This window comes from Centroberyx gerrardi, chromosome 10 (assembly GCF_048128805.1).
Source record: "Centroberyx gerrardi isolate f3 chromosome 10, fCenGer3.hap1.cur.20231027, whole genome shotgun sequence".
NCBI classification, from domain to species: Eukaryota; Metazoa; Chordata; class Actinopteri; order Beryciformes; family Berycidae; genus Centroberyx; species Centroberyx gerrardi.
This window is the reverse complement of record NC_136006.1, coordinates 9,734,097-9,878,275: the sequence shown is the minus strand read 5'-3', so window position 1 is coordinate 9,878,275 and position 144,179 is coordinate 9,734,097. Positions and strand designations below refer to the sequence as shown.

Genomic DNA, 144,179 nt, shown 5'->3' with positions numbered 1-144,179 from the left:
TGTCTTATCTTGACCAATACTGGCACTTTTTTGTCCGGCTCACTATTGCTGTCTGGGTCCTCTGTCCTTGTGGCTTGTCGTTCTGCTGCCTCAGTTCTGCCTAAGAATTTCAACATTGTTGCTATGGAATGTAACATTATGTGTCAACATTAAAATATCAGAAAATAACACGGACATGAGAGTTAACATCCACTCTAAGGGGGTCGCACACAGGACGAGAAGCGTCGCGTCGCGCCGCGCCGTGTAGCAGATAGGACAAGGAGCAGGTATACCACATAGGAAGGGTCACACAGAGAGCGCCAGTCAGGGCCGGATTAACCAACCACAGGGCCGCTGGACACACAGGTCCTATTGGGCGCCCCCGCACCCACACATCGCAACTCAAGATACGAGCCTGTTCACAAACAATACAAAGGTAAACCTTTTACAGATTCAAAGTTAACTGAAACTCAGGTTTAGTTATTACAAACTGCCATTCCATCTAGAACTCACTCATTCAAGTTGAGAGTCATAACATTTGTCCAACCCCAAGGCAAGCTTTAGTTGTAGGTGGTGGGGTTTCCCTTTGTTTACATTTGGATTGCAGGTTGTGGCTTTAAGGATACGAGGTGAGAGGTGGCGGGAATGAAGCACCAAAAAAACTTTGACTATGTCTTTACCTAGACCCCCTTGCTCCACCTGTGTATATAATTAGTGCTCTGTATCTTAGTTGGATGATATTCACTAAATGTACTGCCCATAAACATACAATCAATAGGTGGCAGTTAAATAATTGTGGTTGGGGCCTCCATATCAAAAGAAATCGTGTTTAGGGCCCCCAATGTCAATAGAGGCTGTGACTTTGGCCCCATGTGTGTCAGGGTCCCACTTGGCTGCACATTTCAATTGAAATTAGTGAAATGTTGCAAAATGCATTGAACACGGATGCGGGACTATTTTGTGGGCCCTGGTGGCCTGGGGCCCCGGGGCATGTGCCCTGCATGCCCTGCATGCCCTGCATGCCCGGTCGGTAATACAGGCATGCTCTGATTGCTATTACTATTGCCTCTGTTACTAGTACTATTATTACTATACTTCTTCCACCATATTTCTATAACCTGTATCTACAAGTTAAGGCTCTATTCCACATTTTACCCAAGTTTTATTTATATTTTTAGAGTTGAAAATGTTATTTCTTAAAATGTAATTTCTATTGTAACAATGTCATTTAAAGCCGCATTATTCCACAGATGCATAGTTGTAGCAAGTGTAACACTTGCAACAATGCTTGACTACCCAGTTTGAAATGAATCCATTCATTATTGACAATTATCACTGGCTTACAAAACTATACTGACATGCTGAAATTACTTATGATGGCTCAATAAAACAATAACAGCTGTAAGATTTTCCTGTTGGAATTGTTCATACTGCAGTTTTGACAAGCGTCACAAATCACACAGTTAGGGCACGGTTTAGGCCTCCTGACCGCTGCGTGAGAACTGAGATGAGCCAAGCTCAGACATCTGGGGGACTCTCAGCTCCAGAGGTCAGGGGTCGCACAGAGCATTCTGGGAGCCCAGCCCATGGCTGGGGAAATAAGGGCTTCTCAGGGTCAGTTTAAACTAGCATCTTATTACCCTGGAGACAAGCACTAATTTGGAGCTTATACTTAAGGCATCACTTTTCATTCAATCACTATGGAAATGAAATGAGCTTTGACTGGAGAACACGCATCACTGGAAATGTTCCATATATTTCAAATGAGATTTCTCATTTTGGACTGTAACTCCTCAATTATTTGACCCATTATCAATTATTTCATGCTTTTGTCATGTTGAAGAATTTTTGTCCAAATCCACTTGCGTCCTCCTTTGCACATGGGAGAAAAATCACTGTGAATTCCCTGTGACACAACGTCGGAGCTATCCTCACTGTAGTGATTAACTGTGAGCGCCACACTTTTAAGATGGACTCATGGCTTCAAGGGTAAAAGAGAGACGCTCAAAGTGGGTAAACGAGTGCAGACTAAGCGGGGTGCGCCAGCTCAAAGCAGGTCTGGAATCACTGACTGCGTGTCATGTGCAATACTGTTTTCCTTCCTCAGCCAGTTATGGACAGATGATAACTTTGGTTGCATTACAGCTGTGACACATTTGCCACATCTGTGCAGTGCAACTCATGTTCAACTCATTAGCTGGAATAAAACTGACCCACTTACAGTCAGATGAAACCACAAAACCATTCAAACCCATTGTAATGTTTTTTTTGAACAGCCAGTGTGCTTTCTCTTGTGTGTATTTCTCTTGTCCAAATAATTTGGTGAGTGAATGTTATACATCATAGGAAAGGACACGACTTCTGTCCTTACCTATGAATCCATATAGAACTTAATTCCAGTTGGTAGATTATGGAAAGAGAAAAATTCTTGAAACAAACGAATATGGTATAAATATTTGTTAAAGGAGTAGTCTAAGTAAAAGAGAAGATGTTTTACTCAACTAGGGGTTCACTCTCTCTCTCTCTCTACTCTATTACTACTCTACTATTTAACTGTTTGATTGATAAGTAGATCATGGAAGAAATAATTTGCATTCATTCTGTGAATTAATTTTGTATTCTGTGAATTCACATCATTCTTTATCACAACCTACTGTATATATCTGCATATTGGAAATAAGTTGATTTATGCAATTGGCCCTGATTGGGAAACATGATTGTAAATGCCATCCTGCACCATCAGTGTTCTTTCTGGTCTTAATCGCATATGTAATGTACTGGTGCTATTTAAATCCCCTATCTAATAAGTTTGAATAACATTCTAATTAAATGAAACCCTTCACCGCTCTGCGCAATTATTATCCCTTTCAGTGTAATTATCATCCTATTCTGAAAATATTTCATCTAGAAATAGCTCTGACTAGCACTAATGACATTCTTCCTGTGTCTGGCGAAATTTTCCACGACAAAACCCCAGTTATCACTGCACTGGCCACACACAAGCACACACACACACACACACTCTCACACACACACACACACACACACACACACATACATATGCATCTACACACACACACACACACACACACACACACACACACACACACATAATCCCCCCTCTGCCCATCTTTATGTTGTCTTCTGTGTAATAATTTCCATGAACCAAATGCCTCCGGCTCACATACTCCAAAAGAGGAAACGCATAGAATTCCTAAAAAACCCTGCAGCTCTGCGATTGCTTTGCCAGTTTGTTCAGATGGCTGCCCTTGTGTTGCCACATAAGTCTTACTTTGCATTAAAATTAAACTGGGGATGCTTTCTACTGTCCGCCCTTTTTTAAAAAATTTTTACACTATAAGACATAATTTCCAAGATGATAGATGCATGCTTGTTGATAAAACAGCTTAAGTCAGTTGGAGCTACTTGTCAGCCACATATGTCAGTCCTTATCTTAACCAAAACAGGCTCAAGATGTTGCTGTTATTGATTTGCATTTACTTGCATCTTGAGTGACCCATTCAAAAGCCTGGAGGAAATCTTGACCACATACCATGTTTCAGAAAGTCATGACCACATACTGTGCAGATTAAATAAACTCAACAAATCCAATAAATAGCATTGTATGATAAGGCATTGTGGCCTTTTATATCAGGATTTATTTGATTCTTGTTTCACTCTAGTGGTTTAGTCTGGACACATGGATGCAGAGAAAGGTGCTTGCACAGTTGGGCAAATAGTAGACTTGGAGAAATTGAGAAATTTCTCAGAAGTTCAAAGTTAGTTTGAACAAAGACAAAAAAAAATAAATAAATTCAGTGTCTATTTTTCACATCTGTTTTGAATATACTCAAGGAGGAAGCCAGTTCGACCAGCCACTTCGTTCCCCCAAGGTTTTGAATGGGTCGCATTCAGACTCAAGATCCAACTAAATATAAATAAATAACAGCAAAATTGGACTATCTTTATATGTAAAGCCATGTCTTACACATAACACAAGTAGATGCTTATATCTCAAGTGCCTTCAAGTACCATGAGCACATTTTGGCATGAGTGGCCCCAATGGGAAATGAACTCCCAGGTAGTGTGATGCTCACTGGGCTAAACAGGACCACATCTATCTTTCAGAGGAATACACGGGTATAGGACGCCTGGGAGGAAAACGTAAGTAAGGAGGGAGGAATTTACAGGGGTCGGTACCCTCTTGCAGACATGCTCAGCCTCTCTGCTAACACCAACTCCCACTCTCATCCCTGTCAAACAGAGACTTCCTAAGCAGAAGTCCAGGGACACCGAGGGGAAGCCACTGTTCAACGAAAAGAAGAAAGGAGGGGGTGGGGTGGGCACGGGGCAACATGCTCCCGTTCCAAAACGAGGGCATGGGCAGATTCTTTTCAACACATGCAGGAAGTTTCCACAGGCCTTCCCCACTGCAAGCGCACCACTTGGGCCGCTAATTCCGTTTAATACCTCCACCGCCTCCCATTTCCTTTCACCAGTTGCTGTGAGTTTGTTTTAGAGGGTGGGCTGCTTCGCTGTATCTCGCTTTACATGACACTCCGCCACCACTTGATGTGCGCTTTGGGATGTTGTAAATCTCGTGATGACCTCCTGGGCCACATGTTGCGCAAAGACGCAGCGACCCGCTGAGTGGGAGACCTCAGAGGGATTTGCTGTAGTGCTGGATAGTGAAAGGGGGATTGGGGAGGGGGTCTCTTCCCTAAAAATCTCCATCTTAACAAGCCATTTAGTCTATTATTGAGTCCTATATGAGTCCATATTTCACTTGTTACCAATGCAAATCAACTTGTTTCAATAATTTTGTAGAATCAAGTGTCATTTTCTTGAAAGTGGTGCAGTAATCTGCCTTATTCTGACTTGTTTCAAGATATATTGACACTCATTTCTGGAAGATTCCTGAAACAAGTGAAACTGCATTGGAAACAAGTGGAGTTATTACTTATTTTTTCTCTTCTTTTAAGAAAAATAAGATTTGAAGGTTGACTAAATGACTTGATAAGATGGATGTTTTTTTTCAGTGTGTGTGGACCAGACCTGGATCCTGGTACTGGCAAAAGCTTTTTATAGTTTTTTGGGTTGTGGTTTCAACATAGAGCAATGCAATGAGTGCTTTAAAGTTTGACAGTGTATTTCGTATACTTTTCTGGAACTGACAACCTGTCACTATCTGAGCTCTCCTACTAATACAGTGGTCCCCATACATCTGGCACTCTAAGCAGGTTAAAGGAATAGTTCACCCAAAAATGAAAATCCTGTCATCATCTACTCACCCTCATGCCAGTTGAAACACAGGTGAAGTTTGTCCATATAACACACAGGGAGGTTGCCAGCACAACTCCATAGCAGCCTTCTCCAAAACAACTGAAGTCAGTGGGGACCAGTTCTTCAGAGTTCCAAAAAGACCTACAGTATATTTACACCATAATTTAGTGCAAATCTTAAATACAGCTGATTGATTTGCAACAAATAATGGTGTATAGGTCTTTCTATTCACAGTGTGATTGTTTGGCTGTTTTTGTTTTGGAACTCTAAAGAACAAGTCCCCATTGACTTCAGTTGTTTTGGAGAAGGCTGCTACGAAGTTGTGCTGGCAACCTCCCTGTGTGTTATATGGACTAACACATTTCACCTGTGTTTCATTTGGCATGAGGGTGAGTAGATGATGACAGAATTTTCATTTTTGGGTGAACTATTCCTTTAAAACAAACACAAAAAATTATTTTCAAATTTGTGTGTGCCAGTTTCTCATGACTGCATGGGTTTGAGTTCCAGCCCACATTTGACCCAAGTATAGTGCGCACTTCTCTCTGTGTCAGTCTCGCTCAGTTTCTCTTAGCTCCACCTTATCCTTCCTGCCCATCCCACGGAGCTCCTTGAGGACACAAGACAGTCTCATCTTCACTCACCACACCCAAGGCTTTCACAGCCAAAGTGTATTTGTCTATCAAGTGCCTTGGCCCCTCGGCCTCCGTGTTACAGCCCTGTTCATATTTTCCGTTTCGGGCTCGCCCATATCACCGTTAAGGAGTCATCCAGTTCACACTTCCATAACTTCCTCACGTTCAAAGGGACTCCAGCAGTAAGGCTGTAATTTAGGAGCCTTTTAAAGAAAAACACAGAGCAGTGAGATTGAAGGCAATTCATTTTGAATCGTTAAATTCAAAAGCTGAGCTAGAAAAGAGGAAGTCTGTCTTCTCACTTCTTCCGTCCTCAAAGTACCAAGTACTCCCCTACAATATGAATGAGACAGTTACAAGGACAGGAGGGATCAATAAGGTTCTAGTCCTACTCAATCCTAAAAGGACATCACTACAAAGGTTCCTTCTACATTCATAATGTTTGTTCTATCTTGTTTTTATCGGTGTCCCTGTCCTTTCTTGTCCTTTCAGGTTTTGATCAACCACTTTATAAATACAAGCTTAACACCCAGCCATAACTAGATTTGTACTGTTGGCTTTTAATGTGGGTAATACCATAATGTTATATTCTTTCACACATCTCCCTCTTTGTCTCTCTCTCCATCTCTTGCTCATGCTCCTCTTTCTCTCTATTTCATTAAAAAAATCTATTCTTTTAATTCTGTGATAAGAATTAGAATCTATTCTCAGTAAGACTCAACATAAACCATCTGCACAATTTGTCACTCCTGTTTCTTCTGTTGTGTTGTTTGTTTTACCTGATGTGCAAATGAATCAAGCCTATTGTTTAAACCGAGAAGCTTTTGGCTCTTGGATTCCAGCTTTGCTCTCACTGACGGAGCACTAATCAATTTCTTTCCATAGTTTTTACAGGTCATGGGTCATTTTGCCCCTCTGTGGTGTTTGGCAGGCATTCCAGAGTTAGACAGGAAAGGGTGCGCTCTCACATCCCACCTTTTCCCCGCACCCTGGCCCCGAGCTTGACTGGCCAAGGGGGGGGAACAATGGCAGGAAATGGGGGAAAGATTTAAAAAATTTTGTTCTCCTGGATGGGCCATGGAGGTACCTCTTAATGAGGCTCTTCAAGTCCTTAATGCACATCACAATCACAAATACTTTAAATTTCACTTCAATCTACAGGAATTTGTCTTGGTGATATTGGCACAGAGATACAGCATATTGTCAGTTTATAGTTTCACAGTACATACTGACACACGGTATGAAGGCAGAAGCTCACATACAGGATGAAATGGACACTTCAAGGCATAGTATGGATGGCAAATTATACATATCATTTAAAGCTAGACACAATATTTGAACACACATACAGAAGAGTGTCTCTCCTAATTGAGAAAACGCACATTCGCCCTATTTGCCTGAATGAAATTCTGGTGTCAGATATGGACACTGCTCTACCTACAGGAAGTGACGAATCAAAACTTAAGAGTGAAATGCAAACGTCTCCTAAACAGCAGTGAGTGAGCAAAGAAAGTTAGATCTTTTGCCTCTCTTTATCCTGTGCCAGGTCTGATGAACACAAGGTTGTACAGACACAGTGGTGCAAAATTGTGCAAGATTGTGCAAAATCATGCTGGTAATATCTTAAAGGGTAACTTCGGTATTTTTCAACCTGGACCCTATTTTCCCAACTTTTTGTGTCTAAGTAACTAAAGGGGACAACAATTTTTGAAATTGGTCCAGTATTGAGTGAGATCGCTTCAGCCGGCAGCCGTGAAACGAACTGCAATGTAATCCGACGGGGCAAATGTGAACCGTCAATGTACGTCCACTAAAAGTGCTTGTTTTTGCCACTGACAGGCTCAGATTGTTATTATAAGAGTCTGACAACATTATGGAAAGGACCCTACAGAGAAATGAAATGTTTTTCTTTACCTTTCGCTTGATCCGGTCTGTGTGTAACTTCCTGCAACAACTCAACTCTCGCGAGACTTGGTTACACACAGACCGGATCAAGCGAAAGGTAAAGAAAAACGTTTCATTCCTGCATTTGTAATAACAATCTGAGCCTGTCAGTGGCAAAAACAAGCACTTTTAGTGGACGTACATTGACGGTGCGATTTGCCCCGTCGGATTACATTGCAGCCCGTTTCGCGGCTGCCGGCGATGCGATCTTGCTCAATACTGGATCAATTTCAAAAATTGTTGTCCCCTTTAGTCACTTAGACACAAAAAGATGGGGAAATAGGGTCCAGGTTGAAAAATACCGAAGTTACCCTTTAACAGCTTCTTTTTGCCGTTTACATTTTATCATTTAGCACTTAGATGATGCAATTTACAATGAGTAAAATAAACTTCAATTCCTTGATTGGCAACATTCCAAACTACTATTGTACTGATTATTAAGGAGTGCAAGGGTCAAACCCACAACACACTGCACATTGCAGTTCTCAAACTTAGCATTCTTGCTGTAGCTGTCAGGTCAAGATTGTCACAATATCAGCAAATCGCACCAGCAGGAAACAGATTGTGACAAACACAAAGAAGTTTACTGCAAATCTTATCATATATCTTAGCAATTCTTTGTTACAGAAAAAGATCTGAATAGGCTCATTGTCTTCTACGTTGAACTGAGTTTAGATGAACATGCGCCGCTCTGCTGCCAAGAACAGAGTTGATGTCATCAGAAACTGTAATGGGACGGGGGAGAATTTATTGCCCTGTGAATTTTTGCTGCTTGATGCCTCTGACACACCTAATTTCCTACAGTGCCATCTAATCACAGGTTACCATCTGGTGATTTCAGATAAGCACTTGAACCTGGAGCACAGCTTGCATGCCTCTCCTCGTGATCAAGAGTTTCTGGCTTTGTGGCCTGATACAGATAATGCTCAACAATCACGAATTACTCTACTCTGCGCAGTATATCTGGGTCATGTTAAAGGTTAGGTCTGCACTGTGACACAGAAAACAATTCCTTTTAAATTTAAAGGGAACCAGCAATGTAATCTGATGAGGCCTTCCTCCAGCCCCATATGAGCCTGATTGTAGCCTGCAGTCTTTGTTCCAAAATGTAGATTAAAAACAAGAGGCGATTTGGCCTTTGCCTCAGGCTGCTTAAATCTGTATCATCTTTTATATCACTTCTTAAAACTCATTTTTATAGCCTTTTATTATTCTCCCTTTTATGATTCTTGCCTTTCTTTTATAGTTCTTACCATGTTTTTATTGCTTTTGCTATTGATATTATGTTTTAAGGGCTATATAAATTAAGTGCCATATAAATAAAAATTATGATAGTGATGATTATTATTATTATTTATTGGGCCTCTCGTGCAAATATCTTAAATCCAATAAATCACTACATAAATAAAGCCAGTGGTGAGACAATGGGGGTGGCACCATAACTAATCTTATATACACAGTGCGTAATATACAGTGTACATATAATACAATGCATACACAAAGCTGCTGGAAATCCATATTATATGGAAAGACATTAATTAACAAAATGAAAAACAGATCCACTGGTTCCATGAAAAAGACATTGCTCTCATCTTCCCTATCAAAAAAACCCCCAAAAAAAACAAAACAAGCAAACTTGTACTAAAACTCCTGTCATAGTGTGTGATTTGCAACATACTATTGTGTTTATGGGTATTCTTCATTCCTTTTAGTCAGCCTTTATATAGCGATAGCCAAAGCACTGAGACTGTGTGCCTGTAGCAGTTTTTCAAATATCAATTTCTGCTGACATTTCAGCCACACACAATGGAAAGTGTTCTTTGAACCCCACAGCTTTGTTAAATAACACCTCTGTTTTTTTTTTTGTTTTTTTTAAATGCATATTTGCTTTATTAGATAGTATCCAGAGAAGATGGCAGACACAGAGTTCAAGCTCAACTTCTTTTAATTGCCACACAGCCGTGTCAATAAAATTCACTTGGCATTCATTCGCATTCAGGCACATCACAAACATCAGAGACACCAGACACAGTGGATATACGTACAGTGCAACAGGGCCATGAATGTAATCACATGAATCAAGTTGCAGGACATTTGTAACCATGAGAGAATATTATAGCAGCTGACGCTCTGACTGGCTGGTTCATTTTATCCTCCAAAGTCCCAGGTAGAGGGTCTTTGTTGATTTTCTTTGCTGGCTTGGTGATACATGTGTTATAGACTATATAAAACAAGGATGAAGGCGGCCTGTGATTTTTTATGCTTTCCAGATGAACCCGTCCATTTTCTTTATCGTTCACTCGGTTGTGCTCTTGCTCTAGATGGTAACTGACAGGGTTAAGGGTGTTTTCACACTTGGTCCATTTCAGCCTCTCAAGTGGACTCAGTCCAATGACGCAGCATTTTTTTTGTGCATATTTGAACACACCAAATGAACTCAGTCCACCCCAGGAGGTGGTCTGAGTTCGGTTCATCCGTTCGTTCGTCCGTTAGGTCCAACTGATTTCAATTAAAGAGAGAGCTGAGTCCTCTTGTAAGTTCACTTACATTGTGAACACAAAGAGGACTGAGTTCATATGCAGCTGGTTCACTTTTTGATTCACTTAAGGACTGAGTTTGTTTCCTTTAAAAATAAATATATGTGAAAACACCCTAAGATACTAGGTAATGGCATTGTAGGGTTAGGGTTATAATGACAATGTGATACTTAATTGATCTATTCAGGGAACTGTTGCACCTATGGTTAGTCCTTGTGTGATTGGCAGCAGGTGCGTAGGGTCCAATTAGCAGAAACTTCATAAGAAAAGGCAAGGAATCTGCTCACTACTTCAAAAAGGGGTTCTGATATTGGAACTTGGTGAGCAGAGCATGGCTTAATAAATGCCTTGAAAAGACTTTTTCGGCCTCCTTCTTATACTTAATTGATCCCCGGAGGGAAATTGTCTTTTTGCTTGCCTCCCTCCACAGGGAGGTCAGAGGTCAGGCTCGGCTACAGAGCAGCAGCCCTGGAGCTGGGAGTGTGTTGCTCAAAGACACTTCCGCAGGACAGATGCTTGCCGACATGCAGAGTTGTATCAGTGGGCAGTTCCCTAACCCAGAACCCCATTTTGTCAAGAAACAGTTGAGGAAGAAAGGGAAAGTGATGTAAGGAATAGGCCAAGATAATAAGGCTATGTTCACACTGCAGGCCCTCATGCTCAATTCTGAATTGCTGCTCATTTTTTATTTTTTTGTGATGACTGTTCATATCTATTCTAGGAGACTATACATCCACTTTTCCCGCTTGTTTTGAACACATTTCGGTCACGGCATGTGAACTCTAGTTTTGACTGAATTGAGGCGTCTGCCTGAATACCAATTAAGTCAGCTCAACGTATCCATAATTATACTGTTGCAAATATGTGGAGCCTCGGAAATCTGCATTTGATAGTGCCTATTTTATTTTCTAGAAACCTATTCTAGGAAGTACTAGAGAACACAAAATCACACAACATACTCAAAAGTAACTATATAAACGTAATTAAAATCCACTTCATTTCATCATGGTATGAACTGTAACCCACTGACCGATCAGGATGCCCAAAATCTCATGTTTTCATAAAAATATATCATGTTATAATCTTCATGAAATTAATCAAAATGGCATTTTTGAGTGGTATTTCTAGCGCCACAATGCATGCAAAATAATGCACATCCACTGATGATGATGAAAATACTAAAATCAATTAAGGACATGAATCCATATTTTTGAAGCATGCCATCTTTGATTACTCATATATCACAGACCAAAATTAAGTGGTCAGTCTCTCTTTGTGCATGTGGGCACTGGACTTGCATGAGGATTGAGTGGGGGTGGCTGGACTATTCCTGAAACCCATCAAAACCTGCGTTGGAGTACTTGAAATTGTGGGCGGGCTGTAGGGCTGTTCTCCATACTGCAGCAGCATGTCGTGAGAGCAAATTCTATTTCCCATGAGTTGACTGTCACTTGAAGTGGGCTCACAGGTCATGTTAGTCATTGTTATGATGAGTCATTCTTGCTGCAATACTGGAACCCCACCGTGGAACAAGAACACAGCGTCAGACGCAGAACTCAGAGTTTATTTCCATCAGCACTACAGTATACAGGTAGATCTATTGTTGGAAAAAGAATCACTAAATGATAATGATGATGTCCCTAAAATAAGAGCATCCGGTCTGTACAATTGTTACTATTTTGTTAGCCAATGGCCTTTAAACGAACATAATTTGTTTTCATTTGTGTTGTTTTCACATGTGTGTATCAATTATTTGGTAAGAATGTTGCAGTTTTTCAAATGGTGGATAGCAAATCAGACACAGGCACAGACAGACAGACAGACACATACACAGTCTATACTTAAGTCACTTTTGGGGTATTTACATAGACTTACATTCATTTCCTGGAGACTTACCCTAACCCTAACCATAACCACAACTTGCCTAAACCTAACCTTTACTCTAACTTTAACCTAACCCTAACATTAACCACTGACCCAAAAATCAGCTTTTTACCAATTGATGACACGGCTTTTGTCCCCAGTTGCACAAGCCATCCCCAATCAACTGGTCTTAAGTGTGGTGTGTGTCCCTGAAAGTGACTTAAGTCATATACACACACACACACACACACACACACACACACACACACACACACACACACACACACACACACACACAAACACAAACTATGCATGCAGCATTACCAATCCAGCAGGACAAACTAGACTAAACTAAAACTCTTAATTTGCAAACACATGGAGAGATAATCAGGCACACACACACACACACCTACACACACACATACAAACTTGGCTCAACAGTTGACTCACTAGTTCATTTTTCTAGATAACTAAAACATGTTTTATCACTTATAGTCATTTTTCCTGAAATTTTAAGCTTGTGAACCTCACACCCATACATTTACAGTATTCCTCCACAGTTTACTGTCAATTGTGTTTCATCACAAAGTAAATAAGATGTTTGAGAGTAATGTCTCTAGTGGGAGAGATAACTTCACATAGTGCCGTCTGACCTTAGGATGAGAGCTCCTGTGGGAGACTTTGATCAAATAAAGCTCTTTAGAAATGAGAGGAGGGCCATTATGACCGGTAAGTTCCCTGCCCTGTTTTGGTCTATTTACTTGAAGGAAATGACCTATCTTACCTAAACAGAGTTTGCAAAATAATTCTTAGAGCTATTTGGAGCTTAGTGTTACTTAGAACTCAATGTTATCCTGCATGGAAAACCAGATGGATCAGGTTTTCCACAGAGGGATTTACAAAAGCCAGAAAGACAATCATTGGAAAGTACTTCAATACTTCTACTACAGTACTTCTAAGTAAGTCAATTCTGTGTACATTTCTGTGACACCTTTGCTGACATGATCTACATTCTTCTGATGCAGCCAACTCTACCCATCTTGTACTCCCAGCAGATCAAAACAAATGCTGAGAATTATTTGCAAATATTTTCTGTCACAGATCTGATCAATATAGTCTGCTTATTTGCATTGTGAATGTAACAGTCCAACACTACTTCTTATCTGAGGTTCAAAGGTAACAGTAAACCTTTAATTCTTCTTTCTGATGAAAAGCCTGGCAGTACTCTCACGTTGAAATCAACATTAATTCAATATCAGTTCCTTAATTGCTTTCATTTACGAGCAAAGGGCAAACGAGCAAGAGGGGATTTTGTAAATAATCCATCCTGTGTTTATAGCATTTTCTTATCTAGAGATGTGCAGGAGATTGAACACAAGGCAGATTTGTTTTGGTTGGAACTAGAAAAGGAAAATGCATTTGCAACTCAATCTTTTTTAAAACAATGGCATCATTACTTTCAGGAGTGAATTGTTTTATTTCCATTTTTTTTTTTTTTTTCATGTTTGTATTGTCTCTGAGTATCTTAACGCATTTCCCATGTGTCACAACCTCACCCTAATATTTGTCATTCCCTTAAAGGCATACAATGACATTTTGGATTTTAATCTGTTGCTTGCCCTTACAAAAAAGTCACATGTGAAAACCCACATGTGAATTCAAAGCACATGTGCTTTCTGGAGACATGTTGGTTTTCACATGTGAACAGTTTTTCTCACTCATTCTGACGTCATGTGACAGTTTTTACTTCAGATGTAAAAAAATCTCAATTTCTAGATGATGTGTTTGGGTTTTTTTGTTGCCACATTCTCTTTTTTTCACATTTTCACCTGCCATTAGATCTGTCAACATTTGTTTCACATTTGTTGTACAAGTATCTTGGAGTTGAAATTGATGACCACTTAAGATTCAATGAATGTGCATGGAGTAAGTCTAAGAAACTACAACAGAGGCTGTTCTTTCTTAGGAAATTGAATCACTTTAGAGTAGACCGTCGCATCCTTCAGATGTTCTACAAATCTGTTCTGCAGAGCGTTTTGTCCTCCGGCCTGATCTGCACCTTCGGAAATATGTGTGTTCAAGATCATGCCGAACTGCAGCGCAGGATCAAGACAGCAAGTAGGATCATTGGGGTTGATCAGGTGTCTGCAGCACAGCTGTACAACGACCTTATTTTAAAAAAGGCTGATCAGATCCTCAATGATCCTACCCATCCTCTCCACCTGAAATTCCAAAGGAGTAGCAGGTCAAACGGCAGAATCCTGCAGCAGAAAACAAGGTACAGCAAATCATTTGTGCCTACAGCAATTAGATTACTAAATGAGAGATAGATGTGCACCTTTATTACTAGGTCTGGGTATTTGATTGTGTATATTGTACATTTAGATTGTATTTTGTTTGTGGGTATTTTGATTGTGTATATTGTATATTTAGATTGTATATGATGTATATTTTATACTGCCAGCATTGCTCAGGATATTCTGTTGACGTGTGTGTGTGTGTGTGTGTGTGTGTGTGTGTTTGTTAGTGCATGTACAGTGTACCTCTGTGCTTTAAACGAGACGTGTATGACCACATGAATTTCCCCTTGTGGGATAATAAAGTTTACCTTGACCTTGACCTTGACATGTGAAAACTTCATTTCATTTGCAAAGAGACAATTCACAGGTGAGATAGGAAATTTCACATGTTCACATATGAAAACCAACATGTGTCCAAAAAGCACATGTGCTTTGAATTCACATGTGGGTTTTCACATGTGACTTTTGCACACACTTCCACTTTTATTAATTACATAGCCTACTGCTTAATAAAAAGCAGATTCGATTTGTAGAATGATTTTTTATGACACAGTGACAAAGTTTGATAGCATCCAGGTGGAGGAGTGAAGTGTTTCACCTATGACTCACCTCAGTCTGGCTTTTAAAGATAATGGTGATTGCTTGGTGACCGCACAGTGGTAAAAACCATCTCCAACTGACTCTAAAATTTCACACCGAAACCAATGAGTGTTGCTAGCTGGAAGCCTCTAATCTGGCATGTTGATAGGACTAAAGACTAAAATTCTGATAGTCAGGGAATTCCATTAATTTAGCAAATCAGTATTGAAAATCTTTTTTTGGTTTGGAAACAATAGCACCCTGAGGTATTTAGTGTAGTTGTTTTTCTTCCAGTTACCACTAGACTACACACTGGTGGAGGCACATAACTGTCCTTATGACGACAAGCAAAGTGGAGACACTTCAAGGCGGTGATTTCTCACAATTGCAGGAAGGCTGTTTAGTGCTCATGAACCCTCTCAGTACTGAGCCTGGATGGACATTTCCTTGTGTGATAGGAAAGCTACTCTGTGCAGTCTGTCTTGTTAGCAGACGTCAGACTAGTTGGCTCCACAAACAAGCCAATTCTTCCCTTTTTCTCTATTTCCACATGAAGTGTTTTCTGGAAATTGTTGAACATTCCTGCATGGCTCGTTGAATGACAGATTTGAGTTGAGGAGACCTTGTTTTGTCCTGCTGAAGCAAGAAGAATAAATGATGAATTGTTCTAATTTCTTTGCATCTCTAGGAAAATAACCACTCTTCATGCAGTTACACACTTAAAGCGGATTCATTTTTTTAGCTGAGCCTATGTAAACAATAAAATGACAGACATGAATTAAAAACAGAGACATTACAGAGGAAATAAACAGGCAATGTGAATCTTTGTCACGCTTAAGAGACAAAAACAACACTAATAAATGCAGGTGAGTTTTTTTTTTTAGAGATCTCAATTTCCACAGACAAGGACTCCAACACTGATATTTGATTCACTGACCGACGCACAGAGGGCTTATCGGTGATATTCTGATAAATGCCACACACCCAGGCGCTGACATGCAAATTCTTGTTTGGAAAAATCCTGACGCAAGAAGTGGAAGAGGACTCCAGAGTGTCGGCTTCAACGACTTCTCTGATTTCCTTTGAGAAAAGTCATGATAAGGATCACTGATTGAAGTTAATATGATGATCTGATCAGAGATATAAGTGGGTTTCATCAGTGTGGTGGGAAGCGGTTAAGTATTTTATGTTATACCAGTCGGCACTAGCGTTAAGGAAAGTAGTTCCTCCGTGTAATAAGTGTTAAGCAAAGTAGTACCTCCATGTAATATAACAGCTGATGGTACTACTTTCCTTAACACTTACTTTAGTTTTTTACTTTTCTTACTACGTTACTGAACGCTTTACACTCTATAAACAACTACCATCAAAGTGAATGCATCTAAAAGAAACCTTTTTGATAATGCTAAGGTTACCAATAGTTGTGTAGTTTTAGGTATAACTTAAAATATGCATAATGCCACTGGTTGAGATCTTGACTTACTTCTATGCGAGAATTAAATTTTTTTCCGTTCTCCACCAAGGTAAATCTGATTGGGGCTTGAAATGACACTTTCTAGCAGCCTTGGTGAGGCATCAACAAAAGAAGTTTGGAAATGATATCAATCCTGTCAGAAATGGAACTAATCTTTTGACGCTGTTGGTGTCAGTTGACCCGGTGATCTCTTCCGGATGCCAGGAGACGGATTTAGCAGAGAGCTAAATCCCTAGACCTCTGGTGTCCAAGGACAAACAGGAGGTATGACTGTTTTAGCACACAGAGTAGCAACGGGTAATAAAGGTCTGTTGCCATAGACACAAATGCACAACATGCCTGTCCATCTTAACAAGTCATTTAGTGTAGTACTATAAAACCTATTTTTGAAAAATCTGCCAATAGGGTGAGATAATTGCACTTAATTCCGATGCAAATCAACTTGTTTCAGTATATTTTTTTTAATCAAGTGCTCTTGGAACAAGTGGAGTCATTTGCCTCTTCCTGCCTTGTTGCAAATTATTGGCACTTATTTCTAGAAGATGCCTGCAATAAGTGAAACTGCATTGAGAACAAGTGGAATTATCTCACACCACTGGCAGAATTTTGTATTTGTTTGTTTAAGATTTTAAGACTGAATATGAGGCTAAAATACATATTAATATGGATGTTTTTGCAGTGGCACAGACCACACGGACAACATGCATGCCTTGCACAACATGCATGTACACCGACACATTTGCAGAGAAAGACTGAAACATGCTCAAACACACACGTGCAACATACATATGCATACAGTACATGCATGATTGCACACACAAATGCATGCACACACACACATAGAGCTCTTATTACGCACACTCAAAAACTATGTCCATACTTTATCCTTCTATTCTCACTTTCCGTGGGGTACGAGCCACCGTTACGATACACCTGTCTTCACACTCCCGACTGTCAGCTGTCAAACAGCTTTCTGGCTGATGTGCGTTGGCTGCTTCCCTGGAAGCTCGCCACGCTGGATATAAACTCACAGACTTGGCACGGTTTGGTAGATTGATCAAATGCCGGTCAAGCTGCCGATAAAAACTGTTGTTAGCCATAAATTATGCCTGAGCAGGGTGGACACATTGTCTTGAGACACTGGCCCAAGCATGGCCGCCCATAGATAGTCAATAATCTTTTCCCTTCTTTATTTGGAAGACAAATAAAAATCCAGAAGACAGAACACTTATTCAGGCAGAGCACCAGCGTCTCTCCAAATGTGCAATATGGTGAATTGCATGGGTGCCAAGTCATTAGAAAAGAGATTTGCTGTTGATTGCTCACTGGGGTGAAAAGGCTGAGAGATCTCAGCATGCATACAAATGCAATGGCTTTGTTTGCACTCCTGGCTTATTCACTACATTGGAGTCAACTTTGACAACTTTATAAGTAGCTTGATTAGTATGTGATGAAACTACCCAGAGCATTCCAACTGAGGGTCTATATCCTGCTCAGTCCTTACCTTACTTTTCTGCCTTTGGGTGATCTCAGCAGCACTGACGATGTTTTGTAGCATTTCTGTGAATAATGTGAAGCAATAGATTTGTCAGGTGCAATGTGTTTCCGTTTTTATGGTCAACGTGGGAAATATTGGCTCGAGCAAGTTCCTGTTAACAGAAACCACTGTGCTGCCTCCCCATTTTTGGAATCACTAACTGTAAACCAAAGCCTCCTGGGTGTTTCCCAAGGAATGGGGAGGCTTGGTGAACCCCGGTGAGTCTCCGCATGGTCAGACAGAAGGAGAGGGTGAAGATCAAGCAGCAGCAAGACTCAGATATCAGCACCTGTCCATGTTGTGATCCTAAGGAGGCCCCCGATGGGAAGCTTAGAGGGCTTAAGGGAGAGTTTGTGGGGGTTCAGTGAGAGACTGGGAGAAACACTGATGAGGAGAGGGATGGAGAGACAGAGAGAGGGAAAGAGAGAGAGAGAGAAGGACAGAGGGAGAGCAGCGAAAGAATGCTGGGGGGAAACACAGTAGGAAGGCTGAGCAGAGGTCAGAGAGAGTGAGGCTCAATTTCCTGGTACATCATGTGAATAACACAATTGCCTAGAGTGCTTCTCTTCCAAAGCGGCCCCACTGTGGACCTCCCCTTCCACTGTGGATTAAATCCACCAGTTAAATCCAGTACAGGGTGCACATCTGTGTGCTTCACAACAAGAGAAAGTACAGACATGCTGCTAAAAGATGAGATGTTGAGCTATTTGACTCCTCTAACATGGGTGCAAGAAGAGGTGCAGCACAACAGGTGCAATGAGCATTCAAACGTCAGTCACATTTGCTGATTTTAACTGATTTGTTAAAATCTTTTTCACACTCTAAGTGCACATAAAGGTTGAAATAACTACGGTAACCAACATATTTTTTCTCCATCTCTCAAGCGAAGTTTTTACGGTATACCGTATGTGTTCATAATATTACAACAAAACACATAGACAGCTTCATAGGCCTACCCTACATGTCTAGCCTGCACAGCAATCATTAGGGAAGATTTCGGCCTTTCATCAATAACACAAATGAATTGCTGCCATAAGATTTTTTCGGCTTTCATCCTTTCTAAGGTAGGCTACCAGTATTTTGATACGGGGCTCGCGTTCTCTCTCTCTCTCTCTCTCTCTCTCTCTCTCTCTCTCTCTCTCTCTCTCTCTCTCTCTCTCTCTCTCTCTCTCTCTCTCTCTCTCTCAGTGCATGAGGTTGGCCTAGATGCGCTGTCTCTCGGAGCGAGATCAAATGAATGATTCGTAATTGATATGTTATTCGATAGCCTAATTTTTATACAAGTAGGCCTAATATTCATACTGGTTTGAATAAACAATTTGATAGTATTTCCCATCTTTGCTGAGCAAGAGTTTTGTGCGAAAGGAATTAAAGGCCTGTCGCCCTGTCCCATATAGAAGCCTGTCCCAAATATAGGCCGGTTGAGTTCAGTGTTTGAAGCAACTAAAAGTCCGGGCTATTAATTGAAGTTTTACGGTATTCCAGTTGGGTTATTATTTACTGACCTATTAAAACATTAAGTAAGTTTAGACTAGATCCCTGATACATTTAGCTATTTTAGCTGTCTAAGATATGGACAGTTAGCAAAGACAGTTAAAGACACAGTTAGGAAAGGAATAGACAGACAAGTTAAAAGATAATACATAGCCTATTATTGTTTCATTATGTGTAATGTGAACTATTTTTAATATACTGTCATTTTTTTATTTATTTGGAAACCACACACACACACACACACACACACACACACACACACACACACACACACACACACACACACACAATACAGTCCACAAACAATTACCATCTGAATCAAGACTGACTGTCTGATCCTTCTAACCAAGGATGAGCTGTAGTCATACAGCCTTCTAGCCATAGTCAGACACACGAGACTTGTGTTTTTACAAAAATTATACTTGTGACTATTGACTTTATTTGATTATTTAATTTAATGCAATGTTTTAAATTTTGTGTTTTAATGTTTTAAATGTTTAAATTGTAAAATGCAAATGTAATGCAACAGCAAGGTTGGAGGCATTCCTCTGCAGCTCAACTGCAAGATTGTGACACTAACATTATGTATAAATATTCACTCAAATTATTTGTATGGCGTTTTGAATTAAAGTGCCAACCAAATGGCAAATATATTGTTATTACAGTATATTGAACGGTATGTATTAGCATAACTTTGTGGCAATAGGGTTAGGGTTAGATTATTATCTGTACAAGAACCTTTTAATAAAGCCTTCTGAAAAACAACCCTAAGCACCTAAACATTTGCAGAGTAAGTCTATCTATTTTAGTTATTCCTCATATGAGTACATCAGAAAATCAGTAGAATAACAATTCGTCTTGGTTCCCTGAAGTAGATTTGCCCTGAACTTATATTCTTTAAAAACACTCTTGTTTGACCTATAGATAGTAATTTCCAAGATTCTCCAAAAGTAAACAATCTTGCTCTGTGTCTTTCCAGCAAAGTTAGCTTTTCTCCCAGGGATACACAACAGCCACTATCAGTACAAGACAGGGTAAATGTTTTTATTGAGTTAAAACCCTCCCTTCGCCCCATTTCCTCTGCTGTCATGGAGGGGGTGCAGGGTGGGGGTGATTAGACAGCGACAAGCACACACATTGGCGCCTTCTCATCCTGTGGAGCTTTTTCAGTGTAGTGAGTTGAGACCACAGTTGTGTTGAAATGAATCAAACATGCCTTACGATTGCATTTCTGAGGAAGGCACAAGCATTTTTCATTTTTATGGCTGGTTGAACTGGTATTAAAATACTATAGCTGGGGATAGAGGGGAACTACTGTATGTTTGCTCAAGTGCTCTTCTTATTTTTGAGGTGCTCGTACTTTGCTCGCGTCTATCCACAGTACTTTTAAAGCAATGTGTCTTTGAAAAAACATCTTACTTTTTACACAAAAACATTTATCTGACACTTGCAGCTGGTTTGAAGAAAAAAGGTTTGCGCCACATGGGAAGTTCATGAAAATAACATGTTTTCAAAGTTTGTGCAAGGTTAACTGTAAGAGGAATCAATCAGAGCCATTATGAATGGACCACCAACAATTTTAACATAACAATCTTTAAGACATCATATAAGACAAATACTTTTATTTTTAATAATGAAGTCCATTTAGTAGGAGACGAAATGTACATTTACAAGGAGGAAGGGAGGAGAGTTGGGATGTTAAGTGTTTCTTTAAAGAGATGAGTTTTAATTTGCATATTCACTTAAGCAAAGGATTTGTGTAGTTCTTCTATCACCGAGTCTAATTCTGAATTTTATTGGCTCGTTTGCTCAATATGAACATTATATTCTTATAGTTCTGCATATCTTTAACCATAGAAATTAAACATCATTCAAAGTCTAAAACCATATAAAAGTGTCACAACAATGTATGTGAGTATGTCTCAAGCATTCTTGCCAACAGTGCAGATTTACATTTTTATAAGGATCTTGAGAAACTGTCCTCAAACAGCCTGTGTTTATACTTTTCTTGGGCGTCAGCCTGATCTCACGTCAGAGTGACAGATTCCCTTCCTGAAGAAAGCACTGCAGTGTACTATAGTACTCAAGCTGTTTGTTTAATGATGTTATTATGAGGCTTACTGCAACAGGGCTGCTTAGACCTATCCATTATCCTCAATGCAGCACTGACCCAGGCTATAAACAGTGGGTTTTCCAAGCACCACCGGTAGTGGGTGGAGGACACCGCTGGTTGGTGCTCTCATAAAGTCATGTATTTATTTTGGCCAAATTGTCACCTGATGTTGAAGAAAAGTGATCATAGTAAGGGCAGCCTATTGTCAACACTTTGTGTGAAAAGGCAGAGGAACAGTAGAGTTGTTTCAGCAGATTCTACACTATTTCCTCTTTGATAATTATAGTAAGAACAAGCAGGTATCCATGAGGTTCTGGAGGAAAAAATGTTCTTCTGATGACATTTTTTCCTCACGAGAATGCAAGAACAGCTACTATACACAGTAAAGTGAAGTGAACTTTCCATGTCAATTTTAATCCTATTTGGTCCCACCCCACAAAGTGTTTTTGTAGGGTGGGACAAGTTGTGAAGTGTAAATCTACTCCCTACACTGTTGTTAGGGTTAGGATGTGAGAGATAGGGTTTCTCTGACAACCAAGTATAAAGTCAATAATTCAGTTTATATCATTTTGGAAAGTTAATTATTTGAAACTTACCTTCACATGATGGTGGTGGTGAAAAAGGAAGTTTGTGTAGAAGCAATGGGACCTGGTGGGCGGGGCTAAGATAGCTCTACACCGGTTTAGAGTTGCCTCAACACTGAAGGACTTACTTACTTATACTTCACTTAGTGATTTCCTATGTTTCCCAGAATGCTTTTCAACGACCCCCAAAGAACATGCTGTAACTTGTTCCATTTAGCTGTGGGCTACACATAGGAGAGAGCAATCATGAGAGCGATAATAAGAGCAAGAGAGCGAGTTTTTCCTGGTGATATGTCATGACAAGAGTTTTACAGATAAACATAACAAACACAATTTGATAATTGGTACCCCTAAATTAAAGCCTGAATACACTTTGGATGCATGGGACCTATTAAGACCAGCGGCCTTACTGTGTAGGTATCTGTTAAATTCTGGTGTACCAAACAAAAAATCATGTAAATACTGCAAGCTTTTTGTTTTTCTGTGATCTCATGACACAGGACCCAGATCTTATCTACTCATATTTTCGCTTTAAATGCCCAATGTTCGGTGGCATTAGAGTGACATCTCTGCTGTTTGCAGATGATGTTGTCTTTCTGGCTTCGTTGGATCGTGATTTCCAATGTGCATTGTGGAATGGTTTGCAGCTGACTGTGGGATGAAGATCAGCACCTCCAAGTCTGAGTCCAGGTGAGGGGGGACCAACTTCCCCAAATGGAGAAGTTCAGGTATCTTGAGGTCTTATTCACGAGTGAGGGTAAGAAGGATTTTGAGATTGACAGCCCGCTAGGCTCGTATGGGACTGTGGTGGTAAAGAGAGAACTGAGCCACAAAGCAAAGCTCTCAATTTACCGGTCGATCTTCATCCCGACCCTCAGCTATCGTCACGAGCCCCGGGTAGTGACTGAAAGAATGAGATCGTGGATACAAACGGCCAAGATGAGGTTCCTCCGCAGGGTGGCTGAGGGTGAGGAGTTCAGCTGTCCGAGAGGATCTCAGTATGAAGCCGCTGCTCCTCCACATTCAGAAGAAGGCACCTGGTAAGGATGCCAAAGAGAGGCACCTCCCCAGTGCCTCTCTTTGGTGGTGTTCCAGGCACGACAGTCTAGGAGGAGACCTCGGGGTAGACCCAGGACATGCTGGAAGGACTACATCTCCCAGCTGGAATGGGAGCGCTTAGGGATCACCCAGGAGGAGCCGGAGGAAGTTGCTGGGTAAAAGGACATCTGGGCTGTTTAGCTCGCCCTGTTGACACCATGACACTGATCTGGATAAGTGGCTAGAAAATGGAGGGATGGATGGATATATGGATGGATGGCCTAATGTCTGTGGCTTCACAAAGGCAAATGTCTTAACCTCACAAGACAATTTTCATAGGTTGCTTGACTTGAAAAAGAGGGTTAGGGTTAGGGCAATGTAAGATCTCTTGCAGTCTGGCTTTGGTGTTACGGAGGTCTAGTGGAGGCAGCAGCTAGGGTTTTCTAGTCTGGCACTTTTCCCACTTCTTTGACCCACTTAACTGTTGGTCTCTCTCTTCTTTTAATCTTCCCTGATTTGGTAGGAACTCCACCTGTAAGTCAGAGCAATGATCCATGGTGTGGAAAATCACCTTAGACACAACTTGCACTCAAGATAAGATGAAAACAAATTCATGACCTTTGTTGCATGACTCACTGTCCAATCTTTCCTGTTTCTCTCCTTGTGTACATTCTAATAAATCAGAGAGGTGTAGGAAAAAAACAGCCTTTGAAGGGAGTGTTAGGGACAGTGGTATTTGGACTGGGGTGCACATTGTTATATTTGTGTATTGTACTCAACACAATCAAGAAAATACTGTAGGCTAACTCTGTTTGAAATGGCACTGTGTGTTAAAAGCCTCTGTGTAAAATACATGGGTTGAGTGAATGTTCCAGCTGTCAGGAATCACCATATGATTAGTTGAGTAGTACCATTAGTGGAGTTCCATTTTATGGCATTTATTTTTGGGGCTCTAATCCACATCCCACATGTTAGAAGCACAATGATAAATAATTTATACCTCTACTCAGACATGGAAAAATACTTTGCCAAGAAAAGTATCATCTCCAGTCAAAAAGTGTAAATGAGAGAACAATCTAATAGCCCCCTTGCTGCGTTTTGTGCAGCGAACGAATGTATCACTGTTTTGAGGCTAAGTGCAGGTGACAGCACCCTAAAGCAGCCTCCTCTCGCTATTACCGACCAGCAGCGTTGCAGCCCCGCTTATTCAGGTCATGTAGGAGGGAGACAAGCCACCAGCGGGAGAGGCAAACCGACATGAAATGTTTGACTTGGGCCACGGAGAACTAGAGGAAATGTGCGCTGTCCCCTATTTCAACACTCGGCAAAAATGCTGCATTTTTAAAACTGGTGCTGAAGTATTAACATGTTATGAATTATGTCTAAGCCTCCCCTGCCGTGCTGAAAAGCTAGATAAGGGTCATTTGAAATTCCACGTCAGCTCGGGCTGGTTGGAGGCAGTGGAGCGGCAGTAAATGAGCAGTACATGGGAGTTATAATTGGGCAAAGTGTGATATGGAGGGGGATTGGTGGTGGAAACATGTCTTTAGCTGTAGCTTGTGGAACAACACTGGGGAAGAGAGTCGCGGTTGAACTATTGAACTCCTCTGAGAGCGGTTTGTGTAATGAGTGGAGAAGAACACATTCTGGTGGAGTGACCATCCAACATCAAATAACAGCTCTGCTTTTTTTGCACTGGTGGACGTGATTAAATTGGCTCCTTTGTTTCAAACCAGATACTGGAAAACAATGCAATTACTCACAATGGAATATTACTCCATAATTTGTTGTGTTGTGTTGTGTGCAAATAAGCCAAAGCAGAGTTCCTGGAACTAGGCTACTAGGATCAAATGTGTTGCTAAAAGGCGCAATAACCTCAAGAGCTGATAATGGTGCTTAATCCAACAGGTTTGCATCTATGTATCTTGTGCTCATAAATAATACTACAGCACTAAATGTTCCATTAGGACCACACTCACTTGGCTTAAACCTTTATCAATAATGTATCATTTTGTTTTTTTTATTCTTTTCTGAACAGAATATGATTAATTACAATATTGTATTATTAATGGATTTAAAATGTGCAGCCATACACTACATTGCTTTACTTTCAAGTTCTATCTTTCTAAGTTTCTTAAACTTTCTAATAGACTAATGGGCAAATTTGTTCAACCTGAACAAGGGGACTGCTGTTTTTTTGTTTTCCTCCACTCACTTCCCTGCTCTTTTACATGTTGTCAATAGAATCATAAGAGCATTGTGAACTTAAGCATGTAGCTACTGTAGGAGTCAAAGTAATCGCAACTAAAGTGATTGGGGATCCGAATGAAATGAAATGAAAAGAAAGCTTGTTTGCTCTTCATGACAAGTACTGTAGGGGTTCTTAGCCAATGCTTGGGGCAGATGTTTCTTATTACTACCCCCCACCACGGAGCCCCAAGGGTGTCAGGAATAAACCAGTTACACACAAGTGCATTGCACGCTTGGAGATTTGGGAGCAGAATTTGGCAGACTTTGACTTCAAGCTTGTGCTCATTCCGTAGGTGAGAAAAACATGAATGTTAAACATGATTCACATCCAAGTCTTTTCTGTCTGTTCATGGGAATGTCCCAGAAGGGGTTAAGATATTGAGGTGTTTGTGTAGTGTCTGGCGGTGTTAGCATCCACCAAATAAATTGTATCTGCTTTTGTGATTAAACATTCTGGAGGGACAGAACCTTAGATGAATTGTCCAGAAATTGAATTTCTTCAGCAAACTATCTGAACTGGAAATAAAGTTTTGACATGGGGTAGAATTTGGAAAGTAGAGAAAGCCTCCTTTACATTTCCCCTTCCTCCAACCCAATAATCTTCTGTGCTCTGAAGCAAGGCATTTCTTTTTTCCAGTTGAGCTGCTCAGTGGCCCACATCTCCCAGGCATGTGTGTGTGTCTATAGCCATCACTTCACCTCTCATGCACTCCCAAGTCATTACCATAAATGAGAATGTATTTTGTTCCAATTTGCCTGGTAAAACAGGGGTTTAACTAACTAACTAAATTGTCCATCTTAAATTTTTGATTTGAACTTTAATCTAAGAGTTTCAAACATGTTTGCCAGTGATGATTGTATAACTTGCGTTGTTCTGTACCTACACTGGGCCTACTGTGAGTATAGTTCAGTATCAATATGAGCACTCTTTGGTTTTCCACTGGACTATAAAACAGTTGTGCACATTGCTTGTATGTCACCAATGTAACAATGATGTTCCTGCTAACACAATTTGAAAATGAACCAGCAGTAAATACTGTATGTTGTGGTGTTTTACCAGCACATTAATGCACATTAATGTAACAAACCTTTGCACAAAATGCAATGGAAAAGGATACTGTAATGTATTGTATGTGTATGGCATTGGTACACCTGTACAGTAGTCACGAACTGTCAAGAACAAAGATACATACGAGAGTTGATTGCTAGTGCTGTGCTATGCTGTATTAGTTTGATCAGATACACACAAGATAGCAACATCGTCCAATTCAATGAAATAATAAAAAAAGAGACATTGTATGTAAATATATATGTTTTTCACATCCAGAGAATAAAACACAACCAATTACATTCAAACAGTAGCGTGGAGTCAAGGTGTCAAGACCACAAAAGTTAAATACAGTACAGTAAAAACAAAAACTACAGACATTGTCCTCAATGCTTTTGTCATACTTTACAATGTGTCGCCAAAGCTTCACTGGGGACTTCATAAACCCTTTACAAGACCTTTGGAAAGTCATTTAAAAATATTTCACACAAAAAATATACAACTTAAAGGGTGACATAAAAGTTACTACATTTGGCAAAAGGCTCTGGTGTATCCACCATTATGATTAAATTTGCCTCATAAATGATTATGATGCATCACTATACAGTAAATGACTTATAAATGGTTTATGAAGGCTGTGACTATATGTACTTCACTTGCTCCAAAGCAGCACTATGCCCGCCCAAAATGAAGGATATACAGTTTAAGATAATGATGAACAGAGAAGAAACTGTCCTGCAGATCTGACAAAAAACAAAATACTGACAGTACATATGATAGACTTGCTTTGAATACTGTGAATATACTCTGAAAATCTGGAAATTTGTACCAGCAGCTTATCCCACACATACTCAGGCAAAGTAGTTTTATCAGCTCATCTGAATATAATGCAACCCTAACCGCACAACTTCTGAGTAACTTGGAAAAATCGTGACCCAGGTAAACACCTTTGCCTTCGATACCCTTCACTGAAATGATAAAGGAAACAACCCCTTGTTTGGGAAGGTTGGATGTGGGTCTTGTTAGTCCTCACTTGTCAGCATGTTAATGACAGGCTGACATGAAAGCCCCCTTGTTAGTAATACCCCCCCCACCCCCCCCACCCCCTTCCCCACCCCTCCCTTTTTAAAACACAGAAGTGGAGCAAACAACTTCAACAACGTCCCACACACTGTCACATAAGACGGTTGCTTCATGGTTGAATGCTTCTGAGCATAATGTACTCATAAATACTGTATATATAAATCATGCACACGCATGCGCGCACACACTCACACACGCACGCACACGCACACACACACACACACACATACATACATACAACTTGCCCTCCTTTCAGCTAGATTTACAAAAATATATACATCAACTGATAGTGACTAGTGTTCCCAGCATTTTGGACAATGACTTTTGAAAATTTTGAAAAAAATCCCCAAAAATAAAGGTTTTGGATTTTGAGCAGATGAAATGAAAGCAAAACTGTAAAAAAATATATGTGCCATGATTATAGCCCAGGTCTCAGCTAAAATCTACATCCGGAAATGTTTAATTAAGCCTCGGTACAGCCTGTAATGATGTCATTGTTTTTGCAATATTTGCACAACGGTTTCCTACGAGACCTGATAATCTTATTACATGGAGATATCCTGGATGCATTAATTACTTATTAAAAGTAATTTGATAAGAGTAGGGCCAAACAAAGCAATGCGTGGGAATGTGATGCATATGTTTTCAGCAGAGCCAGATCTTCAAAATTCACTGTGTAAGTTACATTCAGATATAATGAGCACATATGAGAATACATGTGATTTCATGATGGTTATGCAGTTAGCAAGTTAAGTTATAACCCACCTCATGGTTTACTGTCAATGATGCACACATCAATAAGGAGCGCTTAAATCTCCTAACTGATGCTACACACTCAAAAATTTGCACTGTATGAAATTAAAGTAATAATGGAGCCCACAAGCAAATTGTATGACTTTGTAAAGCATGTGCCTTGACTGAACACATAGAGACAGATGGAGAATTGCACTGAAACCAACATGAAGTGCATTGAAACCAACAACAAGTACATTGAAGCTTGATATGAAGCTGGCACCAAGTAATATTGGTAATAAATTGTAGTATGTCCATTTCAACTACTTTTCAAATAATTACTGTACGGTATTTATTTCATTTTCATATAATCATTGTGAATAAGAATATGTTGAGGTTCAGATCAATTAGGTTTAACATGTAAAAAAGACTATATAGAATATAGCTTTAATATTAAGCATATATTAGAGGTTCTATCTCTGCTCTGCTTCTATGTTAGAAAAAAATGAGGCAGGCAATTTCTCGGTTTGGCACTAACCATGTCGCAAAGAATGTTTTTTTTGGCAAATTTACAGTATAAGTGACGGCTTTTTTGTGCATGACATGATCCCAAAAGGATAGTCAAATAGTTAATATTCATCCATTTCAAAAATATTAGCCAGGTATAGATAGAAACAATCTAATTACCAGAATATATCTGAAACCAGCTGAAGCAGTTTCAAACTGTGGACAAAATGCAGCGCAGGAATATTTGCATCAAGCTCACCTTACAGTACAGTTAAAGGGCCCATGCCGGTGCGACAGAGAAAGGTAGCAAATTGTTTCAAGTGGGTAAGAGCCTGGCTATACAATCCTTTTCCAACCGGATCGCTAACTCAGCAAAAGAGTATCTGCGGGGAAGGGGCGAGTTCTGAATCCCCTTGACGTGACGTTGCCCTGGTTGCCATGGATCTCCAAACACGCTGCAGTTTTTGAGATGGGACGGGCGAGGGCAGGATCCCGTCCTCAGGCGAAGGGGTTGTCCGATCTGAAGATGGAGGCGTCATTGTCGTGGCATCCCTTGCCGTTCATATGTTGTTGTTCTGTGTGGCTGTCGATGCTGTAGCAGCCCTGCACCTCAGTGATGGACGAGGCGGTGTAGGAGGCCGAGCGCAGCGCGTCCGAGTGGCTTCCTAAGCTGCTGCCGAACTGGATACGATACTGGTTCCAGTGCCTCCTCAACACGCCTTGGACCTGCCCAGAGACACAGCATCCAACATATTAATGGGATGGGTCATGAATGATTAGTTGACATGCTATTAGAATTTGTGATGTGATAAATATGTGATGTGTTTGCACTCGTGTTTTTTTTTTTGTGATGTTTGTGATGTTTGTACTCTTTAAATGTTATGTCCTTGTTTTATTATGTTCCTTTTTGCTGTAAAAATTCTGTAAAGCACTTCGCGACAAGCATGTTCTGTTAAAAGCAAGAAATTCATTTGATGTGTTTCTACTCTTGTACTCTTGTGTTTGTACTTTAATCTTGCATTATTTCATTATGTCCCTTTTTGCTGTAAATTTTCTGTGAAGCACTTTGTGTTTTGTTAAAAGCACTTTCAAAGTAAATTTGACTCTACTATTTTTCTGTGTATGGACCTAAACATTGACTCTAGATTTGACTGTAAGAATATAGCTCAGCAAAGTTCTGGATCATTGTAAGATGTTTTACACCAACTTTCTACACAAACTGTATTGCACAATAGCACTTACAGCCCCAGTCTTTATTTTTGCCCTAATGATGCATCTCAACGAGCATTCGAGGAGCTAATCTGTGGCCCTTGTAAAACATCTAATCCAGACAAAAAGGGGGTGATTTTGTGCGGATCAAACAGCAGCAGGGTCGATAGCTATCTGTGTACAGTCTGTGGCTGCTTGCCAAGAGGGTAAATGATCTTCAGTCTACTGCGAAGCCCTCGGAGGACTGGGCCTCTCATGCAAGACACTCCCCTTATCCACCATCCCCCAAGACGTATGCCCCCCGGGTCAGGCAGAGGAAGTTGCCTAATCTATCCCTGATCACGCAGGGGAAGTGTGGAAGTGTGTGTGTGTGTGTGTGTGTGTGTGGGAGAGAGAGAGAGAGAGAGAATAAATTTAGTGAAAGGGGATGACCCCATCTTACTTCTCCATTGAAAAAGCAGAAGATGGTGGCCACCAGCAGGCCCTGAAATTCAAACAAACACACAAAAAAAGATGAAATGTGCTCAGCATCAGCCTTAAGCATCAACAATCAAAGTCTCTTCAAGTCGTTAAATCTGGAGAAAACATCCTAAGCTCTTAAACACCCCTAAAAAGACGCTGTGAGGCACAATGCAATTTCTCCACTTTGATTTCTTTTGGCATCCGCCCCTCTTAGAGAGGTATGTAAAATGAGAGAGAGAAGCAGGAAAGAGAGGAAGTGGGGAAGCGAGGCACAGAGAGCGAGAGTGAGAGAGAGCGAGAGAGAGAGAGACTATTAAGTATGATTTGTGAGCTGATTCAGCCTGTTGCTCAAGAGGTTCTCAACACGCCGCCTGTGATGGGACAAAGCAGGACGTTTAGACAAAACCGAGCCAACATCCAGCTGATATTCAGCCCCCCTTCAGCCCAGATAATTCTTATGCCTTCCTTCCTGCCGTTCTTCCCCGGGTTACAACATAAACAAAGGGCTGTCAGAGGCTGATGGGAAGACTTGGCTTTTACTAAATGCTGAGAAACTAAAGGTTTCAAGTTCATGGGACGGTTCATTTCAGAATCAGAATCACTTTCAAAGTACAATAAATGTACAAGAAATTGGTGGCATTGGTGGAGAGACACGTTGACGCGCAACAGTGTTTCACAGTACATACTGACACACACGGTACAAGGACAACAGGACCTCACAAACAGCGCAAGGGAACACTGCATTGCATGCGATAGACAGTTAACTATAAATACCACTCCAAAAATATACATTCAACATGCATTCCGGCAGCATGGCACCCAGCGTGGCTGCAGCTGTATTTTTGAAACGGAGAGGTCTACTTGATGAAGGGTGTTGGTCTTGATCTATAAGTGGGTTTGACCGTCATGTAACCTATTGTAGATGGGATAGTTCAACTTCATGTTTGATCTGGACGGCTGACAAATAAAAAGCTGTTTTATCCCAGCAGTCATGACTAAAAAACTGAAGGCACTTGGAAATCACAAGGTCAAGGTGCTGTTTTGGCTTGAGAGAAAATAGCATGCGACCCTTATATCTTCACTTAAACCACATGAAAATTTGTCTGCACCACTGTCTCCACTCTGAAACATAAACCACATACTGTACCAGATGCAAAACACACCGTCTTACCTGGTAATGCATTAGTATGTGCATAATGTAGTCGTATATTTCGGAGGAGACCCGTCCTTCGGGCTTGTAGGGAAGGAGGACGTACTGGATTCCCAGAAGAGGCACCAGGATGAGGGTGGCCCTCACAGCCTTCATGTAGAGACTCGACTCGGCCTGATGGGTCACCTTCAGTTTGGTGATGAGCACCCGCACAATGTTTAGTAGAAAGAACAGGTTCACCTGCAGAGTGAGGAACACAGAGAAAGAAGTGAGCATAGTATTCATAGTATTCCCATGATGTCACATGCATTTCCTACCAATATGGTGCTTTACAATATACACAGCTCATTGGCTGTGGTTGTCATTTGATTATAATCACCTGTTAATTTATTACAATCACCTGTTATTTTCCTACCAAGATGGCTGTGTAGTGATGTAACAGAATTCCAGATATTAGCTCCTGTCTTGGTTAGGATCTTATTTTTGGGATAAGTTGTTTACAGTGTATCCACTTTCATATCGTCTCAAAAAAATCCCCATATATGTGAATGGACAGAAAATTCCTGAACAATACCACAGAAATAAGACTCAGTCAGAGAGCAAAAACCAAAAGTAAACAGAATAGGATGCATGCACGCCTCAGTAATCTGGGTAATATTGGTGAGGTTTTTTATTCTGGTTACTCATAATGAAGATAATGTGAACAGGAGAAGATGTTCATGACAATTCAAAACCTGTATTCCAATTATTAATGGATATTGTATGTGCCCTAACCCTTATATCTGTGGTCTGTGGGTTTTGGTGGGTCTGACTGCTAATATACTGTAAGTGCACAACTCAAAGAGAAACCGTAAATTAGTTGCCACACAATTTCAGTCATATACTGTGCAGTAAGACTAAGGTTTAAACAAAATAATCATGATGAACAAACACTTTGGCCAACGATTTTTGGGCCTGAAACCTTAACGAATCATGGTGAAGGTTGTTTGAGGCAGAAAATTTTACAGATTATTGTGATCCTAAGGGAATCTTAAGGGGCCAGATTTCTCTGACGCATGCCCGGCTGTGCTGATTAGGTGAATTCCTAGAATGCAACGGGGGTCTGGGGACCAGTGGGTGGATCCTCAAAGCAGCGGACCCACTGATTTCACAACAAAGAAAAAAAAAAAGCCTCTCACTATATTATGCTTGCCATGATACTGTGTCCTGCTTGCAAACCTCCGACTTTGTTTCCACCCCGGAGAGGAGAACAGCAGCTTATTTTTTTTTTCAGCTCGCACAAAAACTAGTCTACCGGATGGAGATGGGACAAATGAAGCTGTCCATTTCAGTGAATCGATATTAATGTGATTTCCATGGCTGTAATCCATGTCTGTGCTACAATTAATGATCTTGAAGCATCGTACCAAGAGAGCAGCGCAGATGGGGCCGTGGATGATGTAGAGTAGCGATGTTTTGGAGCTGATCCAACAGCTGCAGCAGACGAGGAGACAGGAGACAAAAGGTTACACCATTAATGCGCGGCCTGACACCTGACCCAGATCAATGGATTTGCTGCCAAATGGATTTACATGAACAGCTCAGTCGGGGGAATCCATTAGAAACTATCAATGAGATCCAACAGCTTGTGCAAGTGCGTGTGCAAGATGCAGAATGCAGGATAACAAAACAGCAGATATTTATAGATCATCTTTAACATAATGTACATGATATATTGATCTTAGGCTGGCCAAATCTGCTCCATCTTTCTTTTCAATTACTTTAAAAGCATACATGTACATTCAGCTATACTTCATATACTTTTCATTCACATATTCTCGTTCTAGTGTTGAAATTATTGGTTGCATCGTGTTTAAAAGCCTCTATTTGCTTGTTTTCTCTTTGCTGTATTGCTTGCTACTGCAGCAACAAAATTTCCCCAATTAAAAAAAAAATGGAATCTAATCTGTATCTATAATATTATTGTTCTCAACAGCTGTAACATCAATTGTAACCATGTGATCATGCATTTGAGTACTTACTTGTCATTGTAGTAGTAACTTCGAGCAATGGCATGTATGGACGCCGGAATGAGAGGGAAGCCTGCAAAAAAGTTAGTGATTAGTTACACTTGCAACTTAAGACATAAAATCTTGTAATCAGTCTTAAAACCTTAGTTTTCTCAAAGCAAGTGAATAAATCTGCCAATATATTTGTATAATAATTTGTTTCCAATGGTGCTGCTCTCAACTTCTAAGATTTTTTTTCAGAACACATGACAAAATCTTGAAAAGAGGTCGATCCCTCGGTTTCAAGGTACTGTCACTTGATCCGAGACAATTTTTGAAACTTGAGTTGCACTGAAAACAAGTGAAACTATCTCACCCTACTGGCAGATTTTTGGGTTGAGCTGTAGTCACACCACCTTACAATATCCTGATATTCAAAAAAGTCAAAATCTCTTTACTTTTACTTAATTGAAAACAGAAAATCATCTTCATTGTGTACCAAGAGGCGACATAAAGACTCCAACGAATAAAACCATCACAGATTTTTGAACAATCCCGCCCCTCCGTCCCTCCCATCAAATAAAACTGCCTTTCTCTCCCTGACTGATATCCCATTGGTTTACATTTTTGAATGATCCCTCCCCGCGTTATATCCTGCCCCCAAATCCTGGTTCAACAGGAAAGTTGAACATTATCACATTAAGTAAGATGCTCTCAAAATGCCATCACTGGTGACACCTAGTCTTGCTTTCATTTGTTTCAACAAACTACAACAACAAGATCCACCATCATTGAGCCAACACACAGTATCATGACCTACCCCATCCTAGAAGATAGTACCACATCAGGTGCTGCTTCTCTGCAAACACAGCCACCACGATGAGAGTGTGCAGGTATATTCCCTCACACAGCATCCAGAAGTAGTTGCAGCCAAAGAGGTACAGATGAATAAACTGGGACACTTTGCAGCTTGTCTAGAAGGAAAAAAAAAAAAAAAAGACAGACAGACAGGCACACACTTAAATGAGGATGACTGCTTTTTAATTTTCCCGTGCCGTGGTTTCATCCTATGCTTCTATTATTTCCTGCACATGCATGAACAACGTGCTGCATTTTCACAGTTATGTAAAACTAATGTAGCTATTATAGCCTTGAATAATTAAAGTTTTTAGAGCAGCCCTCCTGCGTTTTTTTGTTTTTTTTTAATACTGCATCTGGGATGATAAAAGAGACGGCTCAGGATTGAACACATCGCACAGAGAAAAGCCCTGAAACTGGTGGAGAATGCTCAATTTCATGTACTTGTTAAACCGAAATCTTTCAAATTAGCTTCCAGAGAATATAGCTACTGGTTGAATTTGAGCATTTTTTGAATAAAGTGATCTTTTAAAAAAAAAAACTCACTGGATTCCTCTGCACCAATTCCTGGTTGTTTGCCACTGCTGTCAACCAGATGATGGTGATCACAGAGTTGAGAACAAAGGAGAAGAAGAGGTTTTTGTGAAGGGTGATCCTTTGGCAACTTAAACTCCTGCAAGAGGAAAGAGGAGACATTATACTGCGGTGCGGTAAAATAATGAGGGGAAAAAAAAAAAAAACCTTATCTGTCTAAATCTAATATCAGCAGCGGAACTAACAAAGCATGTTAAAATGAGGTCTATTGTTTGGTTTGTTGACATACTTGAAATGGAAGAATATTCCCAGGGAGATGAATAGGGAGGTCAGCGACAGCCCATGTCCTATGAGGGCCAAGTAGAAAAGATTCATTGCAGTCTGGAAGAAAACAAGAGAATGGAAACAGATTAGATTATCTGGATCTCGTAATGACTAGATATGCTGTGGGGAGCCTGCAAAGACAATCTGTTACTGTACGGTCATCAGGATGTTTCTATAGACTTTGGTGTTTCAATAAAAATGCTCTTCAAGAGAATTCTTATCTTTTATTCATAAATGACCGACTTGTTTAAACAGAGGAATCCCATTGGAACATTTGATTTAAGGAACGTCAGAAATCACGTAAAAGCATATTTTAAGATTATTAAAGATAAAAAAACAGGAAAAGGAAATATGAGACTGAGACATTTTTAAAAGAGAAATGCCAAAATACATGATGAAACACATTTTTGTTTATTTTGAAAAAAACACCAGCTAACCATTTACTTAAATTTGTTGGTTTGACACTCTTTTACAAGACAGACCTACACATGTAGCCATTGTAGAAGTCTTACTTTTTATAATATCCGCTGCATGCCACAGTGATTTACTACTTATTGCTTCTGTTCTGCTATACATTTGAGAAATAACTGTCTGCCAATACAATCCTCTCAATACAGCAAATAGTCAACAAAAATTCAATACTAATCATGACACATTTGCTTGTAATTTTCAACATGCGATTAATGTCATGTTGGACAGCAGCCTACCATTCTGCCTTCAGTGGTGTGTTCATTGCAGCGGGTGTAGTTGGTCCATGTCCGGTTGCTCTCAGGATGCAGGAACCAATGGCCATTATCAGTGCAAATCTTTGTAACCATCTCTGCAGGGTAAAATGATATGATATGTCATGAAAAAGTCCAAACATATCCCATACACACTGGTAGCTTTCGCATACTATGCTTATCTTTAAGCCATGTTTTTCAGAACTATTTTGCCCTATAGGCTGAATCTTAGCTGCCCTTCCAGTTGCACTGCACTATTATTTCTTGGTATTATACTTTGCAGCAAAACAACTGAATCCTCTGGGACTTGAACAAAGGTAGAAACAGATGACAGAGTGCCATTCGATATTAAAGTGGAGAGGTTTCCCCTTGACAAACAACCAGATGTGTTAAAAGGAGAGGGAATGGTTGTTGCCTGTATCGCATCCGAGATATTGTGTGTGACTGACGGACAGACCGGGGCCGACCGTTAGTCCCTCCCCCAATTTCATCGTGGGCGGCAACAAGACAACATGAATCTATATGAAACCACTGAAGCCATTGATCAGCGGGAATGAATGTAATTAGAGGTCTGCACATCCTGTTGAAGGATGAAGGTTTGGATAATGGAGGCCAAAAATGTTCCATTGGTAAAATCTCTGGAACATCGGGTTACTATAACACACACATTCGTGCACATAAACACCCACACATAAACACACAAGCGCAACTATAAAATGCCTATAAAATCCAGAGTCATAAAGAAATATCTACACATACATTTAGCAATGTGTTAACCTGTTTTGGTAACCTGTCATCCAGGTTGGAGATTTTGTCGGCAAGTGGAAGTCGAAACAAATCCGATTCCAGTCATGTAACTTTAGTTACGCATGTTGGACTTGTCTGCACTCTTTGCCATACTTTCCCTTCTCTGGTAAGTTTACTATTTAAGAACAGATGAAGAAATAGATGAATAAGAATAAGATGTATCAGTCCAGACTGTCATTTGCCCTGGCGATCATCGGATGTCAACATTCGTCTCCTTATACCCAAAAAAACCTTTTCAGTTCGCTTGTAAGAGGACCAAGACCCATATTTTCAGGCAGTCATTGCATTTATTTGGTGCCACCAGAGTTGAAATGTCATTGTTTTCACTTGCCCAAATGAACCAAACTAAAGGAGTAAACACTAAACCGCTTGGTGTAAATGCACCCTTTAGTCCAGGGTCTCACCTGAAGGATCAAAATCCTGGAAGTAGTCGGGGCAGTGCTGCTCTGAGGTGAAGCCCGCCTTGGTGTCGTCCCAGCACAGCCACCCATCCCAGGTGCGATTACACATGGGCTCTGAAACCACGGGAAACACAGCAGAAAAAGTCACACATTTAAAAATGTACATATTAAAAAATTCACACATTTCTGCAAGCTTAGAAACACACACTCTTCTACCCTCTCAAACCTCACAACAGAAATCTCTAACTCTGATGTTGAGCAGCTACTGTGCAATGACAAAATAAATAATAAATAAAACAGTATTATTAATAATACATACACATATTATTTTTAGTTATTTGGTGTACGAGCATTAACAAGAGCCAATCCTTAAATGATACGGAGGTTCATCTTCGAGGATTAGTGTTACTGAACATAATCCATTAATCCTCTTTATCATCTTGATTGTGATTATTTGCTTTATTAAAAAAGAATATAAAGAAGGAACTCAGGTTTTACAGTACTAAATGTATCTAATGGTTTGGTGTCTTGAGTAAAACACACAAGCTTTCCAGTCAGGTTGAAGCAGAACAGAGAATCTACAGTATATTGATGCTATATAAGGTACAATCACTGAATGTGTTTTATCTCATTTTGCATAAATGTTTGTGTTTTGGACACATGCAGTCTTCCTTTTTGCATCTTTCTTGCATCATGAGGGACAACATTGCACTTATTTTGCCTTGTACAATATGTACTGGTAAACAGGATTTTGATATCACAGGAAATGTTTACTGTACATTCATTTCAAACACTTCACAACAAGTGAGGCTGAAAAGCATCTGGTAAGTTGAAATGTTTCAACAAGTTATTTCTTGCTGCTATTCGGAGCCGTCGATGTGCAAAATGTATTATTTATTTATTTATTTATTTAGTTTATCACCACCATAATGAGCTACCTTGTCTGTAGTTGTTAGTGTCTTTCATTATTTTTTGGTAGCACTCAAACTGTGCCGTCACGATCTTGTTCCTGGTGACTCCGAGGTCGTGGTAGACGTTGGTCGGATGCTGCTGCTGGGTTTCATTGACCTCTAGACTCGCCTTCACACAAATCTGCAGGTAAAGAGAGAGGAGGAGAATATGTATTTTGAGCGGGTTAGTCCTGCTGAGATCCTGACCAAGACATGGCCATGGGACATGAGCATCACAGGAACATTTACAGTTGAGAAAACTTTATTTTCAAGTCTGTGTTTAATAATGTCTGTGCTTTGCTTTCATAAAAATCGTAAATCATTTTAAATCATTTACATTTATTTTTCATTCATGTGTCAACGATTGTGATTTTGTAATTGTGGTGTTATTCCAGTTGGAAAGGGCTGAAAAGCTACCCCAATGTCAGATTTTTTTTTTTCCAATAATCCTTGTAAAGTATAAAGTTTGGATTTGTTTCACCTCTAGTGGAATGAAAGATTCCTAAGGGAAGATTTCTGTTTTCCTGCTTTTTTGTATTCCTGATCCTATTCCTGTAACATTTAGCCTTATTCACAGGTGGCAACTAAGAAAAAAACAAAACGTTAAAACAAAAAGCCCACACTTTATCGCTACATTTGGGAATAAGTCCTCACAGGAAAACTTGTGTCTGCACCCCGTTTTGACCCCGTACTCCGACTCTGCGCTCTATTGGGACCCATTAAAACAGGATGGTCACCATGTCCTTATTTAGAACACAGGAAAGGGAGTCTAACATACACAGACCTCCATTAAATCCATTTGTGCTCCATGGAAAATATGACCTCTATACAAAAAAAACTGTCAACCAGATGTGTCCAGTTTGTCTAAACTGCACATATCAACCTGATGCAGTGTCATCCTCTTTCCCTTTTAAAATTTCCCAATAAAGTCAGTTTAAAAAGAAACACAAAGAGATGCATATGCCACTGATCAATCAACACAAAATAAAGCACCAAAGATAAAGTGTTTGTTTTGATCTGTGTGAAATCTGAAAGCCTGATTATACAGACTGGACTACAACAGATGTAACAACCCATCTAGAAAACTCCCAATGCTGTGTTTTGTGCCTCCTCTGCCATAACACCATGGCAAAAATACTGAATATATGATAGCATGCTACTGTTAGTGTTATATTACCTTTTTTCACATGTTAACTTTTTCATATTCATGTCTATCCATGTCAGGAAGCAAGCAGAAAACAACAAAAACATTAAGATCCTACCAATCGATGGTAGTTGCTGAAAGAGGGCAGAACATTATTCCTTTGCTTCCCCCACCAAGATTTTCCTAGTCCATAGTCTTAGTCCAGCAATTCAGACCAGTGAGCTTTTAGGCTACTGACATCATACTGAAATTGCCATATATCAAAGTTAAATCATTAGGACTTCTGACATAATTACCAGAGACAGACAAAATCCAGTTTGTGTACAAATGCAGGCTACATTAAGCTTGACAAATGAAGTACGTTTTGTTTTCTGCCTTACCTCTGTTGGATTACACAGCAGTATGAGGGCCACCATCCAGCTCCGCCCAACACCATCCATCTTCCTTTCGGCCATGTCGAAGCTGTCCAACGATCGACCAGCTACAGATCTGGAGTGGAGAACAAACGATGAAGCACTGTCATTAAAGCGCAATAAAACCCTCTGACAAAGGGCACTCCGCAGTCTGTGGCGCTCCTCATCTCTCCCAATTATGATAAATGTTTCACCCGACGGCTTACATCCAGTGAAATGTGCCTGAGCGGGCTCCTCGCCTTCGCCGTTGATATTATGTGCAAGCAAGCATGATGACCTGCTCCCAGTGCGGCTCTGGGCGGTTGTTTGCCATCACGGTCACTTAGGGCCAATAGAGCATGCTATCACTTTGGCTCCAAACGGTCAGTGTGGATGTCCAGGTCTACAAGCTACACACTGACAGGAGGGATCTGGAACACATGAGGTCCTTTCTCCAACACTGTAGTCTTTCTTGTGTAGCTAAATGGGGAGAGTGTGGCTCTAACACTGTCAGGGTCGGGGGTTTGAATTCCCCTGCTACACGTGCGTGTGCTCATGCTACTGTACTTGTAATGAGCTTTGAGTAAAAGCAGTGATGTGTTGTTGTTCAGGCAGACAAACACACAGAGCAAACATTAGAGAATCCATCCCCACCCGCTCTTTCAATTAGGGATGCACCGATCGATCAGCCACCGATCGCAATCGACCGTCAAGCGTTCCAAGTAGGTCATCGGTGATCACTGTTTCAACTGCCCCGTCGAAAAAAAACAAAAACATCAAGATGGATGTCGAACATATGCTGTAAAAGCTATGAGCCATGTCGTCCATCTGATATTGACAGTTCATTTCTGACCTTGTGTTTTCAATTTCACAGCCTCTGATTATAGATTAGAACCAGTTTAATATGTTGGACAGAAATTTTCTTGCACTACTACTGGCAACAGGTGAGTACGCACTCAGTCATCAAGCATGTATGTTTGGATAAAACTTATGATTTATCTATACATGGACATATGTCATGCAGCCATAAGAACAATCTGTTAAACACAGGGCTATATTTGAATTTTACTATTTGTACTTGTTGTACAAAACCACATGATGTACCGTTGTCTATGTAAAATGCTTAATTTCAATCTGTGATTGGCTGATAATAACACTGTTGAAAAGTCAGCCCCAGTCAGAATCAGCCCCAGAAAACCTGATTGGTCCCTATTTGAAATACATTTCAGTTCCTCGTCCCAATTCATGTTCAGCTGAGATATTAAAATCCCATTTGCTCACTGTTGCTTTTTGTTATGTTAGCCATATTGCCTTTTATATCATTCATTCTCTGACGACAGACCAAAATGTGAGACCACTTTTTAATCAGTCTCCAGGTGTGCAGGTGTCACCCTGGGAATGTACTCTTTCAATTTAGAGCAATTGCACGGTGATGCTGGTCTCTCATCAAAGCACAATCCCAGAAAACTACTTAAAACAGTGCTGCAGGCCACTGGGATTATATCACTGCTGCTATATAGCTGATGAGACAAGATTCAAATGGGAACATATCCCACAGGTTGAATAAATCTGCTTTACAAAATAGAGGTATATAAGGGAATTTCAATGTTATGCAAAATGCACTTGCCCTCTTTCTGACCTATATACAATGTAATATCTTCATGTCATATTAGTGATCAGAAGGGTATGTTTCAAAATGCTTTGGACACCTTTTTCTAACGCTAGCTTGGAATAATCTCCTTGCTTTACAGGTGTTTTTTTTGCAAAGTCAGGGTTTAACATGATTTATTGAGATGCTCAGGCACATCAGATAGCCCAGTTTTAGCCTGCTACATCTAATGTTACACTGCTTCAGAGTTACCAGCTCAGGTTTGCAACAGGCTAGCATCCTTGAGAACAGATCCAGTTCTTTTATTGTTCAGGCTCTGTAGCACAAGATGCTGTTAAATAAAAACCTTGTATCTCCTATAAGCACGCTTTTCAAAAATGAAAACAAGACTTATTTTCTCACTGCATTTTTTAAACTTTACAATGGGTTTTAAATGTGTTTCATGGGCAGTAGGTTTGTGAAACTAACATGGCACATAAAGGGCCATGTAAACTTTTAATTCAAACAGAAATTAAAATCAGCTAATTTGCAGTTATGTTTTTTTCATTAGGTTTTTGTGTGAATTATGTAGCTGTGTGTCTGGGTGCTCAGAGCTAGGCCTGTGCCATCCAAATGTCAAATAGTGATATCCTGACATTTAGTATTATTAGATTGTTATTGTTTTTACCAGACATGTGTCACAGTGTGGGACAACAGTTTCTGTATTGGCACCTAAGGGAACCGAAAACTGCTTGGTAGCATTGTTAGCATACTTCATTCAAACTACTGGGTGCTGCTAGCCCCAAGCTAGCTTATTAGAATGCAGATAGTTACATCCATTGGTCTCAATGTGAACCTGTAAGAAGTGATTTTTAACTGGAGGACAAATGCAGAGCCTTTTTTTTTTTTTACTTTTATGGCATTTCTGCTTTTTTGGATAGTCACAGTGAAGAGAGACATGAAGGTTGGGAGAGAGACAGGGATGACATGAGATAAAGGTCCTGGACATCACAGGTACATGGTGTACAAACTTAGCCATGTAGGAGTGAATTACATTTCATTCAAGACTGGAATTCAATAATGCCTGCCACAGCCCAAAGGAAGTAGGTCATTATTTGTATTCGCAAAGTTTCAAGTCTAAATAAATTATGCTGGAATGAAATAAGCTCAGACTGCAACTGGAAAATAGAAAAATATTTGAGAGACAAGCATTCATGAAAGATTTAGGTCCTTCGACATAGACTGAAAATGAAAGCACACAAATAATTCTCTTGTATCAGTGATAACTGATTGACAAGAATGATAAGTAAATTAATATATTCGACAAGTATCATAATGCGATTTGGGAATGTAATACTACGAGTTCAGTGCTACAAATTATGCAAAAAATATCCAGCTTCAACAGCTTCATTAAAAGCATGAATATTCATTGTTTGACCTTTGTAAACACTTTCAAGTACACTCTCCTACAATACAGTGACAGGCAAATAAATAAGCAGGCTAACAGCTCTAGCAGGGGGCCATCAACTAGTCTGTCACCGAGGGATTTGACCATGTTCATCCTTACAACTTCCCCCAACTCTATCAGCAGAGGAACTGGCCGAATGCCTCCTCAAGTCTGCTTGGAATTAAAACGCCATTACACCGGGGAGAGGAGGTTGTGTGGGAGGTGGGGGTGGGGGGGGGCTTACTGAAAGTGGGATTGTAAAACATTATGGTGATGTGCAAATTGGAAACAGCCAGGAAAAGATCAGCTGCTCTGTCACAAACACACACACACACACACGCACACACACATGTACACACACAAACACACACAGCCTGCCATGCCAAGTTCCCCAGCTGTTTTTGGCAAGGGCTTTTTTTTCAGACATTAACAAACTGACACAGAGGATATATCTTGTCAGATGACAATACAGAACAGACGTTACAGGGTCCATTCCCGATAGTTTCCTCGCTGTTTCTTTTTGTTGTGATAGTCGCATTTAAACGTAGCTTTAGTGACCAGACAGCTACAAAAAATGTGTACCGCTATTTAAAAAAGTTGTAGTGTAAAATGCTTTAAGAGAAAACCTTGACAACTCCCATCCAAATGCAAAGAGAATGCTGATCATTAAACATCTTCTCATGCTGTCATGGTCGGCAGCATTATTTATGGAGGAAATGACCACAATATCCTCTGTCTTCAACTAGCAATGTTTATGAGAAATGGTTGGGGCTTGGTACCATGATTTGATATTATGGGTCACGTACAATATGATATGAAACAATACAATTCAATATAGAATTTATAGAATTGGTCTTTAGGTCTTTATAGAATTGACAAACGAAACCTGCTCCTCTGTAGAACAACAGTATTGATATCAGGGTTTGCAGAATCCTTTTTTTTTTTGGGTGGGGCCCCTGTAAAGCCAGATGACATTATATGCTAATTTACAACAGAAGTGGCATCAGCCGTATCAATTTCAAGGTGCCTGCAAGTTTAATGAAGGTAAATCTAGGACTTTTGAAGACCTTTTCAATACCAGTTAGAATGGAGTTTAAGACCAATTTAAGACCAGTTTCATGTGAAATAAAATAAATGTCCTATCAGATATGGGTCTGCATGGCTAGGCTTATTTCAACATTTTAAAAACTCTAAAACTGAATTGAAGACTTGCTGTATTTATTCAAGGACTGTTGAGGCCTTGGATATAGATAATCAAAGTCAAGACATTTTAAGACTTTTTTTCAGGACCGGCAGACACCCTTAATGTGTTGACTCATGATCCAAAATTGTAACTAGATTTGTCACGTCACTTTTGAGAAATAAAGTCAGACATGTTGCTAAATCTAGCCACAGAATTGCGAAGTTGGCAAGAATCGAACAGTTGCTGTCTTTAGCTAAGCAAGCGGCACCGTTCTAAAGTCCCGCCTACACAACCAGTGAGGAGACTGGCTCAGCGGTCTTCTAGTAGAACACGGGTCTTTGGCCAGCAGGATGATGGATAATAAACAACTCATGCTTGCCAAAATTTCACCAATCATTTGTTTCTCTGACAGAGTGCTGTGAATTGCACTGATGAAACATGTGGCTACTAAGAGTAAGCTACACATCCATATAACTGGGATGTGATCAGGGGAGAAAAAGCAGGTAAAAAAAAAAAAAGCTGAACATAAACATCTCATTAGAAATGAATGGAAGCCAAACCTGAAACCCTGAAAATAGCTTGAAAAATCATATAGGTTTTTTCTAGAGGCAACATTGCTAACTTTACCTTCAAAGCTCAGGCACAAGCCTTGATTATTGATCTATTTGGGTCAACTTAATCCAACCACTCAACCGCGCTAACTGTGGGTGGTCCACTAATATCTGTAGTACCTCCGAGCGGTTCATGGAAGCGGTTAGTCATGGACACTTTGTGCAAGAGCTGACATCACCTCTTACATCCGCGAGCGTGCAGAAAGATACCTGGAAAACAGGCCGTGCATAACAGCTGCTGTGCGCTCGCCCATGCGGTGGCAGCGCCGGGCCTTCGCTTATCAACTCCCATTGTCCCTGCGGAGATGCCGTGGCGTGCCGTAAACATCCTTCTGCCCTCACAGGATGTTTGGCGCCCCATCCTCCAAGTTCCGCTCAGTGGCATTCGGATATCCATTATGCTAGCGGAGAACTACAACATCATTACAGCTTTGTTCTATAGCAGGATACAGGGTGTACTAGTGAGGAGAGTAGTGATGAGAAGTGATGAAGTCCTGACATGCACAAACACTGACAGCTTCTGCTAGACATGGTTACCTGCATTGTATCATGTTGTGTTTGGTCTACATGTCACTATGGACTGTGATACTGTGCAAGTTGTTAATATTTCTCTCTATCAATGCCACCAAGACAAATTCCTGTGCAATTATTGTATTTGGCAAATAAAGTCATTCAGATTCTTGTGAGAAGCCTCAGTGTAAAGAGGAGGAATACGACTTTAAATTTGGGCCTGCTACCTCTGAATGTAATCAAAAGCTAGATTTGAAATCATTTTCTCTCTTACACAATTAACATTTGCCATTTTGTAAACGCTTTTATCCAAATATATGTAACACTGAGTGCAAACAAGCATTGAGCTAGACAAGAAAAAAAAAATTCTCAAATGTTTAAAGTCACATTTTTCTCCGGTGTAAACAGGGTCTGAGAAAAGATCCTCTTCAGCAGCCAAGCATCCGTCCTGACTGACTTCTATCAGTGGAACAAACTGGTTCCACCAATGTTACCGTAACAAAATCTAAAACGATTGGGCTTATTGCGTGCTTTCTGATGCGTCCAACACCAGCTGGTGAGGACAGAAAAAGAAACACTGGTCCACTGCGATGTTTGTTTGATTCCATTATCAGCTTCTAAAAGCCAAACACTAAGCTTGTCACTGGTGTGCATAGATAAGTACTGTGTAATTACTGTATAAACACATGAGACAAGAACATAGCCAGCTAGGGAAACGGAGCAGTTATTCTTACTGAATGCAGCAGTCAGTACTAATATGTCACTTTCTGGGTCTCAAGATTTCAAATGACTTGCAGTCTTTTATCATTTTGATAACCAGTGAGGGAAACAGGGAACTTTTGATTCAGGGTTCAGCTTCAACCACAGTCAGATCCCATGTCCATTTGCTCAGCTGGTTGCAGTTCCAAAACAGTTCATATTTATAGGCTTTTATTAAGATATAAAGACAAATTGTAAATACTGGTCCTTATATTTGATGGTTTTCAGAGGGGGCAATAAGACAGGATGATGTTTTTGTTTTTTGTTTTTTCAAGCACTGAGTTATTTAGTAGTGGGGGAAACCCTCCAGCGCTGGTGACCCACCGCTACTGAATGAATGGAAGGGGAACAATGGCTGGCAAGCTCAGTTCAGCTGCAGTGTGGGGTTGATCCTGGAGATCAACCATTAGTTAAGGTCATGGCCACAGCCAACATGCAGCTTTAAAGCATTATACTACTGGCAGATGTGACCTAATGACTTCAAAAAACTATCTGGTCTCTAAGATAAGAAACAATCAACTGGCCAAAAGATACTGATCTAGTAAAAACATGCATAACCCCTTTGGTAGTATCACAATTTGCTCCCATTGAGATTTTTCAACTGCCTGCGTGTAAACTGATGCTGCACCTTAAAAGGATTTTTAAGTTTTGGTTCTTGAAACAGATTATCAAGTTAATGTTGAATACAGAAAGACTTGGTATTTTGTCTTAGAATTGTTGGTCCTGATAAGTATAAATCCTAGGACCAAAGTTTGATCAGAAAAGGCTAACACCTATCCGCTCTCACTTCATCACAGTGTGCTGTATCATGGCGTGCTTTCTGAGACTTTCACAGACCCAGTCTGTTATTTTCTCAGACGCTGCTCCTGCAGGTGACGGTATTCCTTCCATGCAGCACGTGCTGGAGTGGTTTCTGCAGACAGCAGGTGTCCCAGGGCACAGACTTTATCAGCCGGGTTCATGTTACCTTAACATGAAAGACTTTTGTCGGGAAACGGACATGAGGACTGCAGGTGCTGCTCAGTACGTCACGGCAGCCTAACGAGCAAGACGACACCACGCATCCCAGCTGGACTGCGTCTGCATATACATACATGCTGGTTTTAAAACACACAGTGGCGTAGTGCCGATGGTAGAACACTATTCAAAACCTCTCTTTGGTTATGTCAATGGATGTGAAATGTGAACTTTCAAGTGACGCATGAAGCTTGCCAGGAGCGATAATCTTTTTATTTCCATGAATGTATAGCGTTACTTATAGTCCAACTGTTTCATGTGCCCCTTGGTGAGGAAAAAACAAAAAAAGTTCCCCCTGTATTTCTCCTCTGTTTTGCAAGAGTTTTAAGGCACCTTTTAAAAACGTTTAAAAGGAAAAAGGCATGATAAAAGGTAAAAAGGTCCTTATAGGAAATCGTGCTGATAAACTTTGATGCCAGCTGTTGAAAGCACCGACAGATGAGGTAGTTGAAATGGACAGTGAGGCAGCTCCAGAGGCATGGGGCCATTATCCAGAAGGCTTAGTCTCCCACTGTTGTGGGTCATTTTGTGGGCACAAGGAGAGGAACTGATTGGCTGGAGTGGAGGGAAGAGATTCTGGGAAACAACAGATTCTAAGAAAAGTCCATCGCTGTCTTCACAACATGCTGGGAATGAGAATAAAGGAAATTTGAGTCTCACTCCCTCTAGAGAGCTTCCTCTCTCAATTAACTACGGCAACACCAAGACCAAATATAGCTTGGTCACGGACCCATGTACATTTCCCATGGGATCAGCTGTACATTTAAAGATAATCCCTCCCGTGTGACTGAAAAAATGTCTGTTAGACTTTAACATCTCTGGCAGCCATGTTAGCAAGCCCAAGACATGAGAGCAGACCTCATGCAAGCTCCCAGGTTGCCCAGGGCACCACCAGATGTCAGAGAAAACAATAACAATCCCACACAGATGTGAGGGAGGAGTCATCTTTACTGCATGAAACGACTTCTTCAACTTCTCTGTATCCACCCCCTTCAACTAATGCGATTCTTTGCATTGACATGGCAAGAGAGAGGTTGTATTCCACGCCTATAGCCTTGCTGCAGATAACAAACCCAGATGCCAAAGCATTCATCTCATTGCGTCCACGCCCTTGTGCCTACATGCCAACTTTCTCAGGGCCAGCAGATGGATCTACTCACAATTGTGGTGTGAGTAGTGGTGGCATTGAAGAAAAGACCACATTCTGATATTAGCCCAAGGGAAAATAACAAAAGGAAGGCGGGCACCGGTGCTAAATATTGTTTACTGCACAATACAAACAGCAACAGCAGCAGGAATAACAATGGGTGGATGTGTGAGCCTTAAAACTGTGCAGTGTGAAAATGGTTCTGCCTTCATTATAGCATTTATTCATTTATCCATAGTATTTATGCTGTTTCTATGCACTGTGAGGCATTAAGTGTTTTCTCTGATAACAATAAAGAATCATATTCTGTGTGATCAACTCGCGGGACTCGGCTGGCAGTATGAAAATGTTGAAAATATGGATATATATGCATCAAATAATAACTGAAAAGAAAAATGAGAATATGAAGAAAAACAATAGAGGCTAGCGGTGATTATTCAAGCCCTAATGGCAATTTCAGGGCGTCACTGGTCTACAGCTGTACGGGAAAGCTCAAAGGACAGACTATAACAACAATAGCAAGTTTCATAGTGGCTTGGACATCTATCCATCCTGAGGTACTGTGACAGTTATATGCATCTATCATTGGGTCAACATTGCTGCCACTGGCTGAACATCCAAACTGCTGCCAATTGGCCACGTTTTGAGAGATTTGAAAGAATTTGGTATGCATGTTCCAGACAGAGATCCTAAAGAGTTTATAACGTTTCAGGGAGATACTTAGAACCCTCCTTCAGTTAGAGAACATTATGTGATAGGCCACACCCACATTAACCAATCACAACCAAACTTCATATTATGACTACAACTTGGCCCTTCAGCATATACACCAAATGCCATAACACATGGTCATAACATGTTCGTTATTCCAATTTTGAGATAATTTTTTGGGCATTTGTAGCGTTGGTTGATTGAAAAATGTCTTGATTTTCATACTTAGCGTAATCTAATGAGTGTCATGATGATCAGACAAGCTGTCATGAAGTTATGAGCCCTTTTGCGGAAGGCCACACCCTCTTGCTTCTTGATTGTTTAATATCAGCCAAATGAATAAAGTTAGCAAAAGTCTGTGATTTGTGTTTTTAAGAGCTTGTTCCATAGATGGGTCCTATCAAGTTCAGGCAATCAGGCGAACAATGGAGAAGGAAAATGTATTTTTCCAATTATTTCAAAATAGCAGAAAATCCATTATGGCGGACATGGGTGGTCCAGTTTCATGTAAGCTCTACGGGGCTCCAACTCCTAATTACAGCATACTGTATACAAGATGTGCAAAAATGTGCTCATATTTACATTAACCAGTCTACACAGGGTCATACTGTACATATGTACAGAAAGTGTTTAGGTGTGCAGACGTGCATTGTAAAACTACACACCTTATCAAATACAGAGGGTGGACAAAATAAACAAAACACCATATGATAAAGGACTTTAACTTTGAAGTAGGCTGTGCTTGTTATTAACACTGGGGGCGCTCGGGTTTAACGTATGCAGAGTTAGCCACTAAAATAAAGTGCAAAAAGGCACCCGGGGGCGGCGCATCACGTGCTCCACAACAACCAGACGACTGAAAAATTGTTAATAAACAATGTGGTTATTTAAATAAAAGAATATCTGAAGCAGTAAAGATAAAACTCAGAGAAAGAGAGAATGTGCACCTCTTATCTTCCTCCTGCAGCCTTGTTATTGTTGGCAAGTCCAATAGGCCTAACACTTGCAGCTGCCTGCCATCAGTAAATTAGCTTCACTGTGTGGTAGTATGGTAGTCTTCAACAAAGGAAATGGCACTTAGAGAAATTATTTATTTATTTAATTTGATACATTCAATATTGATAATGCTGAAGAATGCTCAATGTTGCTTGTAGATTTTACAACAAAAATCCTTATTTCAGCAGCTATGCGTGGTTTAACCACAAAACATGTTGGCACAAGGACAGAAAAGCATTAAAATCTACATCACATCTTGCAGGAGAAAAGGCAAAGCCTCAGCCTGCTTGTGTTTTGTCTGGTTTTTTTACGTCATCGCTGGCCTCAGCCGTCAGGTTGGAGCGGGTCATCCGGCGCACATGTAACCCATGTAACCTGTTTTAATATCAAGTGCTGACTCCGCCTACCTGGGCCAGGTTAGGCGTACGCCGGTGGAAATTACAAATGGACCTTTATCTAAGTCACAATTACAAAGGCAGCTATACGGGTGAGTCATATTAAGTTGAATGCCAATCAGCTTTAAAAGAAGTCCAACAATCACCACTTCTACATGCGACTTTTCAAAGCAACATGAGGCAACTAACAGCGTTCCAAAGAGGCCAAACAGTCGCTGCCCAAACTGCAGGTGCATCAGTCACAAAAACGGCCACGGCCTCCCCAGTCACCAGAACGTCAGTAAATGTCAGAAGTAAATGTCACTGAACCTTTAAGGAAAGTTCTGGAGCAGAGATTTCAAAGTAGATTTCCACCTCCTTCATCCCTCAAAGAACCGGGTGCTTTCCTGATTGAAGAACGGTCCAATATCCCACTACACACAGTCCTACACACAGTCCAGGACTTGTATGACAGCATTGCAAGGAGGACTGAAGCTGTTGTGAAGGCATCGGGTGGCCCTACTCCTTATGGGGGACTTGCTATTCAGATATTAGGTGTTTCCGTTATTTTGTCCACCCCCTGTATATTCAAATTACAGGTGTAGATTACATCTCATCCCCTCAGTTTTGCTCCATTCTCTCCTATCGCTTTCCACCAAATGGTCTCTAACAAAATATAAATGTCATTAAAATAATTTAAAAAACACTATTATGACCATCTATTTTGCTATGTGACAACAGAAACGCCATCACTTTCTGAAAAGGCAATATTACACCTCCTTCTATCTGAAATCTCACTTGTTTCAATACCACGGCATCATCTTAAAAATGTTTTAACACATACTACAAGCACCGTGGTTGTCTCCAATTTACCTCTGAAGGAAGTTACTGGAGGTCTGACCATAGGAAAGAATCCAGTTCCAATCCTGTTCCATGCTCTAGTCTACGCAAAGGAAAAAATAGTAAAAATACCTGGTTTAAAAATACACAGGTTAAAAATAAACCCGGCACCACCACGCACTGCACCTGCATAGCTGGTAGAAATTCTCCTTGGTGTCGATGTAGATGTTTTGATGGCGCTCGGAGGGCTTCTGGGCTAAAGTTTAAATAGCCCAACCTGCTGAGCATGTGCTCCCTGCGTAACCCGAGGCACACAGTCCGCTGGGAAATTGCGGCTAATTCCACCAATTCTTTCCACTACATGGAGCCACGTTCGCACAGGTCACTAGATTCTCTGTGTCAAGTGCATCAAATCAAGTGCGGTGGATAAAGATGAGCTGACAGCTTTACACAGTATAGCTTAAGCTTTCTTTACCAGCGTTATTTATTTCCCTTTCCATATGATACCGCTGCATGCCAATGGGATTTTAAGTATTTAAGACCGAGTTTCACATTTTTGTTTGTCGCTGTGATTAGTAGTCATTAAACTGGCATTCACCCCCCAAGGATTGCCCCGAGACTTTAAATGGATGTTGTTCTCTCTGAGTTTATCTGGGGATGAGGAGAATTATATCAACGATGCTTCAGCTCAATTATCATCTTGTTTTTTTTGTTTTTTTTCCCCGTTGTGGAAACATAAATCCACACGGAAACCTTATGGGATCTCTCTGCAAACTGGTAATTCACCCTAACTGTGTTCAGCCATCTACTTTTAACAGTGTCATTCTATCCACCCCAAAGTTTCCAAAGCTAAAGTACATGCCACACTCACATTTGATGTTAATAAAAGGGATTCCCGAATTCCCAAAGTGTTTTATGTGGTCTGGTTAAAATGTTTTGATACAGACACGGATCAGAGACAAAACAGGAACTGAAAAGAACAGGACAAATGGCAAGAGAACAGCAGTCTTCCGTTAGAAAAGAACAGCTACTAATGCATTTGTTGTTCATCCTTTTGGTAGAACACTGGTAAATTAAAATTATTTAGTATGCCTGCACTCAACAACGACATCTCTTTTAGGTTTGAGGGTCTTCCAGCACTGATGAGAGTGGTTCCCTACTGGCATTGCATGACAAAAATAACCCTGGAGCTGGGTCAAATTCATTGCTGTTTTAAGAAGGCTCCCCATGGAAGCCAAAGAATATCCTCCGTGTGCACACTTTAGGCCTAGACTTGACCTCCAAGGGGGCTATTCACGTCATTAGTAACAGGCTTATGTTGCTCCCCTGTGGGTTTGTGTACCAAAACATTTAGCTGTGCTTACAAGAGTGGGCTAACATATGAGGATGAAGAATGGAGGTCATGCGGGAAGTCAGTGGTTTTGAAATTGAATTTTTAAAGTAAATATGTTTGGAAGAATCTGAACGGAGAAATGAATAAGCTGTTCAGGCAGCAGCATGCACAGCACCCGGCTTGTTAGTGGCCAGCAGAAGAAGACTGGCTGTACTGGGCCGCTCCCAGGTGGGAGTATGTGTAACTGTGAATGTGAAACAGCACGATGTTCAAAGACTGTACCTGCTCAGCAAGCATCCCTGGATAAATAAAGCCTTAAAAAAAGGGTTATTGAGATATGGTTGTGAGCCATAAAGTAAATCTAAGCGTAAATGAATGCCTAGCAGCATTATCACCAGCTGGGACAAGTTAAGTGATCTGTGGGCCTTCCTCTTGCCCCTTAGATAACACTGAAATTTCCACCAGAAATTTAAAACACCATAGTTTAACGGTACAACAACAATGTAAAATGACAGGAGACCCTCCAGCTAATCTAAACCAAGTATTCATCCAGGTGAGTACCAGCTGGAGAATTTTAAAGGAGTTTTTAAAAGCCAGAAATCTCAGAGTACCCAACGAAGTATGACTCATTGCTATTGATCAGTAACCTTATCAAACCCCTGCAGATAAATTATGGTCATTTCGTGCTATGGGACAGTAGAGAGTGAAAATGCACCTTATACTGCAAAACAGTTACGATTTGGCATTTTGTTTGAATGTAATTGTATTGAAAGACTTAGGAACAGGTCCTTCACATTTTGCACACAAAAGTTATTTTCCTAATAATGCTTAAGTTCAAACAGTAGCACACAGGCAAAGGAGTGAGTCAGTGAGCAGTGAGCAGTGGAGACTATACAGTAAGCACACACTCACTAGATACACACAGACACACACACACAATTTCCCAGGGACCATTTCTCCTTTTCTGTCCAACAGAACCCCCCTCCCTCCCTCCCTCCCTCCCTCCCACCCAGTAAATCAGGAAGGCTGTGTCTCTGGTAGTTTGTTTAGCTCACACAAACACGGAACACCCTTGGAAACCGCACAGCCTCTTTCCACTGTCCAGTATCCTCTGCAGAGCGCTGCACACCGCTGGCCGCCACACACAGGCACAGCACCCCAGATGCTGCTTTCTGAAGACATTAACTCACGACAGATCTCGTCAAGCACCTTGCATGCTCATATTAAATTGAAAAAAACGATATCTTCCATAATGGATGAGCGGAAAAAAATTGCCACAAAAGGTTTCACATCCCCGAAACTAAATCCAGAACCTGAGGGGAGCTGTTCGAGAGTGATGCATATCTACATCATTGTGCCTTTTGTGTAATATGATAACCTGCGCCTGGGGTGAGTGGAGGGGAAAAACATATAATATGCAGCGCGGTTGCTGATTCGACCGGAGCTGAAATACAATAAAGGTTGTAGATGTGCTTGAATGCGTATGAAGGGCAATAAAACACGCAGGAAGAATATTGGTGTTTTTTAGGCCGGCTGTGCCCCTTAATGAAAATAAGGGCCTGATGTGAGCTCATACAGTGGAAACAATAGGATAGGGAGCATGGCAGGGGAATCAATAAGATGCATTTCTGCTTGCGCCTTGGTGATTTATGAGGGGTTAAGCAGCGCGAGGATCACCATCATTCTTGCCATGGCGGATCAGGCTACATCCGCTCCCATCGCAGAGGGAGACACCTGTGTTTGTGCGAAGCTGGATCTCTCATAATAACAGCATCAGATCACTCTTAAAAGCTTAGTCACTTTGTATATTGCTTTGATGTTTTGAGAATATTTTCCCTAGTTTGTATAGTCTGATAGTGTTGAGGTGTAAACACACATATGAGTGCACAAACACACACACAGACGCAAAATAACTCAATAGTAACCGCTGTATCACTGCAGCCACTTTAATATGCAGTAATGATAGCAATAGTTCCTAAATAGAAGCTAAATAGAACATTGTGAAAAGTTCCTTCGCTGCTTGACTGCACAGACATGATCCTAAATTCAATCCTCACACAGAACACAGTTGTAAGAGTGACGCAGCTACAGTAGAGTATGAATGGGATTCCACTGGCAGACTCTACTAAATGCCACTGCTTAGGAGCACATTCACCAGAACACGGAGACGGCAAAGGGCTTTGGAAGCTTCGCTGCCAAAACCAGGGAGCCACCTTTGTCCCTCAGACATCTAATAGCTGTTTTTTAGAGTCAGTCAGGCATGAGAGCTCAGGGGGGTGACTCTGACGCTTGGTGGCTGCTGGACACAATGACGCCCCACGCACATAGTGGCATGACATTCCAATTTCCCACAGCGCAGTCGGCTCATGTGTTTAATGTAGAGGCCCGGGCCGTTGGAAGATGTCAGAGGCTCGTCTCATGAGTCTCTGCCAATGTGTCCAAAGTGTCTCAACGTGCCAGGACAGTCAAGTAAAAGTCTAGTTTTACCTGGTATACTTGGTTTTTCTATTTCTGAACATGTGTTCCACTAAAACACCCCAAAGTCCCTTAGGTGCACCGATCAGGAGCTCTTGGCCGTTCCATGGTCCAAGCTAAAACTAAGGGGTCATCACCTGCTTAATGTTGCAGCCTCTAGACTGTGGAACAACTTTCCCAAAAATGTTAGGTCAACAGAAACCATTTGCATTTATATGTAACCGCACCCCTCCCCCCACCCAAAACAAGTAAAGACCTACTTTTATTCTATAGTCTTTCAGTGTAACAAACGTGTTTAACTTCTTATTTTGTAACGCGCGCTTCATTCTTTATGTCTGTTTAGATTGTTTTTTGTTCTGTTTTTGTTCTGATACATTTTTTTCTTTTAACCTTGTGAAGTACTTTGTAACAAAGTCTGTGCGTTTAATGCACTACACATGCAGTACAATACATAAATAAAGTTGACTTAAATTTTAAAAAAGACACAATCCATTTGATTTCCTGCAATTCCCACTCAAACTGGTATATTCCCAAAATGTTTGAAGACTGCAGGCTTTCTGTAAACTGCTTGAGGAGTACAATATTTCTAATCATTGGGAGAAGTGAATATTCCTTAGTATGTTCATTTCCCCAACCCTCTCTATCATTCATCAATGTCTGCTTATTTGTCATGTTGATCAATGCCTTGTGTTACTGAATGACTAATGTGTGGGTGTACTAAGGATGTGGCTGAATGTGTAATTGAAACAGCAATTTGGCTGCATCATGTCTGACACTGCCCCAGTTGATTGTTACAAAATCACATGAGAAATTTGCAATACCATGCAGCAAGACTAAAACTTGTGTTGACAGAACTGGTTTACTCATATGCCGCCGCTGCCCTGCCATCACCCCTTCTATGATTAAGTCATCGGATGTCATTTCCTACTGTAGATCTGCCAATTGTGACAATCGTCATCACTATCCTCCTCCTCCTCTTCATCATCATCATCATCTCTTTCCTCCTTGTTGTCCAGCCCACAAACTTCCAGCATGTCCAAATCTGCTGCTTATGTAACCATGCAGATGATTTAGCAACCAGTGACCATCGCTTACACCAAAAGCCCCCAATGTTGGATTGAGCTGAATCAAAAATGCTTTTCAGTGCAATCAACTTGATACAACGGCATGTCAAATCCCACGGCATGTCATCCCTTCATATGCTGTTTAGCTAAGCCATGGTTATTATCACATCTCTGAAATGAAACAGTAAATGTCAAGTCTGGCAAACTGTAGCCTACACGACCAGTCCATGGCGATCGTCAACCATCGCTGAGTCAGCCCGGTTCGTCCAGCAGGCTATGTGTCATCATGCATTCCCAAACTCTCGTGTTAATATGGTTAATATGGTCGGAGAGGATGTTGAGGCATGTTCAAAAAATTGCAGCATAATTTTATGGCTCTTTGAAGGCGTTTTCCGCATCTCCATACTCATAAAATGTCATTTTCTAGCGCTGAATGAACTACTCGACATGTAGCCTACAGAGAACACGTCATGAATTAAGCCTGTTTAAAGCGGATAAAGGTGAGCCTGGATGTGATTTATGCATGCATGCTATGTGATGTAAATGATAATGCACAGCAGCCTACATGACATAACGCGCTTGGATGTACAGTAGGGATTATCGTGTCCAAATGACAACCAGAACCACTTCTATTTCTCTGTATTTCTGTATTGCGTCCAACCCATGATGATAGAATGCCAATGCAGATTCATTTGACCCAATTATGAACGCTCTTATCTGCTGTTTTGACGTAATCTCCTTACAATTAAGGACAAAATGTTTCCATATCGTGTAGGCCTATCATCAGTGCAGATGAGTGCGTAATTACTTCCTTCCAAGTTCAAAACAAAATTAATCTTAGCACTGCAATGAATTAACACAAGCAAATTGCATTGTCAACTGCAATTCCATTCGACTTCACCGCAGCTCAACTTGTTCAGACTACAGGGAGAGATAAGACAGCAGATCACTCACGATACAACCTCGTTTTCGCGTTTAAATGCGTCCTACCTGAGAGTAAAATCCAATAGGGATACAGCAGCGCAGGAATGGATGGGAATAAACTCTCAAGGCAATCCCAGTCGTGTCTTCAGATCCTCGGAGCTTCAGTGCAGAGCAGCAGACGCAGCGGATCTCCGGCGCTCAATGAGCGCAGTCGGAGAGAGAAGCCGCTGTCAGGTTGAGGTTGGAAGGCAACCCACTACTTCCTGTTACATCACACATTAGACTACAGCTGAGGGCCGGGGAGCTGGTTCCACTTTTACACAATGCATGAGGTTTGCCGCTGAACCTACACAGTCCCGCAGACCTTTAACTGCGCAGTTGGTCTAGTTGGTTGGACACTTTACTGATTTCTACAGGCTAATTATCTGTTCCTTTCCCCCGCCACAGGGAGCTGCTATGGGGGGTCGGGACCCCGCAGAGGGTCACAAGATAATTTTGGGGGGTCGAGAGATGATTTATGACACATGAAAACAAACATATTATTACTATACAAATTGATTATCATCTCTATTTTTCTGATTTTTTTTTAATGTAATTTTGGCTTTTTTCTTGTGAAATACAGAATAGTTTTTCAGCCTCTCTGCCTCCTCTGATAATCAAATGAAACACTATGCATATGCAGGCTGTGATGGGGGGTCACAAGGAGGCATGGCTTCGTTTTAAGGGGTCGCAAGCCAAAAAGGCAGAGAACTACTGTGCTAAGGATGCAGTGTTTTGCTCAAGGGCACTTCAGCAGGGCAGATGAATGCCAACAGAGGCTTGAACCCAAGTCTTCCAGTTGAAGGACGGCTTTTCTAGCCACTAGCCCATCTTACTGCCCCAAAGACTAAGGGATGTACAGCAAGATGAAGGAATGGCCATGAACTGCAACACATCTGTAGCCTAGTCCTGAATTAAACCCCTGTCATGAACAGATAATTGAGAAACCGACCAGTAAACTACTTTCGCCATTCTGTATCAGGACTGACACTCTTGTAGCCTGATGACAGGTTATAACAGATAAATCCTCAGGAACCCTTTTTTTCAAAGCAATATGCTCCAGTCCAATTCATTACAGCCTCTAGCAATAAGACTGGACAATGAAGCAAAACACTATGCACTCAAATGAGATTACTGCTGTGAACCTCTTTGGAAACGTTCTTTATGCAACACTGCCCTCCTCTGTTACTCTTAATAACAACACAAGAAGGACCACAATGGTGATTTATTACCGAAGGAAACAGCATATTATTGATAAAAGAAACCTTTATATTCAATCTCACACAAATAAAACAGCAATGACCTTGTACACACCTTGATTTATAGCTGTGACAGCGAGGCCACCTTGATTAATGTGTTTGCTGGAAAACACTCCATATATTGGAGCTGTGTCCAATGTGTTGCTCCTGGAATAAGGATAGTCTGGTAGTTTAATTTGTTAATGCTGGTGTTCACATTGATTAACAATACAGGAGCTATACCACAACCATTGTGGAAAAACATCAGTTACATACACAGAGAGTATAGTGGCCATAATGTCGCAGTTGAATAAATTGTTGTTAGTTTTCTTACTTGAACTGAAAGTTTACATGCATCATTTGTTCATCATTTGTAAAAAATAAAATAAAAAAAACATTATTTTTTACAGATATGTGGTTTTTATCCAACAGCAATCATATGTAAAGCATCAGTGTTGAGAAGTGCTATATGGGACGTATATCAGCAAAACAAATTTGTTTTTTGTCAAAACTGTTAGAGATATTGAAATAGCGTGGAAAAAAATGAAAATTGCACTGCCAAGTATATTGCATGTGGTCACTACAAAGCAAAATACAGATACATCACACATTATTTTTATACAAGTACTGCAGCACTACAAAACAATAGATATAAGTGAGGTTAAAAAATATGGACATAAATAAAGGTGATTCCAAAGTAGTGTATGATGTAATGCGAAGCCAAGTGTTCAGACTGAGCGAAACACGATGTTGTTGATATTTTTCTTCCTTATTCGGATCATCCTCGTCCCGTGATCTGCAATGACAGAACAACACAGTAGGAAAATAAGTTAATTTGAGGTAATTTTGCTAAGGATTCATTACCTGGTGGCAGTGAAATACTTTTATAGGCACTTGTGCTGCCTACTGTCTCGCAATAATCACCATGATATATTAAACATAACTAGTTATAGTAATGAGGTCATTAAGTAAGCTAATCAATGCATTAATTAACAAATATTTCTCTGTCGACATACTTGTCCTCAAATAACACATGGGTGATATTAATATGAACTCCGTATCTTAAAGCATTAAGGAATTATAGTAATTGTAAAAAAAAAACATGTTTTTCCTCTTTAATATGCAATTTTTGCTCCAAAATCTAATCAGCTCATCTACTCTGTAGGGGAAACCTGTGATGCAAGTGTGAAGTTTCTATCATGTATTGATCTTGAATTAGTGTGTTCACAAAATGGAATATCCACCATTTAAAAAAGTGATACCTACTCTTTCAAAATGATTACTAGCACAAAAATAGAACAATTTATGATTTTTTTAAAGGAGTGTAAGCCCTTGGTTGACAAAATCATAACTCTTTTACAGACTATATTCTCTATATTTAAGAAATATCAAAGATGAATTTCAAATTAGTTGGGTTTTTTTCCCCAAAATGGAAAAAAATATTTTGGAAATTAACTCTTAAAATAAAGGGATTGGAAGCAACTTACTTGTGCAACGTCAAAAATGTATTAAAGCGCATAAATAAACAACAGCGCATAATGAGCAGGTGATCATATATAGGCTATAAACATGCAGAATGCAGAAGTAAGGTGCTTCCAATCCCTTTATTTTGAATATATCCTGTGCTATTTTGGAAGCCCTTTTCTTCCCACTATTGTTTTATGTGGAAATGAACTCTTGAAATAATCATACCCTTACTCCTGATGTTCATGCACATCTTCAAGCAGTGTCTCCTGTGGGTGAAGTTGTTCTTGTTCCCCCCACAGCCGCTGTAGCGGAACATGTGGCACCTCTTGGTCTTGGGGTCGTACGCAAACCTCCTCTCTGCCCCGTCACACGTTCCCCTGTGCAGAGGAGCGAGGCAGAACTCTGGCGGTATGAACTCTGCAAAACACAGTAAAAGCAAACACAATATTTAAAGTTTCTTAGAAAGATACACTGCGTACATCTGGAAAAGCAATACCTGAGAAATATATAATATGGTAGCTGCAAAATCAGTAAAAGTGCAGTGAAACAAAGACAATATTAACGTAACCATGGAATATTAAAAGTTGCATCCATCAGAGGAAGATATTGTTATCCAGTGTGGATGTTTTTTCAGTATGTTTGGTACAAATAATATATGCACTGTGCAATAAAAAAAGTGCAATCCTCTAGTAAATAATTTCAATCAGTTTTTCTTTAACTATGGGTCAGGACCTAAAATGTTGTGTGCCTGTTTCTGGATAGTTAAACCCATTCCAGTTTGCTTACAGGGCCCGGAGGTGGGTGGATGATGCCACTAAAACTAAACTAAACTTGGTCCTAAAGCACCTAGAGAGCATTAAGAATTATGTCTAACTGCTTTTCATCAATTTCTCTTCAGCTTTTAACTATATACAGCCTCATATCCTTGGACATAAGCTTTTATCTAACTTTGGAATGGATTTTTAGCACTTTTGCACTGGCTAATAGACTTTTTTAACTGACAGATCTCAAATAGTGAGAGATAATGGAGTCCTGCGAGAGGTCTTATCCTCTCCTGGCTCTTATCCTCTACAGGACTTTGTAGTCTCTCCATTTTAATTTGTTGTACTTTATACACAAATCACTGTCAGAGCAATCGTGATTCCAGACATGTTATTAAGTTCATAGATGATTATGTCATCCCTCTCCATGGTGAGGAACAGAGCCATGGTCCAGTTGTAGAAGAGTTTGTTAGCTGGTGTGAGCACTCTTTCCTACAGCTGAATATATCCAAGGCTAAATAGATGTGCATAGATTTCCATAGGAGACCTCCCTTGCCTGTGGCAACCTTCATTAAAGAGCTAGGTGGTGCAGCAGTATAAATATTTGGGAACCTCAGTTCCTAAGGAAACGGAGAAGTTTTAATGTGGACAGGATAGTTGTGAAAGTTCTGTTCTCTTCTTTCTCTGAATCCATTTAAACTTTTTCAATAATCTGCTGGTTTGGTAATCTTAGCCTGGAGATAAAACCAAACCCTGGATTTTTATTAAAGAAGTAATTTTCCCAAAATGAAAATTCAGTCATTATCTACTCATCTCCATGCCAGCTGAAACTCCACCACTGAAGTTGGTAGGACCATCAAACACACAGCAAGTTAGTAGTTCAATTTCAGCCTTGTTCCAAACTATTGAAGTTAATGAAGCCATCTTCTGAACTCCAAAGAAAGTATAAAATGTCCATCAAATTTCTCCAAACAGCTCATGCAGCATAATCACTGTGGGTCCAAAGGTCCAATATTTACCTCATTATCTCCTATATTTTCCCACTTACATTGCTTTGTTCTAGAACAAGCCAGTAGTCACCATACAGTAGCAACCAGAGTCAAGCTGTTTGGAGAAATTTGATGGACATTTTACGCTTTCTTTGGCTCAGAAGATGGCTGAAATGGAACTACAGGGCCAAACTCGCTGTGTGTTTGATGGTCCTACCAACTTCAATGGAGTTTCAATGGAGTACATAACATAATGACAGAATTTTCATTTTGGCGTGCACGGTTGCTTTAAACTGTACCGAAACATCACAGCCGTCTTCCAGGATCTTTCTCATGTGAAAGAGTTCTGGGCGTAGGTTCAGTGTGGGACTATTAGATGAGTTCAAGTTTGTTTATTTATATAGCCCTTTATCACATGCATGTCTCAAAGGAATTTACAGAGAATGAGCCTAACTAGATCTAACTGATCAACAATCTACCATAGAACAGAATGATATAGGACACACATCAGGAAAAGTACAAGACACACAAAAGCAGATTTTAGCAAGACTTAACAGCCTACCTATTCTACATAGCTTAACCTGCCCGGCACCACCAGCCTTAAGACTCTCAAAGCATACAACTTCCAAGAAAACCTTATTAGGAAAAAAAAATGGAAGAAACCTTGGGTGGGCCAAGTCAAAGAGGGATTCCCCACTGGGACGGCTGAGTGTGCAGTGGGTGCCAGGACAAACAGTTACAATAACATGGGAAATGACAATGACATGAGAAAAACAGGAAAACAAATGAGGCAGAGGTGAAATGTGGCAGAGACATGGGGCCACGATCAGCGCTAATATCCATATATAGGGAATCTTTTGTCCCAGCAGCCATTGAGTTTTCAAATGAATTTGAATAGGAGCCTATGTTAGTTCATGGAATCCATACTAATTCTGAGTTGCCCGAATTAGGTGATGTTGTTGCTGTATGTATGTTTTTATTTGTGTGTTTGGTATGTGTCTATTATGTTTTGTGTTTTGGTTTTTTTGGACTACTGGCTACAAAGCAAATTTCACTAAAGGGACATTAAAGACCTTCTTGACTCTTTACTCACATGACATACATTCTAGTGTTTTGATGACCCTGGACCCCAGTGCAACACTGGGGTTAACAGGGTTCCTACACTCACTTGGACATCAAATTGAAGGACTTTTCAATGACTTTCAAGGTCTTGTTTGGTTAAATCTAAGGACTCAAAATCACCATGTTTTGGGGTACATGACATTGGTCAAAATTAGACACCATAGAGGAAGAAATCATGGTCAAATCATTAATTTTAAAACTGAATCTCCATCACAGGGTTAAGAACCTCTGGTTTAGATACAAGGGTCTGTCATATACAGGGTTAACCACTGGCATTAAGACTGTAAATAACAGAAAATCCACAAGATGTCAGTGTTTGGTTTGGAAACGGGGCCCTCCATGGCATTTCACCAGAATAACACCATACTGAGGCTGTATCTCAGTTCCAAAATGTTCACTTTCCAGATTTCCTAACAACTGAAATTGAAGGGTTTACTTCCAATATCATATATATCACGGTTACCTGGTATTCATGTTTCAAAATTTCACAATGCATATCATTGCATCCTCCAAAGTGTTCCTATTTTAAAGTCAAGATCTGATAACTCAAGTGAGTTTTACTTTCATGCCGCATTTTGTCAGAGAAATGTATCATTTTGTTAAACGCTGGAGATCTCATTACAGAATCAAACTCTGCACTCAATTTTGAAAGAAAAATGGATGAAAAAATATAGATGGATAGGGAAGTGGAACTATTGAGGCCCACCCATCTTGAAACTCTCCCTCTCAATATTTTTTTGACAAGAGTGAAATTGAAAATCGAAAAATGATAACCGATAACACTGAACGAGTGGAGGGAGACCGGCCAAGTGCTCCCCTTCGCTCTCCTGTTGCAGCACAAAAGAGCCTTGGAACACGGCAGTGACGATCTACGCTCCCTCACTGCTAATACACAGAAAATTAATAGGTGGGAATATGTGACAAATGGGCTGCGGGGAGGAGAGGCTGATGCACTCTGCTTCTGCCCTTTGACTTTCACCACAGAAGCAATTTTGCGAGCTGTCGACCATCTCTGCCTGGCTGCACCTTGAGGGGGTTTTTGCAGTAAAACCCACTGACAGCACACCGTAGTTAAATAGCTGAATTGGATTTCTCTTACTTTGAGACTTGTTTTTAAGTATAATTCAGAATTCAATACGGGCAGGTTTTCTTCTCTGAGGACAAGTTGATTGGTTCTATTGTGCTTAGAAAACTTAGAAAACTTAAAGGAGAATACTGGTGTCATTTAGAGTTATAGAGCCCATTTATTACGGTTTATGTCTAGTTTAGATTTCCCCCAATCATGCTGTATGACATTTTTCTTTGTTGTCTTTCTTTTCAAATACAAACTTTGCTATCTTGAAATTAACTGCTGTCCCGGCTAACAAAGACACCCCAAATAAAAAAGTACAATGAAGTTTGGCGACATGTTTCTGAGGGATTATTTCCTGGAGGAGACTTCCATTCCTTCCTGCGGGTGTCAGGTGATTGACAGTAAGCAGAGCATAACGCAACGCAGCGCTGATATGAAAACACTCAACTCTGGCACAATGAAATAACGATAAAACAGAAACCCTGACAAAACCAAATTATGGCTTCATGTTTACTGTGATGGGATTATCTAGCTCGGGCAATTTTCAAAGTCTGTGGAAGTTGTTTTTCATACTTTACAAGAATGAATGGCAGCAAATGGCAGGGAGGGAAAACGAGCCCTGATATCTCCAAATACATTGACTGTGTGCAGACACACAGCAGGAAGAATGTAAAGGAGAGGGGCACGTAGACCAGTGATTCTCAACCTTTTTCATATCAAGGACCTTAATTTAGTCCACATTAGAGCCACGGACCTCAATTTGATGAGATTTTGTCTCCCGGACCCAAATCTGAGAATTTTTTTTACTGTTAGATATAATTTTGTGCAGAATCCCATGACTATCTGTATTGTAGGTAGAGAGATAACAGTGAAACTATGATCAAAGTTCTGCTACATGCTCTAATTGTGTTAACGATTGGCACAAACTAAAATAATAAAAAAAAACACAGATATTATCCTTTAATCTATCCCAAATGTCTTGTGTTGTGCAAGACAAATTCCCCATGAGGCTAATAACGATCTTTTCTCATCTAAAAAAAAAAAAAAAAAATCATATTTAATTTCACTGATAGTGATCACTGTTACCGAACTGAGAAACTGATATCAACTATACAATAATATCTGAAGCTGTTATTAAAAGAGAAAATTGTTTTTCTCTTGATGCCTGTCACATTTATACACTCTTACAACATCACTGCTCTCACCTGTCGGTCGGTGGCTGGCGTCCAGATGCACTTGAGGTTGACTTAAAGCAAATTCCTCTGAGAAACAAATAAACAAATATATTAAGGTACTATCAGTCATTTTAGGAGTGATTTCATTTAGAGGAAGACTGCACATCCTGTGGGTAAAGCACTGAATCAAAACTCTTATCTGGAAAATGATTGCAAAATAGTTTTAGCTATGTATTGCTTGTGTGATTTACTCTAACACAGTTTGTGTCTATAATCTCTCCTACAATTTATTTATGAAATGTAAAGTAAGATTGTCTCTGGGAAGTTCTTTGACCTTTGCATACTTAATCTATAGTTGCAAGGCTGATTGATACAGTGGTAATGATTATTAGAATGATGCCAGTTGTCTTACCAGTTACTCTGATTGGCCGTTCTTTGGATTTTCTAGTCGGCTGTGCAATCTCAACCTCCGGTACCTTTGTGGTGTGTCCTGTAATATAATAATAATAATAATAAACTTTATTTGTATAGCACTTTTCAAAAAGCAGAGTTTACAAAGTGCTTTACATAAAAATCTAAACAATAAAGCAATAAACACAGTACAATATAAAACATTTTCTTGTTTTATATTGTACTGTGTTTATTGCTTTATAGTAGACACAATAAAACAGCAAATTAAGTAAATAAAAATACATAAATAATTAAAAATATAAGAGTTGCAAGCATAATCGGATAGATAAAAAGGCAAGACCGTAGAGATGAGTTTTAGGACGTGATCCACAGTTTAGTTATTGTTTGAACCAAAGAATGAGAAACATTTATTAAGCTATAATTTCACTGTTATTAAAAAAAATGATGCCACAGAACCATAGTTTGATTGTGTTGTTAACCTAAGTTGAACCATCTCAGAGCAAACTCCCACTTTTAATGAGGTGGATAAAGTCGCCTGTGCTGTGGTGGGAAACATCAAAATGCAGTGCAGCAGATATTGAACCGGTGGGGACTCCGGCTACAGATATAACATGCTGATTGAAGTGACTGTTAGAGCCAGGGCTTTTAACTTGGCCTATAGTTAGAATAAATCTCATTAAATCCCAGTGATCAATCATAATTAAACTATGCATACGTTTTAATTTCACTGGTATCAGTGTAGAAGGGGTGGGGGTGTCCAAACATACATCTTTTAAGGTTACTAATAAAACAAGACAGAGTCATTTATTGGAAATTACTATCCATAAAATATGTTACATTGCTTTTTCATATTGATTTCAGTGCAGCATGAGGCTGTCGGCGGAATTGGTCACAGTAGAGCAACTTGCTTGTTATTTTCTTTGGCAAATTCAATATCTAAATGACTTCTAAGTCGTGCCTAAGTCTAGCATAATTGAATGTGTTTCGGTCACTTTAAAACTATTTAAATGCTAAATCAAGGTGGAACGTGATTTCATGGTCAGCAAAAATCCATCAGAAAGTTAATATTCTGAGGTAGAACTATTTTGATTATGTCACCAGGCTGAAATGAGTTTCTTCCCATTTGCTGTGCAGCAGGGGCCTTGGCTGTCTGCGAGTATATAAATCACACCGTGCATGTTCCTCAGAGGCAAACGCAGGAAAATAATTATTTCTCATTGGCCAAACTGATGAGCTTGTAATGACAAGGTAAAAATGGTAATGACTTGAACTGTAGGGGGCATAAGTCCTTGACCCATGAGGCTGGGGGCGTAGGGTGCTGGCTTTAATGCTCTTAGAAGCAGGGGAGACCTTGAAATAACATCTCTATTTTTATTAAGCGCGGTCCATTTGATTCCTCCACTAAAATGCCAACGTCCCGAGCATTCAAAGCTGCTGAGCACAATAGCATTCCAGATTGTATTGGAGGTATTGAAACGGGACCCGGCGATGCCACCGCCTTGACAACTTGGCCGTGCTCCAGTCTCTTCGAGGACAATAGTTCAAATCTCCTACCTGGGTTCTGGCACTTGGCCTGGCACTCCGCCATGCTCCTGAAGTTGTTGGCATTGCCAAAGCAGCCGCCATAAAAGAAATGCTTGCACTCCTGACTCTCGCTGTCAAAGAAGTAGCGCGTCACCAGCCCTCGACAGGGACCAGGGGCTTCCGCTAAATGGCATGGGCTCTTGTCAGCTAGGAGAGAGGGAGGGAGAACAGTTGTGAGAAACCAAGAAACGACTCTATCATGACTTATAAAACCATATAACATTATAATATTCAGTCCGCTGCAAAAATAGTGGGTGAAATTGCTTCGTTTCACTCTATACACACGAAAGTGCACACATGCTCCATATTCATCTCTTCAGGTCTGAAATGTAATTCATGAGTGTCATGTTTCATGCAAGTGAATAAAATCACTTTACTGACCCAATACTTTAGCTACTTACTTACTGAACATACAGACATAACATTTTTGAAGGTGGGTCTGTCATCATTCACTGTAAGAAGAAATCAACACACCCATTTCAACAAAAGCCCATACAGACAGACAGACAGACAGACAGACAGACAGACAGGCAGGCAGACAGACAGACAGACAGACAGAGAGGCAGACAGAGAAATAATAACAGGCCCATAAATCTTTTTCAGTCAAAGTTTCATGTTGTATCTTCCCTCAGTTTGTTTGTATTGATCGATGTTATTTCTCAGTTTCTCTGCTGATTTTGTTCTGAACACGAAGCTCCAATGAAAAAGATAAACTATTGTCAGATAGACTCCCTTAAGAAAGCGAAAGCAAAAACCCATAACATGCTTCACCGACTGAATTCAAGTCTTAGTTTTGCTATGAAAGCATCACTTGCTTTAAACTGCACTTTAACTAAATTACTTATTTCTAAGGTATGACATATCAAGTTACAGAGTGAGTAATTGTTTTTTTTTTTACTTGTGTGTATGGCACAAGGCCTTGAGCAGTGAATGGCACATTTGAACAAAAACACTGAGTTGAACTGAATCAAACTAAACCATCTTGAAAGCACGATGGGAAGATGGAGGTGGGGACACAAATACGGACTACAGATGTGTGGTGAAGGAGATTAACAGAGGAAAGTGCTCCAAAGTGTATTGGAAATGAAAAGACACTTCCTTGAAAGCAACAGAAAAACACATTGAGAGAGAAATAAATACACCGAAAGAGAGAAATAAGGCTGAGCGGACTGTTGTCGTCATACTCTATAAATGTCCGCTGAATCAGACTCTGCCCAGCTCCTCAACTGCTCTTTGCAGCCCAACTTGTCTTCAACCCCCCCAACATTTTCCCATGCATGTCAACCTGGACTCCTCCTGCACTCCTTCCAACCGTGTGTCAAATTGAAAACCTTGGCTCTGGCATACAAGCCTCGACTATTCCCCTCCCTGTCTCCCCAACGGTAGAAAGTCACTCAGTATCTTCCATTGTAAACTGAAAACAAGCCTGTACCTCGTGCTCCCTTCTCCCCAGTGACCAACATCCCCTCTGCCGTATCTTCCTCCTGTAATGCTTCTACCTCTTACCTCAGTTCTTATACCTCCTATTTCTCTTCTTAGCACTTCCTTTGCACATGGTCATCCTAAAAGCTAAAGAGTATTGTCATATTGTCAGTACACTGTTGCACTAGAGCTCTACTGGGTGCTTGTTTTATGTGTGATTCCTATGTTTTTCCTTTTATCTTGAACTGAAAGCACCAATCATGCAATTTTGTTTCCTTTGTTTCTGATTGTGTGTCTGCGGTTTCCTAGTCGGCCATTCTCATTTATTTCTCAGTTCCCCCTTTATGGTTTTGAAGAGGTTTAATAGCAAATAAAACTTGAAGGTTACAGAAGTTTTCTGTGTCATAACCGTCAGACAAACTTCCATACACACTGCATTCAGTTTCTCTTTAACACCAGATACTGATATGATCCTGAAAACGGTTGTAATGTTGAGGGTATGATGCAGTGCTGGGGGTAATAGATTACATCTAACAGGATTACAGTAATCTGATGAATCTGATGATAAAAATGCTACAGTTGTAAAAAAAAGTGTATTACTGTTGTATTGCTCATTAACATGTTTAAATGGAAAAAGGCACTTAGACTAAGATTACATACACATAATATTTCACATCTTAAAATAATGCTTGATGATGATTTTAGCGATATGTCTCTTAATCTAAAGATTGTGGAGGCAAAGTAACTGAAAGAAGCTAGACTATGATTAAATTATCTGTAACATCACATTACATTTTGAGAGAAACTTTCCCACCCTTGCTAACCTTGGATTTTTACCAGCAGATATAATAAATAACAGTGAGCTGTTGCGGAGATTGTTCTCTGCTCCATTTTTGTCCTTCATAAGACACAGTCGTATCTTATATCTGTCCTCCATCAATAAATTTCACTCATGATATTTCATATATATGTTTATGAGCTCCGGTGCCAACGTTTGCACTAGCTGAGTCTGACTTTTTTTGATGTGGATACTTATAGCAAAGCCACGCATACACACACACACACACACACACACACACACACATAGAGACAGGCACACCATATTGTGGGTGAGTGATTTACTTTCAGCTCATTTGCAGGACATCGCCCCCACTAGTTAAACTGCTGGCATAAAGCCAGAACCCCACAGATAAAATGAAATAAAAATTCCCCTAATCTCCTGCCATCTCAAGCAATGATAGCCAAATGAATTGACACACTTCATTACAATATGTCACTCAAGCGCCCATCAATCCTCAGAGGGCATTTGAAATCTAGTGGCTAGATCTGGGAAGCACCAGAGTCAAACCTGTGTATGTTGTCAACAGTTTTATGTCTTATTCTTCTTGATTAGTTAGGCTCAGTGCCCACAATCGCAGTGGTGTCCTTGAGGAAAACCATGCATGCATACCAACCTGCTACTAAACTTCCAGATGTCCTGAGATGTGCTCCCACTGTCCCATTCCTTTTCTCTGTGGCTGTTTTCCTACATCATCTGTATGTAGATGTAACAGGTGTTATTATTTTTATTATTTAGGCTATTTATTTTATTTATTTATTATGTTTTATTATTATCCTTACTTACTTATTTTATCTTTTTTCTTAACATGTAATCTTATGAGTTGATAATGTAATTTTATCTGACAAATGATGTAATTTTTGTGTTGTCAAACACGTTGAATTTGCCTTGTGTCTGAAATGTGCTATAAATAGTTTCCCTTGCCTTGCTCCAAGGACAGGCATTGAAAGTTAATATTAGCTAAATTCTGTGATACAACGCAACAAATATTTGCATGAAATATTGTAGCTGTATCTTACCTAGTAAAAAGAAAAACAACAACTGGCTGTGCGCAAGTAATGGTGAAATACATAGCAACAAGGCTAGAAAAAGATGTATCTGAAAAAAGTTTGTTGTGTCGTGGGTATAGATCTATTCAGTTAGTCTGATAATTTGTTTCCAAATTTAGCTTATTGTGACGCAGGAAACTTGTCTTGAGCCCTGTAGCCTCTGTCTAAAGCACTGCAAACTGTAGCTTGAGAAGAGTCAGCTTAGTTAACCTGAACAAACAGCTTGTTTTTTATCTTTAACTAACTAGAAAGCAGTCTACTTTAGCAAAGCAACCCGATATTAACGTCAACTTGTAACTATACCAACCAGCTTCTAAACGTTAGCTTGTGTGCACATCAGATATGTTTACAAGACAGTGATCGTTAGCTTGTTAGCTGCTTGACATTATCTGAACACAACACTAATCAAATTTAGCAGTTTTTTATTAAGTCTATTGAATCCTGTTGAGACGCCCATGTTGGCTACCTCTAGAAACACAACCACCTGTTCACCCACTGTTACCAAAGAGTTGTGAACCTCCAATATGGCCGCCAGAGGGTATCATGCCTTCTATTCTTTTGGGTTTATCAGCAACTCCCACTATATTTCATGTCATAATTTCATATCATAATTAAAATGTTGTCACTGTGACATCTAAACAAATCTCATGAGGTGACATTGACTTAAAAGCATGGGGAGAGAGATGTGACAAAGGGCAGTCCAGCACTCTTGATGGAGCAATGCAGAGATGAATAATTCAGAAACACAATTCTCTATGAAGGTTGTGAGGGTGGAAAAGGTGATTTGTGTTTTGCAGGAGAATTATTGGTCAGCTCTTTTTATAACCAGTGGGTGTGAATCATAGGGCCCACCGTGCCGGAGAGGTTTGGCCGCTCTCCAAAGAGGACTTCAATATTTCAGCAAAATTGACTTCAAGATTTAAGACAGGCCTGCATGGTTTTGAGAGAGAGTGTCTCTTTTGTGTGTGTAAAAACATATTTTTCACATTTGTTTCACATTCCTGCCCCCTCTGGGAGGAGGGATACCCTTCAGAAAGATGTGAAATGTAAGATGAATCTATAGAAAACTATCAATGTTTAGATTAAGTTAATTGTTTTGGGACTGAGCCATGGTTTCTTTTCTCTCTCTCTCTCTGTCTCTCTCTGTGCCATGGTTTCTTCTCTCTCTCTCTCTCTCTCTCTCTCTCTCTCTCTCTCTCTCTCTGTGCCATGGTTTCTTTTCTCTCTCTCTCTCTGTCTCTCTGTGCCATGGTTTCTTTTCTCTCTCTCTCTCTCTCTCTCTCTCTCTCTCTCTCTCTCTCTCTCTCTGTCTCTCTGTCTCTCTCTGTGCCATGGTTTCTTTTCTCTCTCTCTCTGTCTCTCTCAGTCACTTTCTCCTTCTTTTCTTCACTTTTCTGAGATTACCTATTATGAAAGGTTTTTATTGTCTGTGACTTTAAAGTGCTGACACTGCCTTGGCCGGGTCTCCTGTGTAAAAAAGATCATTGATCTCTTCTGGAATCAATCTAGCTAAATAACAGAAATGAACAGCCAAATAAATGGACACGGGCGTAAAGATATCCACTGGCCACTGGATGGAGACAGACATAATCCAATCACACTGCAACACACCGACCTAAACAGCACTGACAGACTGTCCCTGCTCCAGAAAGAAGACCAATCAAGAGTTTTACTGGAAACAGAATAATGTTTAAGCCTTGACTCACTAGTGCAGCCGACACACTGGCTCTTTCTTTAATCACATCATTTATGGATGCCTACACTGAAGCATCAGGCTTTAAAAACCCCTGGCTGAGGGGCAAAATCAGTGGCATCTAATTAATCGCTTCTATTTTTATAGACACGGTTTTATATTCCGTTTTTTAGATGTTTTCATATTTGTTTTATATGCTTGCCATGTTTTATTGTTCATCTTATAATGTTTTTTTATTTGCTATCATTTTGTTGTCTGCACATTTTAAAGTGCTACACAAATAAAGTTTACTATTATTAGTATTAGTACATCAGATATGCAAATCTATGTGAGTCGTGACCATCCACATGCAAATAGGGGTCGGCCATTTGTGGGATTGAAGCACTCATGTCACAGAAGGTTAAAAGTCTTTCACAATTTGCAGGCTGAGCTCTGATGAGTGTAATATGAGTGTAATATCTTGGCACAGTGATTAGCCTAATAAATGGACAGGGCTGAATAGCTGTCTGAGATTTTTCTAATTGTCTAGCCGGTTGTGATTTCGGCAAAGCAGACTCCTCCACAGTCTTCCAATCCGGCGTCTGTTCATCATATACAGTTCTGCCACTTCCACAGACTCCATATTGTTTGTGCTGTCAGCTTTCGTTTCACTTTTTTCCTTCGTTTACTTTTTTTTTTTTTTTTAACAATCCGAGTTACACAGACTGAGCTTACGCCTGGAGCTAAGATAAAAAAAAAAAAAAAAAAAAAAGAAACGCCACAGTCTGTTTCCATGTGATTATGTCTCTGACCTCTCCGAGCAGCGCTGTGGAGGGACATCAGACCAGAGGAACCCTTTGGCACATAATGGTCTATGACTCATTAGGGTTTTCAGTAAAACATCAGGGCAAAGGAGAAAAGCCTTTGCGAGGCTACGGAGATATAAAGCATCCGATGCAGTATGCCAGAACGTTCCTCGCAGCGGTTCGTCATCTTAAAGGCCATTCTTGTAAAGGTGTGTGACGGGGTCATCGTTTGCTGGAATCACGTGTATGAAACATGAAAAGGTATTGTTGACTGATAGCTACAATAGATACAATGTGTCCTCAGTGCAAACTAAGAGTGTTGCTGTGAATGAAAATGTCGGCTGCTCAGGAGGAGAAAGACACATGTAGCACATAAATGCATGTTAGACCTTGAGATCTGCTTTCTGTAAGGTAGAAGTGCAATGACATTTTCAAAAAGCCTCTCTGAAGCTGTTAAGCAAAATCCCTCTCTGAGAATTCAACTCTCACCTTCTTGTTAGTGTGATGTATGAAAATGGATTGGTGTGACACAAAAGGCTTTCACTTGGTGCAAGGTAGGCATGTTCTGTAACATGTAAGCTATGTAAGATGTGGAGCAATTAAATACTTCTTGATCATTTTCTGTTCTCTCTTCTCTTGGCAAGGATTCCTGTTGATGTGGTTCAAATTATCTTGGCAATCACTGTTTATGGGGAAGAAAACGTATTCAGAATACCGAATAAATGTATCTTTTTAATGATTAGAAATTTGACTATGGTTTCTATATTGTCTTTCTGTAAAACATTAATATATCACTGTCAAATGAATTGGGATTCTTTGGTATAATTACCGTAAACAAATGAGACCATGGTTGTGATGCTGGTAGCCTCTATGTCTTGCCAGTTGTATTGTTAGTGTAAGTGTTTCTAAAATTAAGAACACATTTCCCATAAACCCTGTTGCCTCCTGTCGCAGCAAGGATGTTGCTACTTGTCCCTCTTCCCCAACATCACTCATTGTGTGTTTGTCTTCTCATTGGAAGAGATTTTTCCACCAGCCTTTCTCTCCTTCCACCATCTACCAATACAAGAAACTCTGAAAGTTTAGCTCCGTTTGCACTAGAAGAACAGCGCCCTCTTTCTGTGTTGTGCTATAAAGCAATCCAGCAGTTTTCTCAGTTGTCTCATTTGTTTACAGCAGTGGTTCCCAACTCCAGTCTCGGGAGCCAGAATGCTGCAGGTTCTCATTCTAGCCTTCCAAAAAGGGTCTGATTAAACTCTGGGACGCCAGGTGAATACAATTAACTACCTGGTTGGACAGAAAACCAGCAGTACTCTGGTTTAAATAAAGCTGCTGCCCCGAGGACTGAAGTTGGGAACCATTTGTTTACCATAATTATACTAATGTCTGTTATTTGCTAATTAAATATTTGTAGGTCAGTGCATAGCACATTAGGACACTAACCAGGTTTAGGGTTCACTTCCCATTGGGGTCACCCATTCTAAAAATATATACACTCATGCAACTGTAAGTTGGTTTAGATAAAAGCATCCACCAAAAGTTGTTTTCAGCTCAACCAAGAAGCAATAAAATAATATATATTCAGAAAAACACTGAGCACTGTTTGATGCAGTGTAACTTTCTCTATGATGAAAAACCTCGGTGAGTCTTTTCCTCACAAGTGAGACTTGGCACTGACAGAGAGTAGTTGCAACATTTTGGCATCTGACTCTGACACTGTGTTGACATGGCAGCTTCACACTTCAGTCACAAACAGACATCAGCTTTATTTCATGTCACCTTAGCTGAAGCTAGCATTTCCAGACTCAGATCACCAGTTTTTTCTGTGCAATGTAGATTTGTGTGTTGAATAATGGAGGTGCTTAGAGTGGATGTATCTATACGGCAATGCCTGCAGGATGCAAATGCACTCATGAGTCTCTTGTCTGACTGAATAATGCATCCTGTGGCACACAATGAGCTGTGTGAAGGCGAAGGTTACTCTTTGCCGACGGGAAAAAGCACTGTGTCACGCCACGGAAAAACACGGCATCTAAATACTTTGATAGATGTGTTCTTGCTGCGCCTTCTATTCAGGAATGTGCAGGGGCATATTTCAGTGTCGATCAGAGGAGCGCAGATATTACAGGTGTATTGTTTGTGTGCTTTGGATGACAGACAGCATTACACACGGAGCTGTTGTGTCCACCACAAAGGAGGTTTATATCCTTTTCACACTATTACCTTATGCCATTCTCTAATCTCCTTCTGTGTTCCTCCAGCTCATGTTTTTCCCATTAGCCATCTCAGCAGTGCTCCAATCACTGTAATTGCTTTTAAACCAAGTCGGCGCACAACAGCTTGTCTCAGTCTGGTTAAGTTTGACTCATAGTTGTATGGGTATCATCTGATGCGGCTTTGTTTGCTTTTAAAGAGCATTAGTCTTATCATATAATACTGACATTCTAATTAGCAGAAGCTACATGCAGTGTGGTGACTGAAAGAATGCATTCCTACACAGTCAAGTAGGCGAGACTGTAGCTCAGTTCATTTAATGAGTTGTGAATCTTTACTTTTCTTTCTTTTCTTTCGTTTGATGACCTCCAACCCTTCCTTTCACTTCTGAGAGGGAAATTCAGATACTTCAGATACTCTCACTCTGTTCTGCATCATCGATCTGTGATGTTCAATGCCTTCCAGGAGTTATTTTGTGATGAAGCGTTGGAATTTACTATTAAGGTGTACCCACTTTCCCTCAGCCTCCCTTGTCTACTTCCACTTCACTTAGTGATTTCTTACATTTCCCAGAATGCCTTTCAACAACCCCCACAGAAGGGCCGTGAACTTGTTGCATTCAGTTGTGGAGGAGAGAGCAAGGGCGATGGCGGATGGAGATTTTTTCCTGCCGAGAAAAGCGAGAGTCGCAGCAATTACTCATAACGCAAAATGTCTTGTGGCTGCATTGCATTCTGGTCTATTGAGGCTGCTGTCGGTGGAGAAACTGGTCTCTCTGCCTCTTCTAAAATGGATTTCTCCCTGTATGATTGTTGAACGTTGATGCAAAATGCTGAGTCTAGAAAGAAGCCCTTGATCTTTGATTCTGAGGGATGACACCAAAATTATATTTACTGTAGATGTTTTAGATCATAATTTTTTTTTCTGCAATCAAACTCCATTGTAGCTGCACTGGAAATATCTCGATTTGACGTCACATTGTCTACGTTTGGCCAGTTTATCTGTGGGGATAAGAATAATACACCACCGAATACCAAAATGGGCCCAGAAATGCAAAGGTCATCACCAATAGCTCTACATTAACAGTATTAAAGTGTTTTAAGCTGGATTTTGCCTTTAAGACAGACCGCATAGGTGTTTACTAAACCTACATGATGCAAGAGAAAATAAACTGAATTCCCATTATATCTATCGAAATGTTTTTGTCTCCATGTATTTTGGATTCACCGGTTAGCTGGGAACACTGCCATAACATTTTCCCCACCCATCAAGACTCCAATGGGAGAATGCATTTTTATCTAGACTTCACATTTCATTCTATAATTGAGCTAAAATAAAAAATCTGAATCCTTAGCTATTTCTAATTTTAATGCACACCCTTAATTACCCACAGCCTGCACAAGCAGACTCAAAGACACAGACACAAACTGACACACACACACACACACTCACACACACAGAGACACACACAAATACAGATGTAAAACATGTATGCAATGGCAGCAAGCCATGTATTTCATGTTACTTGTGTGCTTCACTTCCCTCCTCCCTGTGTGATATTTACTGCTGTTTTTATATGCTTAGTTGTAACAATTATTTCCCCCTCATGATAAACTTTATCTGATCTAATTGCATAATAAAGTTATACTGCCTATAATGCAGTGTAATACAGAGATTACCAACCTTTTTTTCTGGCGGGTGACCGATCATGTTGATGTGGTAAAATGTACGTGACACCAATGTTTAAAATATAGGGCTTTTTACAGTAGGCCTACATTAAGGCATTTAGCTGATGTTTTTAAACAAATAAACTTACAATGAGTGAGTAAGTAGGGGTTCAGTGTCTTGATCAAGCATACTCAAGAAATGTCTGTTGATGGATACACGTTGGCAGTGGCGGGCATCACACCTGTGACCTTTCCCCCTCTCTAACCACCAGGTCACCCTTCTGTTTACTGTATAACATTTTCCTTAGGGTGCAGACACCCAGCTTCTGTTGTGAGCTGGTTAGTGGTTGGTGTTAGTTTGTCAATGATGAATGATATCATAGTGATCCATTTTCAATCAGAGGATCCCACTTCCCTGGCCCCGAAGTTGTGAAAGCCCAGTGTTCTAATAACTGTCAATTAATATCAGTTTATCATCAATTTAGGCTCTCTAACCAGTAACCTCCCTGACTGATTTGGAAAAGGTTAGCCATTTTTTTGTCGTTAGCCAGATGCCTCCAGCAAAACTGTCTTAACACTGTTCAAAATGAATGTGCTGGCAATGTGCCATTTCAGCCACACACCAACAAAGTGGTTTTCTAAATAGGATTTTAAGCTGCTTTCAAAATGCCCAAGGTGGCAATGGAGCTTAATGAGGAGCAATAGTCCTTGAAAATAAAAGTGACCATTTGCTAACAACACCATAACAATGCAATGCTATAATATAACAACCTCCTGTTTGCTGGTGATTGCAAATATAACCCCTTTGTATCAACTGACAGTGACGTAATGTCGGTGTCTGTGTTCATGTGGTTGCTAAATCTATTCACAAAAATATCAAGGTGCAACTCCAGAAACATCTCAAAGAACGTTTTCAAATGTAGCCTAAGATATCAACCGGAGGTCAAACTCACCAGACACAACACACATTTCCTCACAGTCCTCCAAGGTCTCGAAATTGTTTGCGTTGCCCCCGCAGCCTCCATATTCAAACTGCGCACAGCGTCCCGTGTCGATATCGAAGAAGAATCGGTCCTTGATGGCCTTGCAGTGCCCTGGATCGTCCTTCATGGCGCACAGCTCGTTGAAGATGAAGCGTTCGGGTTGCGCTCCATGTGCTGAGGTGGGATGGAAAGACAAAGTTAGCAGTCTGCTGCTTGTGGCACTCTGTGGAAATGTTTTTTGCAGAATTTAGGTCACCGCAGCAAGCTCTAACCTCGGGCTTTGAGATAAGGTAAAGTTGCATGCCAGCATAATTTCAAAAAGACTTCAATGTTAATGGTTTGACAGCTTACTGTTTTTAGATACGTGGTTGCAGGGGGCGACTGTGTGAGGGATTTGTGCAATAGCAGAGCATGGTGACTGGCATTTTAGAGATACTTTTCTATGCGACCTGACTGAATAATTTATAAAAATGCAAATGGAACTGTCATAATGTATATTCCCTTTCCAGTCCATATACAGTTGCACTCAGTTGATCAAATTATTCAAACCATTGCAGTCAGGACAACTCACATGTTTGTATCAAACAACATATTTTAATAAGATAACATAGAAATACAACTTTTGGTTTTGGTGAATAGATGTGCTTTTCTGTTCTACCTCGGTGCACTGAGCATGAGCTATCATCAGGGAGCACATAAATCCCCCCGCTACAGGAAAGCAGATCTCAGGAGGTGGCAGCTGAGGTGGAGATTGGAGAGCAAATGCAGCAAAATATTCATAACATGCAGCACACAGCAGTAGATCGCACAGCAGCAGATCATAAGTGGCGGATTGCAGAGTGAGCAACTGGGTGAGTATTAGTGTGGTTTAAGTAGTCCGCCATATTGTGGAGAGTGTGCGTGATTGGCGGATATTGAATATTCTGCTGGATGGACCAATAGGCCGCAGCCCCCTTCGAGTTTCCTGACTGAGCTTGCATTACTCATAATCTTCGTATTCAGGTAAAGACATGTACAGTGAATTATGTGGAACAGCTTGCATACACACAGCATCCACTTAGTACTTTCCCATTGTCATCATCATTAGCAGCAGGCTTTGTTGGAGTGAGGAAACAGGTGAGATGAAACTCTTCCAGCTCTACTAACCGCCGGTCAGAATGTTAAATCACTGTCTCAGTGTGCTACCGGGAAATGGCTTTCCTCCGCCCTGTTTCCTGCTGTTTTTAGGTCAGGCTAGGTTTCTGTAGCAGTACAGTTTCATCAAAACTCCCTGAGAAGAGCAGGATCTCTGTCCAAGGGGATTTGCAGATGGTCCAGGCTTGAGTGACAGTGTTTGGAAGTGTCAGCCTACTTTGCACATCCTGGAATTCAATAACCTTGATGGAAAGAGCTATTCTTTCCGAGAATAGTTTCAAAGTTTATTTTTAATGCCTTTCCGCAGTATTAGCAGAGTGGAGAGTGACAGGGAAGGGGGGAGTAAAGCGTGGGGTTGAAAATGCGACAAAGGTAATGAGCTGGACTCACAGTGTCACAAGAACATATTAGTATGGCTGCTGTGGAGCAAGGGATGTGAGCGCATTCAGTCTGAATTATTATGATTGTGCATTTGGCAAACATTAAGCTGGGAACATAAGGCTGAGCTCACATACAGCTTAATCATCATCTAATTCCGTTATTATCTACTGTGATCGGAAAGCTTGGAAAACAAACATTAACTTCTCTTTGCTGTAAGGTACAAAGTTCCATCAAAGCAAGCCCCCTTTAGCGGCAGCCAGCCTGCCTTGGCCTATCAGCCCAGCAGTCAACAAACAGTCGCTCTGCCAGGCAAGTGGGTAATGAGAGCCCCGGCTCGCCACCGCAACCTGCCCTCCTCCTTCACCCGTACAATTCCAATTTATAACCAGGGATGGGGAACACCAATCAAATACTCCCAATCTCTCTCCAGCCTCTTGGCTTATGGTATTGCTATTACGGGAGGAGGGGGGTGGGGGTGGGATGAAATGTTTTCCCCGCATGATATTTTTATTTACATTCTTCTTGTCTGGGCAGATAAGCGGCGGAAGATTTGGTCGTCCGGCAGGGGGGAAATTACACAGAAAGACAAGCAATCTGGGTCCCTGTCTCAGCGGGCCAAAGCCCCATTTTGGCTATGTAAACACACCTCCACGCTTGAACCTCGCTGAGCAAACTTTACAGGGAAATAATGACAAGTCGAGACTGTTTGCTCTCTTCTTTGACATCGGAGGCCTCAAGCTACCCGGCGGCCGCAGTGGGGCCGTTGCTCGTGAGAAGAAATGTTTGAAAAGGGGCAAAGTACCGACTGGTCCTCGTGATAGACGTTTTCTTGTAAATGAAGGAGGTTCAATAAGCCAGGATTTTGGCCGCCCAAGGAGAGGAGAGAAAACAGGATGTTCCTATTGATTTGTACTCTTCCTCTTCTGAGACAGACAGAAGTACAATAAGCAGTGTGTTCTTCAATCACTCCAATATCCAGCCAGCGCTATTATGAGTCGGTCCAAAAAAAACATGGGCAAAGACAACTGTATGGGTTCCCAACTAAATAGAGAGTTCAGATATCACTGAGGGGCTTTCAAACCCCGAGCCAAATCAAAACATTTTCTCTGCAAGGAAACCAGATATGGTCCTCAAAGAACACACACACACACACACACACACACACTCTTGCTCTTCAAAGACGATAACGTTGAAAACTCTAACAATAGAGGGCAGATGTTGACTATACAGTAGGCCCAAAATGCTTTATTTGCTAATTATAGCGCAAATGCAAATCCCTTTCCAAGCCTTCCACAAATTCATCCCAAGCTTCCAGAGCTGTCATCAGCAATCCTCCGCATTGCTGAACAGAAGGTAAATACATAGTCCTACTCTCACAATGCATCAGCAAATCTCTTGGAAGCCAACCAACAAATCAGCAAGCTCCCTGAAACATGTACCATGTTGAATTGGGAAATAGATTTTGGATGCATCAAATTTCTATTGGCAGCTAGTCTCCCAAGTCTTGCAGGCAGGCTCAGCTTGGCCAAGGCTTGCGCACAGACACATACACAAAACTCAATTTGGATAACGATCTGAGTTGCTCAACATGTGCACCGTGCCAAGCACCTCTGTAATTCACAATACGGGCAGGTTGCGCCTGTTTGAGGCCAAGTCTCAGCTTGTTTAATATGCCAGAAGAATATCCTGTAGTTTTCTATTTTATGCTTTTGTAAGGGAGACTTGGGCATCAAGTGTGCAGCACCCATCAAGTAGGAAACATAACAAACAAACCATTATCATCAATGACTGATTGACTGACTGATTGGTAAAGTAACAGACAATACACCATTAAGCATACAGCATTATCAGGATGACAGTAATGTATCATATAACAATAACCTTCTCAACAGCTATGGAAGTACAGCTGGAGAAAGAGAGACAGATGGAGACAGAAACAGAGAGAGAGAGCAGTGCCACAGTCTGGACAGATTGACAGCTCCCAGTGGTTTTATCATCTGCAACCCTGGCTAAGGCGTTTAGCTCCATGAGAGAAAGTAGTTCCTGGACTTTCAAGGCTTTCTTGACCATATCCGTCTGAACTTGAGCATTTTTTAACATACTGTGTAAGTGAGAAGGAAACTGTCCTTTCTTGATAAGAAATAGGGAAAAATAGAGTATGGCAAAACAAACAGTTTGCTGACTGTGAAGTTGGTCACTGTGGGTGAGGTTGACTGTAAGTCCAGAAAAGAAAAAACATAAATATGTTTTGAGGCCTTAGTATCAATATTACTAAAGAAGAAGAAAGGAATGACGGAAGAAATGCTGTTAGAAGAAAACTTTGCTAGGAAGTGGTGACGATCGTAATAAGTTCTGATGTGCACTCACCATCAAGGGGCAGAAAATCATTCTTCTGATCAAATTAACTTTCTCATTGAAATCTTAAGTCGCCTCCCTACAGTGCAAAGGCAGTCATGGTGCGTCATTATGCACTAACACACTGCACCATAATTACAGCAATTATACAAATGTTAGAGCTGAAATCACGGTGGTTAAGTAGCTTAGGTGAGGTTTTTCTATTTTCCATCTTCCCTAACAAAGGGAGTTGCGTGAAGCAGTGACACACCTAACCCAAAAAGCACAGAATAGAGCATTGGGCTGGCTGGAAGTCCAACACCATAAATAGCTTCAATGAGTGTCTGGATGTATGAGGTAAGTGGTTTAAATTGTCCCTCATGATGAAATTGGTTTGAATGCATCAATTGTGGAGAAAAGCATGGTGGATGAAATGAAATGTATAGAAAAATGAATGCCAATGATTTCAAGGGCTTGATAGAATCAGAAGTAGCATATTCATGTGTTGATTTCACTGAGATAGCAAACAACACTGAAACGACTGTCACAACTTATTAAGTGAACCTCATTCAATAGCCTGAGGGCAGAATAAGATAACAATAATCTAATATGAACTTTGTTAGTCTTTGTGCAATGCGTAAAATTCTGCAGTCAAGTTAGTCACCGCTGCTGAAACACTGAATATTTTTTTTAGTGACTCATGTTGCTAAGTGAAGAAGAAGAGCAGTTCTTCCATTAACAACCGATGAGTCAAAGAGAGTTTGTGATTTTGCATTGCAACATTCGGTGTAAGGGAAGTGCGGGTGTGTGTGCCATTGTGAACAAAGCAAAAGGGCACATCAACCCTGCCGGAGCGGATAGGCCTACAGCATGAAAAGCTGTCGGTGTTAATCAGAGCCGTGCCCCGCGGCCAGCGGACAAAGGGCCAGTGTTGAGTCACAGCCAAACGCCTGTCCAAAGCTATTACAGCTGCACCCATCTATCAAGGCAACAGGTATGGACCACAACTACTAAGCTTAGTCACTCTCATAAGAAGGAAGTAAACAAGGCTGACCTGTATGTGTTTGTATGTGTGTGGGTTTCAGAGCTCCAAATTAACTTGGAAAAACCTCAAAAACCCCAGCAAAAATGTAAGAGCACTGCCAAAAAATTTAAGGTGCACCACTTTTTTAATTGAAAAATGGCCACTGCTGTGAAATGAGTACAATTCTCTATTCTGGCTATATAGTACTGAATATCCAGATATGGAAAATAGAAACATATCAACACTATTTATTTACATAGACTATAGCTTCCATACTGTCCACCCGCTAAATGCCACATCTCACCTCAGTTATCATAGAAAATTCTGTTGAAATTCTGTTGGGTTGAATCAAACTGGCGAGTAGGGAAATGTATGTCTGTGAGTGGCTTTACACTCATGTTCACCTTATATCTGAGTGTTGGGCAATTTTACGCTCTCTTACAACTAAAGTGTCAAGTTAACACATGCAAGCAGTGTGGAGCATAGGATAGTTTCACTTTAGTTTTCACAATAGGATTCTCTGTCGAATTGGAGGAAATGCAACAGGAGCAAAGTTCCTTTCTCCTTTCACAGCACTAAAATGAAGTGAAACGAAGTGTCTGTCTGAAGCACGACTCCAAGGCTCCTAACATCAATACAGTGGTCGGATCGAGCCAACACCATTCAACCCGCGACAGAGAGCGTATAGGAAAAGTACAAAGAGACGACAATGACAATGATCCTGCGGATGACTGAATATGAGTCTCAGCTTATTAAGACAATGGATCTCTAGGTCTTGAAAACCTTTCAGCAGCAACAAAAAGATGATTTCATTCCTGCACCGATCCTACAGGCAGGGGAAGAACACTTCCTATGGCGCTTCATGTTGGGAGATCAAAGTGCGCTTCAAGCACCTTCCAAAGCACTTTCTCTGGCAGATCAAAGGAATCCCAGTGAAACATGGACACGTCGTTCCCTCCAGGAGAACACTGTTAACAATAAGAGCTCTGAGAGTTCACACTGTGTGGTCCGGGAACCTAGACTGGGGGCTATCTTCAAGACTGAGAGAATAGTGAACCTACTCGTGTTTGGGCAGCAGCAGGCCTGGTCCTGTATAGCTAAATACATGGAGCATGGCACTAACACTGCCAGGACTGGCAGTTTGATTCCCACTGGAGCCACCCAAGCGAAAAATCATTGCACTCATGGTGCTGTCAAAGGCTTAAGATAAAAGCTTCCACCAAATGTCATATAGCCTAGTATCTTAACAAGAAGTCATGCACATTTCCCTCAATGTCACGCCATAGATATCTGTGCAAGCTGTTATATGTCATACCTGCTGTTGCTGACTAAATTGCAGCTGTGCTTTCTGTTTTGAACTAACTAGTAGCACTGCAGAAAAGCCTCCCTAATTACCTAAAAGGTTTCAATGAGATCCATGCATTTTTAATCAGAGCCTGCATGTTGGTATGGCAGGTGGTGGGGGAGGAGGTATGCAATGAGCGAGCTAATTGTCACTACACCGCTCGATAGCTTATGTAGACCTATTTGTCCATGCCAAGCCAGACTTAACATTCATCTCAGCTTGTCTTTGTCGCCCGCGACCTCTGAAGTTTTTTTTTTGTTCTGCTCTTTCGAGCTGGAGGCTTTGGAAAGTAAAAAATCAAACTTTCTGTCTGACTTTTCGTGGCTTCAACCCTCTTTCCCCTACATCTGGCAGCCGCAATCTCAAATAGCTGTGTTTATCAAGGCCAACTCACTTTCCCCCAGTGTCAACTCGCTGGTTGAAATCTCCACGCCCTGCCTCTGCAATGGCATTATATTTTCCTGGCAATATCTAAGTTGAGCCCCTACCTGTTTCCCACTTGGACTCATACGATAACAAAACAATAGCGGAGACTAGAAAATCTCTCTCGCATCAATGCTTCTGCTAGTTCTGTGCTCTGACATTTTGCAAAGTCCAGGCTCTGGCGAACCGAACAATCCCACTCAGTGCCAATTAGAGAGCGCCTGGGCTGGTATTCAGCCAATCAATCGGAGAAAGTGGGTTTCCTGGACTGCACTTTAATGGGTATGTGTGATTAGCTGAACTGCAGGTTGGCGACAGATATCCTCAAACTGGTCATGCCGAAATCAAACATGCATCTGGGAGCAAAACAGTGTCTGGCCCTTTAACTGACAGAAAATGTCCGCTTCTCAGCCCAGAAGGAGCATATGGCAAACGCTGATGTGGACATAAGTTTGCCATAAGTTGTACAGGGCTGCAGGGGGGAAAGTACCAAAGCGCCATCTGCCAAAGTCAGGAAGTCCCAATTACAAAATGCTCAGTGAGTTATTCATAGCATCACTAGCAATGACAACCAAATGATTCACAAGGATGAGGGTGTTCAAGCCAGTAATAGAAAATGTTCAAACATGGAAAATCAATGGGTTTCATTACAAAGAACACCAGCGTTTTATATTGAGATTATTTGCCTAACAGCTTCAAATGAAAGAGTAACTGTACTGCGATTTGACAATGAAAATGCTTAAATTATATAAAATCAATATGATTCTGATTCTAGTCTTCCCTGCACAGAATGGAGAAGTAACAATTTGTGAGTTGAAAATATTAAAAAAAATAAGAAATTGAGGGTTTCATTTCAATTCACAAAACACACTCCATTGTCATTGCTCACACAGATGATTACATCTTCTAAAAGCTGCTATTTTGTAGGTAAAGCGCTGAAGAGCTGTTAACTTCATAACATTCAATAGTGAACCTTCATGCCAGCAATTATTCTGTCAGAATAATTTTTCAAATAGTGGATATCTGATTTTGAGGTGAAATGACACGACACATTTGATGATGTAGGCCAATAGTATTTAGCCTCATTACTCCAACAGCTTCCTCGCTTTTGCAGGGAAGACAGAGAGAGAGCCTCTGGTGGGATGCCGTCCCTGGACAGCAGGGGCGTTATGTGGTCAAGGGGGAATGGGATTTAACAACTAAACTGCTAAATCCAACATGTGAGACCTTGAAGTAACTGCCAAAGCAATGTCTAACTTGTTTGTACTTGCGTTTGCGTGTGAGCTCTACGAAGCTGCTGAGTGATATCTGGTTCTGAATGTCTTGGGATATTTGTTTAAACTGGTTGCCTGCTCATGTTTGTTCAAAATGATTCACTTTCAACTGCAAATGTATAAAACTTGCTTCACCCTATGCTTCCAGTATATTTAGATAGATTAGTACTAGATATTACTGTAAGTTATTTGAAGCAGAGGTGAGAAAAACATGGGTATCTCATTTTGCCCTTACTTCCTGACATTGCACATCATCACAAGTTAAAGTGGAAAAATAACAGCAGACCAGACTCCGCCGTTGGCATGAATAGGAAAACTTTGAGAGATATGGCCTGCTGTTGCAGCTATCTTCTGTTAACCACAGCTGAGGCTAAATTGAGCCACATTCTCACTGGAAATGTTGAAGGCATCCTTGGCTAAAATTACATGTTTTGTGAAAAAGTTGTGATAAAGTTTGCGCAAAAACATATTTGAGGTCTATATGAAATCATGACAATCCACAAGGGTCATTGCTTTTTGGACATGTCCCATGTTCAGTTGGGTTTTTGATTGGCCACTATCCAAATAATGGTCCTATCCAAATGGCATATGTCATTTTTCATTTCAGTATGACTTTAAACACAAGCAAACACAATGCTAACAAACCACTATTAAGGAAACTAATGTAGAAACTTTTTTTGCACAATGTAAAAAGTGTCTGCTGAAGAAAAATATCTAGCTAACAAAATTCAAAACGCCATTATCGTATCTCTGGAACAACACACCCAATGAGAGTAGCAAATTCTCAACTTGACCCTGTCCTCATCCGCTCCTATGTGACCTTCTGAATTCCACTCATTCTTATTGGTTTGAATAGAGGAAAACACAACAAGAGGCATGAGACACAATCAATGTTTACTGGCCTTGAGAGAGGCACATCTGCCAGACAATCTCACTGTTTTCTTCAGTGTCGTTTTCATTATAAAAGTGAATTTTAAAACACCCATATTGCAGTCTTTGCAATATTGTGATATTGTATTATCTCATTGCAATATCAGTATGAATTTGATATAGGCCTGTTCTCCATTTCTGCTATCAGTCTGCTTTGATGTGAGTGATAGAATCAGCAGTATGTCACTAGGCAGCAATATTCACGCTGAAAAAATTAGAGAAAGCTGATATTAGAGTTCAGCCGCTCATCAGCAGGAAATCTCATGAGAGAGAGAGTAACACCAGGGTTACTGTAGCATAGAAAGCAAATGTTTTCTCGCAAAATACTGTTGAAACAGAGCCACTGACAGTGTTTTAAACTACATCAAAACGAAGTGTAAACTCAAAACTACACTTTAAAATGTTGCATGTCATATCGCCATCAAAGGTTTGCAATGTGATACTTTGTCCGGATCATGTGGCCAAGCTATACCTCCATTCCTCAAAGCAGCCGACAACACTCCACATACACTGAGGCTTTCATTTATCAAACTCTGAAAGGACTTTGACAGACTTTACAGACTGCAAGCGTGACTGTTTTTAGCTCAGCCTACTCTTCCTTGACGTGGATAAGATTATGCTGCTGAATCAATGGGACAGATAGAAAGCGAGAGCGAGCGCCTCGTTTGCCGCTTGTGCAAATGTCATCCTCGACCGATTGGCACTGTAGATGCGCTCCTGATTAGACGAGAGGATCAATACGAGAGTCCTTTTCTGCAATGCAGGTTATCATTCAAACAATCCAAACGAGACAAAGGCAACACTTCTCATATTGCCAGCCGGTGAGCTGCAGTAAGACCGAGTTGCGTTTGATACCATGCCTTCCTTTGAGGGATTAACTCCGTTGCTGCCAAGCAAGATCACCTCCGGAGCGGACGCTTATTACACATGAAAGACACTTACAATTGAGCTGCGGTTCCAATTTGTTTTTGCTTTATCTCCAACAAGTCCAAGAGGAATTTTTCAATTAGTGGCATGTCTACCACTGCAAATTGGTGTTCCTATGATGCAACTGGACACTTTTTCACAGAGAGACGAGAGAAAGAGAGAGAGAAAGCTGTGTGGTGTCTTCATATCTGTCCTCTCTCTCTCTCTCTCACCCTGCACATTTCAGTCACACAGTCGGACCCCTGCACTCCATCACCATGTCGGTGTCATTACTGTTTGCTGAATCCTCAACAGAGAAGATTAGCAGAATCCAATATAACAATGCGGTGTGACATTACTGCTGCAAATTGTTAGGATGCTTGTTTTTGAGCCAGGGGGGGTCAACGTCTTGCTCGGCTGGTCTATCCTTCAAATGCGGTCCAGTTCAATAACTTCCCATTTTGCTGTGTTTCTCCAAGGCTTTATCAAAACATGGCTGAACTCGCACACTCCCTGCCGTGGTTTTCTCTCAAGCGGTGAAGTACGAAGCTCTTCACTGTTCTGCTCTGTTCACAGTCTGAGGTGAGAGCGGCATAAAGAGGCAGTGCATGGGAGAGTCTGAAGTGCTGGAATTATGGAAGAAAAAGCAGATCACGGCCTATTCAGGGCTTCAATGATCACAAGTTGGATGAAAGTGGGGGACAAGAGGAAGATGAAAAGAAAAAAGAAAGCAGACAAGATGTCACAGAAGAAAAAGACACTGAATTTGGATGCAAATTAATATTACCAAGTGTTCCATTTAAGCGTTGGCCCATGTAAACACCGTATCTTGGATGATAAGCTATATCACCCAAAAATGATAGGTTGGATATGCTGATATTATGCCATCCACTGAGGCATGTTATTCCATTTACCAGGGGTTTTTTTGCAGTCTGCGTGACAGCTGTTTCCATGGTAACATTTGGAAGTTTTTGCTAATTCATGCATATACCAGGATATTTGCGAATGCGAGATGAAGATGTATATATTGGCTTACACGGCATACGACCAGGACAGGAGCTAGTATCCAAAGTAGTCTGAGCATGTAAACACAGTAATTGAAGTCAAGGGGCTTGAGAAACAGGAAATGTCATTGTCTTTGAGTGCTGAGTTGCTCTTATTCACCTCAGCAGCAGGAAAATTGCCCCCCGCTGCTCAAATATATGGAAAACAACAATTACATTTCATCTCCACTTCTTCTCGTTTAGCCCCGGGCAAAAGAATACGTGACAAATATATGAAACAAACAAATATTGAATTCATACAACAATTATGGTGCAATTAATCGATATATTTTGATATCAGTATGTAAAACAGAGCTACTTTCAAGCCAGAAACCGTTCTGGCACTGAAACGTGAGAACGGAGGAACACAGCAGTCTATTATTATATATTAAACTCAGAAGGTGGCATTATTTCAACCTCAATTACTCCTTACCTTTTCCATTACATTGTAGGCATTTGGCTGGCACTATTCAGAGTAATTTATATTTTGACTGATTGTTTTTATTATAGTGTCATGCACTTTATGGTTCCTAGCACACATGGGCTTACAAAGACACCATTATCAAACAAGAGTAGGGAAAATAAAGAAATCAGAATACTTGGTATACATCACGGCTAGGTTAAATAGGGATCGAGTCACGGATACCAACTGATAAATGGATAAAGGGGCATCTCGAGTGCACAACTCCCCAGCCAGCAGCAAAGCACACAGAGATGCTGTGCTGCTGATTGGAAAGCCATGCTCCCAAATACAGCTAGGCAAATAACCATCAGGCAATCCAGATTTAGAAACAGAGCCGGGACTCCAGGAGGACGACTTGGCCATCTGACTCCAGACTGCTGTGGTTTTGCCATATAGTGAGGATAATCCCTCTATTTTTGAGGTTATTAGCTGTGGTATAAAAGGGGCAGTCAACTACGCACGTCCTATCACAGAGGAAAATCAAGTCTCAAACAGCAAGTTTCATAAAACTTATTTCACATCATCCTACTATAAAACTCAACACAAATAAAGACGCTTTCCCTTTTTCACAGGCCTTAGCAACACACAATTCTCAAGTCTTTGTTCATCCTGTAACTCGAATGTATCGGCTTAATTTTCCGAAACAGATTAAGCCTCAAATCATTACACAAAACAATAAAATAAGAAGTGGACTTCATTTTCAACCTCACCTAAATTGAATAATGGACATGTTATTTCTTCCTCAAGAACAGCTTCTAGAGCAAGAGGTAAGATGCCAGATCTTAATTGTGCACATTAAGATCTTTTACCCTTCAATAAACTGAGAATGAGATTATATGTCCTAACTTCAGGCTTTGTCCCAATATCTTCTGCCCAACTAACCTTAAATTTTAGTATGAGTTCATTTTTAACTTGATTTATACTGCAAGTTAATCTGTTTCTGAAAATGTAACTTAAATTAGCTTCAGTAAAAATACTTCGCCCATGGAGAATTATGAGTCATCCCAATGAGTGCAATAGTAGAAAGTTTAACTTCATAGACCATCAACTACAAGGAGCCAATAATAAGAAGTGCAAGGTCCACTCCCACCTTTTATAAGAACTGAAATGACTCCAAGCGAGCATAAAGTAATCTCTCTTTTGTTGCTCATTTAGTTTGAGTGCTACTTGAACAAGTACAAACTTAGTCCACCATCTGTTTCTTTTTTTCCCCCCACACCTTTTGTACACTCTGGAGACGTCAGCCGCTCTGGATGAGTGCAAGGCTTAAAATTATACACTTTGTGATAAGTTTTCTCTGTCACACGATATGTAGACGTGGCATGCTATCTTGAAAACGATCAGAAAGTAGTCTGTGCATGGTGGAAAATGCCCGCTCGATTGTTATCTTGACTTCTAAAAGGTGCTGTGCATGTGCTGTGAGCCAATCTCACAGGCTATCTATCTCTGCTGAGTTCTTGACCTCGGTTTCGGCGTTTCTAGGGAGGATTTCAAGCTCTGACTCGCTCACTTGCTCAAACCCTGAGAAAGAAATGGAATATGGAAATGAAATGGATGGAAACTGGAATAAAGAAACTGCACTTGGTGGTTTTGAAAGGTTTTGAAAGTAGCTATCATGACATCTTGCAACTAAAAGTTTTACTAGATTACCTGACAGCAATTCATATTCATTAGACTTACTTTCTGACCTATAGCCTATAGGCAAACTCAATAGCAAAACATAAGATCTGAGCTTTACAGTAAACAAAGTTGTAAATTTTCCATTTGAACAGAACAGTGACAGATATGATTGTGCATATAATAAGTCATCATTACATAACTCAGACATAACTGACCTCTGTCCCTCATGCCATATTTACATTTAAACTTTAGGCATCTGGCTATCACTCTTATCCAGAGTGACTTACCATGCCCATTATCTCCCACAGCTTCAGTATCCTGTAATGAGCATAACTTCCTGAAATTCTCCACCCAAAATATAGCTTACAATCATCCTCAATATGACTCAGACAGGAAGTACTGCCATAACATTATCCATCTGCAGATGACCAGTCAGAGTCTCTTGCAGAAATTCAAAATACCCTAAGACTTGGAAAAAAGATACCGCTATCTTTCTAAACACGTAAGAGGCAACAGTGAGTCATAAAGGCGTAAATACAACAGAACTACTGACATCCAACTCTAATTAGTTTCTGTGTATGTGTCATTCGGCTCCTTGTACAGAATGTGTTCATCCAATTATGTGTCAGCGTTTAACAAAGAAATTAAAGCCTCATGAAGGCTGCAGAGAGACACAGAAACTCATGCATCCAGACTCCACTGTCCACAGATTGTCCTTCAAAATCCAACACGCTGTCAAATGCAGACGGCTGAAGGACCGTATTGACAAACGCATACTGTGATCTGTTTTTATTCATGGGGTAATAGGTAGTCATGGCAACCTCACCAAACCAAACCAGCAAGTAAACATGTCGTCCCCCACAAATGATGCAGGGCCAATGCCTGGGCCAATCAGTAACAACATGCGTCGTCTTTACGGTTCAGCAAATTTGGACCAGTGGCGTAGCAGTTATGGCCTTTAAACATTTGAAATTATGACCTTTAATTACAGAGCCTCCATCAGGCCAAGATGCATCATCCCTTCAAGTTTTGGTTTGAGATATCATATTTGAGTAAAAAAAATTGACCTGTAATTATAGCGCATTCAGCCAATCACAGTAAAGCTAGATTTGTGTAGCATGTTTCCTGTCAGTTGGAATTACGGTGAAGGAGTTAGGACCTTTCAAAGTTTTAGATTTTGACACTTAAAGACCCCATGAAACGCCATCTTAACTTCCTTGATTTGATGTATTTGCTGTTGGGGATGTTGGGGCGGGACATAATGCAGTGAGGGATCATTCAAAAGTCTAAACCAAAAGAATATGAGTCAGGGAGAAAGGCATTTTTATTTGATGGGAGGGGTGCAGAAGGGCGGGATTGTTAAAAACATCTGATGCTTTCATTGATTAGAAATGTATATTTATGTGTACTAGTGCAGCATGAGGTCACCATGAAAGATACTCTGTTTTCCAGGAAGTAAAAGTAATGGGAGTGCATTTCATGGGGACTTTAATTATAGTGCCTCCATCAGGCTAATCAGTGTAATGTTTTTAAACACCACAATACAGTGTCACCCAGCCCAAATGACCCAACCAGTGGGGTCAAAGGTTCATCCTACATGCCTTAGACATCCTTACCAAACCAAAACACTTTTGATGCTAGCGCTTTGAGACAGCACTGCAAAACAAAATGAAACAAAACTTTTGGTTATCCGAAGAGAAGTGAGCGCAGAATACACTATCTGTTTTTTAGCCTGTCCAACTTTTGATTGCGGGGACGGAGGAAAGTCAGGCCGACCGAGATGATGGAGAGAATGGCCGAGGAGAAAGCATCGCCTCTCTCAATATAGAACCAAGGAAGTATCCGGTGCCAATTTCTCCAGGCGACAGTGCACAGGACACGCGGATTAACCTGTGGCTGAGGCTGCCGCGAGTACATTTGTCATCTTCTCTGCTGTGTCAGGCTCGAGTGGACAGGCATTTTCTCACACGAGACACATTTCTTCACCGTGGCGCGATGCAGTCAGCCCTTGTCTGGAAGCGGGCTAATGGTGCTTCAAAAGTTCGACAGTACAGAACCGATTCCCCCGAGGCAAACTTCCAGTTGAGCGTCCGCGTTGTTCTGAATATGATAAACCACACGTGGAAATGCTTTGTGTGTGTGCTTTCTATTGTTTACTATGCGTTGTGTGTGGAAATCGCTTGAGGTTTTCACTCAGTAGCACAATACACGTTCTTCGCTTTTTTTTTCAACACACACACACTAAGAAAACACGCTCAGCCAAAATCATTTTCAACTTGCGTTTCATTCTAAGTTTGGTTTAATTAAGTTTATTAAATGAATGAATGAATTATTTTATTTTTTTCTTTTCATATTTGCATTGTGTCTGTCATATTGTTTTCCCGTTATCCAGTTCAGTTGTACAGTATTTTTGTTCACCATCTTGCATCTTTTTTTAACTCAACTGCAAACATTTGTTTTATTTCCTCTATTCTCTCTGCCTTTTCATCATTTTTGGATCTTCAAATAGATTGTGAAACTCCTACCTTGTAAAGCCACAAAACTAGTCTTTCCTCTTTTATGTTGTGCAGCACAATGCCTGCTATTTTATTCTGTATTCCACTGCAGATGAACCCAAGCCTTGGTCTTGAACTCTTATCGTATTTCCAGCTAAGCCGTCTGAATCCTGTAACATAGTTGCTGCAGCTGAACAAAAACACACAGCCATTCCCAGTCAATTAGATTATATAGTGCATGTGTCATCATGAGTTCACCATGACTCCTACTTCGCTATGGGACACCTTTATCCATTTGCTTTCATTGCGTTCATATATAAATTCATTTATTGGGTTTATTTAGTAATCACGAGGAAACACTTGGAGACAGTAGGAGCAAGAGACTGAGACAATAAACGCATGATAACCAGACCGAGCGTAGCAGCTGGAGGCGGCACCTCGAGCAGGATTCAACCCTTTACCTTCGAGACGTACGGTGCAGCAAGCTGAGAATGTCACCACTGGGCCAAACTTATACACCGACGGCATCTAATCAAGTCTGTTTTTCCCAATTCAGAGCAATGTCACATACTGAGGTTCATCTTGACGTACAAAACAATAACCAGAAAGTTGAAGAAACACAACAAAAATTGGAATGCGACATTAAGTGAGGCCCCTAATGAGCACCAAAAGGGGACAAATTGCCTTCATTACATCCGTACTCAGCCGAGTCGACGTATTTCATGCTGTTATCACATAACTCACTTCCGCTACATCAATATTTCATCTGTGCAGCCTACTGTAACCAGAACAAGTCTATTTAAGAAGCATGGCTTCTTTAAAACATTCATGACAAAAACAGCTTTGTTGGATCCGGCTTGTCTCATGTGTGTGATGGAAATGGGGTTGCCAACAAGCATCCTACAAGGCGTGAAAATAAACATTGGAATGGATAGTTGGTGACGACACTGATTGCAGTAGTAAGTCGCCTAAAAACAAAAAAAAGAAATAAAATAAAAGCAGGATAACAAACAAAAGCACAACTAAATTGCATAATAAAAACTAAATGGCAACGAAACTTAACAAGGACATGCCTCTAATGCAGAAAATGAAATCAAAGGGAAAGTGGGAGTGTAGTGTGTGTGTGTTTGTGTACAAAGACAGAAAGAGAATGGGAGAGAGCGAGAATAGTGTGTTGCGTCATTGAGGGAAAATTTCTAGCAGCTTTGCGCATCAATAGTTTGCACAAAAAAAGACTGGTGGCCAGCAGTTTAAATTGCTTCCAGGAGACATTGGTGTTGAAGTGAAACAGACACCTTCTTATTAAAGGACTAAAGGCCTGCATGCTGGATAACTGCTGAAATCATTAGATTACACCTATCAACCGGTAAGGCAGGGAAGTGTCTACATCTTGAAATTAGGGGTATATTCCTCTAACAGACTCGCGACAGTTCTTTGCGACAGGAAGGGCTATAGTACTTTTGTGAAGTCTACTCCTCATTACAAAACCTAATTAAGATGGCACATGCGAGGCGCTCTCCTCTCTGCCTATGGCCTGAGGCTGCCATATAACAGGACCACTTCAAACACCAAGTGAGCATCTAATTAAATTTCTCCACAAATTAATGAGACACACTGTTTACGCCCCCGCAAGACGATTAGCGGAGCTTATGAGTACCGAGGCAGTGCACCAATGATACTAATGTTTAGTTTAAAACAGGCCCAGCAAGTCCTTTATTGTTTTCCCATTCAAGTGCACCTAAATGATATGCAAATAGTAAACGATAATGTTCTTCCATAAACAAAACCTTGTTAAAAGGCTACTGTAATGAAAGGAGCCCAAATTGCTTCTCTGCACTTACCTTACACTCTAATATCTCCGATGGATGGGGAAACAAATATGATTGGCAATAAAATGTTTATGCATTTTTAAAATATTGCCTGGGGTCTCAATTTTTACGTTGGAAAATTTAAACCCGGGTTAATTGTTCTTCAGTACTTTAAGGTCATAATAACTGTAAACTTGCGTTGTTTGCCCATGTAAACCATGAGCAATCGTCAGCTGATAGCCTGTGGGCAACTCTAACCACTTTAAATGCAAATGGCGTTAATAGATGCAAAAAGGTAAGAGGCTTGAAATTCAGTGCGAGTTATAACATGCAAACCAGTAATGAATAGCAAATCTGGCAGTTCAAATACAATATTAAAATAAGATGGAGTGTATTGTCCCAAAGGAAATTTGTCTTGTTGGACACACGATGATTGCTGCTTGAAAAAATCTGATAGTTACACATTATCACAATAACTTACACGACACAACACAACACAGTAGCATCATTCCACCTTTGCACATATCCCCCCCATTTAAAAGTGTAGCACATAAAATAGGTCTACATGCGTAAGAGCCTTTATTCATTTTGGTTCCACTTAAATCTAAGGATGAAAACCAGAACACCCTCTCCAAGCGTCCTTCCTAACAGACCTAACAGTCGTTACCGTATAAACGCAGGCCCCCTAACTCTTGACCTTCCCTCCAAGGATGCTGTCCTGGGGCCGGATTCACAAAGTGCTCTTAAAGTACTACACTGTCTTTTTGGGAGTTTGGCCCATTGGTCACCTTACCCAATTTCTGTCGAGAGGATTGACACCAAGGTCATCTCTGTCTCCAGTAGATAGCTCTGTCTGGTGCACATGCTAACGCTTTAGCATACATGTTAAGTAATCGTAGGCGATTAGCATCATCCAAATTATGAAGATAAACCTTTTGGTAATCCAAAGTTGGTATTGTTTTTTATGCTATGGTCTGTAGATGCATAAGTTACGAAAACAAAATGTCAATCTTCATTATTACTGAAGTTCATTACGAATCAACAGCACAAAAAGCGTTAGCTTTCTGGCTAACAACGCTCACTTCCTGTGTAAACAAAACAAGTTATGCTCGAAGTCTAGCAGGAAGTGCAATCTTTTTGTCAAATTTTATGTCCATTTTTACTTGGCAGGTTTAACCGTGTCAATAATATTAACTAACCATCCAGCAGGGCCGTTAGAGCTGCTACTATACTGCTACTGGGGGTTTTCTGAGACAGCCTACACCAAATAAAAATAGTGAAAAATGTTAAGCTTAAAATCTAAGATACCGTCTAAAATGTGTGTTCAAATGATTTCATTTATAGGCTTACCTTTCCACTGCAATAATTTTAAGACAAGTGGAAGTTTATCTTAGAGAAAGTTAAGAAAATACTTTTGAACTATTTTGATCAACTATTCCTACTTTTTATTTTCCTTGAGACAAAAGTTACCTAAAAATAATAGTGCTTAAGGTTTTTTCTTTGCCAAGAAGGTTCTGTGAATCCACCCTTGGACTTTACATACAAACTCCACTCAGATTGTGAATGTTACAATAGCCTACACACTCCATGCAGGGAAATGAACCGAACAGTTGTGCTGCATGTCTCACTCCAAGACACCACAGATAAGAAAAGGCAGACACATGACCTTAAGCATACAGTCATTATTGGAGTTCATCACCAAATTCCCCTCAACACCTCCCTTTGTTCAGCTAACATCTGACCTAACACACTTGGAATGGTCATTCTGGACTTTCCACTACACTGCATGGCTTTGTTAGTGAAGTCATACCAGCTCCGTGATTGCTTTCAGCAATGGAGGAATGGAGGAGGGAATGAGAGAGTATCAAGTGGTTATAGCTTCTCCTTCACTTTCTACTTGACTTGCCCACTCAGTCCTTTCACAGCTTGTTGAGTATCTGACATCCAATCCCAGCAGCCTTATTACCGCCAGTGAGGCTGTTGCGACATGTCAGAGGGAAGTGCCAGCCAGTCCAGGTGTGGGCCGGGTCCGGACTTTGGCCCTAACGCCAGATCTGTCTCACATCACTAATAAGGATTTAACAACAACAGCACCAACCCAACAATGCGTCATCTGTGCTGCTGATATGGACCAGATTTCCAGAGTATAAAGCATTTTGCTCAATTATGGCATGACGTAGCCTATTTGATTGGTGCAGAGGGAATTACACACGGCGATCAATCACTCAGTGAATAAAACAGCGGGATATTTGCCATTTAAGAAGTGGTGGCCCTTGACTCCAATACAACAGCTTACTGAGGCGCAAAAAAGCAACACATACATGAATAATCCTTAAAGCAAAATAATTCCTATAATAATCCTATAATTTAGAGGGATACTATACAAATAGCACGGCAAAACTATAAAATAGCATGATGTCCTATGGGGATATTATAGAAATAGCAGAGTGATACAATGGGGGATATAGTAATTACCATAAAGTACAATAAAGTCACTATAAACTAAGACAAGCGTCCCAGGAATTTTATAGTGAATTCCCCATTGCTCAGAGACTGAAAACTAATGAAACGCGTAAACTGAAGCCAGGATAGTAAAAGACAGAACATAGTATTTATCCATAATCCATAATCGATATCCACAATGTGAATATGTAGCTACGGAACTGTATTGGCGACTCCATTTACGCGCGGGTTTCGAGACAAAACACTCCACGAACGACGCTCAGTTATCTTCCCAAGAGACAAGTTTTCGTTTTCGCTCGTAAACATCGCGACACCAAATCCGAATAAGTTGCACTTTATTTCCAATCATCTTACCTCTTCCAGCCGTATTGCAAGATCCCAAACAGGCGAGAGAAACGACGCTCAAAATCCACCACTTGTTGCTCTGAGCCATGCTTGCTGGCGGACGGAGGCTGAACCGAAGTGAATGTAAAGTTTGGAGGAAAACTTCATCAAGTTTAAGGGCTGAAGCTGTGTGTGTGTGTGTGTGTGTGTGTGTGTGTGTGTGTGTGTGTGTGTGTGTGTGTGTGTGTGTGTGTGTGGGTGGGTGCGAACTTCCTGCTGATAACACGGTGCCAGTCTTGTCTTGAGACAGATATGAAATGAAAATTCCCGTTAATTTCCTGGAGGGCATCGACCTTCCAACGTAATTAACTAAATTTCCTCTCACACTGACACGGTTTAATTCGCCGTTAATTGAAAGTAAATAAGCATTCATACGGGAGACGGTGATATATTTATTATCTGTATTTTTTTTTTGCGTGGAATTTAAACCGTCTTTTCATTTTCCATCATTTAATTATTTTTCCATAGGCTATACGCAATATGATATGAGTGCAACCACAGAAATGTGGGAATGTGAACAATATGGCACATGAACCATGACAACACACAGAATCTTAGCCGCAAACTTGATCCAGCAGATTCTCTCTCTCTCTCTCTGTCACACGCGCACGCACACACACACACACACACACACACTCCATCTCTCTCTCTCTCTCTGCCTCTCTGTTGGGAGCTGATGAACTGTGGAAAGCCAAGCCTCTGGTTGCATCTTTTCAACCCTCAACAACACTTTAATCCGCAGCAATTCATCTCACTGTGATGAGAAATTTTCATCTGAAGCCCATTACCCAGTTGAGCTTTTGGCAGAAACTCCATCAAAGTGTCTATCTCATTCAGGAAATTCGTACCTGAGTTATGGCCTTTGGAGAGGTTTTGAAACCTTTTCAGCTCTTCCAGGCTGCGCTGGTGACACAAACTGTAATTGAGCTTCAGGCTGGCACATTGGCCTATAGACTGAAATTATAGTCTGCCAACCCCTTTACCCACTCTATACTTTCATAACTTGAATAAATTCAATACGCTGTGTTAAATAATGTGCTAAATTTATGTACAATGATACAATATTTTAAATAGAACTTGGCAGGACCACTGCTAGGGTTTGGGGTTTGATCCTCAATGGAGAGCCACTAATGATAAAAATGTATGCACTTGATGCTGCAGGCGCTCTGGACAAAAGCATTCGCCAAGTGGCAATTGAACAAATTTAAAGATGCACTAGGCAACTTTGCACTTTGGCGCTCCAAATCACAACGTCAATACCCAGATATCATGTAATGTGACATCAGCAGGCTGAACTGCAGCACACTTATGTTTAAACCCGGCCGGTCTGTGATGCTTTATACCAAAGGATATCAAAGGGACGAGAGAGAGGAAAAGATCGTTGTTGAGTCCAGCTTTCTCTGGACGGAGCGCTCACTCACAGACAGTTTGGATTTCACTCTTAAGTTTCAATTCGTCACTTACTGTGGGTGGAATAGTGTACATACCTGACATCAGAATTTCATTTGGGCAAAAAGGGTGAATCTACGGTATCTCGATTAGACGGGCCGATAAGATGGGTGTGTTTTTAAATGAAAATCTTGCCTTGTGAATATGTTACTTCTTGCTACTGGTACTGAAAATCCTGGCTAATTGCTCTGGCTTTCCAGTAAAAGGGGTTATTGGACTCTGGAAATATATTGCAAATTTCTGTGGCTCAAAAATTGGTGTCATAACAGCAACATAACATCCACTTCAACTTTCTCTGTGTTATCCTTGGTTCCTGCCTCAGTTGTTGTTGCCAAGTCAATATCAAGCTCCCTTGGATAGGACTGTGACAAGAGAGTCCCAGTTCAACTCCCCAGAACAGCTGGGAAAATCTGCGCAGGCAAAGTTAATATTGTTTTCCACTCCCTCATGAACGGCCGCTGAGGTGCCTTTGAGCCAGGCTCCTAAACCCCTGCTGCTCCACTGGAGCTTGTAAATAGCCGACCACAGAAGACTGTGGTTTTACTGGGCATCTCCCTGGAGTGAGTATGTGGAACTTTATGAGTGTGATGCAGGGTGGGAAAAGGAGCAAGGGTGCTAAGTCCACCTTCCTTTGGCAAATAAAGGTTTATATAAAATCCCCCTCTAAATATCATTAAGATAATTAGCTGTGATATTCCTACGGAGACGCCATACACCGCATGAGTCAATCAGTTCTAACAAATCAATCCACCCTGAGTAAACTATGACAGTTTCTTTCATTTTGCAATGGCCAATATCTGCTTGAGAAATACCTTCCTTGAGAAATGATTAGTCATGTTCATGAAGGCTTCACATTCAATGACGTGCAGCATATTGAAACTGATAGATTTAAAGCTGCAACTTTGCACATTGGTGGCTCCAAATGGCAGCGAGAGGTAACTGTTTGAAAAAGTTGAACTTCAATAACCAGAAATCCTGTAAGGTGACGTCAGTAAACTGCACACAGCACGCTCTTGTTTACCAACCCAGCCGGGCTGTGATGCTTTATACCCAAAGGAAACCAAAGAGACGAGAGAGGAAAAGATTTAATGCTAGTGAGTCCAGCTTTCTCTGGACTACTCTCTATTTCACTCTTAAGTTTTGATTTGTCACTTCCTAAACTGTCCAAACCCAACACCAGAATTTCATCTGGGCAACAGGGTGAAGCTACAGGGTCTGAGTTAGAAGGAAGGGACACTTTTCTCTGTTGCAGCCCCACTTTGAGATTTAGGCTGACAAGACAGGTGTATTTATATATGAAACAATCTTGCCTGGTGCAGGTTTAAAATAGGTAGTTCAAGTCATTGATTTCTGCTATACTGTACATCAGGCCATAATATGTAAAGAGTAGGCAGGGTATAATGATTTGGCCTTCACTACTGCAGAGAATATAAAAGTTCCTGGACTTTCCGTTCTGAGAGGCGTTTGCGGTTACTGATTAGCACGTGCGCAGAAAGGTTTTACTTTCATTTTTTTCAGTTACCTGACTGAAAAAAGTGTCCCTACCCCTCCCTAAAGACAATTTTCAAGTGCCTTTTTTTTTGCTAAAGTGCCTGTTCCCCAACACTGGTCCACAGTCTCGGCCCCTTTCTCTGTGTGTGTGTGTGCGTGTGTGTGTGTGTGTGTGTGTGTGTGTGAAGTTTGTGTGTGTATTCCCGTGGACGCACATGTGTGGGGTGTCAGTGGACAAGAATGTGCCTGTCGGTGAGACTAATCATGCAGTACTATTACTCACACTGTTCGAGGGAAACCATGCCTCTGTCCCCCCACCTTCTGCTTGGAAAGTTCTGCAGTGAGAGAGGAAAGTCACGCGGACAAATCTGCGCCAAAGCTCAGATGGAATTTCCTGTGTGCTAATTTTCCCACGATATTATGACCTCCATAGTTCTCGGTTGGGAGAACGATGCCGCAAACGGTGAGTGTTGTCGGGAGGGGGGGGGGGGATTTTTGCGGCGGCGGTTTGCAGACTGTAGCAGATGAAATGATGGAATTGAGTTACAGTTGTTTTGTGAGCGGCAGCCCTGAAGCATTCTGATGCCACCCACTGCGTGCACACACACACACACACACACACAAATTGTAGTGCATCCAGAGCAAGCATTTTCCATTGATTATGTTACCAAATGTAGCCTAACCTCAATCCTACATACCTTTAAAATGTCCCCTTAAAAAGTAAGGACCAAACACAATGTCCTCACTTCCCAAAACGTATCGTCACAAGCATAGTAATCCTTCGACTTGAGTTCTGGTGGGTTGAAGTGTAGAAACCAGCCTCCGTCTTCAAAGCCATCACTCTCTGTCCTGCTGCAGCTCTACCCCAAAGACTTGGATTAAGAGCCCCACTCAAACAAGAGACCACTTCACCTTGCCATGACCTGTTTGACTCAGATAAGGCTTCAAGTGGACAATTAGTCCTGCTCTTTAGCTCGGTCTGAAATCCTCTGTCTCGCCCGAATATACTGTATCTCAACTTTTAATGAGAAAGAGTTTAAAAAGAGTGAAAATAAGTTGTTGGGACAATGGACTCAGGACGAGTGATTTATTGAGGCGGGTCATGAAAGCTCATTGTTTGGAGCTGAGTGCCTTATCTACGGTTCATTGCCCTTGGCGCTATTGTGTTAAAATTGTGAGGTTTTCATTCCAAAACGTCATACCGAGCATATTCACTGTGAGATGTTTTAGCTACCTGGAAAAGAATGACATAATATTGTGTCATCCCATCCTCAAAACGTCACTGCATTATAAACAAAGGTTTTAAGACAGCCGGCGACTCACATTATACTCCACGGTGAGTTTTACCTTCCTATCAATAATCGTTTTATATGAGTAGGTGTCAGGTTTTCATTTGATAAAGGATGGTAGGTGGTGGGTGTGAGAGAGCGGGCGGAGGGCGAGCTTGCAGCGTGGGTTGAAATACGCTGCCACTTATAAATCAATGTGCGGATCATGAATCACAACTACAACACCTGCTGGCTTTAATGTGAAACCCCCCCTGCTGAATTCTGGAACCACCTGGCGCACTTCATCATCTGTCTCAATATAATCTTTGTTACTATACTCGCTGCTCCGGGGCTAGTGAATAAGTTGCTCCCTTTGCCATAAAACGGTGCTATGATTACGGTCCAAGCCATTCCGTTCGCCCACCGCTGCTTTACAAAAGGCGAGGCTTGTTCAGTCTTCCGACACTGGCAGCCCCACCTGCTGACATGCGAGAAACTTTGGAAATGGCTGTCAACACAGAGGATTGCAGAGGAGGATATATGAAAGGTCTCTCACCTCGGGCCAAAATAGGAGCCGCGGTTGCCTGGATATAAAGAAGAAATCACACAGCATCATGCATTATATAGACTGGTGAGCCCGGTTCCTGAGTAGCGATTGAAGCCAGCTACCATTAGCCTCAAGCCTCAGTTAAATGAATGAGACACCCAAATTGCACCCCTGGGAGAGGATAAGTCATTTCGGATCAGGAGGGAGGCAAGCCAAAATCGGTTTTTCATCCTCCTGAAGAAATAATATCTAGAGAGAAAGTTGTTGATGCTTGTAGCCCCAAACGTCAGAAGTTAGGGTGATAACAGATTCAAAGGAAATCGCGCTGTACGGACATGAGCACCACTAATTTCCTCATCATCGACTTTGGATAAAAACAGTGACAGACGGATCTCTGTGGCATCGGCATGGTCATTTTAAGTGATGTAAGTGAGGAAAATCATACACCATTAAGTATTCTGACATCATCGCCCTCATCAAGTGTCATCTTAATGCAGTCACCATCTTGCAAAAAGGGCAATTCTGTTGAAAGGTAATCACTAAAATGGTTCGGAAAGGCCTTATCAGTCTTATTGGGCTTGAAAACCAGGGCCAGAAACAGAGAGAGAAGATAAGCTGTCAGACCAGGTTTCCTACAAATCTGTCCTTGGAAAGAGAACGTGGCAGTTGGAGACTCATTTCACCCAGTACGTCTCACCAGGCATTGCAAAAGCGTTTGTTAGTGCGATCTGGCCCTACCGCAGTGAAGGGCGATTTCACTTCTTTTTTTTTTTCAGCATGAATAGGTTGGATTGTATGCACACATTAAAGGAAAAGTCAAACGAACCTTGATTAAAATGGATTTAGGTGCTAGGCTAATGTCAAACAAAGAAGCCTAAGGGGATTCCGGCTCATACAATTACTTCATACAGAAATGCGAGTACAAAGGCTTTGCTCTGCAATTAAGTTCCTTGTTCTGTTCCAAGTTATGAATATCTGATCATGGTCACAGGGCAAAACCAAGGGTACAGTATAGGAGATTCAAAATTGAGACATAATTAAAGTACTCATGCAGTCAGTGCAGTTTTTTTTATGCTTATTCTGAGTTTCAATTTTAAAAATGAGAAAGCACACTACTAAGTCCCACTTGGAAGAAAATTGCTAATCCGCAAGCAGAATCAGCCAAAGATTCCAAGTTGTGCAACTGGATCACATAGCCTATAAATGTGTACGTTCTCACACACACATACACACACACACACATATGAAGTCTCCAAAAAATGCATTTCAGATGCTGTGCAATGAGACATTAGTCAAATACAGATTGCTGAAAGAATTAACGTCATTTAGTCATATTAAGAAGTTATTGTTGCATGAAGTTACATGTTTGTGGACATGCACACACACACATAATGCAGTCATACATGCATACACACATACACAGTGTTGGTTTTTGCAACGTGCACCACAGCAGTCTTTTAGTGTCACTGTGTTTTTTTGTTGCTTGCAGGCATCACCTCTTGTTTGTCGTCCTCAGAGTTCGGGAAACCTTGTTAACACATTGTCATTAAATCAAATAGTAGTAGCAGTACTACATTTAAAATATAAGAAATTTGTTCCAGTTGTTTTGGACTTTGCCCACACTCGGCTTACAAACGCATAATTAACCACAAGTCCATTATCCATGGACTACAAAGAAAATTAATTTCCCAGAGCTGAGCTGAAGTTTTGACTCCCCACAGGTCTGTAAAATGGCCAGTGAATCATAAGGCGCCTGCAGCATGAAGCAAAAGCCAAGTCAAAAAAAAAGAAAAAAAAAAAAAACTCCCTCAGCTAATGTAGGCATGTAATAATCCTCTGGAGTTTCCTGATAACTCATATTAAGACATTGTTTGTTTACTCATTAGAAATACACATTAACTCCGTGAACACCTGTTTCGACTTGGGAGGTTTGTTAACAAATTTCATTTCTACACGGTTCAGCTGCAAAAAAATAAGTAAAAAAAACACATTTTGAGACCATTTTAAGGACTAATGTAAATCAATACCCTAAGCCACAAAAGACGTCATTTTGCAGTCACAAACTCATTTTGTTGGCTTCTGTGATAATTACAAGATGGAGGCCTGGTTGCTGCCCATCACTTTCCACTGTTTAGTTTGAGAGGGTCAGAAAAACAATCTGAGCTTTCCCACAGTTGTTGAGCCATGCAGGGATTCCCATAAGCCCAAGCAAGTTTGATGTAATCATAAGAAAACCTGCGTGGTATTTTGCAGAGTGAAAAGGTGCCCAAGCTCTGTCTGAGCAGCACTGTGATGGAGCGGCCACAGAGTGAGAAGAACTGGCTGTTAAAATGTGAGATTTAGTGATATAGACAATCATTGAGAGAATAGAATAGAATAGAATAGAATAGAACAACAGAACAGAACAGAATAGAATATAACAGAACAGACTACAATAGAATAGAATAGAATAGAACAACAGAACAGAACAGAATAGAATATAACAGAACAGACTACAATAGAATAGAATAGAACAACAGAACAGGACAGAACAGAACAATAGAACAGACTAGAATAGAATAGAAATGAAATATCCACCATTTAATTGATTGCTGACAACAGATGACAGTAAAACTCATGAAATATTTCTGAGGTTACTGGGAATTTTACGACATTTGCTCACAAAACAGTGACATATTTTAGAATATATTCACCTGTGTTTCTTTAAATAAATAAAGAGCTTTGTTGTTGTTGTTGTTGTTGTTCACAAAATGGAAATGCAGTGGAATGAAACCCTTCATAAATTCATCCAAGCCTGACTCCAGTAGTTCCCCTATAGCAGGTCCTTGAGTGCAAAGATTGCCACTGTCATATCCACTGGCTCATCCCATGTCCTTCTCTTAGTTTCCCTCTATAAATGACTAAGTAGCTGAATGCAGTCAGTTCACATGGGAGTGCTTGAGAGGGAACATTAACCAGTCCGCCTTTCAGTCAAGAAGGACATGGCGATAAGGCAATGCTGAAATAATTATGTTACAGGTTGAAATTAGAGGCCATCCTCTTGGCAAATTTTTACCAAATGACAGTAATTTCCCTTTGCAAGCTATTCTGCTCCGCTGCACAAATAAGAGTCTTCCTCTGAGGTGATGCCATCACACCAGGCGGTGCAGACCCGACTCTCTAAACCCGTTGTAATCATCTCCCCTTTGACCGTCTGAGCTTTCTCTGCACAGCCCCAAAGCAAGGAGATGAAGTGGGCTGTGACCTATCCACTGGAAAGATTCACTGCGCACATGATAAATTTAATATTATTATGCATAACGTGCCATTTGGTGGGAGTCTTTTATCCAAACCACTTTACAATCCCATAAGAGCACAGATTTTTGCTGTTGGTGGCTCCAGAGGGCGTTGAACCCCTAATTGTGTCAGTGTTTGTTTGCCAATTGATGCAGAACCAGGAAAACTGCTAAGAATAATGTCTTGAAGGAGAGTAATTATACGCACATCACTTAGGTGCAAGGCTATCAGAAAACTGTGTCAATGAAAGAAGGAGTAACGCCTGCACACTTGCTCCATGACGCAAAAGTTTAATAGTGACAACGTTTCGATCCTACTTGGATCTTCGTCAGGTCAAAATGTTTGAAAAATGGAAACCACACCCATATTTATACATCATGCACACCCATAGGCTGACAAGCTGTATGGTTAACCATCCAAACCGCCCACAATTCAATAAAGTACATAGAAAACAGATACATAGAAAGAAAAAAAAGCCATACTTCAAAAATATCAAACATACATGTATATCTTATATATAAGCATAAACATAATGTCAGATACAACATCCCATATATCAAAATCTACATCACCTACGTTAAAAAATATTGTATTAAGTTAGAGGAAAAGAAGAAATCTTAAATTCATGTAAGGTCTTAACACCCTTCTATAAAAAGTCAGCTAGATCTAATCACAATAAGGAGAAAATCACAATAAGGAAAAAATCACAATGAAAACACACAATAAGGAAAAAAGACACACCTGTTGTATAATTAAACATTTTTACAGATATGTGTGTCAGGGTCTAGAGAAATACTTATATATGTAGGGAGAGCCATCATGATACTACCACCATTTTTATTTTTTATTTTAGAGAAAATGTTTGATCTCATACTCTTGATTCAGAATAAGAATGAAGAATAATGTGTTGCCATCAGGTAGACCCAGTTCTCTAAGCCCAGGAGAGCCTTCAAATGCCAATAAATGGGGAGTTTTTGTTCCAAAACAGAGTACAGGCTGGACAGGGAGTTTTGAAAGCCAGAAGTCTCAGCACCTGGCAAAGTAATGGTTGAGTCATTGGTATTGATCAACAACCCTATCAACCCCCCGCAGATATATTATGGTCATTTTGTGCTACTGGACAGTAAAAAGCTTTCCAGTTGGAAAAAGTGATGCTTACTCTGATAAAATGATGTTGGCATAAAAGTAAAACTCATAGAGGAAATAGATTTAAGTTATTAACTATTCAAAGTCCTTTGCCTAAAATTTTGATTGATGAATTTCAGGTCAAATCTTTTTCAAAAAGGATACATAGCGTGGAAAGAAGCTCTTCATATATCCAGTACTGAGATTACATTTTGTTATGGCAGCACCATTATCTTTCCATTAATTATATTGTTATTTACAGTATGTATTATGAAGGTCATCTGGATAAATATATTTTATAAAATGCCATCTTGCTAAATATGATATATAGACAAAGTATGTCATCCAGCATGAACAGAGAGCGGTCATGTCCCTTGCTGGATGACTGGACTGAGGTGGGATGTGACTGTTTTTAATTCGCAGCATTAATGTAATTGGTCTGACAGCAGCGTGGGGAGCGAGGACAGGATGGTGTCTTTGTTTACAACACAACTCTGTCTTTGTCCTTGTGTTTCCACCAGATATTATCATGTGACAGCAGCTCTCACCTTGTCCTGTACTGTACATTACGGACAGGGAGACCTACTGTCTGATATGTCTGGCCGATATTTACCTATAATGAAATATTGGATATTGATATCACATCTATTCACGATAGCATATATCTGACATTCTGTTCCTCCCCTGCTCTCCTCTGTAATCTGCTACTTACTGTGTTATGTTTCTATGTTGTTCCTGTGTTAAGGTTAATATGTTGTTCCTGCTTTTTATCCTTGATATGAACTCTTGTGTAAAGTGATCCTGGGTGTCCAGAAAGGAACCGATCAAATAAATATTATTAGTATTATTATCATTGGCCAGTCATGTCGTCCACTGATATGATGGAGGTTCCTCCCTGACAACAGCCACATAAAAACAGTCTATAAAACCTGCAATTAAATTTTATTTTCTTTGCATATTTTATTTATTCATTTAATTGTTTAGTCATTTTCTTCATAAATGAATTCTTCATTTAAAGGCCTAATGTATCCCAGAGTTTCTCTGCCATTGGATAGGTGTGGTGGGTCTCCCTGTCCTACAGAGCACACTAAAAGAACACTAAAAGAATTTCATTAGTCTGGGTTTCCATGGAGAGTTTTAATGTCCCATGATGGATTAAATGCTGTTTCAGAGGCTTTCCCACCCTGACAAGAATACAATTCTGGGGGGAAACATTGAATACTTGTAATTTTTTGGCCTGAAAAAAATGGAAAAATGGAAAGATATTGAATAACGGCACAAAATATCAGCTATCAGCAGCTTCAGTCCAAAAGTATCGGGATCAGAGTCCAAGAAGCCACATCAGTTAAACCTTAGCCCATACAGAAGAGTGAAACCTACTTTTAAGCAAATTGTTTAAAATTGAAATATCCACCATTTGCAGACATACTTACTTACAGACTTACTTTTTAGATGTAGATGTCCTCTATATTTCAAGATATTGAACGACTTCAGGCAATGCCATTTTTTTCCCTCAAAATGGCCAAATAGTGTTTTGGAGAGAAATCTGATGTTTCAATGTATCTGGAACATGTCAAGTTGATCTGCTTTGATCAATAGCTCTCTGTTAATGATGAAGTTTCCGCTGTGACAACACTGCCGACAAAGCAAATCAATCAAACATCTTTTCTCTCCCGTGCCTCATAGGTGACCTAGTCCTGAACAAATCATAAATAGGTCATGAGGATGTGCAGCCCCCTGCGCCGCTGGAAAAAATCTAATATCGCATGGTGAACACTCATATTTAGGGCTTGTCGTATATCAATAACGTCGTTCTCAAGAGGTTGCCGGCGGTCAGGAAGAAACACGACAAACTTCAGTAGTGTGGACATTGGCTGTGTAGAGGGGTTTTCTTTTATTAAATCAAACAGGACATCCAATAGTTGGATCTGATGCAGCTACACAGAGTAATCTCTTGGTAAGCTTGAAATAATAACTGCCTCTCCCTGCCGCCAAAAGCGGGGCGCAGTTCGCTCCAGTGGGAGACAGAAAACAAATAAACACACATATGAGAGGAGGAAATTCACCCGACATTTTCCAAGAGTTGAGACAGTTTATGGAAACAACAAGAACAGACATCATGCAAACAAAGACATTGCATTGCTTTGGTGGATAATTTGTCGGTGCATAATTGAGCATTCATGCAGTTTTCGGTTTTAAAACAGCAATGCCACTATCATCTTTGAGGAGTGGCAAAAGAAAAATGGGATAGAGTAATCTCCCATAAATTGAAGAACTGTCTAATGTGTTGTTTTTATTGAGTTTAATTTAATTCTTTTCCTATCTGTTTGCATATTTCTACTAATGAGACAGAATCCAGATGTGCCCAGTTGTAATGTCATTGTCATTTTCTGGTTATGATATATGGTTATTGTTTGTCATTACTCTTAAGTAGTAATTATGAAGTAATTAGTCAGTAATGCAATTGTAGTATAATCCTACCATCCTATATGGAAGTACAATCAATCACTATAAATCATGCAGATCTGTCTGGTGCTTTATCCTCTTTGTGTTTTGAAGTGTTTCTTGTTATTCACTCTGAGAGCAACCTGGTGGGACTCCATGTTCATCTGCTGTCTGTAGTTTGCTCTATCCCTCATTTGCTAGCTGTCACAGCGCAGGCTTCAACAACATGACTAATGAAGTAAATAAATAAATCTCTCCTCTCTTCTTCTAACCCTCCTCCTCCTCTCTCTTCCCCCCCTCCCCTGCCCCCCCCCCTTGTCCTTTCAACTGGATGAAAAGCTGGTGAGCCGCTGAGGTCTATGTTGAGGTTGCACTTCCTTAATGCATCTGCCAAGCCTCATCAAGGAGCATTAGCGGGAAATAGCAGCGCAGAGAGAGAGCAGAAATAAATATCTTATCTAAATTCCCTCATAATCAATGCAGAGACGGATGATCTTCCATTTTTAGGCCTCTCCGGAGTCACTGTGGCCAAGTCAGCCCGTAAGAGGCTTGTACCTCGCTTTTAAGATAAACAGTGTTTGAGCATGAATAAGCCTGCCCTAATTAACTTAAACCAAACAGAACTGGCCATGGGGGAAGCATCTATGACAATCAGTTGAATGTGAGGTCCTTAAGGTACTTAATATCGTCTGCAATTATTGCCCCCTGCATTAATTAAAACTCTGGGAAAGCAGAGCTTCCATGCTTTCTTCCTCTCTTTGTAGAAGTCTTTTTTTCAACCTTTATTTATCAAGGGAATGGTTTTGTTGGGCAGCCACGCTCTTTTTCAGCATCGTCCTACTTCACATTCATACAGTTGCATACATTCACACCGGTAAGCTGCCCAGTACAACCACAGTCTTCTAATGCTAATCTTCTAATGATTTACTTGCATCATGAGTCCGAATGCGGCCCATTCAAAACCTTGGTGGAAATCTTTGACCAGACACAAGACGCGAAAGAAGCGTCTCGTCAAATCCTATTTTCTTATCAAATCCTATTTTTGTTTGGATTTTTCTTATTTTTCTGCCAAGAGCTTAAGTCCCAGAGCAACCAAATTTGGTGGAGAGGTTTCAAATCTCCCCCACTACTCAGCCCAAAAAAATAACAAAATATACTGTACATCGATCAGCCAGACAGTGACGCTATAACAACTTTATGTTTAACTTGTGAGCTATATGGCAAACCCTATGGCGAAGAATCATTTTTCCCCCCCTCAAATTCCTTGGCTCAAGACAAATCCATTTCACATGCTCGTTTTCATGTCCGCCATGATAGTTTGTTTTCATGCCAGTTTGAATTCCATGCAGAACCTCGTTTTCACTATATTTCTCCCACAGAGTTTGTCCAATCTCCACGAAACTTTGCACACAACATGTTTGGACTTCATAGATTACCGCTATTCCACAGACGTCTGAAATTCCAAAGTGTTTGACTGTGACACACCAATGAAGTTGACAGCGAAGATGTGCAAACAGGAATGTGAGACATCATTTTTATGTACTTACAGCAACCTTGCAATAACACTTTGTCACTCCAGCAAAATTGAGTCTCCATCAGATTTTACACACAGCATATTTCACTGCCGACATCATGGCTATTCCAGAGAATTTTGACACACCTAACCAAAGAAAATAACTTCCAAAGTGGCACAAAGTATAATCATAATAGAAGGATTGGAAGCATCTTACATGTGCAACGTCAAAGATTTATTGAAGCTTCAAAAGCGCATCAGTAGACAACAGCGCATAATGAGCAGGTGAACATACATTATATAGGCTATAAACATGCAGAATATGCAATGCTCTTCCTCAGGCTTCAAGCTTATGTTTATAGCCTATATACTGTATGTTCACTGTTGTCTACTGATGTGCTTTTGAAGCTTCAATAAATCTTTGACGTTGCACATGTAAGATGCTTCCAATGCTTCTATTTTGTTTGATAGAATACCAAACATGCCACCGGAAATATAAAGGATCTCAGTCAAGTCAGTCAAGTTGAATCGCTGAAAATGGAAACAAATGAACTGGATATTGATGGGGATATACAGTAACAGATGTGAAATATGCTCTTTGCAAGAACGGTAAACATTTAGCTTCACCTCGTATGCACTAGGCATGTGACTGCACCACTTTGTTTATATTTGGATCCAGATTTAGACTTCTAAGCATATTAAATTCAAAATGAGAGAAGCACATTTTTAGTTCAGATAGGTTTGTTTTTGTAAGGAGTGTGATGTGAGACGCATACCAAACTCGTCAAATATTAACATCAAAGGCCCGCTGAAAATGTGAAGTTGATTGAATTGTGGCATTTGCCAAGCTTTTTTGTTCCTGCTAATTAGTAGCCCGGGCTCCCTTACATATCACATCCATTCACATTTCTTAAGGTTGTAGCGACTGGAGAATATGATGCAACAGACCATTTGAATTTTTTACCATGTCTCAAGCAAACCGCTTGTGCAAACATATTTGTAAGTGAAGAGTAATTGCCCATTTGCACATGAATTCTTTTAATCTTTTCAGCACAGTAACATCCCCACGGACAGCATACATATTCTTCCACTCCTCACTTCCCCTCTCTCTCTCTCTCTCTCTCTCTCTCTCACACACACACACACACACACACACACACACACACACACACACACAGGTGGAGCCAGTGCCCAGGTTCAGCCGCAGTGGATGGCTGGAGCAGAGAGAGTTGAAATGCTGCTCATGGGCCAGTCGTAGGCATCTAATATGAGATGCAGCGAGCCTGCAGTCACTGGCTCACATCCACTCCACGCTCTCCCACTGGCGCTGAGGATTAACCCGAGCCCTTCTGCTCTCCCATCAGTCTTGTCGAGCCAACCTGCTCTCCCCCAAGCGGTAGACAAACCCAGGTTGACACAGGCGGAGAAAAAGAGTAACCCATAGCAACTTTTACCCAGATGTTCATTCATATTCAAGGCACAGTGCGGGATGTCATTTGGTGAGGACGAGTCGACTTTCTTTTGATGGTTTTTGGAATATTCATTTGTGTCCGTTTAGAGTTTTATTCATTTTGTCAAGTCACCACAATTTTATTTTCCTGACTGCGAAGCACTTTGTAACTTTTATCTTGAAAATTTCTATGCAAATAAAGTTTATTGTTATTGGTATTATTGTTTGAGTACCGCAGGTTCTGGCATAGTTTGAAATCTATTGCTATAGTTTTTATTTCCATTTGAAGTGGCCAGTTTATTAGGTATACCTGTCGAATACTGATCACCTCCTGCTACAGTCCATCTGACCATCAACTAGCATTCTGAGATACCAATTGCAGAACAGTGTGGTCGTTTTATAGAGATTATTTTATTGCATTTGTACTTTATTACATAGTATGTAGAGGAGAGCCAAAGGAAAGTTGGGGTGCCATGTGACTGGGGTGGCAATTTCAAACCCAACACATTGCAGGTATGCACCTTAGCCCAAGGAACCATCAGGCATTACCTAAATTCATTTAAATTACATTATGATCAGTAGAAAAAAATCACATTGAAAATGACAAGTGTTTCCAGGGAATTTAATTTATCATGGCATATTTACTGCAGCTAAAGAATAATTGGCTTCCCACGTAAATTAACAGGCACACGAGCAAATGATCTTCAGTTTTCTCTCAGTAATTAATTGTATAAAAAAGACAACAAGTAATTTCAGTTTGGGGTGAAAGGAATGCAATATTATGTGGGGGAAAAAAACACTTATTTTTATCTAATTAAGCAACAGAGCCTTATGTATCTACAGTACATTTGACAGTATTTCTTCAAACTGTTCACCTTCTATCTGCCCTTACTGTCTCCTCAGCCGACAGATTCCTTCTCTACTTCACACCATTAAGGGAGAGGAAACTTGAAGATTCAGTGAGCGGACGCGTTCATGTATCAGCGAGGGCGCGAGGCGGGATAGCGATGCGTCGTCCTGTAACTCAATTAAAGGAGGATTGGCTGCAAACTTCAGCCGAAGAATCAATTTCTAACTCGCCCCCTCTTTAATCGGCACCGATGGATTTTGCAGTGTCAGTGGGTGAGGCGTCGTTACTCACAACACCTGAGGGAAGTGACAGGGGCGGTAATGAGATTCTCAGTGCTCTGTCTCTCATACACATCAGCCGCACTAAATAGCATGAAGGGGGTGCGGGACTGTGTTTATAAATGTTCTTCGCATGGCATCGTGTGAGAGATAGGCCCATCAAACGGTATTTTTTCTTTCTCCCAACTCTCATTTTTCCAATTTTCTTATGCATCGTTGAACACATGACCTCAATTGATGGTTTGGGATTCATTCATTCATTTATTCACATTTAATTCATCAATAAAGTAGAAAAATGCATTTAGTGGACGCCTTATACTACCATGAGTGCATACATTTTTATGCTTGGCAGCAGTGCTGGCTGGCAGGTTGGCAGCATGTCCTGTTGGATGGTAGCATTTTGAATAGGTCATTGATGAACTGCGCATGTCTGAATTTACGCTGGTAGTAACATTTATATCAGTGGGTTTTTATCATTTGCCATATACCTTTCTTTCTGTAGAGGAATCACTTTCATGATGCATTAAGATGGTAATTATAACAATGGACTGTACAACATCTTTTGATAATACAAGTTTTCCATTTTATTTGCATGATTTCATTATAAAAGCAGGAACAGGCAACCATGTGCCATGAAGGGCCGAGAGTCTGCAGGTTTTCATTCCAAACAAACACTACACCAGCTGATTTCACTGATTAGCACACCTTCAACCAGAGAGGACGGATAATGCTGTGGTGTTTGTTTGGAATGAAAATCTGCAGACTTTCAGCCCTCCGTGGCTCACGGTTGCCTGACCCTGCTTTAAAGATGCAAACACGATCACAAACTGCTCAAACTTGTTACAAGCTCAGCAGATCTTCTCATCTCATCAATCCGTTATTAAAATACTTTATTTACAATGAAGATTGAACTGACAACTACTCAATTCACAAATATTATTACAATTCAATTGTAAGATAATACATGAGATTATCAATGTGTTTTGTTGTTCTCTATATCTCTATATGTCCAACCTATTGATCTTGTCATTCAGCTGATGTTATCCAAGACTGTAAACAAATGACTTGTCACATCTTCTACTCCAAACCCTTTTCAGTTTCTCAATAAATAGTGTTGCTAAAAGATTAGATGTGCTGTCTGTCTCCATGACTGTCATGGAAGAACACTTTACACTTGTTACAAAACCCTTGTTTGCTGGAATCAAACTCCTGGATACAATGCACCCAACCATTGAGCCAAGGACAGAACCACTGTTGAACATAGCAATAGTTTCGCGTTGCCATATATTGTGTGCTAGCTCATACATCAGCAAGGTGTATATTCACATTAGAATATCTTATGAAACTTTAATTATCCCTGTGGGGAAATTGGGATGTTGCAGCAGCATAGAGGAGGATACAGAAGAGAATAGTATAATTAAGGTGCGTACCCGCCATGTCAGTTGAACCTCGAAAACTGGCACAGTGGAGCCAAGTGAAACTCCAGGCAGTAAACATGTACAGTACAAGTACAAACAACACGGAGGGTGAAAAGAAGGCAATATTTTTCTGATGTGATGCAGCACCCGGTGAGTGAGCTCACCCTTTCTTCTGAGACTTGCCCTTGAGCAGATGAAAGATGTCTTAATGTGAACGCATTATGTGAATGCATGTACTTCCGTGTGAAGGAAATCCATTTATCCCATTGAACGAGATGTCTCATCTGACATCTGAGCTTCCCACCTAATATCTTCTTCAATGTTTGGGGCCCTTTTTAAATCTGGGCAGTTTTCAAAACAAGACAGCGAGACGCACACAGCGACAGAAATAGAAACGCAAACACAGATGGAGACACACACAACAGACACGCAACGCAGCATGGCAGTTATGTGATGGTTTCATCCATCCAAAATTATTAGAGAGGCTTCTTTCTTGCATCAATTTGCATCAAAGCAATGTGTAAAGACTTTCAGGTGAGCCTTTTTGGTGAAACAATCCTTATTGTTGAGATAAATACAGACCTGGCTCTGTTAGACAGTGAGGTATGTTGAAGTCCTGTCTGGAGTACAATGCATCCTGCAATTACTCTAAGAATAGAAGAGGTTTTTAATGTTCTGTTAAAAGTTCTGCACATGAATAAACAAAATGTAAAAAAAGTATTCAGAAATGTAGTAGGTATTGACATTAGAATTCCCAGAAGAACCATGCCCTTTCAAATCTGAAACCTTTCTTTTGTTCCATCAAATGTTCCCATCTGTCTGTGTTGATTGGCATGGACTACCTCATTCAGCCTTATGGCAATATCCTCACTTACTGGTTGTTTTTCATCATTTTCTGACAGACTGTGACATTTAAAAACGACCCCACTTGCAAAACTGCATCTTCCGTTCACCAGTGCGTTCCTCATTGTATTTGCATTCCAGACACTTCTTGTTTACAATGAAAACACAGCTGATATTTCTAAAAATTGAGATTTCCAAATCCGGGCTTTCGACAGGTAAACATATTACAGGGGGGGAAATGTGAATAATGTCGTATAAGAGATGAGCTGCTTTTGAAAGGTCACAATTTCTCTTTCACCTTTATATGGCCTACTTCCCATTCTACCTCAATTTTCTGAGGCTAAATAAAGCCTCAGAAATAGTGAGGTTGCAAAAGTCAATTTTCAGAGGGAGAGGTATTTTCAGGTTAGTTCTTATTTAGGGACTTATCCAGTACATCTGCTCATTTTCCCACAGGATTTTTCCCCCTTGTCAATACAGTTCTTGTTTTTCTAATTAACAACAGGTGCTTCTCATCCTAGTTTCTGGCTCTTTTTGAACTTTGAGCAAAAACTTTAATTCAAAACTGGGCTACCGAGTTTGGAATCCAAGTCCTGAGTTGTTTATGTGTGCAGTTGTGTGGAGTGAAATGTCAGCCAGTACTGAGGCTTTGTCACATGTTTTGGCTGTTTATTTTTGCGGTATCTCTGTATAATCTGAACATTTTGCTTCTTCAAATGACCCCTATTCACAAAGTTGTTTGATTTGGCGAGGTTCTGCTATAAGAGGCAAGGCAGGTTTGTGACCTAAAGTACAACCAAAGCACAAACAAACTGATTTAACCTCATGTTCTATCAACTTATCTCTAAATCTTTCAAAGGCTTTTTGAATGCTTGACTGATACAAAAAAAAAACATAGAAGCCTGCAAAACTCTTTCTTTATGCTATTAAACCAACAAGTGTATCACCAAAATCCGGTCAGAAGAAGTTCAGTGTTACACAACTGAAAGTTTGAGCAGAATTACTTGCTTTTTTATATATTGTCAGAATCTGCTTTGCTCGTTTATGTGCTAGAAGTGTGATTTTCAGACCTGTTTTGCCATATAATGGCAGTGGTGAATGGAGAGAGAGAAAAGAACACAATTATCAAATCGTCTCTACCAGAGCAACAGATAACAGAGAATCACTGCTGCTGGGGTTATATCATGTCCAAGGTGCTACACAACCCAAGGTACTACCAAAGTTCAGCATCCCTTTAAAGAATCCGTGAATGAATAGCATCATATTATTCATCACACAGATTGTGTTTTGCTGTTGACTCGGCTCTTCAGTTCATGGGAATTCAGCGCACCTGTGAAGTCCAGCCAGGAGTAATTTGCTCTATGTGGCCTTTCCTGGCTTGACCTTTTAGTGATTAATGCAAGGCCAGTCCCTTCGCTGTTAGCTTAACACCCCCCCCCCCCCCCCCATCTCTGTCACACGCTCCCCTCAGCAGTAGCCTTACACACGTCCTGACATTACCAGCCAGCTGCCGAGGCGAGAGGGGCCAGAACGTTTCCTCTGAAGTGTGTAATTAATGCGTTTGACAGCACATTAAATCTAGAGCACTTAAAGGGTGCAGTGGCTCTCTGGGGAATACATGCACTTGCCGTTTTGCGGCGGCACAATGCTCTGTCACCTGATAAGGGATTGTCACGCTGGTTTCCGCTAAACTGCTGCAACCTGCATTCAGTCACTTGGGTCTTTTGGTGGGACGTTTTACGGCCTTTGATTTGTAAATGAGTGTGTCCCCAAGAAAGGTGCCAACCTGAGTTAATGGGTCGCTGATCTCGCCGGACAAAAGTTAGAGGGTCAGTCTGTAACCACATCAACCCCTCATGTCCCCCTCTCTATGGCCTGTGCAAATCAAATGCACTTCAAAAGCTGCTATTGATAATTGATTGATTAGCGTTGTTGACAGCCTGACTCAGTTCCCTGAAACAATTGGAAGTTTATTTCTATACATGGTCAAACAGCCAAGGTTGCCACATCACTTATGTTTAACTTCAATGAATGAAATGACTTAAATCAGGCTGGATGAATAAAGTATTTTTCTCTCTGACTGTGTTTAAGACATAGTATAGAAGCAAGGCAACCATAAGGAGTGATTTGATAAATGAAAGGGAGTCTAGTGGAAATAAAATCTTTGTCCAAAGGCACACACTTCAGCTGACTGCAAATGGGCAGCAAATTGACCGGTAACTGTTACAGTGCATTACCTTATAATCAGAAGACTGGCAAAAAATAGAAACCGCTCACAGCAACAAGAGCCCCAAGTCAAATTACCAATGCAACGTCTCATTAGCTAATGAATGATTTCCTCTTGGACAGATGTCCGTCATGTTCAATTCCCAAAAGTTAAATTGAATTCAATACAGATTGTATTCTGCTGCTTGACTTTTTAAACTAAGTAAATAATGTCTGAAAATAACAAGGCAACAGTATAAACATGTCGTCCCACACAAATGATGCAGTCCCCATCATTACTAATCAGTAACAAATATGTCACTTTGTAATTGTGGTGCCTCCTCAGGACCAATCAGTGTAATTTTGAAAATACTGGAGTCCGGTGATGAGATGCATCATCAAAATTCGATCGGCGATGTCTGAGCTAACCCGTGTGACACATGGACAAACAAGCAAACCACACAGCACTCCCCTCGGGCCAATCAGTGTAATTTTGAAAATGTTGCACCGCAGTAGCGAGGTCCACAGTCCTCCCCCTGGTTTCAGAGTGGAGGGAAAAATAACTCAAGAGTTGCGGGGGCAGCAGCTGTAATGACATGTGAATTATGGGACTTAATAATTTGTTCCATAACAAATAACATTTCAACTTCCAGGTAAGACATTACATCACCATACTGCTCTCTGTAGAGAATAGCAACTCACATAACTTATTACTATTCTACTACTAACAACTATTTTAGTTTTGATTTACCTTTACTGAATTACTGAATTATTCAATTTACTGAACTATGTCAAAGCAGTGTGTATCCTATAGCTCTACACCATCTTTCTTTGGTTCTGTTGCTACAGCAACAGTATGTTACAGCATCATCAGAAGTTTGGTTTTGAAAATGTGTGTAATGTAAAACAAATTGTCTCAGAGATAATAAAGTGTATTACTGTCTTAGAGCTTAATCCAGGCTTAACAGTTTCCTCTGTCATACTTTACAGAAAAATACTTGATCAAAGTTTCCCTCAAAATTGAAATTCTGCTGCGATGTGCTCACAGAAATCAAACAGTACTGCATACATTAATTTGCTCCCTCTTTGTTTATTATTATTATTAAAGGGGATCTTTGAATATTTAATGATGTAGAGCTTGTTCTTGGCAAATAATGGATTGTGTACTACTTCAATCAAAAGCAAGTTCCTCGTGAGCATTATATAAGCCGACTAATTTTCAAACATTTTGGACTGAATGGGTGACTGAGATAATCATGAGGCACATCCGTCTCCTTAAAACCACAAACATTTAGCAGCACCATATGACACCACATACATGAGATGAGAGCCTTTCACTGCTTTTAGTGTCATGCTGAGTGTTGGATTTGGCAGAAGCTAAACTGTTTCACATCTGTATCCAATAGTTCCTTTGAATAACGAGTGCGCTCTGCCATACATATCATCGTTGATGGCAACTGTTAAAACGACTTTCTCTTCATTATGCAAATCTCCTAGGTCATGGCACATTTGAGCTGGCCTTTCAAATAGAATCCAAGCCGAGCTCGCATCCAGATAACTTAAATCATCCGTGAGGAAAGGCTGCATCACAACATTGAGCAAATAAAAGTGCATTATGCATATGCAAGTGACTGACCTGTACTTTTTCAAATAACCTATTAATTGGTACAAGTTAATCTAGTATTTACTAAAAACCCCTCTGAATGTTTGACATAATTAAATAAACCCATTTTTCACAAAACAGCCCCAAATCAGTGCTATCGATTTATACATTTATTTTTGCAGACATTCATTTAATTCTTTCATGCCTCACTGTCGCCCATGTGATAGAGTTTAAAAAGAAAAAGATCACTGTTAAATGAGGGGAAATACAATGAGAAATCACGGGATAAGAGGTGCACAATAAGGCCCATACAGTTCAGTATGTAAATGGGAACCTTTCTGATGCATCAGCATGAGGCGACGTCTCACTTGTATTGATTTCCTATATCTACAGCAGAACCCTGAACTCATTCTGTCCCGGGGGGGCATGAACATGATCTGTATGCATGGAGATGCTGCTCCATATGTATGAACCCACTGAGGACAGCGTGCAGTCAACAGCTTTTAGATGGCAACAGATACATTATTTTTTTTATTTTTTTTTATTTTAAAGCTATGAATAAGAAAGAGGCTGGAGGATTAAATTGCAGTTGATTGTATCTGTACTGGTCGACGTTTCAGTCTGCAGACCTTTCCCAAGACTTATAATCTTAAAATACGATGATGGAAACTCAAACACAACAGGCTTAAAGGTAACACTTTACAATAAGGGTACACTAAGTTAAGGGTTAGTTAATGCTTAATAAGGGTTAGTTAATGCTTAATGCTTAATAAGGGTTAGTTAATGCTTAAAAAGCATTAACTAACCCTTAATTAACAGTTAACTAATGTGTAATTTACTAATGGTGTTCATGTTAACTAAGGTATTAATTTATACATGATTTAATAGTTTATAAAGATGACTATTAAATAATGTCTAAATTAATACCTTAGTTAACATGAACACCATTAGTAAATGATTACCAGACACATTAGTTAACTGTTAATTAAGTGTTAGCATAGCATTAACTAACCCTTAATTAATGTACTCTTATTGTAAAGTGTTACCGGCTTAAATACTGACTAATATCAATGTGGCAATTACTATCACCTGGTAACCAGAGAGTAAAAGCCATTCACATCACAAATATGATCCATCTATATAGGATTCATATTAAACCACTGACAATATTTCAATATTTAATAGATATATACTTTGATCCACATATATCAACCTCATAGGACCCCTATTAAACTTATTATTTGTAATGTGAATTGTTTTTACGTCCTGCCAATGAGATTATCAAGCTCTTTTTCAAGAGAGACAGCATCTTGGCTAACATAAAAGGTGTAGACAAACAACTTAAATCAAAATCTAACATCAAAATTCATTGGTGACACAAGCATACTACTTGTTTTACTTCACTGAACCGATCCTCAAAGCAAATCCTGGTAGTAATGTGGCCTGCTATTTTCTCCATTTAGGGTCTAACATTTTGTTTGAGAGCGCCGCCAACAGTGAAAAGTGGTTCACATAAAAAAGTGTTTTGTCTAGAGCAATTTCCCCAGTCTCTCTGCTGCCTGACTCCTTCCAGGACTCCTGCAGCGACGTCAACATTATTGCCGGCGACAGCGCAAAGCCCCGTCTCTCCACTTCTCCCACCTCCGCTGTGCACTTCAAGAAAAATGAGTGAGTTAACAATCAAACGTCCTTCTGTATCCTTCTGATGTATTAAAAAAAAAAAAGTCCTCTTGACCCGTGTGTTTCTGCGTCCAAACTTTTCAGAAATGAGAGACACTCAAATGCTTTGAAAGACACTCAAACATGGTGACTTTCATGCTTTTCAAGATGTTCGGTGCAAATTGTGATACACATGGTTCCTTTTGACAGTGGTGCATCAACAAAAACTGTCTGTGATATTTTTGTCATGAAGAGGTGTAGGACATGGAACATCTGTCCGAGGAATTAACTTCTATCAATGTAAGGATCCACATATTGAAAGTTGCTTTGCTGTCCTTATATAAAATATCTGAAACTAAATAAGGCAGAATTGCATAAAAGTTAACATACACCGATACCAGAAATTGGAGGATTTGGGGAGTTGGAGGAAAAGTACTTTATGATGATGTTCATAAAATACTTCTCACAGTTTTTTTTTTTTTGAGTATCTGATGCAACGGCCCGTTCATATTTATTCTCATAAATTAGAGACAAACAAGCCGTATCAGAGCTGACCGCATTCGTCTCAGTTTGTACTCTTATTTCCACTCTTGATGCAACCATTTCATCCCGGTGCAAACATTTAGAAACTGAAAAGTGTTTTGGACAATTATAGTTAATGAACTCAAAGTAAAGGCAGGGATCTGTCAACTGGTTTCCATCTATGAGTTTTATGTGAATTTCTCGGAGCAATCTCTAAACAGTATACACTTGGTGATTGTTTTGTATTTACTTTCTTGTCCGTTTCTCTTGTCTGAATGCTATAAATTTCCAATGCATATTTTATGTAAATATATTTTGTTATAATCTAGAGTGCACAGAAACCACGCTTAGTTGTTAGAGGAAAGTTGGTGAGCGAGGTGAAGACATTGGGTTCAAGCAGGCAGCTCCCATCAGCCATTTCACTGAATCACATCAACAGCTACATCATTCATATCAAAAAGAAAATCAATTTGATCGTTACCAAGGTAACCTTTGCTTCATTATGTGAACACACAAAGTATCCACTACAACATTTGGGCCCTCAAGTATGGGCTCCACATATCACAAAGTTTATTAAAAAAACTCTGTGATGTGTGGAGCTCAATAAAAAAAAAATTAATATATTAAAAGAAAATATAGGCCTGTATTGGAGGCTTTCTAGAATAAGCTATCTTGATCCAACAGCTAGTTATGTCAACAATAACCACAACAACAGCTGCAGATTCTGTATGACAACCCAGTTCGGTCTTTAGCTATCTATGACTGCTATCCATGAGATTTTTTTTTACTTGGGGGCTCCACTGGTATCCATTCTTCCATATATAGCATCCAGACTGTGAATCATGTGAACCTGATGACTCAGATCAAAATGACCATTTTTTCGCAATATCCTGGGTTCGAATGATGCATGTCATCCCCTACTTTCTCCGAATCTTTCCTGTCTAGCTCTACTTTGAACCGCCAAATAAAGGCAAAAATGCCCCTCAAAAAAAAGATGTGTCCTTATTTGTCACAATAAATTTGAAAAGCCTGCTATTGTTGTGCAGCTTTCTACACTTGCCTTACCCTTCTACTTCTCAGACCACAACTTCCTTATTTATTGAGCAACCTGGTAATAGATGTCGACATAAATCCGCAGCACCCAACTTCCACAGAGCGCACCCTTAATTTCCAGCCTGACTACTCAACCTGAGCTGCTGGTTCAGTATGTCTAAGCTTTTTCCAATTATATACACTATTCACTTCACATGTCACCATGGCACAGCGAGCTCTGCAAAGTCAACAGTCTGCTGCGTGTTAAACCCCAGGTCAGGTCTTACTATAGGTCGGTGCTAACAATCTCTCATGGGACCGAGCCGCTGGCCCACACCTGCTCGCATTTCCCAACTGCTGGCTTCCCTTTTCTCTCGCAACTTGTGTTTCACTTCCCTTCCTGCTTTGCTCTCCTTGGAGGACAAAGGTGATTTGGGGGATGGGGTTTCTCTCTTCTGACAGGCAGAGAATTGATAGCTGTCCCACTTAGTCTCAGTTGCTTCCCTCAGGAGCCTCAACACTTGGCGAACTTATGCCACCAAGTGTATTGACCTTGGGAAGCACTCACTCAGGGAACTCAGGGATTTGTCAAAGCGTTGATGTGTCTGAACACAGAGGGAATGTGGGGTTTTGGTGTGTTGATATCCCATCATCCATTGCTGTGATGATGAAGCTAACCTCGGCTGTGCCTCTGCTCCTTCATATCAGGGGACACTTACTGTTGCAATGTGTGATATTAGCAAACATATTACTTTCTCAGATATTATTTATACTGGTGTCAGCAACAGGGGGAGCTGCAGTTGTCACACTCAATAGTAAAGTAACAGCTTGACAAATTCATTTTCTCAAGTGACAGTAGCTTAATGAGAAAAAACTATAACTGAAGTACTATTAATACACTGTTTTTTTCAAATTTTATTGCAGTTCTCTGGATTCAGTTCCCATTGCGTCTTGCTGTTCAGGTCCTATTTTATTTATGCTGTGGCTCGGTTTGCATCACTGAGGTTTGCAACTCTTTCAAAACGAGAATCTAGATGAAATAGGGTTAAATTATGTACACAGCATGAAACAAAAACAACAAGGTTTAGATTGAAAACACTGGCCATTCCTAAAGGGTAATGAAGGCAAATTTAAATGCAGTTGCTCTTTTCTGTAAAAATATACACCATCATTCAAAAAGTCACTTTAATATCATGTAGAGGATACACAATAAGATAAAATAGATTTTATTTTCTCAAAGACACATGATGCTACAAACAAAAAGAAAGACCAAGCTGCAGTCAATTGACGGCTCTTCTTGAGAATTTGGAATTGAAATATCTCGGCTTTGAAAATATTCTTTCATGACTTTTCCTGACCCAATTTCTGTCCAAACCAGTGTTGTTTCAAAATCACACTAGGAAATAGAAGTTAAAAATGTATTTACCCCACAGTTGGCCTTTTCTTAGACCGACAAAACCCATTGGCTACTTTTCAACACATGATATGTTAATAACAACATATGTTGTGTTAAAATGCATTGTCAGTAGCATATGTTGTGTTTTTTAAGAGTGTAGATTCCTACCTACTTCTATCTCCTAACCTTCCCTCCCTGCTTTTTATGGCTTTCATTTATTTGAGCATGAATGATGCAACTTGGAAAGAGGAAATAAATGTTTGCAGGTGAGAAAAAGAGGCCATAAGGGGCTTCTAGCATCTTATTACATATTTTTTTACTAAAAAAAAAAAGAAAACCAAAATTATGAACAGAGACACAATTGGACAAGTAGACAGAAACAACAATATCATAATATCAAAGCTGGACAAGGAGCAGAGCAATACAAAAACAACAAAATGCATGAATAACAAGTTAAGGAAAAAAAATGTTCTTAAATAGCCGTGGTGCAGATAACAAAATCAAGTGCAGGGAAACACAATTAAACGTATTGCCTGTGGGCTGCACACACATCTTGTGAGTCTCTGCAGTTCTGCCTCACCTTCTAACCTTTACAACCTTGGGCATGAACTATACAAACCACGCTCGACACGGCAGACCTTTCAGACGAGTGTGTGTGGAGGCTCCTTTAGAAAGTCCAGCGCTCCTGTTTGATTTATAATTGGAGGCGTTCAGTCCTTCAGCGGACTCTCGTTCCTTCTAATTCATGAGGTGTGATGCTTGATTTGAGGCTTAATGGTTGTGAAACAAGTCTCTCTCTCTCTCTCTCTCTCTCTCTCTCTCTCTCTCTCTCTCTCTCTCTCTCTCTCTCCCTCCCCCTTCAGAATCTGACCTTCAAAAACAAGGAATACAAGGAATCCTTTATCCTGATTAAGGTCAAGATAAAGGACATGAAATGCCTATTTGCACGATTACAGTACGCGTAAAAAAGGTCAAATTTGCATTGTCTAGCCACAACACAGCACTGCAGTGAAGGACTTGTGTGTTTTCCAGCAGATGGATGATACTGTCATGATAGAGTATGTTCCAGATAGCCGGGCAAGTGAAGCGTGGCTCACAGCGAGCTTTAACAATGAGGGATTTGATCCATCATTTCAACAATCATCCCAATGCTCAATGGAGGAGTGGTATGAATAATTAGTTCAAACGCTGACGCTTTAGTGTTCGCTCTGCTCAGCAGGGGGAGTGACACAGATGCAGCAACAACCTGCCGGGTGATTTCTCACTTCAAAAAGAGGTGCTTCATGAGGAAAAGTCAACCTCCTAATTATTGTATCTTATAAGACCACACTGATACCCTGCCATACCCTAAAAAATATCTATCTTAAGAATGTTTTAACAGAGTAAGACTGCCCAACCTCATTTTGTGACTTTTTTTTATTTCCAAATGTAGGCCAACAGTAGTAGTCTATTCCCTTGATATTGTCTTATTTTTCCTTTCTCTGCACTTTGAATCTAATAATCTAATAAGAGTAATAGTACTGGTGGTTTTAATAGTAGTAGAAGCAGGAGTGGTGATGTTAAAATATGCCTTTTTGCAGTCTGCATGCTTGTAACAGCACTGGGTGCAGCTCTACCTGTCCTGTCCTCGGGGAAGCTCCTGGATGCTTGGCTGGTCCTGGATCTGCCTCATCAATAACCTGGCCTACTGGCAGACGGTACTCACTGACTATAAAAATAACAGCAACAAATGAGATTCTTACAGAACACGACATAGATCATTAATGACTTTGCAAAGTCAATGCACTGTTTCATACTTAGATGGCCACATTACAGCCATTTTGCACTTAAAAATGCCATAAATTATACACAGGCCAACAGATGCTTTAACAGGACAGCACTAATAACATTCTGTAATGCATGCCATATCATATGCCTCAGTTTTGGCCAGCCTGGGCCCATGAAATTACATGAAATGAGCACAATTTCTTAAAATGGTGGTTCTTAAAGTCACTCTGAAATGAAAAATGACATTGCATTTATACTTTCCTTCAACTCCAGAGACCCAGGTTCAATTCCCAACTCCTGCAAAGACGTTTTCTACTGTGGGAGAAGTTTCCGTTAGCTGAACTTTTCATGTGACGAACACGTGAAAATGACGTGTCCAATTCATGCTACTGTCACAAAATTCTTTCATGTTAGAAGAACGTAATTTTCACAGTATTCGTTCGCAACACGCGATTTGCGTTTCAGAGTTCATACGAGTTTGTTTGCACACAAAACATGTCGGTCAGTTTTGCACTAAATCCTGTGCTTTTATATTTTTAAGTTATACTTTTTCAGCTCCCCCTTTTCTCTTTCTGTTTTCCATTTTGTTTACAATTTGACCAAAGACTGGACTTCTAGAACTTGTCATCACGTCATTAGCTGACCAAACACATTGTAAAACAAGGTCACCAGGTCTAATTGTGCATTCAAGTGCTGTCGGTTTATCAGGTACACAACTTTCCCACCAGGAAACAGCACTTGAACGCCCCTCCATGTCGGATGATCAAGTCGGGGAAATTGGAATTCTAGATGCAGCACAAATTGACCAAGTTGTGAAGTAGCTGTCTTTGGCCAACATGGCTGACAACAACTATTCAACTATTCAAATTTCATTGTATATGATCCATCTACCAAAATTTGACGCTGAATATAACTAGCATTACCAGTACCAGTTGCCTCTACTACCTGGGTCTTGACCACAAAGCTGTCAAAAGAGACAAAACAATATATTTTATGCTTCATCACCTCCATGTTTGTTTTTATTTCTGACCAAAAAGCTCATGAACGCACAAGTCGTGTGTCTCACTTCACAATTCAGAGAAAAGTACATCTGACTTGAGCATGAATGCGGCATTACGACCCCTGTCAGCCTCCAGGTGGATTTTGTTGTGTGTCAGTAGCAGTGTACATGTTTGTGTGTGTGTGTGTGTGCCACTGCGCACAGAGAATAGGAGAGAGGAGAATAGGAGAGAGGAGCATGGTGAAACCACACAGACCATCACCAGTCACATCACACAGCCAGTTAAGCTGCTCAATTTATCAAATGATTACATCCAGACGCGTCCAATCAGCCCACACACTCACCAGCCCACCAGGTTTCTTTCTAGGTTTTCCAATTAGCCGCCTGAATATGTTGAAGTCTAAAAACCCGAGTCATGACTTCTGACTTTTAAAACACACATGCAACATAATTAGTGCTGTTTGCCTTTGTAGGGCAGCGTAGTGTCCTGTGCACAATTGTTCCTCTTTGAGGTGCTTACACAGTAAAACACTCGGTTTGTGTCACATTGAATCACTTACAGAGTGGTTCATTTATTTACCTTGTTAATTATTTACAAAGCAAGTAAAAGCACTGTAGCCTTTCTCTGCTGCCTCTGAGTTGTCAGCCAAAGCAAAGTAGCCGTTCTTTTTCCCCCTTCTGAAAGAGTCTAGCTGGGACCGGGGTATGTCCCGAGTGGTTCTCCAGAACGGTTTCAACGCCTGCACGTCATCTCGGGATATAATGCACTCTTGTCATAGATATGAACAATAGAAGATGTCAGAGCACACTGGCTCTGTGTTTAGCGCAGTAGGCCAACGTACCTGCTGCCGAAGGCAAGATAGAGCGGCAGAGAGGGAGGGAGAGAAAGAGAGCTGGCATGGAAATCCTCCCAGATGCTCTGGCAGTGTCTTAGTTTGGGCTGTGCATGCAGGCTGCAGGGAGAGTAAAATGTATTGTGTTTGCTTTATTTGTATAGGGGTATATATCACATGCATTGGACTGCAATCTAGTTTACACTGTTTCCCAGGGGTTTAGACGGGATTTTGTTAGAGGGCAAGAATACATCTTACATATACCAGAATACATCAAAATTACATACTGCAAGTTGCATTTGTATTCTGTAATGCATATTTCAGAATACATCTAACCTAACTACACTGAATATATCAAATATCAGGGACACTGTGTTCATGAAGTACACTGATGCGGTGAATCCTGTAATCCCTTATTGATTTCCCTTATTAAATCTATACCAGTCACAGAGGAGGAGATGTAGACAAAGAGAAGCAGACGAGTTAGAGAAGGATTTTGAAGCATTGAGACACAGAAGTGAGATGTGGATCGTGCGAGAAGGGAAGACGATGTTCTTAATATTTTGTACATTCTCTGTATATTAGAGTTTACAAAGTATACAAAACTGTAAAAAAGAGACAGAAAATATAATCATCAATCAAATACATTAAAATGTGCACATTTTTTAAAAAGATAAAACTAAAATGAATGAGTGAATAAAAGTGGTATTAGCGCTGTATGTCTGTAGTATCTAGAAAGAGGAATCACAGTTGGAAATCACAGTAGTACATGATTTATATATGTGATTACATGTTTGTCTTTCTAATAGCTTTTTTATGTTTTGTGCATGAAAATGTTACATCAGTCTGAGACTCTCGGGAAAAGGAATTATCCTAATTATTATTTAGCGCACTCAACATTACCCCTGGATCAAAATCTCAATGCAGAAAAATCCAGCCTAATTCAAATTTCTAAACTATTCGAGGGAGCTGAAGAGCAATCTTGGATGTAATTAAACAGTGTGGTAATGAAAAGGCTCATAAAATGCATATTTTTGAATCAGATTAATCATTGCCTGCAAAGAGAGGGGAAGCATCTCATCTCTATACAGAACTCCCCCCTCGCTTAATGAGTGGCTTGCCACTGTAAACTTGCTGAGGAGGCTTGTGCTGTGTATCGTTTCCAGCGCTGCACACCAATAATAAGCACTGCTCTTCACTTGAGGCATGGAGAGGGGCTGGTTGCTGGCCCGTACTTAAAACCCTGAAAGCCTCATTCAGCCGGACCGTGTTGGCCTCAAAACCGGGCCTTCACCGGACCGCTCGGCTTCGGACTGCCAAACTGTGCCCACAATATGCCCCGAGAGAGGAGGAAATGGACAAATCACCGCTCTTTTGTTTTGTTAGTGGGTCGTTCCGCTGGGGACATGCTTGGCTGGTGGATTGCCAAGATTCATTAAAGCCCCTGCTTCGCATTCCTGCACATCTTCTGGACATGAGCAGCTTTGTTTTTGTTTTGTTTTGCACACTGTTGGTTTTCCCCCTGCTGCTTCTTTTCTCTTTCTCTGTCTTTCTTAGTCTTTCTATGGCTCTCTCTCTCTTTCTCTCTCTCTCTCTCTCTCTCTGCTGCTTTATCTGCCTTCTCTCTAATACTCTGCAGGTAACATGCTCTGAAACACCCAGGTAAGGGGACATCGAAAAGGGAATAACTGCAGAAAGAGCAGAAAATTGCCCTTGTTGGTCCCTTAAGTAAGGCTAGGAAATTAGATTGCTATGGTGATATACCTCCATAGCTGCCAGAGAGGCCTCCACTTAGCAGCTTACCAAACTGAGCAGGTATCGACCATTCCCCTTTGGGCGACCGACTTACCTCAGCCCTTGCCTCCCGATGACAAAATCAAAACACATTAGGACTCGGGGCATGTGAGCAGTGGAGAAGAAGGCCAATTCCACCAGGACTACTGGAATGGCCTGCAGAATGAATGACAGCCGTGATTGGTGGCCCGTTTTTTGTTTTTTTTTGTTTGTTTTTCCACCACTTTCCCCATTTTTGGTCAACATTTAGAATGAGAATAGCCATAGGGTGAAAAGCCTTCAGCAAGGAAATGTGTTGAAATGTATTTGTAGATGCATTTCTCATCCGCTGCGTTGTCATTTCATTTCCCCAAAGATGATTTTCTGCTGGCCAGTGTGCAGATATTGCTGCAGGCCATTTTTTTTTTTTCCCCCAACACACAATACACAACGTGGGCCAGCTTTCCAAAGGCTTGATGAGCTGTCATGAAGTTGTCACTGTAATGGGGCTCAGACTGACCCATACGTTTCTAGCCGCCCATTTTTCAGAGCGCTTAAGCAACATTTGGCAAAGAAAACAGTCTATTTTCCACTGTAATCTTCCTCACTGTTCTTCTCTTTGCAAAGGGCGCCTCGACTGTGCTACAGTAATTTTGCAACTTCATCCTTAAACCAAGGTGCATGAACAGAAAATAACTAGAAAGGGAAAAAAAATCAGCTACTCTTGGAGACAGATGGATGCTCTTCAAAAAAACTTTTAGTGATGCTGTAAAAACCAATGTGTTTCGGCAGCATGCCCTCGTCAGGGTTGCAGGGTTACATAAAAAAGAACAATGGAGCTTAAATTCCTCTCTAAAAAGGCCAACACAGGTGAAACGGCCGCCTGATTAACAACAGACCAATCAGAAATGAGGTCACAGACAGTCTTAGATCTTTTTCTGAACACATGACAAAAGCATGAGCCTATTGATAAATAACACAAAATATAAAAAGTACAGACTATAAAAACATCATTCACATTGAGGTCTTCATTCATTCCATCAGGGTACAGACTTGTAAAATGAAAAATCCAAATTACACACACACAACTACACTAAAGCAGACGTAAGTCAAATGGTCATCAACCTGAATTAATTTGCATATAAACCTTCTTGGCAGCTGGATTCCACTGTATGTGCCGGGTGTTAGGTGGAAATTACACGTGTTGATTATGCAGGTTTTCCTCTACTATCAAGCAGGTCTAATGACGGCGGACATGTGGAACAGAATTTACGACAAACAGTGTTTCATCGCAAATCCCGCTTTGTGTTTCTTCCCCTAGACGGAATCTTAATGGTGTGAGCGCAAATTTCTTTTTGATGAAGTCTTATATGGTGTGATTACTCCTTTAATGAGGCAATCTGTCGGCACCCTGCTGGAAAACGCGCTCATGATAGTGTTAATGCTTACTAATGTGGACCACATTGCCGTTCACCTAATTAGACTCCACGCTAACATCTAAGGTTTCCGTACGGGGTCTTAGTGGAGCGATGTGGTTTCTGTTGGGATCTGCTGACGAGACGCTTCTTCTGCATTCTGCCAGGTTCAGTTTCTGACTCTGTTCTCTTAAAGCTCCAATCTATTTTATTTTATTATTCCACAGTTATGAGTGTATGTGGAAAGATTCTTGAACGGCTGGAATTGCAGATGGAAAACACCTTGATATTTTGAATATTATCATTTTTCTTTGACAGGCACTTGTTATCATGTAAGGAAAAAGAATCAATTTGCTTTTTAACTACCTTAAAAATGAGCAAAGAGCAAAACAGCCGCATATCAGAGCCAGCAGTGTTTCGTAATCGGGGAAAAACCAACCTCACTCATCTCTGAGCACAATGTTTTGTCTAGATAAAACGTCCTTCAGATTCCCTCGGAGGCTTGGCAATCTATCTAGAAAGCTCTTCATATTTTGTCTGGCGCATCTTGCTGGGCAGGAAGAAAATCAATGGCTAAGCTAAGTAATGAATTCCTATTGGCCTGCAGCAACCGTGGCACTGGCACTACCAGCTGTGCATCCTGGGTAGCGAGGGTCTCCCGAATGATGTGCTGGAAAACAATTTCGCTCCTCACGGATGAGCCATAATTCACCCGTTAAAGACCACTCTCTCCATGACATCCTTATCAATACAGCATTATCCCCCCCTGGCTACCACTTCCTGATTTGACTCTGGACAAATTAATTTTTGTTACAGAGTAATTCATCATTTCTTCGGCAGTTAGGAAGAGGAAGCTTTCATAACTGACAAGAGTAATGTTCCCCTTTTCACACAGATCCTCAACTGCCCTTTTCAGTAACTTCATTTTCTTTGTCTGGCTGTTTGAGGATTTTTAAACACTTTCCTGTGCATAACTGTGAAATTATGGAAAGCCAGTTGAGCGAGCAGCCAAGTTGTTGGACACAGTAGACTGGACACTTAGGGCACATGGCCTTCAGCCAAAGAACAGGAGCCTACATCACCAAGCATTCAAATTTAACTTCACAACACAAATCTTAATTCCATCTTTTCTTCCAATGGCATACATAAATTCATACAGAATCACTGAAAGTCCACTAATTGGCACTATCATTACGATTCACGACCTTTTCTTTTGATGAATTGTCACTGTGCTCATAGCTCCCATGTATATCAAGGCATTACATTACAATGTACACCTTATAAAGGCATAACTTATGATTTTACTTTAAACTGTCCCACATGTGATTTTGGATTTAAGTTCCAAGTTTTTGAACTGTATAGTAAGTAGGGCTGGGTATCGTTTAAAAAATTACGATACCAGTACCAATACCAGTACCCTTAAAGTGATACTGATACCAATAGAGTACTTCATTCGATACCTTTTTTTTTTTATGTTTTGGTGGCATTTCAGCACGCTGAACTGCCAACTCCGTCACATACACCGCGCTCGACTTCGCCACCACAGACTGTATGGGTTGTAGCTGCTGCGGTAGTGGGCCAATCACACGTCGCATTAAATCGAAGAACGCTTGTGGTGATTGGCTGCGAGCAAAACCATACAAATAGTAATTTTTTTTCTAGATCTGTGTACAAAAAGTATCGAATGCAGGTATCGTTTGACTGGAGAAGTTTCGATACTACTTGGTACTGGGTTATTTCGGTCGATACTTTAAAGGTATCGAGTACCGATACCCAGCCCTAATAGTAAGTCAAGTCAAGTTTATTACCTCCGCCAAGGACCGTACATGTATTCGGTGCCGTTTGTTTGTTTGTTTGTCTGTTTGTCAGCAGGATTACGGAAAAACTACTGGCCCGATTTTTGTGAAACTTTGTGGAAGGGTGTAGCATGGGCCAAGGAAGAACCCATTAAATTTTGGAGTGGATCCGTATATGGGTTGCGCTTGCACATTTGCATATCATAGAAGACTGGACTATTGGCCTTGGCGGAGGTCTGCGCTCTCCGTGTGCCCTTCTAGTTTGTATAGCCCTTGTATAACCCACAGTTATAGTCTCAAAGGGCTTCACAATACCCACATTATGAGGCAAATTATGCACATTATGAACTCTATGAAAACAGTAAATGAAAGCGACACCCACTATCTTTAGACCCTCAATGAGAACAAAGAAAGACTCCCATGAAAAATAAATGGAAGAAGCCGTGGGAAGGGCCTCACAGAGAGGGATCCTGCCACCGGGACGGTCAGGCAGGTGTGCAACGTGTGCTGACAGCGGGCAAACAAAGATTAAATATTGATAACAGAATGGAACATAAGCAAAATACACAGAATAAACACAAAACAAAACAACGCTTGGCTGAACATGTGGAGCCAACACGGTCACCTCGACATTAAGGTCATCACACAAGGTGGACGCCTGGTGCAGAGAGACGTCCGCTCCGCCTCGCCTCGGTCACCATGAGCAACAAACAACCAGCGGCGGAGGTGAGGAGGGAGGAAGAGTGGAGGACCACAAAGGCTGCTGATACTGCCAAGCTGCAGCCACAACCTGAAATGAAAAGAAAGAGGAGAACTCAGTCACTTCGTCCCACTCACACAAACAGACACACACACACACACCAACATGAATGAACAGGAGGACACACACCGGGAGAACATTACACACAAACTAAATTCTCACTGGCAGCAACCTGAACTAGTGCTAACAAACTAGTAAGTCCATCAGTCATAATATGCCATGGAAACCTAAAGAATTAAATGAAAACAAAGATTGATTGATTGATTGATAGATAGATAGATAAGAGAGATGTGCTTACCTCACGATTCGATACGCGATATGGGATTCACAATTCAATACAACCATGATACGATGTAATAAATAAAAGTTATGTGCAGAATTACGTTTCTGAGCACATTTCTGAGCCACAAATCTGTCTAGCAATGGCACTGGCTTGTAAACAACAATTTAAAAATTTAATTACAAAGTGTAAATAATAGAATTTGGATGGAGAGCTTGTGAATGTGTGATGGGCAAGCCGTCTCATTTGTGATTACTACAGCAGAATAAAATGTAGCTAATATCTCGATTCATTTCTCTGGCCCCACGATACGTATTGTCACTTTTTTTGCATTGTGATATAATGAATTTTGATATATTGTCCCATCCCTAATAGATAGATAGATAGACAGACTTTTATTGTTCTCATAGAAGAAAATAGGTTATCACAGTGTGGAATAAAAACACATAAAAAACACATAAAAAACACATAAAAAAACACATAAAAACTGGAATCCCCACCACAGCACAGCACACAGCTCATCCACAGAACCCCATCCAGACCGCAGGCAGCATCGCCCACAGCATGGCAGGGAAGGATTTATGGTTATAGTGGCGTGTGTCGTCCATGATGGTGTTATTAGGGCGGTTTGCTGAGAACAGTTTGTTGCAGATCGGGGACCTGTAGCTGCAGCCAGGTGGGAGGAGGGTGACTCCTGGGTTAAGGGGCTGTTCAGGATCATGTGCTGTGAGTAATTCGTCTGCGACCGCGTCGGTGTTGACGTGTCAGAGGTTGGCAGCAGCGAGTCCGCCGATCTTCTATCTTGCGGAGGATGTGACCTCGCATGGAAAGTATGTGATCTTGATCTATTGGCTAAATTTCATATCCACAAAGGCAAGTTTTCTAGTTGGAAACCTCTTTTTTCTCTGTGTTCATTAAGGAATCTGAACGATACATATTATAAACTATAACATTTTAATCTCATTTGAAAGCTGTAAGAACTTTTCGATGTTTGTAATTCTTTCAAAGTGTTTGTATAAATCTCCACCCTCTGGCTTTTCTTTCATATTCTTTTTTGTTTGTTATGAGCGAACTGTATTGTTGTATACTGTTCTTATATAGCTGTGTTTTGTTAAATAAAATGTATTATTTAACAAATAAACACATCGGTTCACGGTTCATCGGTTTGATGAGTTTTAGAGAAAATACTCTGCTTTTGTGGAATATTTTTGCAGAAATCTCCAAGTGTCTTGGCACACAAAAATTAAAACCCAAATAGGATTTTGTTGTGTTGTTGTGTTGCATGTGCAATCCTCGCCACTTTCCATATACTTCCTCCTCCTCCTCCCCCTCAAAAGGAGAAAAATGGTGAGGTGTGAAATTGTGAACCACTCAGAGCAAAATGTGCTCATCTATCTTATCAGCTGACCCATTTTTAATGGGATTTCTGCTTCCATGTGTTCCAGATGTGGGCGTCATCCTGTGTAGTGAACACATCCGGTCATCCCCCACTGGCAGCAGATTAACTGCTCACCACCGCCTCCCATCTGCACACATACAGATACATATTTAATCACATATGCATATACTTACTCGCTTTAACACGCGTGTGCACATACACATGCAATCAACCAAAACACACATACACACAAACACACACATGTAGACTCGTGCACACAGATACTTATTCTCTTTAACATGCAAACCTAAGCCTAACTTTAACCAAAGTTATTTTAGTTGACTATTCTCTACCGTTAGCTAATCTTTTCATTTGACAAACAGGTGAAAATGCCATTTCCAATTCATGGTACTGTCGCATAATCCTTTCATTGTGGAGGAACCTAATTTTCACATAATTTGTGTCCACAACATGTAATCTGCGTTTCTGAGTTCACGCTCTATTTCCTCAAAATTTATTAGACAGTGTAGGAACCTAATCTTAATTCTAATATAATATTAACCTTAAACCCAAGTCCTAACCCTAAATTACCTCCCTGAAAAAGTGAGGACCGGCAAATTGTCCTAATTTTTAATTCTTTGTGAGGACATTTGGTCTTCACCGGTCAAAACCATCTCCATTTACTTACAGTTTGACCTGCAGAATGCTTTGCTGCTTGATTTAAATGTGATTAGAACCAAAACCTCCATGATTGCCTATTGGAAATATGCTCCAGTTATGACGCTCCCTTTGATCGATACCAATAATAATAATAGGCAATTACAGTTAAGGGCCTTTTACCTTATATGTCAATCTCTATAATGAACTATTGATTTATTGTTTTCCTTTTGATTTTCTAAATGAATGGTTAAATGAGGTCACAGTCAAATCTGTGTGGTCAGTATAGGCCTCAGTTACCGTAACATTGATCAAGAGTTTGGGCTATTGTGTGTTTGTGCACATTTCCAAATTTGTAATTATGCTAAGAGCAAAATGCCATTATCTGCCTAAGTTGGATGAGTAAATTCAATAACTCTTACGAATAGAACACACACATAAGCCCACACACACACACCTACACACACACCCACACACACACATTCCCTCTGTAAACAGCTGCTCAGTGATATATCCCAGAACCGAGTGCTAAACGCCGCGTCTTAAATCATTGATTCTACTGCTGCCTACATCTATAAACTCCATACACTTATATTTTATTTAAGACTTTCCGGGGCAAAAATGAAACACATAGGAGTCTGCAGTGCTCACACACACACACATGGATATTAAAGCAACGTGCAGCAGCTACCCACCATTACTGAGATGAGAAGTCATCTATTTGTGGCCTTTGATCTTGTGTTTTTCTACATCCTGTTGGTGCACAGAGCTGGATAATGAATCAACGACAACGCTGCTGAATAATATATCTATGCGTGAATTCAATATTTTCGGAGTTACTTCTACTTCGTGGCAAGGAAATATGAGACAAGCTGTCGCAGAAAAGCTCCAAGCCGCAGCAGCTGAGTTGAAACAAACCCGGCTCACAGTCTGACCGACGGATCTGTGACTGTTTGTGTGTGAATCAACCTCAAAGTCACTCCGGGTTCCTCACGTGGCCTTGATACTGCAATCCAGTCATGCAGAAACTCACTTTATACATTACAGTTGAGATATTTCAGTTGGCAGAGATAGTCATGGTCACTGCGCTTGTTAAAATAGCTGTACACATTACAGTTTAATGTGATATACATTACATAGACATCGAAAGACTCAGCTGTACTGTAGTTGCTCAATGTCCACGAACCATGATGGCCTTTAGGGCGGTCCCAGTGTGCTTCCTCATTTCCCAGCACAGGCAGTGCAGCAAGGGCAAAGCACAGCAAAGTGTAGCTGCAGATAAAGAGCAATATTAAGGTTTTTCATACTACACATTTTCCACACCAGAGCAAGAAAAGGCAAAATTGAAAATGCTTCCATAGTCCCTCCAAGGCATTTGAAAATGCAGCTTAGACCCGGTGTGACTTATGTTTATGAGAGGGGGGTAAAAGCCAGGGCACTGAAAAGATTTACACTGTGTAGTATCCAAGTTATTATACTACTGTATACTGTAACTAGACCCTGGACTTTGTTGTGACGAGGGCCACCATGAGCCTGTAAAAGTCCTCAGCTAGATTTGATTTTGTTGCCCCTCACAAGATCTATGACAGTAGTCAAAGCAATTATCACACTGACCATGAGTCAGTTTTACTGCTACATCAAGAATCAAAGATAATAACAAAGTTCAGTGCTGAATATCACAAGGGACAGGCTGCAACCAGGAACCAGCCAATAGATTAATTCCCAATTTTTGGATTACGTACATTTTATGTTACAGACTTGGTTTTTACTCCCTTTTTTTTTCCCTGAAATAAATGTATATTTACCAAAACCAACAGTATATATGGGTACATTTCAATGATTATCAGTGTGCATTTTCAGCATTAACATTGAGTGGTATACTGACCTGACTCTTCAAAGCGCTCTGCTAAATACGATGCAAAGCCCATGAAAAGTCTGCAGCATCTTATATCAACACACTGGAACCAGGTTTACCATAGAAGCAGGCTAAAATTAATGTGGAAGAAACTGCAAGTAATTAGGAAGCTTGAATTAAGTTTATCTCACCACAAACCCTAAGTGAAAGTATGTCAGATATTAGGAAGATGAGGAGAACAACACTGAGTTAGAGGCCTCCTGGGAAATAATTGTGGAGCCACTGTGCATGCAGGCAGAGCATGTAATTGAGGAAACCATGTTCTTCACTTTACGCAATGCCTATGTTTTTAGCTGTCGATGGATTTCCTTCTAAAGAAAGCTGCCATTTTATCGTTCTAGAGCTCTTTAATTAGCTTGTTTCATCACCACATGCCTCTCGTGCATAGATTCAATATTGGGCTAAAAGGTTTCTCCAAACACACCAGTAAAGGGCACAGTCACAGCTGGATGCGGATGTGTTTTAGCTCTCAGTACACTAGAAGGGCATCACATGGCCTCACAGAGCTGCGTGGACAGAAAGCTCGCTGCTGTTGGTGTCAAGCAAGAGAACCTGGTCCATAAACTGAAGCAAAATAACAGTGAGCTGCTCTAATCCTCTGGCAACTAGCATGCCTTTAGCAGAGGTGCATAGGCAGGCGCTGCTAGCCAGAACACCTGATTCAGCAGGCTTGGTAGCCAAACGGCTGAAAGGAGTCTATACAATTGGTTGGAAGAACATCATCCTATTATCATAATGTGATAATGAAAGAGAAACTGGTTCCAGGAATGTGCAGAAATGCACTGTATTCAGGCACTGCTTTGTGCCTTGTTAGCCATTGTTGGTGGCTTTAAACAGAGTTTGTGATATCTCTGATATTTTCTGTGGAATTCTCGCTGTAATAGTGAAATTTGAATTTGAATGGGGCAAATGTTTATGCGGTGTAAACCTCTGTAAACTCAGTTCACACAGTAAATGTCCACTGCTCAGCATATTGTTAAAGCCTTCACCTACAATGTAAAGGCCCGATCCAATAGTATATGTCACAAAATGCATTTCATGTGTTTATGTGAAGGAATGAGCTAATAAAATGTCTAGTCAAACAGCCAATGTTCTAATTTTAGCAGATTTTTCAGTGTCTTTTTTTAATTATTTTTTAAATTTTAGCAGATTTTTCAGTGTCTGTTCCCTCCCTTTCACATTTACATCATAACATATGTGGGGGAGTTAATCTGTTCTCCATGCATGCAGAGACAATCTCTGCTCTAAATGTATCGCATGTCTGGGACCATCTTAGATTTACTTATTACATGGCGGCTTTTATTCCCCAGATTATCACGCTGACTGATGGAGAATGCTTTTAGTCTGGGGAGGGAATTCTCAGGCCTGCAGGCCTCTGATAACAGCAACATAAACTGGCATCTTCTTTAAAGAGAGTCAATTAAAATTAAAGAGATGGGTGTTCTAAATAAATCCCTGGGACAGATGGCTTGAACTTTGATTGATGGCTCTTACTGACTCTGTAATGATTAGCACTTTTATAAAGAGCTAATCTGTAATCTAAACAAAGACTGACTACTGAAAGCCTAAATATAAGATAAGATTAATTATATTATTATATTATATAAGATAAGATTTAAGATTGCAGACATATTTTTCTTTCTTAAATTGACTGAAAGAGCTTTTGATACAGTAGATAACTGCAAACCTGCCTATCTATCTATCTATCTATCTATCTATCTATCTATCTATCTATCTATCTATCTATATATCCATCCATCCATCCATCTATCTATCTATCTATCTATCTATCTATCTATCTATCTATCTATCTATCTATATATCCATCCATCCATCTATCTATCTATCTATCTATCTATCTATCTATCTATCTATCTATCTATCTATCTATAAAACATCAACGGTGCCAAAAAGATTTCAACACTGCTGGACCAAAGGTTGAGCATTCAACAGTGCAGCCACACTGGTCTAGGCCAACAACCTGAGGTTAAATTGGAAGGTTAGAGGTGGAGGATCTCTGCTTATGATTTTAAATTGACGTCTGTAGGGTCGTTCACCTCTCCCTGTTGCGGGTGCAGGACAATCTAACAACAGGGACTTTTCGCTGCCCCATTTAGATGGGTTTGCCACTTCAAATACATTGTCTTCGGTTATTGCCTCAGACTGAAAGTAGGGCTCACAACAACTTGTCCCCCATTGTGCTCCAGTTAGGAGCACAATAATGAGGGTGATAATATCTGCAACACTCTCCAGCTCGGGGATGGAGATTTGATTTACATGCATCTGTCCTCTGGGTCTGGCTGTTGATGTTCACACTGCAGGACTTCATGCTCAGTTCATGCTCTGATTTTTTTTTAATTCTTTCTGGATTTTTTTGGATTATCTATTCTAGGATGTAACCCATATCCAATACCAATATGAACTGACAGCGACGCCGGAAAGACGCGCGTGCAGAGTAACAGTAACAACAGACGTCACTTCTATATTTGTACCTGCTCTTCTCCCGCTTGTTTCAAACATATCTCGGTTGTGGATTGTTCCTTCTGGTTTTGACTGAATTGAGGCATCTCCCAAGATACCAATCAAGGCGACTGTTGTGCTTTTTTTTCCCATTGTTGTGTCTCGTTGTCTTCCATGCTAGCGCTGACTCAGCCAAGCTGCTGTGGGCACCAAAATTATAGCAATTGTCTCAGGCAAATGATGAAAGATTTATTTAGTCAGGACAACACAGACAAATTCAGATTTGAATTTGCAAATTCCTGGAACCAATTTCAAATACAAGTCGCATGTAGGTCACAGGCTTCAGGATCAGATTTTGTACCACAAAATCGTCGCGATCCAGATCAGAAATGAAAAATGCAACTCCATGCAGCTTTTTGATGTTCACACAGATTAGAAAACATCAGATCTGTGTCACATTTGCTGATCATTTAATGCTCTCCTGAAATCCATGACTGTATAGATTGAATTCAGTCAGACCCATTGGAAAACAGTAGTGATAGCAATGATGATGTTGGAATTAAACACATGATTTGCATATAGCACTGCGTCTCAAAGCTATGCCTACATGGAATAAGAACAGCGCTGATGCAAATTTAAATACTGATTAAGGTTTTAAAAAGTTGTTTATGCAGCTCTGTTCATATAGCACTGACATAGATGTTAGATTCTTGTCTTTTCCTTTCACCAAATCCCTTCAACATTCTCATATTCTGCCATTGCCACTGTGTTAGTACCTCTCCATTCTTTAATGATTCATGAGGGGCCATTTCTTTGCATAGTAAAGCAATTACGATCTTGCTGGCAGGTTGAGCATGCAGCACTGCACTTGTCTTGCTGCGCTCTGCGAAGAGAGTAATGTTAAAAACCCGAACCTATCTGCATGCTCAAACTTAAAACTCATGGCCGTCTCCCAACCTGCAGGCAACAAAAACATCTTTTGAAGACAGCATGAAGTAAATGGAATTCATAGCGACATGTTTTGGGTTTTGAGAATGAGATCACATTTTCGCAGTAACAAGCATCAAGTCATATTTAGAAGCAAAATTTAAACATTTATCATATTTTGACTGTTTATTACCGGTTAAACCCTGAAGACACAGCAGAGATCTTCTTTCTCAAATTTGGTCTCAGGTTTTTCCTTCGATCTGGATCCTCTCTCAACCTAGAAGCAAAAAAGAGAGGAGGGAATCATTGATGGGAGGAAGGCATGACAATGCATGCAATCACAGTGAAATTTTTAGCCAATACCATCGTACAAAGTGGGTGAAGACTGCCACAGCACAGTTCCCTAATGGCCGCTTTCTGTGACATCAATACTCCCATCTTCTCTCAAGAAAGGAAATGCATGGAAAAAGGCTCTACTTCTGAAGCGACCCTGTACCTCACATCACTACTGGATTTCAGATACAACAATTATGGCACCAGATCACAGGATTGGCTCGTTTTAAATACGCTGGGCATAAATTCTGAACTTGGCAAGATTTATTTCTGCTACCATGCACCTTATAAATGGAACAGACTGCAAAGCAATTAGAGTTTCTTGTCCCCTTCAATAATTTTACAGCAATAATATCTCATAGTTTGTAAGTCGTTTGCAATTGCTTTTCATAATGTATGTCCCTGGATGTTGCTGACTGTTTGAATGCTGGAGTATATATGCATTTTGTATTTTCTCATTTTTTTATACAGGTTTTCTCTTGAAAAACAGATCTCGATCTCAATGAAACTACATGATGAAATAAAGTATTAATGAATATGAAAAATTCTCAACACCTACTAGGTTCCAGTTCCTCCTGCTGAGGAAAGGGGTTTTGGTATTCTGCTCCCTTAGGGGGCAGCTTGAATGTGTACAGTTTTCAATCATATTCCCACAGTATTCTAACTGGACATCTTAAAGATACTGATCAAACACACACTGTATACTTTGAAGCCATGAGAAAGTGTCTCTTAATAAAGCTTATAAGCTTAGGGATGTAAGCGATGCACAGAGCTAGTAAACAAAGGCCAGCTCATTCCACAAAGAAGAGACAAAAATATGACATGGAGCCTGTATACTTGAAAGAATAACAGTCTTAATACCTGTTGTTAGCTGAAAGTTAAAGCTGACATACTGGAAATAAGCAATTATGCCTCTCATTTTCTCAGTTTAATTCCAAAAACAGACCATACGACAGCTTTCTTTTTCTTGTCGTCCGTGCCAAGGACCTTGAAATATAATATTGAAAGGCAAGCGTGGCAATTCTCTGCTAGTGCACCTTTGTACATTAGTCATTTCACTGGAGATTTCCTCTGACGTCTCTGCTGATGAGCTGCAACAATGATGGATATGTAGATCTGTCCTTTGCTCTGCTCTTTATGTGGTGCCTCATTTCACCAGATGGAAATAGATAGATTTGGGGTGTCCATGATGAATATTTGGTGAAAGGAAATGGAGTTCCCCTGTTCCGGACAGAGAATGGAATTGCGGATAACATTATGAAATATAGAGGTAGCTGAAACAAGCCGCTGTTGCAGAAAGCAGAAGGACTAATAAATATTTGGAAAGAGGTCTATGCAGTGCAACTAGAAAGGAGACTTTGATTTCTGATTCCATTTAAGCCCTGATGTGCATTGTGGACGGTGTAAATTTCTAATATTTGCCCCAAAAAAAAGCTGCAAGGCTCACCGGCACACCACGATAAAATATTCAAAAACAATCAGCTTCCAATGAAATTCAGCTGGTTTTGACATTACACGGTGGAGACAGCATCTTTAATGCAGGTGACCCTTTTAACAGAAACATAATTTCTGTTGCATGCACAGTGAAAGAGAGAAGCCAGGTGAGGATAAGGGGGGGAAAAAAGCGGAAGAGGACTGTTTGTAGCTTTTGCCTTGCAAATCAATAGCAGACTCCATTCAAGTCCAAACAGTATATTACATGGCCTCCAGGCACGGTCAGTCTTTAACCCCTCTGAACACTAGAGACCTTGTTTTCAATTTACAAACCTGCAGCATATTTGGCTATATGCACCTGTCCAGTGAGCGCTTTGCTCTTGGCAATACATAATAATATCAGGCATTTCTGGCTTTTTCTCTTGGTTGTCAGTCTACCCCACAATCATCAAGTCACCAATCATAAGATATCACCCTAATGAAGAAATATTAATCAAATAATATAATATTGTAAATTGTAAATAAATAATATTGTTGCGGAGTGAAAATCTGAAATGTGCATAAGCTTGTATAATAAAGAAAAGTTGTTGGGTTTTTTGTACACAGTCAGACAGTCACAGTTTTAATTGCTTGAGACTTCACTTGATCCATGAAGAGAAGATTTGAGACTTCACTTGACTTGGGTTCTGGAGACTTGGGACTTGACTTTGACTTGTACTTTGATGACTTGAAAAAGTTTCTAAAGACTTTAGAAACTGAATTTGAATTTGTATGGGATGATTGAATTTATTGAGTTGAAACTGATTATACAAATCAAACTCATGATAAAATGATATTGCATTGAAAAGATAGATAGGTCGATTTTAAGATATTAAATTGATACGGTACTATTGATTTGTTCTGACTTGACTTGTTTTCTACATTTAGACTTGAGACTTGACATTAGTGACATGGACTTGAACTTGATTTGGTAATCTACATTTAGACTTTGGATTTGACTTGAGACTTATGCCTCAGGACTTGAGACTGACTTGGGACTTGAGCAAAGCTGACTTGGTCACATCTCTGATTTTTTGTGATTCTCTATCGATCCCTAAAGGAGACATTCATCTTTTCGCTTGCCCCCCCTTTTGCACACTGAGATGAAAACACAGGGTCAGATACAGAGCAGCGCCTCTGGAAGTGGAGAGGATTCACTGTGTTGCTCAAAGACATTTTAGCGAGGCTGATGATGCTTTCTGTCGCAGGGGATTGAACCCAGACCTTCCAGTCCAAGGATTGGCTCCCTAACTCTGCACCACCCTGCTGGCTTCACATGGAAATTCATACACTTATATGCATATTAATTGAAGAGAATGTGACCCTAAACAAGAATTGTTTGTGTCTCCCAAAACCTGAAAACTGGAAGGTAATATTCATATCTGCGATGTCATCAAGAGACGCTCTCTGAAGCTGCTCTTCTCATAATGACTAAGAGACAGAGACTGTAAATACTGTGACAGCACCTGGGGTGATTTTGAGATGAGGGATGAGGGAAAACCATTTGAAGCTGACTGTCTGCCAGCTCCTTTGGGACCAGGCGTTAATCCTCTGTGAAATATCCGTTAAGTCAGACTTGGGCTACCATGAAATGAAGTTAATTTGG

At 40.5% G+C, this 144,179-nt stretch overlaps 2 protein-coding genes across 3 annotated transcripts; both read right to left on the bottom strand.

The window, feature by feature from the left end:
- Window positions 1-29,047: 29,047 nt before the first annotated feature.
- On the bottom strand, window positions 29,048-57,075 carry calcrla (calcitonin receptor-like a). The gene is made up of 13 exons (XM_071897809.2): window positions 56,967-57,075; window positions 39,910-40,018; window positions 38,374-38,527; window positions 37,439-37,549; window positions 36,213-36,325; window positions 35,471-35,562; window positions 35,194-35,320; window positions 34,610-34,763; window positions 33,823-33,883; window positions 33,208-33,274; window positions 31,823-32,041; window positions 30,632-30,673; window positions 29,048-29,706 (listed from the first exon to the last, which is right to left on the bottom strand). The coding sequence occupies exons 2-13, from the start codon at window positions 39,982-39,984 to the stop codon at window positions 29,479-29,481; spliced, it is 1,443 nt and encodes a 480-aa protein (XP_071753910.1). The 5' UTR covers window positions 39,985-40,018; window positions 56,967-57,075; the 3' UTR covers window positions 29,048-29,478.
- Window positions 57,076-58,149: 1,074 nt separating this feature from the next.
- tfpia (tissue factor pathway inhibitor a) lies at window positions 58,150-97,574 on the bottom strand. Of its 2 annotated transcripts, none has more exons than XM_078285895.1 (7): window positions 97,407-97,574; window positions 77,380-77,583; window positions 66,729-66,905; window positions 65,176-65,253; window positions 64,794-64,850; window positions 59,870-60,061; window positions 58,150-58,973 (listed from the first exon to the last, which is right to left on the bottom strand). In XM_078285895.1, the coding sequence occupies exons 1-7, from the start codon at window positions 97,483-97,485 to the stop codon at window positions 58,906-58,908; spliced, it is 855 nt and encodes a 284-aa protein (XP_078142021.1). In that variant the 5' UTR covers window positions 97,486-97,574; the 3' UTR covers window positions 58,150-58,905. The 2 variants fall into 2 exon arrangements, with proteins under 2 accessions (XP_078142021.1, XP_071753946.2); XM_071897845.2 differs by having other exon boundaries at window positions 59,876-60,061.
- Window positions 97,575-144,179: the final 46,605 nt, after the last annotated feature.

Excerpts from the sequence above, each read along its gene's own strand:
- calcrla (XM_071897809.2), bottom strand. The coding sequence starts at position 39,984 with ATGGCCGAAAGGAAGATGGATGGTGTTGGGCGGAGCTGGATGGTGGCC. Across the intron at positions 37,550-38,373 it reads CACTAACAACTACAGACAAG|AGCCCATGTGTAATCGCACC; the intron begins GTAGCTCATTAT and ends CCGTGGTTTCAG. Across the intron at positions 34,764-35,193 it reads AATTGGTGCAGAGGAATCCA|ACAAGCTGCAAAGTGTCCCA; the intron begins GTGAGTTTTTTT and ends TTTTCCTTCTAG.
- tfpia (XM_078285895.1), bottom strand. The coding sequence starts at position 97,485 with ATGGCTCAGAGCAACAAGTGGTGGATTTTGAGCGTCGTTTCTCTCGCC. Across the intron at positions 66,906-77,379 it reads GGAAATGTGTGTTGTGTCTG|CTGACAAGAGCCCATGCCAT; the intron begins GTGAGTTTGACC and ends CCTCTCTCCTAG. Across the intron at positions 60,062-64,793 it reads CGCCAGCCACCGACCGACAG|AGTTCATACCGCCAGAGTTC; the intron begins GTGAGAGCAGTG and ends TGTGTTTTGCAG.